This window comes from Oncorhynchus kisutch, linkage group LG2, assembly GCF_002021735.2.
Source record: "Oncorhynchus kisutch isolate 150728-3 linkage group LG2, Okis_V2, whole genome shotgun sequence".
Lineage (NCBI taxonomy): Eukaryota > Metazoa > Chordata > Actinopteri > Salmoniformes > Salmonidae > Oncorhynchus > Oncorhynchus kisutch.
The window spans coordinates 16,916,461-17,044,069 of record NC_034175.2 but is presented as its reverse complement, the minus strand read 5'-3'; the positions used below and the strand labels follow the sequence as shown (position 1 = coordinate 17,044,069).

The 127,609-nt window shown below is 41.5% G+C and overlaps 7 protein-coding genes and 3 non-coding genes across 15 annotated transcripts; 8 read left to right on the top strand and 2 right to left on the bottom strand.

Moving 5' to 3' along the window:
* Positions 1-8,529: 8,529 nt before the first annotated feature.
* Positions 8,530-39,820, bottom strand: bms1 (BMS1 ribosome biogenesis factor). Its single transcript, XM_020506845.2, has 22 exons — positions 39,675-39,820; positions 33,236-33,427; positions 32,698-32,888; positions 32,264-32,343; positions 31,668-31,856; positions 30,366-30,508; positions 29,958-30,079; positions 29,455-29,648; positions 28,658-28,803; positions 27,445-28,085; positions 26,883-26,984; positions 26,519-26,673; positions 26,108-26,189; positions 25,515-25,780; positions 23,481-23,669; positions 20,300-20,480; positions 19,862-19,920; positions 17,321-17,443; positions 13,859-14,006; positions 11,514-11,689; positions 10,010-10,171; positions 8,530-9,285 (listed from the first exon to the last, which is right to left on the bottom strand). Exons 2-22 carry the CDS (start codon positions 33,415-33,417, stop codon positions 9,058-9,060), a joined length of 3,759 nt encoding a protein of 1,252 aa, XP_020362434.1. The 5' UTR covers positions 33,418-33,427; positions 39,675-39,820; the 3' UTR covers positions 8,530-9,057.
* A 3,609-nt stretch (positions 39,821-43,429) lies between these two features.
* LOC109908244 (homocysteine-responsive endoplasmic reticulum-resident ubiquitin-like domain member 2 protein) lies at positions 43,430-51,196 on the top strand. Of its 2 annotated transcripts, none has more exons than XM_031789058.1 (9): positions 43,430-43,543; positions 44,296-44,679; positions 47,713-47,790; positions 48,210-48,326; positions 48,811-48,971; positions 49,164-49,289; positions 49,443-49,775; positions 49,892-50,003; positions 50,178-51,196. In XM_031789058.1, the coding sequence occupies exons 2-9, from the start codon at positions 44,533-44,535 to the stop codon at positions 50,355-50,357; spliced, it is 1,254 nt and encodes a 417-aa protein (XP_031644918.1). In that variant the 5' UTR covers positions 43,430-43,543; positions 44,296-44,532; the 3' UTR covers positions 50,358-51,196. The 2 variants fall into 2 exon arrangements, with proteins under 2 accessions (XP_031644918.1, XP_031644924.1); XM_031789064.1 differs by having other exon boundaries at positions 47,681-47,790.
* A 2,642-nt stretch (positions 51,197-53,838) lies between these two features.
* Positions 53,839-57,354, top strand: LOC109901926 (uncharacterized). The gene is made up of 4 exons (XM_020497942.2): positions 53,839-54,195; positions 56,453-56,779; positions 56,887-56,968; positions 57,077-57,354. Exons 1-4 carry the CDS (start codon positions 54,018-54,020, stop codon positions 57,147-57,149), a joined length of 660 nt encoding a protein of 219 aa, XP_020353531.1. The 5' UTR covers positions 53,839-54,017; the 3' UTR covers positions 57,150-57,354.
* A 571-nt stretch (positions 57,355-57,925) lies between these two features.
* On the top strand, positions 57,926-61,415 carry snrnp48 (small nuclear ribonucleoprotein 48 (U11/U12)). The gene is made up of 9 exons (XM_020506819.2): positions 57,926-58,231; positions 58,555-58,668; positions 58,944-59,004; positions 59,123-59,203; positions 59,842-60,027; positions 60,144-60,265; positions 60,365-60,468; positions 60,598-60,765; positions 60,922-61,415. The coding sequence occupies exons 1-9, from the start codon at positions 58,082-58,084 to the stop codon at positions 60,998-61,000; spliced, it is 1,065 nt and encodes a 354-aa protein (XP_020362408.1). The 5' UTR covers positions 57,926-58,081; the 3' UTR covers positions 61,001-61,415.
* A 791-nt stretch (positions 61,416-62,206) lies between these two features.
* LOC109908231 (collagen alpha-1(I) chain-like) lies at positions 62,207-79,539 on the top strand. Its single transcript, XM_020506806.2, has 26 exons — positions 62,207-62,532; positions 65,495-65,579; positions 65,912-65,977; positions 67,084-67,217; positions 67,325-67,465; positions 69,116-69,169; positions 69,314-69,367; positions 69,613-69,666; positions 69,979-70,032; positions 72,150-72,203; positions 72,492-72,545; positions 72,835-72,888; positions 73,034-73,087; positions 74,201-74,245; positions 74,583-74,636; positions 74,737-74,790; positions 75,115-75,168; positions 75,964-76,035; positions 76,131-76,166; positions 76,395-76,439; positions 76,557-76,589; positions 77,076-77,222; positions 77,378-77,554; positions 77,644-77,734; positions 77,886-77,963; positions 78,176-79,539. The coding sequence occupies exons 1-26, from the start codon at positions 62,512-62,514 to the stop codon at positions 78,385-78,387; spliced, it is 1,977 nt and encodes a 658-aa protein (XP_020362395.2). The 5' UTR covers positions 62,207-62,511; the 3' UTR covers positions 78,388-79,539.
* Positions 79,540-92,653: 13,114 nt separating this feature from the next.
* Positions 92,654-96,064, top strand: LOC109901919 (CD83 antigen-like). Its single transcript, XM_020497931.2, has 5 exons — positions 92,654-92,991; positions 93,083-93,219; positions 94,011-94,245; positions 94,397-94,497; positions 94,636-96,064. Exons 1-5 carry the CDS (start codon positions 92,964-92,966, stop codon positions 94,786-94,788), a joined length of 654 nt encoding a protein of 217 aa, XP_020353520.1. The 5' UTR covers positions 92,654-92,963; the 3' UTR covers positions 94,789-96,064.
* A 7,059-nt stretch (positions 96,065-103,123) lies between these two features.
* Positions 103,124-103,195, top strand: trnae-cuc (transfer RNA glutamic acid (anticodon CUC)). The gene has a single exon. It is a non-coding gene; the product is annotated as a tRNA-Glu (tRNA).
* Positions 103,196-106,447: 3,252 nt separating this feature from the next.
* trnas-aga (transfer RNA serine (anticodon AGA)) lies at positions 106,448-106,529 on the top strand. Its single transcript has one exon. It is a non-coding gene; the product is annotated as a tRNA-Ser (tRNA).
* A 1,108-nt stretch (positions 106,530-107,637) lies between these two features.
* trnas-aga (transfer RNA serine (anticodon AGA)) lies at positions 107,638-107,719 on the top strand. The gene has a single exon. It is a non-coding gene; the product is annotated as a tRNA-Ser (tRNA).
* Positions 107,720-110,531: 2,812 nt separating this feature from the next.
* On the bottom strand, positions 110,532-122,016 carry LOC116353427 (T-cell differentiation antigen CD6). 5 transcript variants are annotated; one of them, XM_031789011.1, is made up of 14 exons: positions 121,936-122,016; positions 121,730-121,818; positions 120,529-120,609; positions 118,572-118,871; positions 117,955-118,269; positions 116,364-116,423; positions 116,075-116,218; positions 115,443-115,556; positions 115,209-115,325; positions 114,920-115,066; positions 114,591-114,674; positions 114,297-114,431; positions 114,008-114,109; positions 110,532-111,285 (listed from the first exon to the last, which is right to left on the bottom strand). In XM_031789011.1, the coding sequence occupies exons 2-14, from the start codon at positions 121,779-121,781 to the stop codon at positions 111,143-111,145; spliced, it is 1,794 nt and encodes a 597-aa protein (XP_031644871.1). In that variant the 5' UTR covers positions 121,782-121,818; positions 121,936-122,016; the 3' UTR covers positions 110,532-111,142. The 5 variants fall into 5 exon arrangements, with proteins under 5 accessions (XP_031644871.1, XP_031644866.1, XP_031644862.1 ...); XM_031789006.1 differs by having other exon boundaries at positions 116,075-116,221; positions 121,936-122,015; XM_031789002.1 differs by having other exon boundaries at positions 116,075-116,221; positions 121,730-121,996.
* Positions 122,017-127,609: the final 5,593 nt, after the last annotated feature.

Genomic DNA, 127,609 nt, shown 5'->3' with positions numbered 1-127,609 from the left:
CTCAGGATGGTAAGTTGGTGGTTGAAGATATTCCTCTAGTGGTGTGGGGGCTGTGCTTTGGTAAAGTGGGTGGGGTTATATCCTTCCTGTTTGGCCCTGTCCCGGGGGTGTCCTCGGATGGGGCCACAGTGTCTCCTGACCCCTCCTGTCTCAACCTCCAGTATTTATGCTGCAGTACTTCTCCTGTCCTATCCGTTGTCCTGTGTGAATTTAAGTATGCCCTCTCTGATTCTTTCTTTCTCTCTCTCGGAGGACCTGAGCCCTAGGACCATGCCTCAGGACTACCTGACATGATGACTCCTTGCTGTCCCCAGTCCACCTGGCCGTGCTGCTGCTCCAGTTTCAACTGTTCTGCCTGTGATTATTATTATTTGACCATGCTGGTCAGTTATGAACATTTGAACATCTTGGCCATGTTCTGTTATAATCTCCACCCGGCACAGCCAGAAGAGGACTGGCCACCCCACATAGCCTGGTTCCTCTCTAGGATTCTTCCTAGGTTTTGGCCTTTCTAGGGAGTTTTTCCTAGCCACCGTGCTTCTACACCTGCATTGCTTGCTGTTTGGGGTTTTAGGCTGTGTTTCTGTACAGCATTTTGAGATATCAGCTGATGTACGAAAGGCTATATAAATAAATTTGATTTGATTTTGATTTGATACTTTCATATCATGCTATTAGACTTAAATCTGTAGCTTGTAGGCCTTCAATTCACATGGGTGTTTCATATGCTCTTTTTAATCACAGTAATAGGCAGGAATTTGTCAGTCAGAGTGAGCTTGATAATCATGAAAGAATCATTTTCATAGCATCACTTTCATATACTGTACATTAAGACAAATCCTTCTACGTTGAGTATAAGAACACAGTTTACAGAACCTGATAATGACTTGATATTTCACAACAAGCCACCTGCAGACACCTTACAAAATGCAATAGTGCATCTGAGGGTTGTTTTTCTGATGAAAATAGTTATTTGATGCATGGCCCACTATTTCTAACTGGGAAAATAAATTCATACGTCTTTTGAGAGTAAAATCCTTTTTCCAAAATGTATTTAGGTACATTTTTGTGAAGAGGTATGAAGGTTGTGATATGGGTCATTTAATAGTAAAATCATTCAAGGGATCAATACATTTCTATATTGCTTCCCCAGTATCTGCATGAACCATCAGGCCAAGTGTTTTTGGTTGACCCTGCTGGACAGAAAGAGGAGGAGGAATTGGAACACGCTGCATTCAAATTTCAGGTCTTAGTTATTCCATTGTACTGGATCTAATACATATTAGCATTTTACCTACATTCATAAGTGTAATAGTTTGTTATGACATACTGTGAAAAACTCTTGGCTGCTGGCTCTGTCACTTTCAGACATGCACAGAGCAGACTGAAAGGGGAAGGGTAGCTCTTGACCTGAACCACAGGGGTTCTCTGTAAAAAGAGAGTAATTCAAAAGCACAGACACACCCCTTTGACTTCAATTGGCACCGTTGACCTGTATGTATTCTCTCCTGATTGGCTCTGTGGTGCAGAGTCTGGCAGTCTGACTAAAGTGCCAGAGGTATGAGGAGAGACATCCTCCTTTGGATTTATGGGAACAAATATTTCCTAACACTTTGGATTCCTATTCTTGGACAGTTAGACACAATGCAAAACAATTAAAATGACTAATTACTGTCCATAACCTCACCTTGTGGGTCTGTTGGTGTTTGGGCCCAATAAAGTGCCAACTCAATTCTACCAGTGACGAGTCTCTCATGCCCCTATGAACGGGGACACAGTTTTTTAATCTAAACCAGACCTTTTTTTACTGGAGTACACTAACCCCTAATTGGGGCTCTTTCTTGACACACAGTAGCAGTTTATCAGATAAGAAGTCAAGAAGATCAAAAAGTTGATTGTTGTAAGGGTGTATTACGTCCTGTGCTGCCACATTGTCATATCCATTCTGGATTCTGAGTGGTAAAATCATAGCTGAAAAATGCCTTTATGTATGTGTATACATTTTCCCCCAAGACAGAACTGCCAAAGAGGATGGAGTTGCAATCTACTGCAGAGTTCTGTCATGCTATCCAGGTCTGTGCCCAAACAGTTCAGGCTTCTACTTTTAAAATCCACCTTTCCAGAAATAAGTCTCTCACTGTTGCCGCTTGTTACAGACCCCCCTCAGCCCCCAGCTGCGCCCTGGACAACATATGTGAATTAATTGCCCCCCATTTATCTTCATAGTTAGGTGACCTAAACTGGGATATGCTTAACACCCCGGCTATCCTACAATCTAAAATAGATGCCCTCAATCTCACACAAATTATCATGGAACCTACCAGGTACAACCCCAATACAGTACGTAGACTCAGGCACCCTCACAGATATCATCCTGACCAACCTGTCCTCTAAATATTGTTTTTATTTACTTTCTGCTTTTTTGCACACCAATATCACTACTTACACACCATCATCTGCTCATCATCATCTGCTCATCTATCACTCCAGTGTTAATCTGCTAAATTGTAATTACTTTGCTACTATGGCCTTCCTCACATCATTTGCACACACTGTATATAGACTTTCTTTTTTTCAATTGTGTTAGACTATACGCTTGTTTATTCCATGTAACTCTGTGTTGTTGTTTCTGTCGCACTGCTTTGCTTTATCTTGGCCAGGTCGCAGTTGAAAATGAGAACTTGTTCTCAACTAGTTTACCTGGTTAAATAAAGGTTAAATAAAAAAAAAACCTCTGCTGTCTTCAACCAGGATCTCAGCAATCACTGCATCATTGCCTGCGTCCGTAATGGGTCCGCGGTCAAACGGCCACCCATCATCACAGTCAAACGCTCCCTAAAACACTTCTGTGAGCAGGCCTTTCTAATTGACCTGGCCCGGGTATCCTGGAAGGATATTGACCTCATTCCGTCAGTAGAGGATGCCTGGTTATTCTTTAAAATGCTTAAATAAGCATGCCCCATTCAAAAACTGTAGAACTGGGAACAGATATAGCCCTTGGTTCACTCCAGACCTGACTGCCCTTAACCAACACAAAAACATCCTATGGCGTTCTGCATTAGCATCGAATAGCCCCCGCGATATGCAACTTTTCAGGAAAGTTAGGAACTTATCGGCAGACTCAACAGCCTTGGTTCTCAAATGACTGCCTCGCCTGGTTCACCAACTACTTCTCAGATAGAGTTCAGTATGTCAAATCGGAGGGCCTGTTGTCCGGACCTCTGGCAGTCTATGGGGGTGCCACAAGGTTCAATTCTCCGGTCGACTCTTTTCTCTGTATACATCAATGATGTCGCTCTTGCGGCTGGTGATTCTCTGATCCACTTCTATACAGACGACACCATTCGGTATACTTCTGGCCCTTCTTTGGACACTGTGTTAACTAATCATGCAACTCTCCTTCTGTGGCCTCCAATTGCTCTTAAATGCAAGTAAAACTAAATGCATGCTCTTCAACCGATCGCTGCCCGCACCTGCCCGTCCTCCTAGCATCACTACTCTGGACGGTTCTGACTTAGAATATGTGGACAACTACAAATACCTAGGTGTCTGGCGAGACTGTAAACTCTCCTTCCAGACTCATATTAAGCATCTCCAATCCAAAATTAAATCATATTTGGCAACAAAGCATCCTTCACTCATGCTACCAAACACCCTCATAAAACTGACTATCCTACCGACCCTTGACTTCGGCAATGTCATTTACAAAATAGCCTCCAACACTCTACTCAGCAAATTGGATGCAGTCTATCACAGTGCCATCCGTTTCATCACCAAAGCCCCATATACTACCCACCACTGCGACCTGTATGCTCTCGTTGGCTGGCCCTGGCTTCATATTCGTCACCAAACCCACTGGCTCCAGGTCATCTATAAGTCCCTGCTAGGTAAAGCCCCGCCTTATCTCAGCTCACTGGTCACCATAGCAGCACCCACCTTTAGCACGCGCTCCCATCAGGTATATTTCACTGGTCACCCCCAAAGCCAATTCCTCCTTTGGTCGCCTTTCATTCCAGTTCTCTGCTGCCAATGACTGGAACGAATTACAAAAATCACTGAAGCTGGAGACTCATATCTCCCTATCTTTAAGCACCAGCAGTCAGAGCAGCTCACAGATCACTGCACCTGTACATAGCCCATCTGTAAACAGCCCATCCAACTACCTCATTCCCCATATTTTTATGCACCCCAGTACCCCAGTATCTCTACTTGCACATTCATCTTCTGCACATCTATCACTCCAGTGTTTATTTACGAAATATATAATTATTTCGCCACTACGGCCTATTTATTGCCTTACCTCCCTAATCTTACCTCATTTGCACACACTGTATATAGACTTTTCTATTGTGTTATTGACTGTACGTTTGTTTATTCCATGTGTAACTCTGTGTTGTTGTTTGTGTCACACTGCTTTGCTTTATCTTGGCCAGGTCGCAGTTGTAAATGAGAACTTGTTCTCAACTGGCCTACCTGGTTGAATAAAGGTGAAATAAAAAATACATTAAATTATGTGGGAATGTCTTATGTCCGTTCTACATGTAGTGTTGGTACATGGAATATTCCTCAACTGCATATATCATAAATTGCTATTTCAAATAGAAGTATGATGTTCAACAACTGACATTTTAAGATATTATTTTGACAAACACACTCTGGTGCTTACAATTAATTCTCTATTGTCATAGAGTCGGTAGGCACTGTCATCTGTGATCTTTGTGATATGACTTTCTTTAAGCACATACTGATGAAATTGTCACTTAATATTTTTTTCTTGAAGTCTACAAACGCTCAACATTTATTCTGTGAGGGTTGGATCCTATATGCTACTTTTATTATTGTCCTGTAAATGGTTCAGTGCCTATAATTTAGGCTGTGTGTGGAATGGGGCATAAAGGAAATGACCTCTACTACTAAATTACTACTAGATTATAGTGAAAACAGCATTCAAATGTGGCTTGTGTATTCATTTGCCTGTAACTAAATCAGAATTCCATTATGTTTACATAAAAAAGAGAATACTTCAAAATGAGAAGATCCTGCTATGGAAAAGACGACTGGGTGGAAAGGAGTGGAAAGTGGAAAGGAGGGTAAATAACTCCCACCATGCAGCAGGACACCTTCAGCTGTGAGGTCTTTGTAATGCAGGTTTGATAGTTATATTTTCAATAATGAATTGTTATGTGACTATTAGGTCAAAAACTATTTTATTTGTTGATGTAGCTGGTCAAGAAAGTTGCACAGAACTTCCCCAACATCCCCTCCCAAATTGATATGGAACCTTCAAAAACACATCGAGCAACTACGAAAAGAAATGGCTGAGGATATACTAAAAATGTCTGGTATGTAAATGACATTTAATTCAAAGTCAATGTAAATTCTTTATTTTTATGTAGTTGTGTTGGACAGCCATATGTTCAGTTCCTGCCTATGATTTCAGAGTTCAACAAAGCCAACAACTGCTTCATGTGTGCCACTGATAAAGAACCTGGATGTGGCCCAAAGACTGACTGGGTTAGTAACTTTATCTAACATGTTTATAATCTTTTGACAACAGTGACGGCATGTAAGACAATTTATGATATAATACAATGGATGGCTAATTCGTCATTCTGCATTGATATTTATAATGTGTTACTCTTTATTTTGTTTTAGATTGAATGTTTTGCATGCCAACGGTGGTTCCATGTGATGTAACTAGGAATGAAGACAAAATAGTTCAGAGTAAAGAACACAAACTGGAAGTGCAGTCTTTGTTGTTGAAAATGTATGCTTATACCCCACCCACACTGAAGAGGCTCTGACATGTACATCAACCAGGAATAAAGAGAAAGTTAAGTATGAAACATTTCAGTGTTACGTGTCTGTTGGCATGTTGGAAAAGATTAAAGGTCTACAATTTCTGTTTAATTTGTCAATATTACATTTGTATTCATTGATTTACTGGCCACCATTACTGTGGTTACATGTTCAGTATATGTATTGACCAGCTAACCCACTGCAGCCTACCTCACTAGCTCACTCTCCATCCCTGCTTTGGACAATTAATAACATGACACTCGTACTTATCCCTTTATGGTTGATATTAACAACGAAAGGAGATATTATCTGTCTCTCTCCTATTGTGTACCGTTGTTAAATACTGTGGAAAAATAAGTACTTAGAACCACCAAATATTATAGATAAATATTAAAGGGTAAACACAACACTGAACCCCCTAATTGTCAAACTAATATTAATGTACAACAATATAGAAGAGACATGACTAGAGGTTATGCAATATGGGTGTATATCTACTGCACGCTTCTTGGGTGTGTAATTGACATGACCAAGGAGCTATTGAAATGTAAAACTATGAAAAATGTACGTTACACCGCGTGATTTTACAGTACACAAACAAGAGTGTGCAATATAGAAGGGTACATTCTGCACCATGTTTGAAGTCAGAAGGTCACATGATCAAGAAGCTATTGAAATTTTACATTTAGAAAAATGTATGTAAAAACGTGTGAGATGAAAATGGACAAACTAAAGGGTGTGCAAAGTGTAGGCCCACTGAGTGGACATTCTGAACCTTGTTTGAGTTCAGTAGGTCATATGACCAAGGAGCTATTGAAATTCAAAAATGTAAATAAATAAGTTAATAGTGCGAGATGTAAATAGACAAAAAATAAATGTGTGCAATGTGTGTCTATGCCATGGGGTAGCTAGAACCACTTTTGAGAGTTTTAGGAGTAATGGTTAAATAGCTATTGAAATGTGAAAAAATTGATTTGTCACTATGTTGACGGTCCCTAACTGCTGTTGGTGGACGTAAGGAAGACTACAGGCGAATATCCAACCTGAAACTGTCTACCTCGGTGGACAATCGGCAGAGTTCAAATATGTTGTTAAACATTTGTGACAGACAAGGGACGTTTATTTATTTTTTAGATGTGTGTATGGCGTTGCCTACACAATTTAAAGAATTGCCACATTTCGTGACTAAGCAGCAATTTATCATCTGCAGATAGACTAATAAAGCACTATAATTCACCTTTTGCCCACCTTGCAGTGTTTTGGTTGATGTTCTGCATAGCTTGTAAGATCATTTGAGAACTTTTAACCATCATTGTATCCATATTATTTAGCACAAAGAAGGACACATTCACTATGCTTTCTCTATGGGGACAAGTTAACGAAAACAGACAACCAAAATGTACTACCACAGTGCATCAAGTGTGAAGTGGAATTTTCTTCTTTCCTTAACCTGCAAGGATTTAAAATAGGTGCTGGATTGTTGAAGACATCTCCCTGGTAACGACCCACAATAGTACTTTCACCTATTTGGAGGCAGGGTAGCCTAGTGGTTAGAGCGTTGGACTAGTAACTGGAAGGTTGCAAGTTCAAACCCACGAGCTGTCAAGGTACAAGTCTGTCGTTCTGCCCCTGAACAGGCAGTTAACCCACTGTTCCTAGGCCGTCATTGAAAATAAGAATTTGTTCTTAACTGACTTGCCTAGTAAAATAAAGATTAAATGAAATATCAGTGCAGATTGCAGATGAGACAAAGGAGTCCGATCCAGCCAAAATAACTGTAGATAGTGACATAGTAATCAGCTGATTCCCTAAAAACACACCGCTACGACCAAAAGTGACTTTTCGTAGCAGGTTAGGAAACCCTAACCTTAACCTACTTCTAACCTAGTAAGTTTAGGCAAAGGGTTCGTGAAAATGCTTTCCTAACATGCTACACTTTATTTTACCTTATTTTTTAAACTGAAAAAGTCTATGCCATTTTTTAGCTGTGAGTTAGGTTCACATTAAACACTTTATTTTACACAGACTGATCATGTTGATCATATTCTTCGTTGTTTAATTAATTTAAACCTGCATTTCCCCCCTAGCAAGATTTTTTTTGTTCACTGCAAAGGAAAAAAAAGTGTCACCTTTTTGGTCCCTCACTAGTTTGCATCCCTGCATAAAACCTAGTGGTCAAACACGGAAATGGTTCCAATAGCTTTTCCACCATTCATTTTTCTCCATGGGGGTTTTAGAAAATCATATGGGCCGTGTTTCGTGTCGGCTTACCCTGGCGTGACATTTTGATAACCATGTAAAATCTCTCTAGTCTAGGACAAGGTGGCCTTTATCAATATATTTGCCTGTATTTAACCCCCCAAAATTAAATGCTAATGTAGCCATCATAAAGAACTACAAATGCCACGATCTGAACGAGACTGCTGAATAGAGGCAAAGGTAAGAATCTCTGGATTAACGATCGGTTACATTTTTCTTCATTGGCTGATTGCTCCCAACTCAGGCATCCCACTCAGTTGACTCCTTTAAAATGGTGGAAGTCCACAATGGCAATGTCCATGATGAGTTCTCTCTGACAATAGGCACAACTTCAAAGTTGCTGAAATACCATGTGCTTCCACTTATCAGTGCATGTGTAACAACCTAGCCATTACGAAACTTCTACTCGATCAAAATTATTATAGAATTACACTTACTTTAATGTTCTTTTAGAGTTAAGGCACTCGCATACTATTTTTGTAATTTATTTTTTATTAAAACACCATGCAAGATTGAAGCTAGACAAGTGATCAAGATATGACTAATATACAGTTCTTTCTGGTTCCTCTATGGAACCACTCTTAATGAGGCGCCAATAACTGGGGTTGAAAAACCACATTACACAACCAGGCTACAGAAACTGAAGGATGTTCATCCATTCCTTGCATTTACACTGTCTCCTACCCCAGTACTGCAGAACACCCCCCCCCCCCAATCTTTCCTTCATACTGGATGCAGAGACATACAAATCGTATCCATTAATGAGTTTCTGACTATAGGGAAGTAGACAAAGGGCTTCATTGCCAAAATCCCAAACTATCCCTTTAACCATTAACAGCGAAATGCTAAACTGACCCAAGATCAGCATCTAGGGGCAATTTCAGCCTACTCCACTGCAGCCCAACAGATTATGCTTAAACAGAGGATTATTCCATTCCATTAGCAGGCCGAAACACTGGTTATTACACTGGTCTTTAAGAAGTCATATTGAATTACAAATCAGTCATCAAGCGGCGCCCCTTTTAGACTGGACCTCTGACTCTTCTTCTCCTTCTGGCCCATCATACGGTAAAGCTTCTTCTTTGCCTCCTTCTGCCTCTTGAGCTTGTCCTCCTCCGCCTTGCTCCGCTGCCGCAGGAAGTCCTTGTGCTTAGCGTGCTGCGCCGTGTGCGCTTTCTTGCTCTTGTAGTTGTGCACTGCGCTCAGTGCATTGAGCAGCGCCGCCACCTGGTGGACAAGAGAGGGCACATGCTCAGATTTAAAATGCAGTGTCATTCGTGTTTGTGTGTGTGTGTGTCAGGGGCAGTCATTGAAGCCACAAATGTTCAAGGCCGATCGCGGTACTGCAGGGTACAGTGAATGAAAAAAAATGACAGTCTTCGTGGTCCATCTTACTGTATAAAAGATAAGACAATCATGTTACCAATAATTACTTTAATACACCGGTTGTATGTCCTTGAAACAATTATTTTAAAATCTCACACAGAAGTTATGGATAATTAGTTGAAGGGGCAGCACTGAGCCTGCAACGTCACTTAACCAACTTAATTTGGCTTCAATGTGCTATGGAGTCTTCACATAGGAATGAATGTCATCCCGTGATCAATGGCTTTGTGCATTCATATATACAGTTATTGATGTGCGTGCCCACCATATATTATGGGGGGGGGGGGGGGGGACAGTGTAGTTTTTTTGTTACAGCCCAGCTTTTACACTGATTTAGATAATCAACTTCGTCTTAAATCTAGACCACCATTTGTTGAATCAAATGTGTTACTGCTGGGCTAGGACACAAGTCTGCACCTTGGCCAGCCTGATTTCTTATAAAATAAGGTGGTGATATATGCTTTCACAGCATATTAGTACATCAGAGATAAAGAAAATGAGCAATTCTGACAATCACAGAATCCAATGGGATTTTTCCTTATCGTTTCAGTAAGGAGACCTTTACCTTCCTCTCGTGGGGCTCCCGTATGACAGCGGGCCTCTGGAGGTCCTTGGGCATCTTGCCCTTGGGCTGGTCCTGTTTGGGCTTGCTCTTGAAGGGCAATGCCTTCTGCAGCTCCCTGGGGATGTGCAGCTTGTTGAAGTGGCGCTGCGCTCGCACCACCGGCTGGCAAGAGGGGAGAAAGGGTCAAGGGTTAGGTCAGAGGTTCAGAATCCAACCAGGCCAATAGTCTGGCTTCAGCAGATACCTTTTCATACTACAGACGCTGTGAGATATTGGAGCTGAGAACAGATGTCAAATGGTGCCAGAGAAGATGGAGCGTTAACGTGGTGAAATTAGATTTAGACAAACTTTACTGTCCACACAATGTGGAAAGTTGCCTTTGGTTTCGGACAACAGACATTAAATGCTGGGCGCTAGTTAGAGATATGTTTATTCTGATGGGCGAGCAAGAAAAACGTGTAATAGTGGTCGCCATGGATGTCACGGTGACATGCGTTGGGAAGCATGACGACAAGCCTGTGCGAATGACCAGTGCACCGGTGTTGTATCGAGGTGCCTGCCAACCAGAGGTGCTTCCCACTGGGCAGCTGTATCACGGTGTTGCTGGTGTTCGCTAACGTTGCCAAATATTTTACGGCAACTTTTTTTATTCCAAGTAGGATAGCAGCCTTTATGAGAAATAACTTCTATTGGTAACCACCTGGATGTCACCGCGTGATACAGTCTACTTAGTGGGGAGAGCACGCACGGCAAGCAGGTGTTTCACAACACCAGGACAGTGTCCTTCACCCCCGCCTGCCGAGCACAGCATTCCCACAGACCCTTTAACCTTACAGCGAGGGAAGTAGTCAGGCCAATATATCAAGGTGACAGCTAAAGCACAAGCAAAAGTGGTTGCTTAGTTGTAGTGATTTTTCACCGAAAATAGGTAGGATATGTATCCAAAAAGTATTACAAAAGTAAATTAATCCTGAACACTTTCCCAACGCCGGCCACTACGATATGTAGCGGCTCAAATGATGTGTGTAGCGCACCAACACCCTGGACAGGAGCTAGTGATAGAGTATAGCTCTGGTCCAGGGTGTTAATGAACTGCACACATGCCATCTGAGATGCAAAAACACTATCTGAGACACACACGCATGACTTTTGAGATTCGCCTTCAGTACGCAGCTGGGTGGTTCTCGGATTGGCAGGAAGTAGGAAATGCACCCATAAATGAATCTGTGTGGTGTTATGTTTAGCTATGCACCATTTTTATTTATCAAATGCTTAAGGTTACGTTATTCACCCAAAATGACTAATAAACACACCTCTTTTGTGAACAATAAACAGCTGATAGTCTAACTGCCTCCATATTTAATAAATTGAGCTTTATCAAAAGATCAGGTCACACTTTATTTGGATAGTCCCCTATAGATAATCTACAGATGGTCAAACTGTTGATATGCAACTGCTTGCTAGGTTAGGTTTAGCAGCAGAACAGTGAGTGGACATTCCTTACCTTGTACAGTGAGTCTGTGTTGGGCTTGTTGCGGACCCCCAGGTCGTGTTTGAGCTGGCCCACTGTCCTCATGCCCGACCAACTGTCCTTCTGGCCCGCTGGCATCAGCAGGGAGGTCACGGGGTTGTAGAGCTGAGGGACTGACACCGGGTACCAGGAGCGCAGGAACACAATGTCTACACACACACACATACACACAAGTAATTAATAACATTATGGCTGACCCCAATTATTTGACTGGTTGATAGTTTGGCCGATAGGCAGTTGGTCGACAAATATTTTTTTCCGTCGAACAGTAGCAAATATATATTTCTCAGTGAACTAATCCAATGATTAAACACTATTTGCAGAGCGCACAACCTATACTACACTTGTGAGAAACAGGTTTGGATTTATTACATTTATGAGTTTTGTCAATTTAGTTACTGTCTTTTGCTTGGAGCACTCCTGTCAATGTTGAGTAAGGTTTACGCATAGAATTAGGCATATTGGCTACCTGGCCTGATCGCAAATGTTGACATATAAAACGTGCCCATTTCGAGATCTGATAGAATTTCTGATTGGCTTAACGCACCACCACTAATGAGCTGTGGAGCTTTTCAAAGTAATGTTTTCTTCACCTCAAACAAAGTCTGCTTTTACATCCATTGAAAATGACAATTCCTGTGCCGAGCTCAATGGCACAGGAAACTCTGCTTGTGTCTACATTTGACACATACATGTGACTTCTGCTATCAGAATACAAAGACTGCAATGAAAAGACTGGTCTAGATGCACAAAAGTGTGGTCTGATTGTGTTCAGATCTGGCTGCCCACTTCAGAAGGTAGTCAGGCTGCATTGTGTGCAGTAGGAGAAGTCATCAACACTCCTCCAACAAGTCTCAAGAAAACTTCTGTTCTGGGACCGAGGCACCTTTTTATTATAACGTTGGAGTAAATATGTCCCTAGTGTGTGAGTAACGTGTTTGCTGGCCTCATAAATGCTAGCCAGCTAGCTAATATTTGGAATATCATTTTTTTGGACTAGAGTTACGCTAACCCGTTTGCAATCCCTTTGGTGTTGCTTGCTAGCTACAGAGGTTAGCTGGCTAGCTACAGAAGTTAGCTAGCCACAGTAGTTATCTACTGCCATCAGTTGTTGTGTTATCATATTTAGCCTATTTCACCGTTTGTAGAATGCATACTGGCATTTGAATATAGCGTGGAATAGGGAATCCGGACATGGTAGACACGTTTAAATGTAGGCGTAGATGCATGATGCGTACGGAATTCCGTGAGCAGAACTCTATGATCAGAATACTAAAGCTGCGTGAACTGTCAAGTCTAGACACGGCCTCTGGGCCCAGAATATTTGATACAATATTGCAAGGCGCTTCAGGCCGGACCTACGTTAATACAATGTTTCAAGTTCGTTGCAGAAAGGCCACGCGTAGCCAATATTTATTTTTATCAGGATATTTTCTCCCTGCAGGCTGCAAGGTTTTTATTTGTTGGTTTTATAGGATATTTTTACATAGTCGGCAATGGTAGAAGTTACTTTTTAGGTTAATCATTTTAATTTGGATAGACATTATTATAAATAAAATGAAACTGTTGCACGAAAATGTACATATGAAAACTATAACTGGCACGCGATCAGTAGAAATGGTAAGATAAATTTGCATTCCACACATTTGCTAATAGCCCATTACCAGCAACTTCAGATGCGTAACGGCAGAATCTGCAAAAGCCAGTAGGAGCTGGGGGGGGGTCAGGCCAGGTTAAGGCTTTTTTCTTCAGGTTATCTTGATCTCTGGCTCCCTCGAGTCATGAGTCTTATTTAATCAAGCAGTGAGCTTGAAGCATCAGACAAGCTCAATGCACATATTGTTGATTTGATTAAAAACACATGGGGTCTTATTATATGGAAAAACACACATTTTCAAAAAATTTCACCAATTGATTGGTCGAAAGAACAGACGCCTTTCGGTCAACCAGTATTTTCTTTAGTAGGGGACAGCCCTAAATAACATACCAGGAGCACAGCTAACTAATATCTACAAAACACACAATTCAATATCTACACACAAGAGTAATGAACAACATGTAACAGGAGCACAGGGACGCAATATGTAAACACACCCAGAAGTACTAGATAAGAATATAAAGGAAGTATTCCATGTAAATTACTGTAACGTCCATAGAAGCTTCCATGAAATGTGCAACCAAAACAGTAGGAGCATCCTGCTGCAGGCAATACATTAATTTGTCAAATTGTATAAATCCTATTACTTAGAGGGTAGGGTGAGGGGGCTACGGGTTGTTTTTGGGACTATGAAATGCTCTAGACTACACCAGTTGCTCACCACTCATCAGCAGCCTGTCTTCGAACGTGGCTCTGTAGGCTCCCGCCGGCGTTGACAAGGCCTTCTTAATTTGACCTCTGACCCCACTGACTGTTCGGATGGAGCCCCCTTCAAATTTCGCCACCTCCAGCACGGTGTTGAACATCCCCTGGGAACAAAACAGAGGTGTAAAGCTCACGTTTTTCTTAATTTTTTGGGGTGGACCTGAGTCTCATTCATGCACAGAGTAGTAGGGCTGATCTGACTTTATATATTCACACAACTTCTAAGGACATATACATAAGGTTGACATACCAAATTTCATGTCCCCATGTTCATCGGTTCAGTTCTTATCACACCAGGGCTATGAGGGCCATCTAGTGGTGTAGCGTGGACGACTTTGAATGCAGCAACTAATCATTCTCAAATTCATTAGAGGCTAATTCATTGAGTCTATAGATGGGTTAGCTGACAACGTCACGAAAACTATGTGCACGCGTCAATGGGGCAGAAGTCTGAGTTGTGATTCTGGATGGCCAGATAGCTACCAACAATGACAAGAAACTGCCATGTGGGGAATCGTAAGTGACTCGTTTCAGCTAGTTTCATCTTGTTCTTGATACCATGTCTTGTTTTGAGGTGTTTAGACTGATTTAAAGTCAATACTAATATGGCTAAAATGTACTAGCTAGCTAACCAACAACTGTAACGATGTTTTTGAGATACTAAACATTGGAGAAGAAATATAGGTTCACATGTTGTCGACAATCTAATCCAACCCAGTCTGTTTAGTCCCATAGCAGCGCATGTGTCGGTTTTGTTGCTAAACAACCAACCCGTCTATATACCAAATCTGGAGTCAAATCTGATTTATGATTTGTAAAGGATTTTTAGCATTAGCATATGTGCTAACGTGCATCTATTGGTACAGTGCAGCCACATGAATGCAATAACAAAACAATTCTAACCCATTGAAGACTGATGTAATGAGTCGAAATACAAAATCTGGAGTTAATCTGATGCATGGTTCATGAGGAGAAGATGATTGAGTATTCGCGTTACATATTCAAATAATGAGTTAACAGTTTCCTTGTTTTTTGAGATATCAATACCAAATACAGTGCGGATCATCTTAGGGAAGTCCATGTTAGCAATTACAAGTTTCAAGTTGGTAGGCCACTGTGGGGTGGATTTACAGTGCTTAAAATGGACACGCAAAAATGTTAAGTATTCTTTTTTTGCATATTAGTCCTAATATGCATCTACTGGTATCAAATTGGATGCAGTCTATCACAGTGCAATCCGTTTTGTCACCAAAGCCCCATATGCTACCCACCATTGCGACCTGTATGCTCTCGTTGGCTGGCCCTCGCTTCATACTCGTCGCCAAACCCACTGGCTCCATGTCATCTACAAGACCCTGCTAGGTAAAGTCCCCCCTTATCTCAGCTCTGGTCACCATAGCATCTCCCACCTGTAGCACACGCTCCAGCAGGTACATAAACTTAGGTTGGAGTCATTTAAACACGTTTTTCAACCACTCCACAAATTTACATAAGTTTACATACACTAAGTTGACTGTGCCTTTAAACAGCTTGGAAAATTCCAGAAAATGATGTCATGGATTTAGAAGCTTCTGATAGGCAAATTGCCATCATTTGTGGCAATTGGAGGTGTACCTGTGGATGTATTTCCAGGACTACCTTCAAACTCAGTGCCTCTTTGCTTGACATCATGGGAAAATCAAAAGAAATCAGCCCAAAAATTGTAGACCTCCACAAGTCTGGTTCATCCTTGGGAGCAATTTCCAAATGGCTGAAGGTACCACGTTCATCTGTACAAACAATAGTACGCAAGTATGAACACCATCAGACCACGCAGACATCATACCGCTCAGGAATGAGACGTGTTCTGTCTCCTAGAGATAAACATACTTTTGTGCGAAAAGTGCAAATCAAACCTAGAACAGCAGCAAAGGACCTTGTGAAGATGCTGGAGGAAACAGGTACAAAAGTATCTATATCCACAGTAAAACGAGTCCTATATAAACATAACCTGAAAGGCTGCTCAGCAAGGACGAAGCCACTGCTCCAAAACCGCCATAAAAAAAGCCCGACTACGGTTCTCAACTGCACATGGGGACAAAGATCGTACTTTTTGGAGAAATGTCCTCTGGTCTGATGAAACAAAAATAGAACTGTTTGGCCATAATGACCATTGTTATGTTTGGAGGAAAAAGGGGGCCGCTTGCAAGCCGAAGAACACCATCCCAACCATGAAGCACAGGGGTAGCAGCATCATGTTGTGGGGGTGCTTTGCTGCAGGAGAGACTTGTGCACTTCACCAAATGAATGGCATCATGAGGAGGAAAATTATGTGGATATATTGAAGCAACATCTCAAGACATCAGTCAGGAAGTTAAAGCTTGGTCGCAAATGGGTCTTCCAAATGGACAATGACCCTAAGCATACTTCCAAAGTTTTGGCAAATTGGCTTAAGGACAACAAAGTTAAGGTATTGGAGTGGCCATCGCAAAGCCCTGACCTCAATCCTATAGAAAAGTTGTGGGCAGAACTGAAAAAGTGTGTGCGAGCAAGGAGGCCTACAAACCTGACTCAGTTACACCAGCTCTGTCAGGAGGAATGGGCCAAAATTCACCCAACTTATTGTGGGAAGCTTGTGGAAGGCTACCCAAAACATGTGACCCAAGTTAAACCATTTAAAGGAAATGCTACCAAATACTAATTGAGTGTATGTAAACTTCTGACCCACTGGGAATGTGATGAAAGAAATAAAAGCTGAAATAAGTCACTCTCTACTATTATTTTGACATTTCACATTCTTAAAATAAAAGTGGTGATCCTAACTGACCTAAAACAGGGAATTTTTACTGGGATTAAATGCCAGGAATTGTGAAAAACTGAGATTAAATGTATTTGGCTAAGGTGTATGTAAACTTCCGACTTCAACTGTACATACTTTGGTGTTATTTGGATTTATGGTTCATGAGAATACGTTTTTCCAAAATGTCCAAGATGGAGGCAAATCTATCACTAAGTGAGTGATTACAACAGCCCCCCTATAGGCCAAATAGTGCCATTATTTTTGACCAAGTTACTCATGGCCTCTAGTTTGTGTGCCAATTTTTTATTTTATTTTTAAACACAAAATCTAGTAATTTTAACATGTCAAGAAAAAAAATAGGTTTCCTTTTGCTGTGAATCATTAATTTTATATTAATATATTCATAAAGCATTATGTACACACAGTTGGTCCATAATTTCCACAAGCATTTCGATACACTCGCATTAACATCTGCTAACCATGTGTATGTGACAAATAAAATATGATTTGATTGTGTTAGATTATTTCTCTTATTCTGTTCTACAACAGATTAACAAATGCCTCAAATGTCTACCACAAAAAGGAAATATATTGTAGCTGAACTATGGTATGTCAGTAGTGCTATGAGGTGCATCCTACCTTGATGAATGATGTGTTCTTGTAGATCTTGTATGGGTAGCCAATCAGCTTGAGCTTTTTGACTATGGTCACAGATTTGTCCAGGTCAAGGACGACTCCTGTAGCTGCGATGCGGAAACTGGTCTGCAAGAGAGAGAGTGGAAAACTTCAACAAAGATACTACTAGAAGTAACCCATACTGTGTACTGGTATGGTATGTTACTCCTGACAAATGAAGATGAGACACCTTTGGTGTAACAGGTGTACATATTGCGCTAATAATGACAAATGAATACAAATATCCAGTTCACCATTTACCGGGTATTTACATAATATGGTAACATTTTAAAGAGGAGCTGAAGTCAAAAAACAACTTCTCTGGTTGAAGATATTGCATCAATATGAGTCGTAAACAATCGTACTAGTTGCAAAATTCACTAAAAATTGTAAGTGGTAAAAAGTCAATATCTTCCAAAACTAAGATTTGCGGCTGGCAGCACCCAAGTAATTATTGATTTGGAGCACGGCAACATGCGATTGTAGCAGCAGAATTAACCTACAGCACAGCTGCACGCTATCCAATCATAGCAGCAGAATCAACCTACAGCACAGCTGCACGCTATCCAATCATAGCAGCAGAATCAACCTAAAGCCCGCTCTTTTCTTTAGACAGCAGAGTTGACCAATTGAGGCATTAGCACACAGTGTCTCGGAATGAGACATGCAGTGCCTTCAGAAAGTATTCATACCCCTTGACTTATTCCACATTTTGTTGTGTTACAGCCTGAATTCATAATGGATTAAATAGATTTCCCCCCTCACCCATCTACACACAATACCCCATAATGAAAGTGAAAAAATTTGACATTTCTGCAAATGTATTGAAAAAGCAAGACAGAAATCTCTAATTTAGATAAGTATTCATACCCGAGTCAATACTTTGTAGAAGCACCTTTGGCAGCGATTACAGCTGTGAGTCTTTCTGGGTGAATTCATCTCCCAATGTCTGGTGGAAAACAGACTGAACAAGGTTCTCTTGTAGGATTTTGCCTGTGCTTAGCTCCATTCAGTAATTATTTTTTATCCAGAAATACCCCAGTCCTTAGCAATGACAGGCATACAACATAGCATGATGCAGCCACCACCATGCTTGCAAATATGATGAGTGGTACTCTGTTGTATTGTATTTAGGACAAAAAGTTAATTGCTTTGCCACATTTTTTGCAGTATTACTTAATTGCCGAGTTGCAAACAGGATGCATGTTTTGGAATATTTTTGATACTTCCTTTATTTTCACTCTGTCATTTAGGTTAGTAATGTGGAGTAACTACAATGTTGTTGATCGAGCCCCAGTTCTCATATCCCAACCATTAAACTCTATTTCAAAATCACCATTGGGCTCATGATGAAATCCCTGAGCAGTTTCCTTCCTCTCCTGCAACTGAGTTAGGAAGGACACCTGTATTATTGCAGTGACTGGGTGTATTGATACACCATCCAAATTATAATTAACTTCACCATACTCAAAGGGATATTTAGCGTCTGCTTTTTTTATTTTTACGCATCTACCAATCGCCATCCTTCTTTGCGAGGCATTGAAAAACCTCTGTTCTTTGTGGTTCAATTTGTGCTTGAAATTCACTACTTGATTGAGGTACTTTACAGATAATGTGTAGGGTACAGAGATTGGTTACTCATTCAAAAATCATGTTAACCATTATTATTGAACACAGAAATGAATCCATGCAACTTGTTAAGCACATTTTTACTCCTGAACCTATTTAGGCTTGTCATAATAAATGGTTTGAATACTTGACTCAAAATATTCCACTTTGACATTATGGGGTATTGTGTGTAGATCAATGACAATCTAAATGTGATCCATTTTAAATTCAGATTGTAACAACAAAATGTGGAAAAGGTAAAGGAGTGTGAATACTCTGAAGGCACTGTACATGTAAACAGGGCTGAAAAGTGACTGGAAGCAGGAATATATAAATACTTATGGTATTATACTAGTGGCAATAGATACATGTAAACAAGAGTAATAGTAACTGGTAGCAGGATAAAATAGATAATAAAGGTAATGGCAATCAATAAATCAATGAACAGCATTGGGGGGGGCAGTAGTTGTTTATCCATTTAACAGTCTTATAGCCAAGATATAGAAGCTATTTAAGAAGTCTGTTGGCCGGAGCCTTGATTCACCGGTACGGTCTGCCGGACGTGAGAACAGTCCATGTTTTGGGTGATTGGAGTCTTTGGCAATTTTTCAGGCCTTTCTCAGACACTGCCAGGCATGCATGTCCTCCCAGTGATGCGCTGGGCCTGCCGCACCACCCACTGTAGGGTCTTCCGGTCAAGGGCGGTGCAGTTGCCAAACCAGACAGTGATACAACCATGCTCTCCATGGAGCAGCTGTAAAAGTTCCTAAGAATCTGAGGGGCCTTGCCAAATAATTTCAGCCTCCTGAGGGAGAGGAGGCACTGCTATGCATTCTCCACAATTGTGCTGGTGTGAGAGGATCAAGTTAAGTCTCTGCCTGCCTCTGTGGTACTTACCTTAGTTCCTGCGACTGACTGCACAGCCAGGAAGCCAGTACCCTGAGGTGTGATGGGACCTGGGAACACAGCAGAGAAGGACAGAGTTCACATTTATTCATTATTTTACCTATATTCTAACAGGTAAGTTGATTGAGGATCCATGTAATTCTGACCAGGGGGCCATGTCAGTTTACTGAAATAACGTAAAATGTCCAACTTCATAGAGATGTGTAGTTATATAGGCATAATGTAACCAGATCAACGCCCTCAACATATTTTACAATTTAGCTTCTTAAGGAAGCAGATAATCAAGAGCTATATCTGAATGTGCATCAAACTTAGCGATCCTGCTATGTGATACAGCCCTCTGATGAATAGTTGCAATGGAGGAAAAAGGTGCCACCTGAATCAAATAACTAACATATACTAAAACTACAGCCGCATTACTGCTCTCACCCCAGATGGTGGCACCACAGTGCATGTGCTGCGGTGTGTATTTGAGCAGGCGGTGGCGCCCGTTGTGGTCCTCGATGTGGTACAGGGGGATGGTCTGGAAGCGACGCCAGCCCAGGGACAGGATGAGAGGGTCGCGTGTTTTCAGGATCCGGCTGTGCCATCGATGTTTCTTTAACCGCATCTGGGACAAGAGAAAGACCACCTTGAGGCACTTGGAAAAGTTCGATACAAATTACACTTATCATGCCATTTCTTTAGATCTTAATTGATAGGGAAAGATGCAAATAAAACATGAATAATGAATACAACGTTAACATTTAAATAAATCAACACTGGGATGAGTTGAACCATTTGCTTTCTGAAAAAGTATGAACTTAGGTAAGTTCAGTAAGCATGACGAAGCATGGTTCTTGGCCCATTACTTAGACCTAGTCTGTTAAGAAGCTTAGCTGAGGGGACTTACATGTACTATTCAACAAACAAGACCTTCCATTACATTTAGTGCTCTCAAAAGGACAGCATCACCCATTGCAGGGTTGGGGTCAATTCCATTTCAATTCAGTAGATGACTTAATTCAAATGAAAGAGTTGGAAAACAAGGGATGCTCCTGAAATGCACCCTATTCTAGGGATGGGCATTTTAAATACATTTCTCGATTCGAAAATCATGACATTTCTTCAGATATCCGGATAGTCAAAATACATGTACACCTTTTATTTCTCCTTAAAAAAAATAATAACATTGTTTCAACGTATGAACTGGCTTGCTGCACAGCTTAGGTGCCGTGCCGCTTGCTTGCAGCAGTATGATGGACAGGTGAGTTTTACATGTGAGGGAGAGAGTAGCTATACAGACTGGCACTAGTTAGATAAACTTGTAGATTCCATAGGTCATCTATCATCCCATCTGGTAGTGACTGTATGAAATCGATGTAAAGAAGCTAGCTATGATCGCCACATTAGTTTCAGAAAGTATTCTTACCCCTTGACTTTGTGTTTCAGTCTGAATTGAGCTCAGGTGCATCCAAATTCTTTTGATCATACTTGAGATCTCACTACAACTTGGGAGTCCACCTGTGGCCAATTCAATTGTTTGGACATGATTTAGAAAGAATCATAGCTGTCTATATAAGGTCCCACAGTTGACAGTGTATGTCAGAGCAGAGGCTGTACCATGAAGTCCAGGGATTTATCCAGAGATCTCTGAGATAGAATTGTGATGAGGCATATACAGTGCCTCCGGAAAGTATTCAGACCCTTTGACTTTTTCCAAATGTTGTTACGTTACAGCCTTATTCTAAAATATATATATATTTTTAAATACCCCATAATGACAAATTGAAAATAGGTTAAGATTTTTTCTAAATGTATTAAAAATAGAAAACAGATAACTTATTTACATAAGTATTCAGACTGTTTGCAATGAGATTCGAAATTGAGCTCGGGTGCATCCTGTTTCTATTGATCATCTTTGAGATGTTTCTTCAACTTGATTCGAGTCCCTGTGGTAAATTCAATTGATTGGATATGATTTGGAAAGGCACACACCTGTCTATATAAGGTCCCACAGTTGACAATGCATGTCAGAGCAAAAACCAAGCCATGAGGTCGAAGGAATTGTCTGTAGAGTTCGGAGACAGGATTGTGTCGAGGCACAGATCTGGGGGAAGGGTACCAACACATTTCTGCAGCATTGAAGATCCCCAAGAACACAGTGCCCTCCATCATTCTTAAATGGAAGAAGTTTGGAACCACCAAGACTCGATGGTCACTCTGACAGAGCCCCAGAGTTCCTCTGTGGAGATGGGAGAACCTTCCAGAAGGACAACCATCTCTGCAGCACTCCACCAATCAGGCCTTTATGGTAGAGTGGCCAGATGGAAGCCACTCCTCAGGAAAGGCACATGACAGCCTGCTTGGAGTTTGCCAAAAGGCACCTAAAGGAATCTTAGACCATGAGAAACAAGATTCTCTGGTCTGATGAAACCAAGATTGAATTATTTGGCCTGAATGCCAAGCGTCACGTCTGGAGGAAACCTGGCACCATCCCTACGGTGAAGCATGGTGGTGGCAGCAACTTATGCTGATGACAGTGTGCTGTACTCTGCCTCCTCTTCAAATCAGGCTATAGCTGATCTGCAGACTGCTTCAAAATGTCATACAAAAAGTACTTGTTGACCACGAACTGGTACTGAATGCAGATAAAACAAAGTACATTCTGTTCTCTAGAGCTCAGGCATATCTGGACGTTGAATGGAGCAAGTCCACTCAAAAATACCATGTCATTTGGATCGATGACAAGTAGTCATTTAAAACATTTTTATTTTACCTTTATTTAACTAGGCAAGTCAGTTAAGAACAAATTCTTATTTTCAATGACGGCCTAGGAACAGTGGGTTAACTGCCTGTTCAGGTGCAGAACGACAGATTTGTACCATATCAGCTCGGGTGTTTAAACTTGCAATCTTCTGGTTACTAGTCCAACACTCTAACCACTAGGCTACCCTGCCGCCCCAAAACATGTAGATGAGCTAAAGAAACAGATTTAAAATGGTCTTCTAGATTGTGCCTTTCGCTTGATAGAATAAATAGTTCAGTTGACTTTCCGTCACTGTGATCTGAATCAGAAAGTGGGCTGGCCATCATTGGCAACGCAGAGAGCATTGCCTTCTGTTCATTTATAAGGCACTCCTGCAGAAACTACCATACTACATCGCTCCTGACCTACAGAAGTACAAATACCTTACTCGCTCACAGTAATGGCTAATTCTTGAAATTACTGTTCTCATTACTGATTTAGGTAAAGCCGCCTTTAGTTTTAGGTGCCACATACATGGAACACATTTCGGAATACCCTACAATTGGACGCACCGTTGCCTTTCAGACATTTCAGTAAATTACCTTTTTACAGAGGAACGCATGCGTTTTCAAAATTGTATTTTTGTATGTTTCATGCTCCCGCCTAGGATTTTTCTAAATGTCAGTAATTCCTTATTTTGCTGCATTTTTGTGAATCAGGGCTCCCTTGCAAAAGAGACATCTGTCTCAATGGGACGTCCCTGTATTTAATAGGGTGATATTTCAGACACAGCCACGGAGTTTTCAGTTCTTGAACTGGAAGTCCAATTCACTCTACTTCAATTTAAATGGATCGGAGCCTGACGCGTTAACCCTCGCTTACCTGCAGGTAGCCTACGTTCCCCTCGCTGGCACCTAGAGCCCCGAGGATGATGGGATAGTGGGGGTCAAAGTTGGTGACAAATTCGCAGGGCAGGGAGGGGATCTCCACACGCACATACATGCCAGGCCGGAAGCCCTCGTACTGGACCCGTGTCTCATCATCCACGTCCTCAAACTCAGCCCGGTTCAGCTATGAAGAGGAAAAAGGTTTAGAGATTGTGGTGAAATGAAAGGCTCAGTGGGTTAGAACATGGTGCTGTCAACATCAGGGTTGTTGGTTTGAATCCCACACGGGACACATACTGAATATACTTTGTGTCAGTGCCAAGGTTGACTGTCCTGTAAGTGGATTTAAAATGCACAATTTTGTGTTGCGTTTCAAGACTGATTTTCCCTCATTGTCTGATCGGAATGTCACTGACAACTTTGGTTTCCTTTTGGGCATAATAACATGTTACCTTACCCCGTTTGAATAATTTCCAAATGCATCCTTCATTGTTTCTTAGATGTAAGCACAGATCTGGTGGTTGGCTAGGTGCAAGTAAGTTTACCACCCTATCGCTCACCACTCCAACCAATTCAGATCTGTGTTCACGCGCAGAGTCGTGGTTGAGTGGTAACACTCCCGCCATGTCACATACGACGCTCCCCACTGGAGACAATACCTTGCAACCAATGTTCCCTCTGTGTGAGCGTGCAGGTGCACAGCCGTGCAGAAGAAATATGAGCGAACGCACAGTAGCCTGAGATTGAACGTCCCTCAACTTTCTTCAGTTTTCCCCTTTAGTTAACACTATCAACGTTTCACTCTACTGTGGCAATTGTGATCGTATCAACGCAATATTAACCACTTTCAATGTAATATACCGAAACAAAACTACGCAAGATTTCGTATGCAAAATTAACTGTGCAGTAGATCGCATTGGAGTAGGATTCTAATGCATTGACAGGCATGTCTCCGCAGTATTCTACACAGAACGGTGCGCCATAACTAATCACAGCTGCAGTAGGCCTATATGCAAATAGCCATTGCCATATGGATATGTGCCATTCACTTTGAACTGGACTGTGTTTACAGTATGAGCTTTCGAGTAGATGCGCTTGTTGTGAGAGCTGAATGTAGCCATGAGTGCACATTTGTTCCTATTCTTTGATAGAGTTATTAGCTCAGTTATAGCTCATTTCTAGTCAACAATGAGGGAGTGATTGCGTCCAACAAGAGCACAAAATGTGTGCATTTCTAGCCATCTTTGGAAAGCAAGTCAGGTACTGAGCTTTTTTGTGTCTAAAAGGAGAATTGGTCTATTTTGAGACGGTCTTGAATAAGTAGCCAATTGTAGCATAATTTGTCGGATTCTCTGTAATAATGGTATGGGAATAATAATGAATTTGATTTTGTAAAGTGGTTTCTTCCGTCAAACAACATTTTCAGTCACCTCCTTGACTAAACAAGTTAATGTCAAGCCCTGCATGTTTATATTTTTTAAAGTCTAATGGAATGTAGGCATTGAACACCACACATTGGCTGCTACTGTAGGCTGAATGATAGCTGTTCTAGTTCCATGTTAATTATGTTCTGGGATGTGTTTTTATCCGTTGTTTTTTATGGTAGGCCTACATTATGATCAAATAGCCACAGTAGCCTACTTGGCCAGTGTTAAAACTAATTTAAATGAGGTACAGCCTCAGTGTGCACAGTAAACGCATGCTGGAAGTTGCACAACATTTTCACAAAGTTCAAGTTTGTGCTCAGCAGACCTGAAATTTGCTCAGTGACTACATTTTTTCGGGAACTTTGCCTGCACCCTCTCTTCCCACTATTTCTCCCACCTGTCTGTAGTCCCCACTCATTTCATAGCTGTCTAAATGAAGTGTCAAAATACCCACACAAAACATATATATTATTTGTAAAACAATCTGTGACTACATCAAGAAAGGAAAAAGGAGACATTTCTGAAGTATTCAAACAGGGCCAGACACTTCTGCCTCCTGTCATATCAAACGTTACCTATGACCCCATAACCCCTCACCTCACCTCTGCCTGTTTTTGCATCTCCTCCTTGAGGTCGTCAAAGTAGGTGGCGTCTCCGTCGTCGTACTCTGTGTCGAAACGCTCCTTCAGCCGCCGTTTCTTCTCCAGACGCTTGTTCTTCTGGGTCTCGTCGTCCACATTCATCAGCTTCTCCTCCTCCTCCTCCTCATCATCATCACTTTCTTCCTTGGCTTGGTCCTTCTGCTTGGCAGCTTTCCCCTTGTGCACTTCCCCCGTCTCCAAGTCCTCAAATTCGCCATACAGCTCCTCTAAAAAGAGAAAAGAGCGAGTTAGCAAGGGGGTGATAATGAACAGTGGACTTCTGATATACCGTGCATATCCCTGATGGATTGGGGCTACTCTGTTGGGAATATGAGCCCATATCTGAGCACATGAAAATAATTAGAATTGGGGAAGATGAATTTCAATTGCTCTCTGCTTACCATAGTTGATGTGCACACAGGAGTCGACCTTAACAGATTTCATTTAAAATGGGACAGACTGCAGTTATAAAACACTTTTTAAAAAGGACAAGACCAAAAGAAAGTCATGAAAACAATCCCAACAGTATTGAACAATGAGCAGCAACTCCTTACCATCCTCTTTCAGCAATGTAGCAGCATCTTGATCGTCTTCCCATTTCCCTGTAACAAAACAGTCCCGTATCGAGTCCAGCATCTGAAACACAATATTTATCTCAATTACAAAAAAATATTCAAGTTTAATTCATCTTTTGAATTGATGGAAACTAAATTGTATTGACCCCAACCTAGGTCAGAATATGAATGGATGGAGGCATCCATCCATAGCTCCTAACACCTAATGCCTTTCTTCAAACTGTTGGTCTTTCCACACTTTAAATGTCCAGTACCAAATAAGGTGTGCTAGTACTGGGTTAAAACAAAAATGTGCAACCCTTGGGGTCCCAGAGGAAGATAAACCCTGTAGTAAAAGAGATGGGACAAAGGAAAGGGGTGCTACAATATGGTTTTGTAGATTTCTTTTACCTCTTCCAGGTCCCAATTGCGAGCGGCATCGGGGTCAAAACGGGAGCAGTCCACGCCGTCCGCACGATGCTTCTTGCCCTTCTCGGGGCGGCTGACTCGAAACAGCCCTCCCAGCTCCTCCTCATCCTCCCCCCCATCACCATCATCCTCTGCCACTGAAGGAAACAAACGTAGTCAGTCAGAAATCAAGGCTAGGCACAAACGGAAGCAAATGGGGCGAAATAGTCAATAAGAAACGGCCATTTTTATCGCTATAGTGTGCATTAATGAATACACCAGTGCTCAACAAACAAGATCCGCCATTACATTAGGATAAAAGGGAAAACGTTTTATATTGTTACTGAAACCCAGGAGGAGACGTTACCTGTGCCATACACCAGTTTACGCAGGTTGGGGGCGGAGCGCTGTTGCCGTAGAAATGCCTCCGACGCTTTCTGTTGCAGGCCCTCCTTCCACCGCAGTGACCCTGAGAAACACGGTCAAATTAATTATTGGTTCTTGTTCCATTTAGCCACTTCCCCTCCCCATCAGTGTTCACAAGGTGAAAGCAATATGGCAGACAGAAGAAGCATGCATTCTGAATGCTAAATCGACCCGTAGCTCCTAGGCACTCCTGTAAATGTAATACGATTAGATAGGGATTTAGATGATCCTATCACAAGGCAAGAAACCTATCCAGTCCGGTCAGATCTACAGGTTTTGAAATCAACAGACAACTGTAGGGGGTAAGGTGCATCACAATATTGCATACACCAGTGTGTGCAGGTTTTTGTTCCAGCCCGCCACTAACACACCTGATTCAAGTATTCAACTTGGTACTCAATTCAGAGCAGCATTATTGAACAAAAATCTGTGGACCCTGAAGAGGTAGTATAGACAAGGGGGAGGGGCCACAATGAAACTACGCTGAATAGACAGAATATTACCTGCACTTTCATAGCACAGCTCTCCTCCCTCCATCTCCTCATCTTCCTCTTCCATTTTGGAGGTGGCATTCGACTTCTTGCCTTCTTTGCCCGAGACATTGGTTTCGCAGTCATCTTCTATTGAGTCACTCGCATCCTCCTCCTCCGAGCAATGACCCGAGTCTATCGGTTTGAGATCACCCTTTTCCACTGCACTGTCTTCTTCATCTTCTTCCCCCTCCGAATCGCTTTCCTCTCCTTCACTCTCCTGCTCTCCCTTCCCCCCTTCCTCCTCCTCACTCATTTCCAGCTCATCCTCACTGTCTGCAAAGGCAGGTACCTCCACCACTGGCTCTTTCCCCAATTTCCTTTCCTCCATCTTCTGTCTCTTCGCCGGAGGGATGGTCTTTATTCCTTGCTTCTCTTTTGGTTCAGTTTTGTCCTTTGCCTTGTTCTTCAAAACCGTTTCTTCTTCTTCTTCCCTTTTGTTTCCCTCCTCATCTTCCTCACCCTCTTCTTCAGACTCTCCTTCCTCATCCCCCTCTTCTTCACTGCGACCCTCGCTGTCATCATCATCTTCCTCTTCAGTGAAGACAGCCTTCCTCCTCTCTCTCTGCGTCTCAGGGTCCCAGACTCGGCTCTCCTGGGGTCCTGACGTCAGCCTGTAAGACAAGATGGAGACCAACACAAGTCAGAGGCAAAAATGTATATCATTTTCTATATGCTTTTATTCAAGAGTCCACTTTTTATTTCATAAAAGAACAAAACGGCAGCCACTTCATTTGCTATAAAGCTGAACGATAGGACTGGAGAAATTTTGCAACTCTCACATTGCAAGGACTGACAGTCCATGAGATTGACATGACGATGAGGTTCTCTTTTAAACAATCTGTTTATAAAACAGATTTTAACAATGATTTTAGGGCTGCGACTCTTGACAATTAGTCTTTAACCAATTGTAACAATGAGTTTAGGGCTGCGACTCTTGACAATTAGTCTTTAACCAATTGTAACAATGAGTTTAGGGCTGCGACTCTTGACAATTAGTCTTTAACCAATTGTAACAATGAGTTTAGGGCTGCGACTCTTGACAATTAGTCTTTAACCAATTGTAACAATGAGTTTAGGGCTGTCTCTCAACTGATTCCATAGTGGCTTTCAAAAGTAGCGCATAATATATGTGATAGGGTGTCATTTGAGATTTCCAAGACGTTGCTGTCTGAGCATCACTCACTCATTCTCCTCCTCCTCCACTTCCCCGGGGGTCAGGGCAGCCGCCCCTGTGAACAGTGACACTTTGCTGGCGGCCATCTTGGCATCCAGGGTGGTGTGTGTACTGATGAGGGATTGGACCAACTCTGTGGTGGGACGGACCTCCTCCTAGTGGACACGGGACAGAAGTAACTGATTATAGGAACGTGTGCACACACACATACATATTACCGAAATCCTCTGTACATGATCTAGGTTCAGGGGAGAGGAAATTTTCAATGGCCCTTGACACTTTCGGTTTAGTACACTCATTACGACAGTCTCAAGCCATTGTATATAACAGTAGTCAATTATATTCAAGGGCACTTTCATATCACATCCATCAACTACCTGACTTTGACCAATCAAATCAAATGTATTTATATAGCCCTTCTTACATCAGCTGATATCTCAAAGTGCTGTACAGAAACCCAGCCTAAAACCCCAAACAGCAAGCAATACAGGTGTAGAAGCACGGTGACTAGGAAAAACTCCCTAGAAAGACCAAAACCTAGGAAGAAACCTAGAGAGGAACCAGGCTATAAGGGGTGGCCAGTCCTCTTCTGGCTGTGCCGGGTGGAGATTATAACAGAACAGGGGCAAGATGTTCAAATGTTCATAAATGACCAGCATGGTCAAATAATAATAATCACAGTGGTTGTCGAGGGTGCAACAAGTCAGCACCAATAAAAATACATTGTTTTTTATTTTTTGTTAACTGTTTCAAAGAATTTTCCTTTTCTGTGTCTTACTGAACATGGCCCAGGGGTTGGAACTGACCTGTTCTTGATTGACGTGGCCGCCGGGCAGGTCGATGTACACTGCGTCCTTATCGTACACGACCCCCCCGACCCCTGCCATAGGAGCGTAGAGCAGCCGCTCCTTCTCGTTCAGAGCCCTCTTCTTCTGCGCTTCAGGCAGAGCGCAGGGGTCTGGCAGGAAGCTGATGTCTGCCACCGCAAAGTCCCCCACACCTGCAGAGGGTGCCATCACGTGTTAGGTTTCAAACCAAATTGCCCAATGTTAAAACAATATAGCTTTCTGAATCAATGTTTTCAAAACCCCACCCCACAAAACCCCACTGTAGGAGTGAAACATTTCCCAAAAACACCATCGCAGTAACCACATGCTGTTTATTTGCACAATACATTGGTGAATGTGAATAGTGCATGTCAATATGTACTAGCTTTGATGCAGTATTAAATTCATCTCTTCTCCACAAGTCAGTGTTCCTAAAAAGGGCTCAGATTCTTATTTGCTCTTAACCCAATGAGCATACTTACCAGGGATATGGACCTGGCCTTTATTCTTCAAGTATGTCCCCCTCAGGTAACCATAGAGAGATACAGTACGATCACACTTGGGGTCCACCCTCACCATCTCGGGGTCCGTCAAATCCTCCATGCTGTGTAGATGGTGAATGTGATCGAGGGACAGTGAAGGGGTACAGTTCAACAAGAACATTTGAAAACAGAGTGAAGATGAAAGCAGGGTAGTAGGATCCATCACTCACAGGCACACAAGTGTGCACAACACACACACACGCACAAACCATAAACATTCTTTCTATTAGAAAACAGCTCTGTTACACGCACCATTCAACAGCATGTATCATGTCACTTTCTCTACTCGGAATCTATTCTAGCTACTTTCCTTTACAAACACATTGCTCTAAAAGGTCTGACACTCACCGGTCGGCCACGACGTAGGGATGAGATTGCTGCCACACCAGCGGACGGAACTTCATGACGGAGATGAAGCGGCCCAGGTTCTTGACCTCCTGGGTCTGGTACTCTCCGTACACCATACCGGACAGGTAGAAGAGTTTGGCACCCTGTGGGAACAAAGAGGGAACGTGGAACACTGTTCAGGAAAGGGACTTGTGTTGGATTAGGTTCAGAGAAAGACCGCATGCCATGTTTATGAGATTGTTAGCCTTCATAACTTTAACACATTTACAACATGCAAGCTGACAGTGTACATCTTTTTAATGTAATTTTTTTTACGTCTTATCAAGACAAACCTAAGAAAATCACAAGTCAACTTGTCACTTCGATAGCACAAGAGAAAAAATTGGAGTTGCAGGATGTATGAAAGGGACGTGCAGGGTTGGCACAGACTGGCCAACTCTGCAAATGTACCTCCAAGGTTTATCTAGCACATCAGAAATATCTCAGCACTTGCCAAGAAATTAAACATGAAATGTGCTAGCTATAGGTTGTAAATAGTTAGTTACAGTATGGTGTTCAGATGTTGTTGCTTTTGATATTATCCATGATTTGTACTGTTTGAATACATTTGTGAAAGCCAATAAAAATACTTCACAAAAAAACCTGCCAAACCAACTCCATCATCAAGTTTGCTGACGATACAACGGTGATAGGGCTGATCACTGAAAATGACGAGAAAGCCCACAGAGAGGTGGTTAGAGCCCTGGCAGAGTGGTGCCAGGACAATAACCTCTCCCTCAACCTCAACAAAACCAAAGAGGTGATTGTAGACTACAGGACGGCTGTAGAGGTTTGGCTTGGCCCCTCAGATCCTCAGGGGCCTTTACAGGTGCACCATTGAGAGCATTCTGTCTGGCTGCATCGCCGCCTGGTACGGCAACTACCCGGCCAGAACCACAAGGCTCTACAGAGGGTGGTGAAGACTGCCCAGTCATGCAGGCAGCAGGACATCTACACCAGGCAGTCTCTGAGGAAGTCCAGAAGATCGCCAAAGATTCCAGCCACGGACTGCTTTCTCCGCTACCTTCCGGCAGGCAGTACCTGAGTATCAGGTCTCGGACAAACAGGTTCCGAGACAGCTTCTACCTCCACTCCATAAGACTGTTGAGCAGCTAACCCTAAGCTGTCTACCTGCACAGACCCGTCTACCTGTACTCACCTGCATTTTAAGAGACTATTTGCACTGACTCCCTCAACCTTACACACACAATTGCTAATACGATTTATGGTGTGAAGCCAAATATAAAATCTTTTGGTGCTGACCTGGTAGACCTCAGTCCAGAAGCGATGCTTGAGCCGCTTCTTGGTCTTGCGAAGGGCCTTGTTGTTGCGGAACGAGTCCAGGTGGGTGAGCACGCCCATGATGCGCGGGAAGCCGTGCACCTGGCAGATGTTGAGGAACTCAAAGGTCTCCATTTCAAAGCCGAAGCTGGCGTCAATGAGCATCAGCACCTGGTGGACCACAGGGATGTCAGTCTTTAGCTCACTGATAGCCCCACGTCAAGTCTATTTTTATTGTTTGGTAGGGAAATCTGGGTTAAATTAAATTGTCACAGATATGTGCATCTCAAATGGCACCCTACTTACTATATAGTGCACTACATTTGACCAGAGCCCTATGGGCCCTGGTCAAAAGTAGTGCACTACATAGCGAATAAGATGTAATTTGGGACTCACAAGTGTTGATGCCAACACTGCATTTTTGTAGCATGATAAAATATACTAAAAAGCCAACAATAAGGCATCAAAACAGACACTGTACGTATTCCAATATCATAAGAAGTACAATTCTATCTTGTCATCAATGCCTTTAAAATTCAGACATTTTGCCCTTAATCACCATACACAAATGAACTTACCAGGTCAGCAACCTTTGCCAAGTCAATCATTGTGTTTATGTCATTGCTACACTCAATGAAGGTAAGACGCCTCTTCTTTCCTGAAAGGAAAATGAAGATGGTGGTGCGGCGGCGTTAGCACACAAGCTAAACACAACACAATAAATGACAGCTCTGTGGTCACACAAGCTAAACACAACACAATAAATGACAGCTCTGTGGTCACGCAAGGTAAACACAACACATTAAATGACAGCTCTGTGGTCACACAAGGTTGTATTCACTAGGAACTAAACGGAAGCAAATATGACAAAACAGGGAGGGACTACCTTAACTTTTTCAAGAAGAACTGCTTGTGTTCATTTTTCGGTTGCAAATTGCTTTGCTATGGTGTGAACTAATGAATACGACCCAACTGATCTCAATACAGTAAGAAATATCCAAGCTCAGCTCACCAGAGACAATGGTCACAGGCCCGCAGATGTCCGCTAGTTTCTGCCGGGTGAAGTTTTTGATCAGGCAGCGGATGAGGGTACTCTTGCCCACCTTGGGGGGTCCTACCACCACCACCACTATTGGGGGAGGCTCTAAAGGGGTGCGGTCCACCAGGGGTATGTGATGTTTCTTGGCCTTTAGGTCCTGGGCTCTAGGAGAGGGGAAAGAACAGTGTTTATAGTTTCCTACAATGTTGAACTGTGTCTGTCTGCACTTGTTGTGCTGCTGCCTCTACACCGCTTTTCTAAATCTCAACATCTGACCATCTGTCTGAAACACTCAAGATACATGTTAACAGCATTCACTCCTGTGGCTATTTCTAAGAACTTGTAAAACCACAGATTAGTGTCACACTAACTAAAAAGACAACAATATACTATGTAAACCTTGTGAAATAAAACTAAATAAATGATAAAAATGCAAACATGAAAGTGGATGGTGGGATGATTTTTCATGTAGTGTAGTATAGTGGGGCATGTATATATGAATGCTGCTGACCTGTGGAAGGTTTTGGCCATGCGCACTGCTGACTGGACCGCAAACGCTTTGGGGTTCCTCTTGCGCTCATCATCTCCGGCTGGAGTTCCCAGCTGCTTCCTGCTCTTCTTCCTCTCCGCCTTGGGCCCGCTGTGCTTCTGCTGGTGCCGCTTCTGTTCCTTCTTTGGCTCCTTTCCCTCCATCTTCTCCTATCTGACAATCACACACACGTCAGAAACTGAAGCTCGGAGGATCAAATGTAGCTTTGCCTTATGCACATCCCACTTAATTAGGTGCTTCATGTAACAATCATTTAGATAGTTCCAACTACCTCCCTGTATGAGAGTGAACTACCTACAGTATGTCAAGAAACTTGCCCATAATGGTTGTAGTGCATTTGCTAGTAACAGCAGGGTCACTCAACTCATGGAAATCTGAAATAAGTATCAGTAAAAGGTGATGGTGATGGCCAATATAAAAGTAACTGCAGCAAATTGGTCTATGCTACACATTGTACAAGCATTTTCCACAGCTCACAACATAGATTGTAGGACCGGGACGATTTTACATACAGCAAGTTTTTAAAGGACCAAAGAGTTACCAGCTTCGTGTTTTCATTTCTGCCATGGAAATAAGATTGAGATACTGGTATCGTTCCGGTCCAAATAGCTAGTGGGTGTTATGGGAGCACCACTACCGACAAATCAACTACATGTAACCACATTATCCTAAATTGTTTTCCTCATTTGACGACCAGTTCGTCAGTCGTCTTCGTGTTTGTATTACGACATTTACTCATCAATCAAGTGTTGAGGAGTCTCTTTTTGTACTTCCTGACTGTTAATACACTAACTGCATATCTAGCTAGCTACCATGCAAACAGATTTAGTTTTGAGCTCATTTCAACGTAAGCCACAGTTTGTATGCCAGATAACGTGATATAACTTAATACGTTTCCATTACTGGGCATTACAGGCTGACCAAACCACGCGTGCGTCTGCGTGCACCAGTTGATTTTGTTCACCCACACCAGACGTAATCATGACACGCAGGTTGAAAAATCAAAACAAACTCTGAACCAATTATATAAATTTGGGGACAGGTCAAAACAAATTAATTTCAGGTCATCTCTCCTCCTTCCTTCAGGTTTCTTTGGACTTTATTTGGCGGTTGGCAACCAACTTTACGGTGCATTACCACAAAGATGAACGGAGTGTGGACCTCAGTTCCTCTTTCAATCACCCACGTGGGTATACGCTCCTAAAAACCAATGAGGAGATGGGAGAGGAGGGATTGCAGGCGTTGAGCATCACAAATACAACCAAGTTATATTTTAGCGCCTGGCCACGCAGACGCATGTATACATTTATCTTGCACCGCTCGCGTCGTCAGCAGGTTACAGGTTAGCTAAGACAAACTGTTGCCATATATTTGAACTTAACTGTTCTTGGCGACACTTTTTTTGTTCTGATTCGGTGAAAAGAGTACCTTAGAAATGTCTGTGTCCGGTTACAGGTGGTTCTCTGAAAACCACAGAATATTCAGAAAGATATTACATCCAAGTTTTGTATCGAGTGAGAAAGGCCTCTTGCATGTGTGTACATCTTTGTTTTGGTCGCAATGTGTGATGCGCTGCCCTCTACTTCTACAAAGATGTTGGGAAATGCAAGATGTCTGGCAGCTAAAATGGCGAGGGAACACGTCACTCAGTGCAAAACGTGGAATTAATATCTTTCTGAAAAGTCTCTGGTCTTTGGAGAACAACCAGCAACTGGACAAAGACTTAAGATAATTTCTTGATTCGGGGAAAAAAAGTATTGTCAAGAAAAATTTGACTATGGCAACGTTTGTTTAAGCTAACCTGTAACGCCCAGTAATGGAAACGTATTATTAAGATATGACATCATCTGGCATACAAATTGTAGCCAATTGTTGCCAAGTACCTCAACTCCTCCACGTAGTTGAGAGCAGACTCCAGTTTTTTAAATGAACCCATGTACATCCTCTGTTGTTGCGGGCCTTTGCTGAAATTCACACATTTGAATAAAACCTTAATCAAATACAACCACTGACTGAAATACTATGAAAGGCACGCAACAGAGGACAAACATAGGAAGGATTTAATGTACATTTTTTAAGTATTGACGCATAGCAACAAAGGAGTCTGAGGTTCATTTCAAAAACTCTAGTCTGCTGTCAACTCTAGCCCAACTGGCGCTATTGTTCCTTTAACATCGTTTTTGTCAACTGCATTCAACTGGAATCTATGCAGCTATCCAGCAGATTCCGGCTACTATCACGCTTGTTCACACCGAGTTGCACTGGAGTCGGAACGCCATCATGGTTAGATTTAGACACTGCAGAGCCGGCGAGAGATGGGCTGGAAAACATACCTCAATGCAGGGATGGGATATGCAACTAACCAGGCTTCCAGCCAACCTTTTGTAGGATGTACATGTAGGATAAAACAAAATGTCAGGAAAGGCCCGATGGAAACAAATTAGTTGGTAAACTTTCCAAAGTCGAGAAAACACTACACTTTTCAAAATAAGAAAGTAGCATTAGCAACTAGTTTTTTTTTTTTGGTGGTGGTGGTGGTACGCATATTTTTCCTTTTTATAACGGCTCGCCAATTAAAGCTACGTAAGGGAATTTGACGCCATTGCAGCCTGAATGGAAGATGTTTTATGTACAAGCCGGTCACCTGGGAACATGACAAGTGTATAGCCGACTGCATAAATTCGTTGGACGCAGTTGAAAAACAACCTAAGAGGAATATTAGCGCCATCTGTCGACAGGTGCTGCAAAATACCCATGAGGGCCTTCTCTCTTGGTGATTGCCAATTAAATGCATTACATTTTTACTTTCCTTTGGTGCTTGTGAGCACAGAAACTAGGAGCAATCGTAAGCTTTTAGTCAAACTAAACATTTATCATTATTCATGGTACTTAAATGCAATTTCTGTGAACTACACAAGCCCAGGGATTTCTTCAATTAATGAGCCAAAAATTAAACAGAGCGTAAATGATCAGAAGTGCTCAACATGGCACAACATGTTGGCAAAACATTTGTTTAATGTAGGGTTTCTTAAACTATGGGTTGGGACCCAAACTGGGCCCTGGGCATGTGAGAGGTGGGCCGTGAGTTATGAGAATATATCTATCAATCACCCACAATCTCTTCTTAATTCGGGTCGTTGGATGACGATTTGGGTCCTGGGAGAATGGTCCATTTCTCTTTTGGGTCACAAGCTAAAAAGGTTTAAGAACCCCTGGTAATGGGTACAGTACTTTGGACATCATAGAGAGTTTATTGTGTGTATTTGTTGAGCAACAGTCATTGGACTATATGAAAATGGTCATGTTTCAGTTTGATGGTATAGGGTCTAGGGTTTTTCCTGTTCACATCCCTTGTCACATGATCAGGAAAATCTCCTGGCCCTAGTTATGAAGTGTTTTAAAGTTAACAGTAACAGTGGTTATGCTTATCATGGTGTGGAAACTGCAGAAGTACACTTTTCCCTCAACAGGGGGAGATGTGGCTCTGTCAGGTTAGAGTACCTTACACTGTCAGTAGATCTGCAACATACTGAGAGAACAGACCACCCTAAAGTCTCTCAGCTCCTGAGGTGACAGACAATGAAAAAGAGCAGTCAGGTAGACAGGATATATAGCCTACTGCTTATCTGTAGCCTACTGGATTTAATAGGACTTGACATACTACATGGTTCCACTAACAGAACTATGGAAGTTCACTTCCATACAAAGGCTATACTGGATGTATCCAAGTATGCATGATTCCCATGTCACAGGCATAGTAGAATGACACGCCACTATAGTAAAGAGTTCAGTATGGTTTAACAAAATAGTGGCAGTTCACTACCATAGAAAGGTTAGGCCTATACATTGAGCATGTATTAATATTTCTTATAGTACAAGTTCTTTATAGATCACTGACTGTATGTTCCATGCAGGAACACGTCATGTCTGCAGCCCAGGAAACGGGTCGACACCCACTGCCGGGCAGAGAGTACTACACCGTAGCACCGAGAGCAACGTCACTGATGGGCACAGCGACTAGGGCTCGCTACTGAGATCCCATGCCTGGGTTCAGAGACATCTTACATCTGCAGCAATGACAGATTCTCCTGCTTTCTGCATATGCTTCTTCTAATGGGGCTACATGTACCCGTGCAAGCATAGAGGTGAGTAGAGAAGAGGAAAAGAGAGCAGGATAGAGGGAGAATAAGTAAAGGGAGTAGGGAGGGAGAGGGAGATGTGGGAAGAGAGAAGAGATGAGGATAGAGGGAATAGGTGAACGAAGGAGGAAGATCTGTGAGAAGAGGAGCTTTTAGGTCATGTTGTAATTATCGTATTATTACACCTCAGAAAAAAAATCTAGCAGGAGGCTGTCTGACCGAAAGATCACCTCCTGTCTCGGTCATAAACACTTTGGAAGAATGGGAGTTACATTTAGACCTATAGACAGAATAGGACCAGCACACACCTGTGGTTATATCCAGGCTTGGTATGTGTCATACGATATTGGCACATAGCGGAGTAAAAGACTGCCTCCATCGTATAGGATATTGAACTAAGGCTCCATGGAAATTAAATAGACACATCTGTCATTATATCCAGTTGTACTGTATGTCATAAGATATTGGCACATAGATATAGGACAAGATGAATGTCTACATCTGTATTATAATACACTAAGGATTTTGAGCTGAGGGAGAATCTCTTCCTAAAATGTTGGGATGCTTTTCTTCCTTTTAGGCTCAAAAGAAGTGTGTCGTCCTCCCACATGGTATTGTCTACTTTACACCGAGTATATCAAACATTACAAATTTTCCTAATATTGAGTTGTATTTTTGGGTCCCACTTTAAACGAAGCACAACTGATACAAAGACTTTATATAACATACAAAATGCTTCATAAGCACTATATAAATACTTCACAAATCATCTATAAGCATGTCATACTCTATAAATGGTGTGTAAAGTGTGACATAACCATTCCTACTAAAGGGTGAAATGCTAAAAATAACATAACGCAATATGTTTATACAACATTTATAGAGTATGGCATGCTTATAGATGATTTGTTAAGTATTTATGTAGTGCTTGTGAAGCCTTTATGTATACTGTATATTAAGCCTTTATAAGCTGTACTTTGTTTAAAATAGGACCTTTTGTCTATTTCCCCAGTTGTTGTGTTTGGAATGCCAGTTGTTGTGTCATGTCAATGTCAATGCCATTATGACATCATTTTGCTACCAAGGCAAAGCCTATAAAAGCGCAGGTACAGCTCCTCAGTGGGTATAACAATAATCATGCCCAGACGTAGACAATCAACTACTCGCCCAGTCCGCATGAAGCGTAGAGCCACTCGGACCATGAGGCATAAGAGGAGAATTGGCAGGAGGAGACTTTAGTTCCCTTACTAACTAACCATCAAAGAGAGTTTTGGCAAAGCTGGTGAATAAATTATGTTTTACTCAGGTAGTTTACCACTGAAAAAAATGGGCAGTTCCAGTCTACTTGAGGCTCACCCACAGATGCCAATCTCATCATGGACAACTTGAGCGTTTTAGCAATTTTTCAACTACTTAATACTTTTTTAGCTACTTTGCATGTTAACTTAACTCCTAACCTTAACTCCTAGCCTGGAAGGTTGTAAGTTTAGCAAATGTGTAAGCTATAATACGAATTGTAATTTGTAATATATCATACGAAATGGATGGACATTCACAAATTAATACATATGAAATGTAACACATCATATACTGAACAAAACACTGGGGACAGTAAAAGGCCACCACTCTTAAATGTGCAGTTTTGTCATATAACACAATGCCACAGAATTCTCAAATTTTAGGGAAGTGTGCAATTGGCATGCTGACTGCAGCAACATCAACCAGAGCTGTTGCCAGACAATTTAATGTTAATTTCTCTACCATAAGCCACCTCCAACATAGTTGGAGAGAATTTCGCAGTATGTTCAAACAGCCTCAGACCACGCCAGCCCTGGACCTCCACATGCGGCTTCTTCACCTGCGGGATCGTTTGAGACAAGCCACCCAGACGAAACTGAGACATATTTCTGTCTGTGATAAGCCTTTTTGTGGATTAAAACTCCTTCTGATTGGCTGGGCATAGCTCCCCAGTGGGTGGGCCTACGCTAACCCAAGCCAACCCACGGCTGCGCCCCTGCCCAGTAACGTGAAACCATCATTAGGGTCTAATGAAATTATTTAAATTGATTGATTTCCTTACATGAACTGTAACTCCGTAAAATAGTTGCATCATTTGAGTTTATATTTTTGTTCAGTATACATGGAGTGTGTCGGATTTACATACAGTATAATACGAAATGCTCTGAGACCAGGTCTCTGGTTGAGGTACAAAGCTAATTTCAACTATGAAGGCAGGAAGAAATAAAACCACATTAAGTTACCTGTGAGATATCTGCTTCCAACGACTTGATTTTGATTTTGTTAACGCCTTTGTTAACTCATCTGGATAAATATAATAGTTGCAAAACAAACGTGTTTCTAACTGTCTCACGTGCGTACTGCAAATCCGGAAGTGATGGCCATCTGTATTTCCCGACGTCTAGGAAACATCACACCAATTTAATCGTTCCGCCTACCAACAACGTTCCGCCGTTTTTGGTTGTAGTCTAGTCTCTGCAAAAAATATATCTCTCAAATCTATCAATGACAAAGGAAGAGTGATTTAAAAGCTTTCTCATAAATTAGACTCAAATTACTGCAGATGTTGTGGGGCGGAAGGGTAGCCTAGTGGTTAGAGCTTTGGACAAGTAACCGCAAGGTTGCAAGTTCAAGACCCAGAGCTTATAGGGTACAAATCTTTCCCTACCCCTGAACAAGGCAATACAAATTTGTTCTTAACTGACTTGAGTTAAATAAAGATGAACTGGTCCTATTTCATTGTCAACTATGAGATAATAAATTACCAATGCAGCAGTTCACATAAAGGAGGTGTTTTATTTGGAATAAATACAATAAATAGAGATAATTATGCAAAATAAATTGTCAGTCTATTATTCTACTTAAATTATTCACCATTTATAGCCAGTAAATACGTGGGTCCCAGGGTCCCAACACTTGGAGTGTTGGCAACCCTCGCAATTGAAGACTTAAGAATAAGGCAGGGGTGTTTATTGGTCCTTCCACTGAACTCTGCTCCATCTATATCTGCTCAAAGATGTCTTCCACACACTGGGAAGACAGTTCAGGTAGTGGGGCTTCTTGCATAGCATCAAAGAGCCCGGAGGGACTTGAGTACTCATCTGAGACTTCCCTGTACAGGAAACCCTGGTCTGTGGGATTGGGGTTCTCAACTCCTATGTCGCAACAGGCTGATTCCAGTGAGGTAGGTCAACTGGAGAACGAGTCGAAGGTTCTGCTGGCACAAACGGACTGGAGTCCACCGTGGGTGTACTGGAGATTAAGAAATCAAGATGGAGGTGAGTAGTGGAAGGCCTGGCCCTCGCCCTGGGAGCAGAACGAGAACTCCTGGGCAACGTTCCACAATCGTACTTCTGGCAAAGCACTTGGAGAGCTAGTGCCCAGGAGCCTGCCGTGTCTCACTCCCACACTGAATGAGGGACTGTTGTATCCGGCATCCCCCGGAGAGAGCGGGAAGGGGGGGTAAGATGAGGGACAGTAGAAGCAATCCTCCTCTCCCTCCTTGTGCATCTGGCTGTGGCTCAGCGGCTGGTAATGAGAGACTTTCTCTATGTCAGACCTGGCGGGTCACATCTTTGATCCCATGGAGGAGTTTGGAGAAAGACTGTGTAGGTAGAAAGGGACTGGGGATAGGGTGAGCTGACTGGCTGAGGGGGAGTCGGTGGTCCCTGTGCTTCAGGGTTCTGGCTCTCCTGTTCTGAAACCACACCTGCAACAGATAGGGATAGCTAGATGAGAATGTGCTTTTTTTTTCGCGCACTAGTGGCTCCTGTGGTGGGCGGGTGGAGTGCATGCTGACACGGTTGCCAATATAAAATGTTCGACTTAAAGTAATAAATAATGACCAACCAGTTTAAACAACTTTGCAAGAAGACTGGTCAGTATCATAACTTAAATATAAGCACAAGTGTTTTTATGACATTCAAAAAATTACTTTGAAATGCTAAAACGAGTTATAAATGAGGGCTCCCGAGTAGCACAGCAGTCTAAGGCACTCCATCTCAGTGCAAGAGGTGTCCCTGGTTCAAATCCAGTCTGGCTGTGATTGGGAGTCACATAGGGCAGCACATAATTGGCCCACTTTGTTCTTACTTGCCTGGTTAAATAAAAAAATATCCATGTTGAGTCCTCTATGTCTATAGGTTACACCCTGAGCTACCGCTTCACCTGTGGCCTCAAACACTTCATTGTGGATGTCTCTGGAGAAAGCTTCCTGGGCATTGACATGCTTGTCACTCTGGCCAACATTGAATTCCATAAGGTCTTTATTTTTAGTCTGTCTTTCTTTTCTTGTCTGTCTGTGGTCTCTGTTTATCGTTCTGTCATGTCTGCCTGTCTGGGCTTGATTTAGCTCTCACTTGTCTATGCGAATTTGCTGTGTCTGCACTAAATGAATCTGTGTGAATCGGATTTCTGTCTCAATATCCAATATCTATTCTTCACTACTGTGTTATTTTCCCTATGGCGAGGGCATCACTACATCGGGAGGAGAGCTCCAGCAGGAGTCACGTTGACAAACGTTTCCACTAACTACAGGGGTCTATTTCAGTAATACCCCCTCCACCCCTCCTGACAAACATACCTGTCCTCCATGACACCCGGTGAAAGCAAATTGAAATTCTAGTTCCAAAATGGAAAACTTTCTAATTGAAAAGGAATGACACTATTCATTCTTACATTTCAATTTATCTCCTGATTTGATGGAATTTAAATTTAGTTCCAGCCACGTGAAAGAGAGCACTGTCACACAAAAACAATGGAGTGAACTTACGGTCCTATTCAGTTATTCAGTAAAAACAGTGACAGGGTAAAAAAAAAAAATCTGTAAATCACACACAACATTCCTGTGTGGCCAGACTGTATAATTCTATAAGACATTCCATTTATAATGAGGATAACAGATTAGCAAGTATGGAGTCCACCTGTGGTAAATTCAATTGAATGGACATGATTTAGAAAGACACACACCGCCTATAAAAGGTACCACAGTTGACAGTGCATCTCAGAGCAAAAACCAAGCCATGAGGATGAAGGAATTGTCCGTAGAACGCTGAGACAGGATTGTGTAGAGTCATAGATCTGGGGAAGGCTACCAAAAAATGTCTGCCACTATCCCTACGGTAAAACATGGTGGTGGCAGCATCATGCTGTGGGAATGTTTTTCAGTGGCAGGGACTGGAAGACTAGTCAGGATCGCAAAGATGAACAGAGCAAAGTATAGAGGCCTCTCCTTGATGAGAACCTGCTCCAGAGTGCTCAGGACCTCAGACTGGGGCAAAGGTTCACATTCCAACAGGACAACTACCCTAAAGACAACACGGGAGTGGCTTCGGGACAAGTCTCTGAATGTCCTTGAGAGGCCCAGCCCAAGCCCAGATTTGAACCCCATCAACATCTCTGGAGAGACCTGAAAATAGCTGTGCAGCAATGCTCCCCATCCAACCTGACAGAGCTTGAGAGGATCTGCAGAGAAGAACAGGAGAAACTCCCCAAGTACTGGTGTGCCAAGATTGTAGCGTAATACCCAAGAATAATCAAGGTTGCAATCACTGGCAAAGGTGCTTCAACAAAGTACAGAGTAAAGGGTCTGAATAATGTAAATGTGATATTTCATAGATTTTTTAATTTTATACATTTGCAAAAATGTCAATCAGTTTTGGCTTTGCCATTATGGGGTATTGTGTGTAGATTGATGAGGTTGGGGTGGGACGATTTAATTTGAGAAGAATTTGTAAGAATTTTTATAAAATTCCTCACATTTTTCGTTAGTTGAGAATCTTGCACTATCAAAAAGAACAGCACAAACTTGAAGATGGATGTTCCTACCAAATCAGAAGATCCACCCAGAACATGTCTCATACACACATTTCCCAGACTGACAAAATGTACATTTCTCATCAACATTTCTAATATACTTACAAATACTTTTGTTGGACGACTAACACACATGCGTTAATATAGTGCCCTCTATCTCTCTCTATGACTTTCATCCAATAGCTGTCAGTGGAATATTATTACGTAGTTTCCGGTATTACGCCCCGACCCACCAAAAAAAACTGTCGAACTGGCAAGGAGCAGTCTAAAGGGGTCGAAAATACACAAAGAATCTTCAGTAAGTTAATTTTGTGTCTGAATAAGCCTCCCGTCCCCGATACTGTCACGTGCTTGTATTATCAAGACAAGTAGCAAACAAACATTTCATGATATGCTAACGCAACGTTAGCTTGGCTAATATGTAACGTTAGCTAGCTAGTTAGCAATAATCTCTGGAGCGTTGATAGCACAGCACTCGTGTAAAACGAACGTATATTTGTCAGATATGCTAAAGTAGTTAACATCATATAATTACTTTCTACATAGACTCGTTTTGGTGGCTAGTGTAAACAATAAACAAGTAGCTCGCTAACTAGTCTGGCTGGATGGCTCGTTTTGACAGCTGTATGACGCAACGCGACAGGTGTTCTGAAGACTAATGTCTCCCCCTGAATTGTTGCTAGCTAGGTCAGGGGTGTCAGAGGTCCAGTGTCTGTGTTTATCCGTGACTTGTCTGTTGAATATAGTCAAATGCTGACTAACAATATTTTCTTAAACTGGCCATACATAGGATTAGATAGTGATCATCAAGACTGGCTGTGTCTCCCTCATTAATTACATTATAAAAGCATTTAAAAGTATTAGCTAGCTAGCCAATATCCCAGTAAAAAAAAAAATATATATTATAAATTAACATAAACAATTCCAGAGACTGTCAATATGTGCATGTCAATACATTTGAGTAGCCTAGCTAGTACCACAAGTAAGAACATTCAAAATGTTCAGATGTTTGAGAAACATGGTCTTAATCACTTTCTCTCTATTTGACAGAACCCCAAGAAACATAGCTGCTTCACTCTCCACCAGGATTACATCGTGATTGGACACAGGACCATCTCCCTGCCAATGACAGCTCTTTAGAGGGGAAATGTCCATGTCAAACAGTCACTGGCTGAGCTGGACTTGAGATCACAATGATGAAGATGATCTGAGGGATTCTTCCTCCTCAGGTGTAGGAGGCGGGCCCTGTCCTTTCCCATCCCCTTGACACACCCATTAATATGAACCATGGACCCAGGAGCAGTTGACAGTCCCGTCACCTTAGTTATCAAGGCCCCCAACCAGAAGTATGACGACCAGACAATAAACTGTTTTCTCAACTGGACGGTGGAGAAACTGAAGAGTCACATCTCAAATGTGTACCCAAGCAAGCCGGTGAGTGGGTACTGCCATTTTATGGTTTCCTCATCCCCACCATTCCATTAACTAAGGGGAGTGTATAGGACGGGGGAACCGTCCGCCTGGAGAGCTGCTGGGTGTGCAGGCTTTTGCTCCAGCTCGGCTCTAGGTCTAACTCTCAATGGAATAACCACAGTAAAAGTATCTGCAAAGTATCCCGATCAAAACTATAAACGCAACATGCATCAATTTCAACGATTTTACTGAGTTACAGTTCATATAACCAGTCAATTGAATTACATTCATTAGGCCCTAATCTATTGCTTTTACGTGACTGGGAATACAGATACACATCTGTTTGTCACAGATACAGTTGAAGTCAGAAGTTTACATACACTTAGATTGGCGTCATTAAAACTAGTTTTTCAACCACCCTACAAATTTCTTGTTAACAAACTATAGTTTTGGCAAGTCGGTTAGGGCATCTACTTTGCATGACACAAGTTATTTTTCCAACAATTGTTTACAGTCAGATTATTTCACTTATAATTCACTGTATCATAATTCCAGTGGGTCAGAGGTTTAAATACACTAAGTTGACTGTGCCTTTAAACAGCTTGGAGAATTCCAGAAAATGATGTCATGGCTTTAGAAGCTTCTGATAGGCAAATAGACATAATTTGAGTCAATTGGAGGAGTACCTGTGGATGTAGTTCAAAGCCTACCTTCAAACTCAGTGCCTCAAAAGTAATCAGCCAAGACCTCAGAGAAAATGGAAAAATTGTAGACCTCCACAAGTCTGGTTCATCCTTGGGAGCAATTTCCAAACACCTGAAGGTACCACGTTCATCTGTACAAACCATAGTATGCCAGTATTAACACCATGGGACCACGCAGCCGTCATACCGCTCAGGAAGGAGACGCGTTCTGTCTCCTAGAGATGAGCGTACTTCGGTGTAAAAAGTGCAAGTCAATCCCAGAACAACAGCTAAGAACCTTGTGAAGATGCTGGAGGAAATAGGTACAAAAGTATCTATATCCACAGTAAAACAAGTCCTATATCGACATAACCTGAAAGGCTGCTCAACAAGGAAGAAGCCACTGCTCCAAAACCGCCATAAAAAAGCCAGACTATGGTTTGCAACTGCACATGGGGACAAAGATCGTACTTTTTGGAGAAATGGGAAAAGGGGGAGGCTTGCAAGCCAAAGAACACCATCCCAACCATGAAGCACGGGGGTGGCAGCATCTTGTTTAGGGGGTGCTTTGCTGCAGGAGGGACTGGTGCACTTCACAAAATAGATGGCAACATGAAGAGGAAAATTATGTGGATATATTGAAGCGGCATCTCAAGACATCAGTCAGGAAGTTAAAGCTTGGTCGCAAATGGGTCTTCCAAATGGACAATGACCCCAAGCATACTTCCAAAGTTGTGGCAAAATGGCTTAAGGACAACGAAGTCAAGTTATTGGAGTGGCCATCACAAAGCCCTGACCTCATCATTACTTTACGACATGAAAGTCAGTCAATACGGGAAATTTAAAGAACTGAAATTTTCTTCAAGTGCAGTCGCAGAAACCGTCAAGCGCTATGATGAAACTGGCTCTCATGAGGACCGCCACAGGAAAGGAAGACCCAGAGTTCCCTATGCTGCAGATATATTCATTTGAATTAACTGCACCTCAGACTGCAGCCCAATGCTTCAGAGTTCACGTAACATACACATCTCAACATCAACTGTTCAGAGGAGATTGTGTGAATCAGGCCTTCATGGTCGAATTGCTGCGAAGAAAGGACACCAATAAGAAGAGGCTTGCTTGGGCCAAGAAACACAAGAAACTGAGTCCATATTTGAGATTTTTGCTTCCAACCACTGTGTCTTTGTGAGACGCAGAGTAGGTGAACGGATGATCTCCGCATGTGTGGTTCCCACCGTGAAGCATGAAGGAGGAGGTGTGGGGGTGCTTTGCTGGTAACACGGTCAGTGATTTATTTAGGATTCAAGGCACACTTAACCAGCATGGCTACCACAGCATTCTGCAGCGATATGCCACCCACTCTGGTTTGCGCTTAGTCCCACTATCATTTGTTTTTCAACAGGACAATGACCCAAAACACACCTCCAGGCTGTATAAGGGCTATTTGACCAAGAAGGAGAGTGATGGTGCTGCATCAGATGACCTGGCCTCCACAATCACCTGACCTCAACCCAATTGTGATGGTTTGGGATGAGTTGAACCGCAGAGTGAATGAAAGCAGCCAACAAGTGCTCAGCATATATGGGAAATCCTTCAAGACTGTTTGAAAAGCATTCCTCATGAAGCTGGTTGAGAGAATGCCAAGAGTATGCAAAGCTGTCATCAAAGCAAAGGGTGTCTACTTTGAAGAATCTCAAATCTAAAATGTATTTAGATTTAACACTTTTTTTAGTTACTGCATGATTCCATATGGGTTATTTCATAGTTTTGATGTCTTCACTATTATTCTACAATGTAGAAAACTGCGAAAATATAGAAAAACCCTTGAATGAGAATGTGTTCTATAACTTTTGACTGGTTCTGTACATAATGTGAAAATTCTGTAAAGCACTGTCTTGTGACGCTGCAGGCATGCGTTCAGGTGTGTAATCTACTCCAAACTAATGTAATCTAATCTGAAGATGCTTAGTCTCTTCTGGAACACAAACTGTGTTTCCATCCAAATGCTGCCAGATTTTCATGCAAATATTCTCAAATCTACATAAAAACAATGTGCACATTTTCCAACCAGAGATGTTTCTAATGTCATGTACGGTCATTGTATCAGATCAGTGAAACATTTAGGTCAATGGTTGCAATAGTACTTCTGTATTAATAAATATACATGTGTATGTGCAAGAAATATTGCCCTACCACCTTGTTGATATACTTTCAGCACTATTGTTCTTGCATAATTAAGAGCTTGAGGCACGTGTTACATTTCTGTAATTTTTTGCATTTAGGGCTTATTAACCCAAAATATGTGATTTTAAATGCTCTAGTTGTGTATTCTGCAACAGGCTTTCTCAGACTGACAGTTGTGTTGTCTTAGTCATCCAAGGATCAGCGGCTGGTATACTCGGGCCATCTCCTCCTGGACCACCTGCAGCTGAGGGATGTCCTCAGGAAGGTAAAGACCACCCTCCACCTTGTCTCTGTTTTTCTGCTGTGGCATATGGTCGATGTTTGGAGTGTGGTGGACTAACACTGTATCTGAAAAGTTAGAATTGTTATGCAATATCACTGAAATCTCACTCAACATAACAGACAACCGACTGCTGAGCCTTTATTACATAGGGCCCAACCCCTTGTGTTTGTGAGAGAGGGTGAGCGTGAGGCAGAAGAGACTGTGATGGTATAACAATAGCTGATCTAATGTTGTAAGCAACATTCAGGTTGGCTTTGTACCTGAATTCTAGCCTGTTTCCTGAAATTGCCCCTCGTGCTCGCTCACTCTCTCACTCACACCGATCACCAAGACAGAATCAAATGATTAATTACGCCCCTCTCTTTTTCCCCCCACATCCAACCCTCTATTTCCACCTACAGCAAGAGGGTTATCACATGATGCACCTGGTGTGTGCCTCTCGTACCCCTCCAGCGTCGCCCACGCCGCACTGCTCCGCCTCCAGCTCTTTGACCTCTGACCCCGGCTCCAGCTCTGGGGTACGTCTAATGGTGTGGAGTCATTCTGTGGAGCTTAACAATTCAATCAGATAGAAATGAAATGTCAAGTTCTAAATATGCTTTATTATTGGTGCATGACCCTGGGGCGGCAACACATACATTCTAAGTGTTTTTAATAGGGCTTTGGACATTCAATGAAATTTCAACCAAAAGTTGGAGTATAGTGGGCACACACACTGTCTGACACAATGAATGAAAAAGTGAGGAAGAGGCTATTGTGACAGGGTAGGAACCAACTGCCATTACACATGGTGGAGAGGCATAACACATTTAACAAACCAAACATTGAAATACTGTTATACAAGGTAAAGTAAAAACCCAAACTTGGTAAAATACTCTACCGCCCAGCCCTACTTTGCAGCTGTCCTTATTCCCATAATGGCATTGTTTTTTACCAATATATTAACGCTTTTATTCCTCTTTCCTCTGCTGGTTTATGATTGGTGTATGTATTGTCACTCAGAGTTCAGACACTGCTGGCTCCACCTCCCAAGCCACAGCACCAAATCAGGACAGTCAGTCCGCCGCCTCCTCAGTAACAGGAAGTTATGATGGGCTAAGGCACCGTGGAGTCTTCCCCCAATTTAACCCTCAAAATCCTTCCTCTACTGGTATAATGCAATGGTAAGCACTGTTCTTGTGTATTGGGATCAATTTTCTGACTGGGATCAATTTTCTAATCTAATTTTCAGTTTCTACGTAGTCAGAAAATGAAGTGAAATTACATTTAAAGCTTTTAAAAATGGTGGGGAAAATGCAGAAAATATTGTGTGCGCATAGTTTTTGAATGCACATGTGACTGTTTTTCCTCCACAGGCCAGATGGGACGCAGGTCCCGGTACAGGGGGGTATGGCTGCAGGTGTGCCCCCCCACCCCATGTACATGCCCATGCAGGTCCTCTGGTGGCAGCAGATGTATGCACACCACTACTACATGCAATAGTAAGTCAGGGTCGTCTGCACTTAGGGCCCAATCCTAACAACCCATAAGGACCACAGACTTCTCTACGTTGGAATGCGTTATATTCACTAGCTTCTATCAGCTAATACTTATTTATGTCTTTCTTTCACTTCCCCAATCTCTCCCTCTTCCAGTCAAGCAGCAGTGGCGGCCTCACAGCCCCCCTCCACCCCTCCCTCCTCCCCCAGTCCCACCCACTCCCCCCAACCTGCACAGCCAAATGAAGCTCCGCCTCCCCTGGGGCCTAACCCCGCCCCTAACCCTATCCAAGAGGACAGGCCGGCCAATCCCAATATCCAGATGAATGCCCAGGGCGGGGCCGTGCTAAATGAGGACGAATTGAACCGTGATTGGCTGGACTGGATGTACACAGTCTCCCGCGCCGCCATTTTGCTCAGCATCTTATATTTTTACTCCTCCTTTGGCCGCTTCGTCATGGTGATAGGCGCCATGCTGCTCATCTTTTTGTGAGTTCTCATCTGCACACTATCCGTTTGACATTAGAATGGATCATTTTGAAGGACCTTGTTTACTTTGTATCTGTCTGTGAGATACTAATTTTGTGATTGTGTTTTTTAACTAGGCACAGGGCTGGTTGGTTCCCTTTTAGGCCAGAGCTGCAGAACCCCGGAGGAGGAGGAGCGGGGTTAGCTCATCAGGACGAGGCAGAGCGACACCAGGACATCCAGGAGATGGTGGGTGCTCCTTGTCTAAGATGAATTCCATCTCTGTCTGTGTGGTTATGTCTGATCTGTCTGTGTCCAAGCTGCTCCTTTCTCTCTGCCACATTCTCTCTCCATCTTTGCTTTTCAAACCGATGGTCCTTCTCTTATTCTCTCTTTTTCTCGTTCTGTTTCTCTTCATCTCAGGAGCGGATGATGGATGAAGGGCTGGAGGATGAGGAGGGCGACAGTGGAGAGGAAGGCCCAGAGGACCCGGCAGCTCCCGCTGCCCCCCGCCACCACGGCTTCCTGGCATCCACCTGGTCCTTCATCAGCACCTTCTTCACCTCTCTCATCCCAGAGGGACCCCCCCACCCAGCCAACTAAACCAGGGAGGGAGAACCTCCCTCCTCCCCAGCAACAACCTCCCATGCTGCCAACTACCAGACTGTAAATAGAGCTGCAGTGTGGGAGAAGTCTTGAATAAATCAATGAACAAACTAACATGTTATGCCATGTTAAACAAGCTAACATGTTATGCCATGTTAAACAAGCTAACATGTTATGCCATGTTAAACAAGCTAACATGTTATGCCATGTTAAACAAGCTAACATGTTATGCCATGTTAAACAAGCTAACATGTTATGCCATGTTAAACAAGCTAACATGTTATGCCATGTTAAACAAGCTAACATGTTATGCCATGTTAAACAAGCTAACATGTTATGCCATGTTAAACAAGCTAACATGTTATGCCATGTTAAACAAGCTAACATGTTATGCCATGTTAAACAAGCTAACATGTTATGCCATGTTAAACAAGCTAACATGTTATGCCATGTTAAACAAGCTAACATGTTATGCCATGTTAAACAAGCTAACAATGCTTTATATTCCAGAGGCTTCTCTGATTTCATCATACAAACTGATACACACACACTTTATTACCTTTGATCATGTCTGCTCATTCAGATTTTGGTGTCATTGAATGGCCTCAAAGGGTCGTCCATTTTAAGCAGTGATACAGCCGTTGCATTTATCGTTTTGTTTTTTGAGAATAGATAAAAGGACATACACCTAAATGTGTATGAATATTTCAATGACTCTAGCACACATGTTTCTCTCTGTGTATATGAGCATTATCTACTTACATATAAGTATCTACATCTTAGCTCTTGACAAAATGCATTTTTGAATAAAAGCCTTGTGGTTTCATATGTGTGAATTGGCTTCTATGATTGGTTCAATTTGAAGGACAAGTGAGATGTTCTCTATTTGACATACTGTATTTGGGAGTCACTAAGTGGAAGTTAGTGCTCTTTTTCATCTGGTGTAGTTGACATAGTGGAATTGAATCATCCAGTCAAAGCCCTGTAACCATAGATGTTCTATGTGTGAAACAGCTTAGGTAACTCAGGAATACGACTTCATCCTCCAAGATGGCTGCTTGATGACTTTACTCAAATCAAAATAAAATCTAAGTGTATTTGTTGCGTACACAGAATTTCAGCTGTTATCGCAGGTGCACAGAAATGCTTGTGTTTCTTGCTCCAACAGTGCAGTAATAACTAGCATTAAACTTCATACCCAACGGGCAACTAGGATGTTAAAGTAGAGGAGCAGCAGCAGGAGGAAAGTGAGAACCTATGGCATGATGGTAACTTCAATCTAGAATTGAGGCTTTTTTTGAGACCACCTTCTGGGCCTCTGGAAACTGAAGAAACCTCTAGCCACCTTAACCTCTATGACACGGGTAGGCAACCATGTTCCTGGAGTACTGCAAGATTTTGTTCCAACTAGGCACCACACCTGGCCAACTGAGCTAATTTATCAATTCAGAGATAATGTGCTGGAAAAAATATTTTGCCCACACTACAGATGGCTATATCGGTCTGCTAATACAGGACTAGTAAAGGCCCAGTGCACTACTTTTGTGAATAAAAGTAATTCTTATTCAATTCTGTTTTTTCAGGGGTTGGAGCAGGAGAAACGTGACTCGTGGCACACTTCAGTGCTCTTTTTCATCTGGTGCTGGTACAGATGGAGGGGGAAAAATACTTATTGAGACCGAAACAACGCTATGCATTTTTAGACTACAGTATGCTGTTTTGACTGTGTTGAGATTAGCAGATAGCTCAATATGTCAAGCTAAAAGTCTTATTACTTGGCCTGCAACAGCAGCAAAATATCCATAGAGAGGGTCTTGCTGCTGACCAGGGTGTCCTCCAAAGCCAGGGCCACCAGCAGGGACGCCTCCATGCTGCAAGACAGACAGACAATGAGACAGATAGAAAATTATGAAACAGTTAGTGACAACATTGGTCAGGTGCCATGAAAGTGACTAAAGTTGAACATCCCAATGACTCACTCTGAACTACCTAACCAATAGTCTATAGACAACAGACAATTATGTCTCAAATCAGTGCATTGCCAGCTTGTTCTGCAGAGGTCAAGGGGCTGAGAATGATTTCATATTGATTATTTATTACAATCAGTAAGAGTGTCAAACTGTACTTTGGCCAGCACCACCAGGACCGTGAGTCCCAGCTATTATGTGAAGCTGACCACTCCCAGGGTTGGGTGAAATGAATCCATTCAAAACCAGTACTTCTATTGACCTATATGCTACTGCACTTTTTATACAAAGTGTTGGCCCTATACTCCATCATAGCATTTGCACTTCATGTAACCTTTTGATCAGCTCAGATTGTTATATTGTAAGAGTGTGTGCCTCTGTTGTATCGGAAAAGTGCATCAAGCCTCTTCACTCCGGGAATAACAGGTATCCCTGGAGCAAAGAGGCACATCAAGCATAAAAGATATGCTACGGCTTGCCAATGGTAGCGATTCATTGGCAGGCAGGCCTACAAATTGTATTAGATACAACAAATAGTATACGCAAAACACTGTGCAATGTACGCATGTCATATTATGCAGGACCGGTTTGCAGTTCTACTTCCGGACAACTAAACGGTCCTGCCGATAGCCATTTATCTTATTTATATAGAAGAAACTTGTCTGTAAGATCTTACCCCTCCTGGGTATCCGCCTGTGGGAGCACCATATCCAGGATAACTCATTTCTATGAATGAAAAGAATAACATTGTCATACCAAACTGGCAATAAAGTATCCCCTTCCCTGACTTGCCCAAAGTATAAACATACAAGGAGAGTTTTGGGTGTCTTGCTTTACAATAAGCAATGGGAGGGATGAATTTGAGTTTTAGGTTGTTGTCTTTGCAAACCTTTATTTGGAGTAAAAGAGTGGATGTAGTTGAACAGAAGTCAAAGTATAAACTTTTAAAAGAGTATGTTTTTTTAACATGAAATGAACACTTGAGGAAGTAAATGGTATACACCAGGCACATTCCAGTGTTTTAAGTTTCATTGAGGCTCTCAATGCACTATTTCCAGATTGGCCTTGCATTAACATGTGACCAGCTGCCTGCCAATCATATGACAGTAATACATGTCAATGAAGATAAATACAACGCTGACTGCAATAAAGTAATACTATATAGTAGTAGTACTTATAGTAATAGATTTGCATATAGTGAATATGATGCCCAATTGTGAGTTGTCTCAATTGTTTCTGTGTCTTACTATTGTGATAAACAACATTATTTTCACCAGGCAAACCATTGCATTGTGTATTGTATTTTGTGTATATGTTATGTGTGAGTGTGCATGTTCCTAATGCTACTGCACAGCATTAACTGTTTCACAGGCTAATAATGTTGTATTTTATTTGTGTTGTATTGTAATACAGTAAGACCACCAAAAGTCATCATTACATCATTACACAAGATCAGAAACACTCTTGTCTCAGAACCATTGGGGTGCACTTCCTTTATGGACAGGAAATACTGAATCGTGCCTCCACTGAAAAGCTGTTCTGCGGCTGACAGGATCAGAAGGCACTGCTGCGGAGCCCATGCACAAATCTGTCTCATCTCTAGCCTATAGACCTGCTATTATCAACTAGGGAATCAAACAACGAAAGCTATTCTTCTTTGCCTTGGTATACAGTAGAAGCCCTGATTGAGATGTATGGACAGAACCCTAACTGGTTGTGGTCGAACGGGGAGCCTCTACGCCACCATAGGCACCTGGGCAGACTTGGCTCAGCAACCCTGAGGCAATGGGAGGATGAGGAAGAAGGAAAAGAGGAAGAACATGCAATTTGGACCAGGGAGCATCCAGCAATCTGTTGCTATACTACAAGTAAGAGTGAGGTGTATGAGTTAACTGTAAGAGAATATTGCAGGCTCAATATTGCAAAATAGTACAGGGGACTTTCATTGCTTGTCTGTTTCAACCCTGATTTAGATTTGTTTTCAAGTGGCATGCCTTGTTGTCTTGGGGTAAACAGGGTTTATGCTGGTTTGTATCAATTAACATGTTTTCCCAATTCTGCTATTCTGACTTTGCTTACCTACCACTGCCTCCGTGCTTGCCAGTGTGGGCAGATGACTTGTGACTAAGAGTCTTGCCCAAACTCGGCAGGCCCATTTGCAGGCCAAAGAGACAGCAGGACCAAACACGTGATACAACGACAGACTGCAACAGAACAGCACCCAACCTTCCATCCTACCTTATGTCATCGCTTCTCACCACACCTTTACTATTATCGCTTCTCCATCTCTTCCCTTCTATCTCCTCTCCTTGCATCTCTTTATCCACATTTAGTCTTCATCTCCCCTATTCCCATTTCTTTGTATGCTCATTAAAGTGCTATCCAACATAGACATACAGTGGGGCAAAAAAGTATTTAGTCAGCCACCAATTGTGCAAATTCTCCCACTTAAAAAGATGAGGCCTGTCATTTTCATCATAGCTACACTTCAACTATGACAGACAAAATGTGAGAAAAAAAATCCAGAAAATCACATTGTAGGATTTTTAATGAATTTATTTGCAAATTATGGTAGAAAATAAGTATTTGGTCAATAACAAAAGTTTATCTCAATACTTTGTTATACACCCTTTGTTGGCAATGACAGAGGTCAAATGTTTTCTGTAAGTCTTCACAAGATTTTCACACACTGTTGCTGGAATTTTGGCCCATTCCTCCATGCATATCTCCTCTAGAGCAGTGATGTTTTGGGGCTGTTGCTGGGCAACACGGACTTTCAACTCCCTCCAAAGATTTTCTATGGGGTTGAGATCTGGAGACTGGCTAGGCCACTCCAGGACCTTGAAATGCTTCTTACGAAGCCACTCCTTCGTTGCCCGGGCGGTGTGTTTGGGATCATTGTCATGCTGAAAGACCCAGCCACGTTTCATCTTCAATGCCCTTGCTGATGGAAGGAGGTTTTCACTCAAAATCTCATGATACATGGTCCCATTCATTCTTTCCTTTACACGAAGCAGTCGTCCTGGTTCCTTTGCAGAAAAACAGCCCCAAAGCATGATGTTTCCACCCCCATGCTTCACAGTAGGTATGGTGTTCTTTGGATGCAACTCAGCATTCTTTGTCCTCCAAACACGACGAGTTGAGTTTTTACCAAAAAGTTATATTTTTGTTTCATCTGACCATATGACATTCTCCCAATCTTCTTCTGGATCATCCAAATGCTCTCTAGCAAACTTCAGACGGGCCTGGACATGTACTGGCTTAAGCAGGGGGACACGTCTGGCACTGCAGGATTTGAGTCCCTGGCGGCGTAGTGTGTTACTGATGGTAGGCTTTGTTACTTTGGTCCCAGCTCTCTGCAGGTCATTCACTAGGTCCCCCCGTGTGGTTCTGGGATTTTTGCTCACCGTTCTTGTGATCATTTGGACCCCACGGGGTGAGATCTTGCGTGGAGCCCCAGATCGAGGGAGATTATCAGTGGTCTTGTATGTCTTCTATTTCCTAATAATTTCTCCCACAGTTGCTCCCAGAATTTCTTCAAACCAAGCTGCTTACCTATTGCAGATTCAGTCTTCCCAGCCTGGTGCCTGTCTACAATTTTGTTTCTGGTGTCCTTTGACAGCTCTTTGGTCTTGGCCATAGTGGAGTTTGGAGTGTGACTGTTTGAGGTTGTGGACAGGTGTCTTTTATACTGATAACAAGTTTAAACAGGTGCTATTAATACAGGTAAAGAGTGGAGGACAGAGGAGCCTCTTAAAGAAGAAGTTACAGGTCTGTGAGAGCCAGAAATCTTGCTTGTTTGTAGGTGACCAAATACTTATTTTCCACCATAATTAGCAAATAAATTCATTACAAATTCTACAATGTGATTTTCTGGATTTTTTTTTCTCATTTTGTCTGTCATAGTTGAAGTGTACCTATGATGAAAATTACAGGCCTCTCTCATCTTTTTAAGTGGGAGAACTTGCACAATTGGTGGCTGACTAAATACTTTTTTTGCCCCACTGTAATGCCATCTGCTTGGTTTCTCCATTCACTTGAATCCCTTTAGACATCAATAGTATGAACAGAATAGCTTTTTGTCAAATGTTCTTAGGTTCTCTCCTCTGTCCCCTGTGTCTTCAGATGGCCATGGCCTCACCCAAGAGCGTGTTCAGAACCCTTGGGGCTGGGCTTGTACTGAGAGTACCTTTGGCCCTGTCCACACAGACCTAGTTAGCATCCAAAGCCAGAGTGACACAGGGCTAGATGCCCCTGAAATGTGGATTGATGTCCCCCCACACCAGCCCTCCTTGGGTGGAGCTGATGGAGAAGAATCATCCCAGCATTGTTTAGGCAGTCAATGGAGGAGCCACAGGACAGGGGGCCATGGCTGTGTTTGTGTGCATGGACCAAGTGGACCAGGAAGATGTTGCCACAGTTTGGCTGGTTCCCCTCTCTTCAATTTTGGAAGTAAGTGTATGTGTCTGTTTATGTGAAAGAGGGTCATTCTTCTCTATGGTGATCCAGCATGGCTGCTATGTAGTTTTTTTCTCTAATCAAATACTTCTGTTTCCCAGTGAGGAAGACAATAATGGTAGGAGTCGAGGTGGAAATAGTGGAGGAAGTAGCCTATGAGGACACAGAGACACTTGAAGTAATGTAAGTAGTTAAATTATTCAAGGTCATGGTTTATTTACACATTGCTGAAGCACATAAACATAAAGTAGGGCTATGCAGTAGCTAATGTTTGTACGTCTTTCTTTTTAGATCAGAAGGAGTCTATCCAAATTATTTGATGGAAACCATATTGCTGCACGATGACCAGCTTTTCGCCACCTAAACATGCATTCCTTCAAAAGTTGTTTGCAAGTGACCTTTCTGTGTTTTTAAATGTCAGCCTTGTATTTTAAATGTATTTTACATTTATTTAAATGTAGTTTAAATATTAAAATGTGTTTTAAATACCATTTAAAGGTATTTTTATGTCAGTGTTGTGGGAGGTTCATTAATCACATTTTTTTTACCCAATAAAATAAGAAACCTTTCCTTGTTGTCTTGATTTAAACTTCTAATGAAGATATAGTATATGTAACTTCCAAGACCTTCTGACAGTCTACACTTGCTTTGTCCATCCAGTGCTCCAGTACTCTGCTCAAGTATGGCAAGTCTCACAGCCCACCAAGTTGAAAAAATCTAACGATATGCTACCAAAATCATCATGGGCACCACCTACACCTACACCTGGGCCTGCAGTAAGTGGAGTCCCGCCGCACCCACCAGCAGATCCTTTGTCCAGAAGCTTGCAAATCTCAGCAACAAATAACGTTAGCTGCCTCAGACGATAGATAGGACATGTCAGTGTCAGATCTACCTATCGAATCCTTCCCCCTATTCGGACTGACAGATACTTCAACAGCACTATGCCTTACTTTGTGAAGCTGCTTAACTGTAATATTTTATACTACATCTCATGTTTTATCATATGTAATTACTTACGTAGGCCTATGTATGCTGCAATTCAGCTTTTAGCGGCAAATGTGTACAATTAAAAACTCAACCGTGAATACATTTTGATTCTTCAATTACCAGAATGCACCTCAGTCAGGCTTACGTCATCTACATGCGCCACACAGCTAACGCTGTTAAAATGCGACAGTAGTGCTGAACAACGTTCGAAAATCTGCATATCCAATATAGGTTGGACATTAACTCGTAAAATGTAAGGAAACCCCTTTTAATGTAAACACAATTTAGATTTGACCTGACTACGACATGTGCGATTCACCAGAAAATCAAACGCTCCAGGCTCGTCTGCGAAGTTTGGAAGAGTTGACGGAGTTCACCGAGAACTGCCAGAGACAACTGAATGAGCTGTTCGAGACGCTGGGATGGAGACAGGACCTGGACAACGGCTCAGTTCAGGTAGGTCAGGAAGCTAGTTAGCTATATTTATTCAACTGCTCAGATACGATGGGTGGTTCTCCTAGCCCTGAAAGCGCGGCGTTCTTTGTAGGACTAGTTCACCCCATAATCAATGTTTTCATAACGTTACCTGAGCTAATATTCGAAAATCCGTACTTAAAATGTGCACCATCTGTTGTGAATGTGTAGCTAGCTAAATATGAGGCCTCAAAATAAATGGGGAAACCCATCGATGATGGGAGATTCATTAAATCTCTGTATACATGACATGCATGCTACAACAAGCAGAGATGAGATTATAACTTGTAAATGACCTTCCACAGGAGCCGATGGAGGTGTGCCCCTATGACCCGAACCACAGAGTGCCAAGCAGGAGCATGGAGAGACACAAAGCCACCTGCCAACTCAGCCAGATGGGATACTCCCATGAGGAACAGGTTAAAGAGCTATACTGTATCACATATGCACACACATACTCTAATGAAATATCAACTGAGCCATCAACACCTTTTGGTGTAGCTTGTCATTAGAGTAAGGATTTTTCCTGACCATAGGGCCAGAACTAGATAAACTGGACCCTATAACTAGAGCGGACCAAAGTGGTGAGGTCAAATGATCAGGAAAACCTCTCCACCCTAATTATGCAACAACCTTATCTGTTATTATGTTCTTAAAAGCTTTCATAAAAAGTAAACTCCTTTCCTTTCCCAAGGCTGAGATGTATGACACCTCTCTGTATTATGAGAATGCCAGCATTACCAGCTTCACAATGGGTGAGTGTCACACTATTCCACTTTTTAATGTAAAAGTCCAAATTCCCTGGACTGACCCTGGGTTGGGGAAGCCCAATGCTTGTCTCATATCTTTCTTTGTGTTCTGCCTCACCTGTAGACAAACAGACACAGCAACAAGTGATTCTACAAGCAAGAGCAAGTGCACCGTCAATTAGGACAGAGGGACTGTACAGCCAAAGTAAGGTCATTACACCCTTACATTAGTGTTAGGTCACTGATAAAACCCTATACTTGTAGTCATGGCCCCACAAAATATTTATGCTTTTATTATTGAATTCTTTAATGGTCATTTCACCAAAGAACAACCAATGTTTATATTTTCTTTTACCAAGCTTGTAGGTCTTCAGTGCCTTGCCCATGTCTAAAAAGGTCTCCATTAACATGCATTAATTCATTATTAACACGGCTAAATATGGTGGCTGTTGTTTTTTTTTAAATTTTATAATATAGTTTCTTTGAGTTTGTCATCTGTACGTGTTCTGTGTTTTGTTTTCAGTGACAGGGGTGAGTAATTACAGGAGGTTCTCCCCTCGTTCAGGCTTACTGATTACGTGCAGTATCCTTTAATGCCATATCCTTTCAAACATGCTGCCTCTGTTGGCGGCATTACACACATATACACACACATTTTCCCTGTACGTATTGGGGGAAAGGCCTTTACTCTTTTTTTAACCCTTTAATACTGAAGGTGTGAGTGATCATCTCAATGTGATTGCTGTGTTCTTAAAAGCTTTTGAGTTTGTGACTTCTCATGACTCTATCTGTACTCTGTTGTAGCATGTGAGTGTGTGTAAAGCCCTTTTCATTGTGCTGCAGGTGAATACTCCACAGATCCTTCAGAAGTTCCTCAGAACCACAAGCGAGCTATCTGTGACCTTACTGTGGCAGACCGACTGGCTCTTTTTGATCACGTGACAAGGGAGGCCATCCAACAGAAGGATCAAGCTGTTGCAACCGACAACGAGGACCTCTATGTTGATTTGGTGGCCAAGCTCAAAAAGGGTAGGCCTATAAACATTAACTATTGAGACCAGTAGTGTGGTTTAAACCAATTTTCCTATGAATTTCTCCTCTAAATTCATTCCAGTGAATCTGTTGTGTTTGTTTCTGTTCATCAGGTAACGATCAGAACGAGCACAAGTCTCACCTGGAGCTGATGGCTGAGATGAGGGATTACAAGAGACGGCGGCAGTCTTACAGAGCCAAGAACGTCCACAACACAAAGAAGTCCTACACTGAGGTGTGTGGGGGTGTGACTATTTCAATAGAATGTTAATGGATGTACTTTACTTTGAGGTGTGTGTGTTATATCTGGATATGTTTTTCATGAATCCTGCAGGTGATTCGGGAGGTAATTAATGTCCACTCTGTTGAACTGTCCAGTCAGTGGAAAGAGGAGGAGAGGAAGGAAGAGGTTAGAGAGTCCAAACATGCCCCTCACAGGTAATCCAACAATTGTCTTCTTACCTACATGACGGCTCATACAAGATCCAATTACTACTGTAATACTTATCAGAGGATCATGTAAAAAATTGAATAAAAACTGACTCCACTGAACCGTTTGTCTCTCAGGAGAAGGTCTGAGGACAGACGGTCTGCCTCCACAGAGTCCCGCCAATCTCATGTCAGCTCCAGGGATGGACACGGCTCCCACCACAAATGCCACCGCAGCAAAGACCCCAGCCCAGAGCAGAGCCAGGAGCGCAGCCGAGAGAAGGAGAGCAAGAAGAAGAGAAAGAGGTGAGTCAGAGTAGTGGATTGACTGAATATCATTCTCATGCATTCAAATCTGACAGTGTATGAAGTCACCATCAAGGCTGGTTGCAGACATTTAGTGGTTGATGAATGCTTTGGCTATATATATGTTTGGTGAATTGAATGTGTGGACATTCACAGGGATTCCTGCTCTCCGGATGAGAGACCTCATGATCGAAAGAAGAAAAAGAAGAAAAAGAAGAAAAGGGAAGAGAAGTGATTTTCAAGATTAGTGCTTTGGCTTGGAAAACCAGAGATTAGGGCAAGGAGCCAATCAAAGCTACGTTCCAATGATCATAATAGCGTACCACTTAGAATGCACGCCTTCATACTAAGTGCTCAATTCATGGCTTCATACTAAATGGTATGCATGTGTCGATATTGCAGGAAAATCTTTCTTTGTTGTAATCTGATGATATTTTAAAGCAACAGTGGAGCTCTAAACATTTGTCTTAAACTGAGAGGTTATTAAATGCCTGTTGTATTAGATTACAGAATGTAAATAAACTGTTAGAACACGATTCTCAGAATTCTGTTGTACATTCAGGATTACCCCTGTGTTTGATGTTTAAAGTTAAAACTACATTGTGTTTGAGCTTTGAATAGAGAATAAAAGCTTCATATGTGTACTTTAATTATCATGGTCATAATCTGTGTGTAAAAGCTTTTGTGTGTATGATGGCCCTTTTATTTAGAAGTATTCAGAGAACCAGAAAAAAGCCACAATTACTTGAGAATTCATGGAATACTTCCTTTTTTAACAAGAACTCTGCATAAACAATTGTCAATGTCTTTCCACATTGCGACTAGAAATAGTCAGAAAAATCTACACATTTCCATTAGATAAATATATTCATGTAATAATTTAGGTGTAAATGGCCCTGCCCGGGCCAACCCTATTGGTTGAGGCCCCTCAGGGCAGTTTGTGCATTTCTTAGTGTGTACTGTGTGGAATGTTGGACAGGAGTGTCATAGCTGGCACACTTTTACCAGCAGGTCAAAAGGACACAGAAGGTCAGGCCTGGAGTCAATGTGCATCTGCAGTCTTTTAATGATGGGATAAAAATACTTTTCAATATCTGTCACAACACTATTCCATTGGTACTGAGTTTGATCACCTGTTAAACTGGTACTTTAAATCGGTATTCATTCATTATCAGAATGTCAATGGATTTTTTTGACTGAATGACTAGAATTGACCTTGACCTTCACTGTACTACTTGAACATAGCTCAAAATGTCAACGTGTGAATGTTTTTAGTCATTGGGGTATTCGCGACCTGCAGAACTGTGTCCGTCTACTAAAATGCTCACAACAAAATGTACCCTGTACCCTCATCTCTCTTTTAAACCCTCCCTCTCTCTGTATTTGTTATATTCTCCTTACTCTCTCTTCCCTCCTCTCTCTCCTGTCTTGGTCTCTGCCCCTGTGTGTATTTTGGGTTAGGGTTAGACTCAGGTATTTCTCACCCTGTCGAGGAGAAGAGGGAGCCGAGCCCGTGGCTGCCTGAGAACCTTATGGAACCCTGAGAGAGGGAGAGCAAGGGAGAGAGCGAGAGGAAGGGGAACCAGTGCCGTGAGTGGGGAGCGAGAATGCTGTAAAGAGCACAGTTCAGGGAGGAAATAAACTGGACTTTTCTGTCTATATTATTTTTTTAAACTGTGGACTATCTGATACGTTGAGTGAGGGTCTCAGTGGATTATACAGAACCATACAGACAGAACCAGCACCATGGGAGCCCCCAGGGTAAAGGTAAGCAAGCAGAGCAGGCATCATGGTCTAAGAAGGTTTCTGAGATGTTGCTACGCCAGATTCTGAATGTGAATGCTGTATTTGGTCCAATAGTGTGGTTCTTGGGCCTAGGTTCTCTGGTCCGCAGGTGGTGTACTCAGTGATGCTGGATTGAGGAACCTAATCTAACTATTGGTTGTGTAATGATACGGTAATGAGGGTTTATTTTTGGTACTGTGTGAGAGTGTATTTGACATGGACTGATTTAGTTGGTGTGTTGTGAGCATAAAGAAACCTAAATATACATTGGCCTTTAAATGAAATACTATGTGACCTATTTTCAGGATGATTAGCCTGGTGGGTCACATGCTGCCCCTAACAGTGTTTGAGTTCCCTCTGAATTAAGGGTAGTTAGGAGGTAATTACTTTAGTTTGTACGTTTCTCAGGAATGTGCCGATTTGACTTTATTTACCTTACAGAGCACTCCACTGCACACAACAGCAAGTCAACCGACAAAGCTTAAAACTTTACAACTTTGAGAGATGATTTTGTTGTTTGACAGTTTGGGTAAATGTATGTTTTTTTGTTAAACGGTAGATAAATATAAATTAACAATATCAAATTTGCATCATTCAAGAAGTCCAGGATCTCAGTTTACACTCTGGATACAGATGGAAGCAGTTGCTTTTCTTCTTTTTTGCAGCAATTCTTTGTGGATAGTATTACTATTCAATGAATAGTGATTGTATTGGAGAATTAGTCTAAGTAAAGAAGCTTTCTCATGACTACTAACTGTTCAAATGGAAGGATTAGGGTTAGTGGAGGTGAGCAGTCTGTATCCCACACTGCACCTCAGTGTCCCAGGGGGCCTGGTGATCACCGATTTATACCACCAGGCAGAGGTATGGCGTCAACTCTACATTGCAAAGTATTCTGGGTACTTGCCCAGGTAATGTATGGACTACTCCAAATCAATTGGTTTATTTCAACAGATAGACTAAATTATCTGTGTTATCATTGAGTACCATTTGTCATGTATACACTGACGTTTATGTATTGCTTAGGTGCTCTTATTCATTGTCTTTTAATAATTTATTTAAGTCCATTATAGACTACTGCACAAGTGTTTTATTGATGATGTCCTCTTTGGAGTTTTGAATAAAAAGCTGGAAATGGCATATGGATGGAAAGTGGTTGACTCATGGTGGACAGACGGCTGCTTGACATCACAGCAAACAGAGAAAAGGCCTTTTACCGTCTCAGAGGAGTTGGATGAAGAGAGCCTTTAGAGTACAGAGAAAGTGCCCTGGAATGTGAGAAGGGCCTGAGAACTGCTGTGGCTCACCTTGTGGTTTTACCTTAACAAAGAGCGTTTTGAGCCTGTATTTCTCATCTCTATCTTGTTCAAGGCACAGACGAGCTCTTGCCTAAATCTACAGAGCATAATACAAACCTATCACCTGGATTGCTGACCCCTGCAGAATCTCCTCCCACATGTCTCATGTCATGTGACATCCAACAGGCTGCTGTTAATCCAAGGATGTGACTTCAGTTTATTGGCCCATTTTCTCTCTGGAAAATAAAAAGATGCTACTCAATTTTTGGACATGATTTAGCCATAAGGCTCAATACCAGAAATGTAGACTTCGTGACATGTTCCAGTGTGTCTTTTAACAAATACTTACCAAATATTCCGGCCAACCACCGACCATCTTTGGTCATCTCCCCTAATAACATATAGCCTTTTCTAGTGATGGTCTGATAGGCCACCTTGCAGCCCAATTTTTATTTCAACAACCCCAAGCAACAACTCCACAAATCTTTGCTTTCTGTGAATTCATTTTGAAGTAGGATACACACACTTGCTGCTTGTCATACAGTATATACAGTTTAATGAAAAAAAAGTTAGCATTTTTCTTATTTAGCAGATTAATCATTGGCCTTGTAGGTAGACCTAAACATAGACATTTAGCCTACTCTTACTGCAGGCCTATATGATAAATATATATATTTTTCTCATCTGTTATTTTACCAGATCAATTGACTGAGAACACATTCTCATTTGCAGAAACAACCTGGGGAATAGTTACAGGGATGAATGAGCCAATTGTAAACTGGGGATTATTAGGTAACCATGATGGTTTGAGGGTCAGATTGGGAATTTAGCCAGGACACCAGGGTTAACACCCCTACTCTTACAATAAGTGCCATGGGATCTTTAATGACCTGAGTCAGGACACCCATTTAACATCCCATCCAAAAGACAGCACCCTACACAGGGCAATGTCCCCAATCACTGCCCCAGGGCTTTGGGATATTTTTTTAGACCAGAGGAAAGAGTACTGGCCCTCCAACACCACTTCCAGCAGCATCTGGTCTCCCATCCAGGGACTGACCAGGACCAGCCCTGCTTAGCTTCAGAAGCAAGCCAGCAGTGGTATGCAGGGTGGTATGCTATGACTATAGACCTATGATCTTACAGACGTCATATTATGATTGATATGAAATCTGATGTTTGTCAAGAAATTAGTCAAATATAGACCATATAAATGTTGAATATTATTCACACATGTTACATAGCCTACAAGTGGGCAATTAATACATGTCTGGAATGCCTAGACAAGAAAACAGGGTCTTCAGTTGAAGGAGTTATGCGCGTAAACACCACCAGAGAGAGATATAGCTGACATTTTAAAAGGGCTATGATAATTGGGTATAAAACGTTCTTAGTGATCCATTAGCCTTCATTAGCTTAGACGTCTACAGTCACCAAATTTTTCGTCCTCAAAACATGTATTCATTTAAGGAGTTAAAAGTATAACGAAATAAGGCTATTCATTTTGAGCAGAGAGGTCTTCCATCTTCCAACAAAGGTAGGTCTTCCAACCACTACCTTTTGTTTATCTTTAAAGCGGCGACGAAACAGGCTACGGCCTACATGGTCGTTTTAACCTTGCTTTGTTTTCCCCGCCTTTTCTATAGGTGTCCGTTATCTCGCCGCTACTCGTGCTCCTATTGTGCATCCCCTCCTCCCACGCGCAGGACGAGTACTCTGGTTACCACTCAGGTGAGCTGCCTGACGTGAACTGTTAGCCCCATTAGCCTTCGCGCCAATAGCTACTACAAATTATCCACATTTCTAGAGGTAAGCAAAAACAGTAGGTTATATCTTGATTTTATTTCGGTTGACCTAGATTGTGGTTAAAATGTATAGACTTATATTCTGATGTCACCCCAATGAAACATTTTTGATAATTGTGTACAAACATTACAGTCGGTTTATCTATCTAATAACAGGCTAATTTGTTTTGTAAACAGACTATCATTTTACTGGGGAGGTTTCAGGCTTGTTCAATTATTGTTTCAGGCTTGTTCAATTATTGTTTTGTGTCATATTAGGGGATGAACACACCTATGAGGGCTCCTTGGTCGACAACTATGAGCATTCAGGATACCCACAACCAGGTAATAACTACAACATAGCAAAGTCCCTTCCCCTGGTCAAAAGCCAGAGTTTGGTCCAAGTCTTCAGAACCCCTTTATGCCTCCTCCAAATGGCTTATATGCATCAACAAACCAAATAATTTTTCATGAACAATGTGAATTGCTGGTGGGAACAATGTCTGTCCCCACTGCAACACAAAAGTACTTAAATACATGTAATTTTTCCCTTGAAACATTTAATTGAAATACTGTAGAATTCCATTAATTCCTATGGAGGACTGCTCCTACTGGGCAGTGCCAATATGGTTGACCTGTGGCTTCAAAGCCTCTCAATGGCCAATACATAGCATCAGCAATCCAGGGTTTGTATACATCATTGGATGGAAATCGACAGAGGTGTGGTCAGATTATTAAGTATTTTAATACCCACCTGGATCCAAAATATACACTGGGTGTACAAAACATTAGGAACACCTTCCTAATATTGAGTGTGCACCCCCTTTTGCCCTCAGAACTGCATCAATTCTTCAGCTCATGGACTCTACAAGCGGTTGAAAGCGTTCCACAGGGATGCTGGCCCATGTTGACTCTAATGCTTCCCACAGTTGTGTCAAGTTGGCTGGATGTCCCTTGGGTGGTGGACCATTCTTAATACACATGGGAAATTGTGGAGCGTGAAAAACCCAGCAGCGTTGTAGTTCTTGGCACACACCAGTGTGCCTGGCACCTACTACCATACCCCGTTCAAAGACACAAAAATCTTTTGTCTTGCTCATTCACCCTCTGAATGGCACACATACACAATCCATGTCTCAATTGTCTCAAGGCTTAAAAATCCTTCTTTAACCTGTCTCCTCCCCTTTGTCCACACTAATTGAAGTGGATTTAACAAGTGACATCAATAAGGGATCATAGCTTTCACCTGGCCAGTCTGTCATGGAAAGAGCAGGTATTCTTAATGTTTTGTACACTCCGGGTAAGTACACTAGGTGTACAGTCAGACACTAACTACTAATACAGTACAAACCCTATGGTATGATGCTTCCTTTGACATGAACTAACCTGTAGAATGCAAACATTTCCCTCTCACTTTAACCCATCCACCGCTTGACATTCCTCACTGGCAGAGGAATACCCACCGGAGCACACTCACAGCTATGAGGAGCAGCAACCCTCATCTGGATATGACCCCTATGTACCAGCCCCCACCAGCGTGAGCATGATCACAGAGGACTCCTACCCCTACACCACCACCACACAGGTGAGGGGAAGTCAAGGGGGAAAGTATGTTGTGTGTGATGTTTAGTAATGGCATGTCATGTAACATTGTGTTTTGTCATGTAATGTAATATCATGTTATAACTGCAGGTGCCATACGAGCAGGAGCCCTACTACGAAGAGTCGCTCCAGGCCCCTGGTGGTGGGGAGGCTTCTCTGGGGGAGGAGGGGCCAACAGACTGTAACTGTGAGCCAGGAGAGCCAGGGTTCGCTGGGTTTGCAGGGCCCAAGGTAGGACGAAGGCTCTAACCTAACGCTCAACGCCATGCAAATGGAATTTAGAACCTTATAAACAGCAAACATCCATGTACTTTGCTGATGAATACTGATTAAATGGCATTTATATAGTATTCACTGGGTCCTTAAGTGATTTGCATTGTATGGGGGGTAGCTCACCCCATCCACCACCATCCTGTGGTATCCTTCTGTTTTCTGGACTAAACAAAATATCAGTCTGTTTGTGTGTCTCTGTCTGTCTGTCTGTCTGTCTGTCTGTCTGTCTGTCTGTCTGTCTGTCTGTCTGTCTGTCTGTCTGTCTGTCTGTCTGTCTGTCTGTCTGTCTGTCTGTCTGTCTGTCTGTCTGTCTGTCTGTCTGTCTGTCTGTCTGTCTGTCTGTCCTGTCTGTCTTGTCTGTCGGTCTGTCTGTCTGTCTGTCTGTCTGTCTGTCCTGTCTGTCTGTCTGTCCTGTCTGTCTGTCTGTCTGTCTGTCTGTCTGTCTGTCTTCTGTCTGTCTGTCTGTCTGTCTGTCTGTCTGTCTGTCTGTCTGTCTGTCTGTCTGTCTGTCTGTCTGTCTGTCTGTCTGTCTGTCTGTCTGTCTGTCTGTCTGTCTGTCTGTCTGTCTGTCTGTCTGTCTGTCTGTCTGTCTGTCTGTCTGTCTGTCTGTCTGTCTGTCTGTCTGTCTGTCTGTCTGTCTGTCTGTCTGTCTGTCTGTCTGTCTGTCTGTCTGTCTGTCTGTCTGTCTGTCTGTCTGTCTGTCTGTCTGTCTGTCTGTCTGTCTGTCTGTCTGTCTGTCTGTCTGTCTGTCTGTCTGTCTGTCTGTCTGTCTGTCTGTCTGTCTGTCTGTCTGTCTGTCTGTCTGTCTGTCTGTCTGTCTGTCTGTCTGTCTGTCTGTCTGTCTGTCTGTCTGTCTGTCTGTCTGTCTGTCTGTCTGTCTGTCTGTCTGTCTGTCTGTCTGTCTGTCTGTCTGTCTGTCTGTCTGTCTGTCTGTCTGTCTGTCTGTCTGTCTGTCTGTCTGTCTGTCTGTCTGTCTGTCTGTCTGTCTGTCTGTCTGTCTGTCTGTCTGTCTGTCTGTCTGTCTGTCTGTCTGTCTGTCTGTCTGTCTGTCTGTCTGTCTGTCTGTCTGTCTGTCTGTCTGTCTGTCTGTCTGTCTGTCTGTCTGTCCTGTCTGTCTGTCTGTCTGTCTGTCTGTCTGTCTGTCTGTCTGTCTGTCTGTCTGTCTGTCTGTCTGTCTGTCTGTCTGTCTGTCCTGTCTGTCTGTCTGTCTGTCTGTCTGTCTGTCTGTCTGTCTGTCTGTCTGTCTGTCTGTCTGTCTGTCTGTCTGTCTGTCTGTCTGTCTGTCTGTCTGTCTGTCTGTCTGTCTGTCCTGTCTGTCTTGTCTGTCTGTCTGTCTGTCCTGTCTGTCTGTCTGTCTGTCTGTCTGTCTGTCTGTCTGTCTGTCGGTCTGTCTGTCTGTCTGTCTGTCTGTTCTGTCTGTCTGTCTGTCTGTCTGTCTGTCTGTCTGTCTGTCTGTCTGTCTGTCTGTCTGTCTGTCTGTCTGTCTGTCTGTCTGTCTGTCTGTCTGTCTGTCTGTCTGTCTGTCTGTCTGTCTGTCTGTGTGTGTGTGTGTGTGTGTGTGTGTGTGTGTGTGTGTGTGTCTATCTGTCTATCCGTCTGTCCATCTAGGGAGCCAGAGGACTGCAAGGTAAAGATGGCTTCCCTGGGGCTCAAGGACGCGAGGTGAGTGTTAAATGCTGTATAATCACTATATCAAATTCATAGTGCATGCCAAATTACACCCTCCATTGTGCTTAATCAATGAATCACTGCTCATATCCCTATTGGAGTAATGCTGTTGATATAGTTCCTGTGTGTTGTGTTCAGGGGTACAAAGGATTCAAAGGAGTTCTAGGAAGAGGAGGAGACACAGGGCCTGAGGTGAGGAAGTCAAAAAAGTAAAATAAAAGACCTCACACAAATACCCAAAGCAGCCTTAGACACTATCCATCTCCCTAAGCGAGGCTTGAACCCAGGTTTCCCAACACCACGGCAAACACGCTTGCCACAACCTCAAAAGAGAAACAGTATCTCCCTGGGAGGAATGTTTGTAACTACAAAGTCTGGCATCAACATTACACTTGAACTTGACTCAACAGCTGTATTGACCTTTGCCATCTCTACAGGGTGACTCCGGGCCTGATGGGGAGGATGGTGCCTCTGGTTTCTCTGGAGCCCAGGTAAGTAAGAGGCCTATAGAGGATATCACAGATGTAATGTATCTCTCTTTCATTGTTTTGCTCTGATCTGTTTCTATGCTCTGGTCTAAATTCTGCAACATGGCATGAGCAATGCAACTTTTTCTATATTGATTATGGCCAGTAGATGGTGATCTCTTTATTATTCAGAACTGGAGAGTGACACTGTTGTGTAGTTGAGGTGAGGCTGAGCTTCAACAACTATGATTACCCATTCTCTTTCTCATTCTCTCTCTTGGTCTATACTTTATTCCATTCTTTTGCACCTTGTCTCTTATTCTTTCTCTCCTACAGGGCTTGCCTGGTCTTCCTGGCGATCCAGGTGAGACTGGGGTGCTAGGTCTGAAGGTAAAGACCCTTCCTCAAAACCAGACCGGCTTCCTACAAAATGTGTATCACATCAAACAAAATCACCCTCTACCTAAAAATACATTATAACCCCATATCAAAAACAGTGTGGCCCTTCACGACATCTTATTTGAATGTTCACTAATAACAGCCCAAGCCACCATAATGTTTGACTAAAGTTTAAACCTACAAGAAACAGCATGACATCACATAAAACCCCTGTTATACCACGAGAACCAATATTTTTATTTTTATTTTTTATTTAAACAGGTAGGCTAGTTGAGAACAAGTTCTCATTTACAACTGCGACCTGGCAGTTGACATAACAGGGAACCAGTATGACATCAAGGAATTCCAAAATGACATCACTGAGTACCAGTGTGACATAACAGAGAACCAGTATTGCCACGGTCAAGACAACTTGGAACTCAGAAACTCTTAAAACTTGTTGTAGAAAGATGAGGTCCGAGTTTTCCACTTGGAAAATATCAGAATTGACCAACAGGAAGCGCTACGCAAAAAACATAGGTACATTTTAATTCAAGAGTTTACGAGATTCTTAGTTGTCTTGAAAGCACCATAAGACACCACAGATCACTAGTATGACATAACAGAGAACCAGTCTGACACCACACAATTCAGTTTGAATCCCCATAGATGCCGTATTGAGGTCAATCGAACCTGACCAAAACATTGGATTTGCCATGGAAACGAGTGGGGGAAAGGGCCGTGGGTGTAACGCTCCGGGTGTCGTGGGTGTGGAGTCAGACGCAGGAAACAGAGAGTGCAATACTGTGCTCTTTAATGCACTCACGCAACACTGGGTGCTCAAAACCAAATGCCCCAAACACGGGGGACGAAAACAGTACAGCAGAATACACGACCAGGAACAAACACGTTCCTCTACTACATAATCGAAGGTCACAATAATTAATCCCGCACAAAGAAACAGGCGGGCCGGCTGTCTAATAAAGCCCAACTAATGACTCACTAACCGGTGCTAACAATAAACATACAAGGAGGGGGAGGAAAGACAAATCAGTGGCAGCTAATAGGCCGGCGACGACGACCGCCGATCGCCACCCGACCGGGAAGGGGAGCCACCCTCGGTCGGACTCGTGACAGTGGGGGAAAGATCCTGAAACTTCTCATTGCCCGTAGCAAAAATATCCTACATTTAACCTATTGTTGATACAGTGAGGGAAAAAAGTATTTGATCCCCTGCTGATTTAGTACGTTTTGCCCACTGACAAAGAAATGATCAGTCTTTAATTTGAATGGTAGGTTTATTTGAACAGTGAGAGACAGAATAACAACAACAAAAATCCAGAAAAAAGCATGTCAAAAATGTTATAAATTGATTTGCATTTTAATGAGGGAAATAAGTATTTGACCCCTCTGCAAAACATGTGTTTTTCTGGATTTTTTTGTTATTCTCAGTGTTCAAAAAAACCTACCATTAAAATTATAGACTGATAATTTCTTTGTCAGTGGGCAAACGTACAAAATCAGCAGCGGATCAAATACCTTTTCCCTCACTGTATGTGTATTTCACACTATGGTGAGGTAAAAATCAGAGTATAATGGTTTTATGGATGTCAACCCCAACACATGTTCATGTCATTGTCACCAATCAACTGTATTACAGTTAAAAACTACTTTGACTACCACCACAGATTTCAGTATGCTAGCTATGCTAACCAGCTTATACGAACGGAAGTTAGCATTTAGCAGTCACTTCTAAACCTGAAAAGGGACAACTTGTAAATGTTATACAGAGAAAACAGACAAATATATCCAAATCGCATCTAAGTAACCACATTGACCCTGTTACGAATATCCACTTTGTTGGAACAGAGTTGATGAATGTGTGCCAATATGGTCATTTGGAATGGTTTGCATTTCATTGACTTCTTTACTGCATCCATCAGGTAAAACCTGCAAAAAGGTATGACATTATAGACCCCCACTGTACCACAGAGATATCACAGAGTACCAGCATGACATCATAGAATACCACTATACCATCACAAATATCAGCTAATTACAAATGTTTTCTTTTTTTTTGACCATTTCAAACTGTCTCTATGCCTGAGTGTGTTCCTTATCCTCAACAGGGTGACATCGGTATGGAGGGGCCACGCGGAGGAGTCGGGTTAACGGGTGAGACTGTGAGTATTGACAAAATGCAGCTTTTATGTTTTGTATGTAACCATATCTGGTTTGATATCAAGATTTTTTTTTCAATTCATCTCAAATAAACAAATAAACAATCCATAGGTTATTATTGTGTAATTACCATTGTACCATGGGATTTTCTAAGGAAACCCACTACCTGGTCATTTCTGTAGCGTAAAATAAAGTGCTTCCTCAAATGAGTGTAAGGAAATTTGGTACAAAATCCCCAGCATGTTTCTGTCTGGCCCTACTCATGTGTTTAGTTTTTTGTCTTTTTCTAGGGTCCAATTGGTGAGGCAGGGCCTGGTGGGCCTGATGGAACTGGAGGTATCAAGGTAAACATGGTGGCCACCACAACTCAACACTATCCAATCACAATTGTTGCCACCACTCAGAGTTGCTACCACAACTCAGCACACACTGTCTTCTCAACATGCTCAAATCAATTCTTCACTCAGCTCCTTACACAGCTCTCACTAGAAGCAATACAAGCCCGTATGATGTGAAAGCCTCAAACAGGCTATGTGATGTGATCATTTCCATTTAACATATAAACAACATACAAATTATTGTTATTTGTTCTGGCTATGTTGAGACATTTTTTCCTCCAACCTTTCTTCTCAGGGATCAACTGGAGCAGAAGGGAAACAGGGTCCTGAGGGAACAGACGGGGAAAAGGTAGCGCCATTCAACCTCACTTTGTGACCATGGTTAATTAAACCATGGTTGAATAACTCGTTATTTTTTCTTTTTTTATCCTATGACTTCAACTTCCATTTCCCCTGTCTAAAATGTCTTCCATCTCATCCTTTCTCTTCCACAGGGTCAGATTGGAGCACCTGGATTCTCAGGAGACCATGGGGAGATGGGCTATAATGTAAGATGGATGTCTGTCTATCTGTCACACCATTCATCTCTCTGGAATGGGTGGCCAGTAATAAACTGGTCCTGAACATCTCTAAAACTAAGAGCATTGTATTTAATACAAATCATTCCTTAAGTGCTAGACCTCAGCTGAATCTGGTAATGAATGGTGTGGCTGTTGAACAAGTTGAGGATACTAAATTACTTGGCGTTACCTTAGATTGTAAACTGTCATGGTCAAAACATATAGATTTAATGGTTGCAAAGATGGGTAGAGGTCTAGCCGTAATAAAGAGATGCTCTGCTTTTTTGACACCACACTCCAGAAAGCAAGTTCTGCAGGCTCTAGTTTTGTCTAATCTTGATTATTGTCTAGTAGTGTGGTCCAGTGCTGCAAGGAAAGACCTAGTTAAGCTGCAGCTGGCCCAGAACAGAGCGGCACGTCTTGCTCTTAATTGTAATCAGAGGGATGATATAAATACTATGCATGCCAGTCTCTCTTGGCTAAGAGTTGAGGAGAGACTGACTGCACATTATGGGGATTCAAACATTAATGTGTTGAAAATCCCAAATTGTTTGCATAGTCAACTTACACACAGCTCTCTCACACACACACTTATCCCACCAAACATTACACCATAGTCCCCAAATCCAGAACAAATTCAAGAAAAAGTGCAGTATTATATATAGCCCTTATTGCATGGAACTTCCTTCCATCTCATATTGCTCAAATAAACACCAAGCCTGGGGCTCAAAAAACAGATAAAGCAACACCTCACGGCACAATGCCTCTCCCCTTTTTGACATAGATAGTTTGTGTGTATGCATTGATATGTAGGCTACGTGTGCCTTTTTAAAAATGTATGTAGTCCTGTCCTTGAGCTGTTCTTGTCTAATGATGTTCTGTATATTATGTCATTCTGTATTATGTTTCATGTTTTGTGTGGACCCCAGGAAGAGTAGCTGCTGCTTTGCAACAGCTAATGGGGATCCTAATAAAAATACCAAATACAAAAAATACCATTTGGACCTCTTGTTTGTCCTTCTCTACAAAGACTATGCTATTCCCTACATGGAGGGAGACCATTAATCCTACTAACATGCTTTTTCTTTCTGTGTTTTATAGGGGTATCCTGGAGAGCCAGGAGGCAGAGGAGAGACCGGTCACAAGGTATGTTTAGGGGGACAGGAGTAGTGTTGTTTTCACAGAAAGTACTGTGGTTGCTTTCAAAAGTCATTGGCCATTACTCTTCACAGAAACTACTCTGGTTCCCCTAACATTTCTGTGTGTTCATGGGTGTTTTCCCTAAACTGCATACTGTTATTTTCACTGAAGGTTTTGCTATTGTTGATGTTGTGAGTCATGTGGCTGTTAAACACTTTTGACCATAACTATAGCACCATCTCCACGTGGGAGATTAGATTGATACTGTAGTAGCGATGTCTCCCTTGCTCTCTTCTCTTCCACTTTCTGTTTTCTCTGTATCTCTCTCTTTCCTGTCTCTCAGGGTGACCAAGGCCCAGGGGGAATGCCAGGCAGTGATGGGGAGCCTGGAGAGGATGTGAGTATCAGTATGATAACCACTAAATTAGTAATAAATATGTAAGGAATCTGTCGATGGAATTTCTCCTAACAAACTACATTTACTGTTTATTTTCCAGGGTCCTCTTGGAGTTCCTGGGGTGATCGGCTTTCCTGGAGAGTTTGGACAAAAGGTAAAGTGAAGGAGAATTGCATGCTGGGTATCAGGATGACATCATCACAATGGCTGAGATGTATAATCCAAACATGTCTAGTTGACCTGTTCTGCTGTTATGACATGGATGTAATTTGTTATATTGTACAGTACATTTATTCAAATCAAATGTTAGTTGGCACATGCGCCGAATACAACATGCTTACTTACAAGCCCTTAACGAACAATGCAGTTTTAAGAAAATAAGAGTTAAGAAAATATTTACTAAATAAACTAAAAGTGGACATGTACTTTTAATACTTAAATGAATACTTTGTGAATAATGGCCAGTCTTCCCTCTTAGGGCGCAAGAGGGGATCGTGGTGTGAGGGGACCTCTTGGGAGAGTAGGAGCTGGGGTAAGACTGGCTTTATAAACTGGGTGGTTCAAGCTGATTGAATGCTGATTGTTTGACAGCTGTGGTATATGAGACCGTATACCATGGGTATGACAAAACATTTATTTGTACTTCTCTAATTACATTGGAAACCAGTTTATAGTAGCAATAAGGCACCTCGGGGGTTTGTGGTATATTGCCAATATTCCACGGCTAAGGGCTGTGTCCAGGCACTCCGCGTTGCGTCATGCATATGAACAGTCCTTGGCGTGGTATATTGGCCATATACCACACCTCGTGCCATACTGTTTAATTATAACCACTACATGAGGTGCTCTAATCTCAATGACATGTGCACAGTAGACTACAGATCACAGTACATAAACTGTCACTTCCACATTCCTCAGTAAATTTCCCTCCATGTTGTTGTTAATTAGATTAAATTCCAAGTTGCTTGAGGGTTTTGTGTGGGTGGACAGACAGCTATGTGATATTGTTTACAGTCAAAACAGGAAGGTAACAGATATGCTAGTAAAGTCTCTAAAAACAAGAGATCTGTGGGTAAAGTCCCTGAAAAGGTTTCAGTGTCAGGTAAAAACAAAGATGGTCATGCTGATTTTAGTTTAAAACCCCAGCTTAACTGTCAGAGATGTTATGACAATAGTACCGTATATCTTGTTATAAGTTTAGACAATTAAGAATGATCTGTCATTGGAAATTCAACAAAATTCCTATTTTTGAACAAAGGTTCTCATTCTAAAGTGTGTGTGTGTACAGTATTTGCAGCAGTTTACCTATATGTATTTCATATTATAGGGGCCTCAAGGAGAGAGGGGAGATGCAGGAGTTCCAGGGAAACCAGGACCTAAAGGCCTGCAGGCCCAGCCTGTGTGTATATGTCATAACTCAAACATTGTCGTAACCACTAGAATTATCATCACTTTGATGATTATGTAATTGTTGATTTAATGCTTTGTTTCTAGGGAGCCAAAGGGGAGACAGGTCCCGATGGTGATAAGGTAACCTTTTATTTACGTTCCCCATCAGACTGCTAAATTACCAGTCAGTTAATCAAACACACACACACAAACACACACACACACCAGTAAGTGAAAGTGGATGTGTATTGGTCATCTACTGTTTATGTTTGGGTCTTTCCTTTGTGACTGATAAGCTTTAATAAGCAGTCCTATCATTTCCATGGCATCTTACTGACTCATCTCATGTGCTGATTGTTCCTTCCTCAGGGTGGGGTTGGAAGAACTGGAGTGAAGGGAGGGAAAGGAGACAAGGTAATCCTGTGACAATGCCGAGGCGATGTCACTCGCGTATCTACTTCCTGTTTCCATTGATGTAGTGGGACCGATTTTCTTCTTACTAAAAATGTTTCTGTTCCTCTTTCCAAACAGGGAAGTTTTGGAGCACATGGTGACAAAGGACAGGTTTGTATACTTCATTCTGTGATTGTATGAGTTTTTTTTCACCCTAACTCATTCTATGTCACATAAAAACCACAATACTGACACCATAGGTTGTTCCTAGATGACAGCAGACACAATAGCACATACTGTACAGTGTTGAGTTCCCGTTACATTATAAAATCCTAATATAACTGTTTTAATTAGGTAGAAGTATTGAGAAGTAAATTATTTGATTAGGTAGAATTATTGAGAATTAATTGATTTGATTAGGTAGAAGTATTGAGAAGTAAATTATTTGATTAGGTAGAATTATTGAGAATTAATTGATTAGGTAGAAGTACTGAGAATTGGAATTATTTAATTAGGTAGAGGTATTGAGAATTAAATGATTTGAATAGGTAGAAGTATTGAGATAATTGAGTTTAAATCATGGCTTTCTGCACTCAGTGACTGAACAGTGTCCCCCCTCTCTCTGTCTCCCTCCTTCCCCTCATCTCTGAATGGCAGCAAGGGGAGAGAGGTACCATCGGCCCTGATGGCATTGTTGGACGAAATGGACCCCCCGGCATCCCAGGTTCGAGAGGAGAGCCAGGTCCAGGCGGTGACCTGGGCGTCAAAGGTGGCTCTGGACCTAAAGGAGTGCCAGGTGCCCCTGTGCGTATCAGGAGCCAACTCCAGTCTGCCTGGAGGAAGGGTCTCCCCCTTATTTTACATTGACCCATATCTAGCAATAACTTTTACTGACTGATTGTTTGATCGATTGTTTACTTGCTAGGTTGATTGATTGATTGCCTGCTTTTTGACCTCAGGGCCCTGGGCTGACAGATGAGCAGGTATTGCAGCTGTGTAAAGGAGTGGTGACAGCCCAGATCTCCCAGTATGCAGCTTCCATCCGGGCCAAGTGTTCCCAAGGCTGCCCCATCAACAACCGCACACTCATTGGGCCGCCCGGAACTAGGGGACCAACTGGAGAATCAGGCAAACCCGTGAGTCACACAGCCCCCAAACCAACCCCTATCTACCAAGGAAAGCCTTTATTCCAAACGATGATAAGTTCTGTTGACCTCTCTCTCAGGGTAAAGCGGGCAAAGCTGGAGTCAAAGGAGCCAGGGGCATCCAAGGGGACACAGGAGTGGATGGTCAGAAGGGGGCAGAGGGGGAAAGAGGTATGTACTCCAATTGTCTTAGTTAAATCAGACTTAATAACTGATAAACAAAACTCTGATGACAAAGGCTCATTTCAAGTGAAAATTAGTGGAGCACCTTTGTAGTCATAGCTGCAGAGTTCACTCACAGGCTCTCTGTTCTACTCCACAGGAACAAAAGGTCCGAAAGGAAAGGGGGGTGAGCCTGGTAAAGGTCTGCCAGGACACGATGGGCATCAAGGCCTCAGAGGTAGGACACTGTTTCCACTGGTGTGAAACTCTCAGGTCTACCTCAAAATAGCTTGTCTTAGAATTGTTGGAAAGTATCTGTAACTCACTTCCAGATTCACTTAAAAAGGGATTGTGTGGTTCTTATTCAACATTTATTTTAGCAGGAAGTCTTCTTTTTCAAGAGAACTGTTAAGAAGCCACCTCCAACTACTACATTTTTTCCCCCTACAGGGATGCCAGGCCACCCAGCAGAGCCAAATAACGGTATGGCAGGTCCCAGAGGGCCCCGTGGTTTCACAGGCGCTTTAGGTCAGCCTGGCATGGCGGGCAACGCAGGAGTGCCGGGCTTCTGTGAGGCACGGGACTGCAGCATTCACGCGCCTGTGATGCGCAAGGAGCAGGGCCTAGTGAAGGGACCCCGCGATCTAAGCCCCAAGATCTAACCCCAACAAGGAGCTTCAGGAAAAGGTGAAGGAATGGTCAACGATGAGGGGTCATGTTGGACGGTCGCTCCATGGCAACGTTGGGGTTAATTCCATTCACATCTCAGCCATACCAGGAATTTAAGTTGACATTGAGTTTTGAACTGGGAAATGACCAATGTGTACAGCGTTGATCTTTTTGAATTTCATAGCTAATTCAATTCCTGTAATGACTGATATTGAAATGGAATTAATCCGAGCATTGTTCAATGTGGCTCACCAGTGTTGGAAGGGTTTGGTGGGACACGCTGGACTCTGCACAGGGAGATGAAGGCTCCCAATGAACTCTAATGTTTAGGCATAATTGCAAACTTTTTTTTCTAGGCGAAAACAATCCTTATGAATTTTTTATGCTAAAACAAAAAATTAACAAGTAAACAAGTAAAGGGGCTTGAGAAACTGGCTAAAAGAAATTGGCAGAAAATGAAACTTGCAGGTGTCTCTGGCTACCAGTCAGGTTTTGTTTTTGATATGATCAACAATTGAAAATAAAAAGTTATGTAAATAATTTTGTAAAGTATTGCAAGTACATGTACTGTGTGTTCTGAAATATCACTGTTTTAGATAAATTCTGTCTTACTTTTCTTAAGATGAGTCCTCACTTTTTTTGTCGCCACAGTTTGAGTGTCTTTCTGAGAATGGATCTCTTTCAGTCACCTCATGTTATTCGGGTTAATCGGAATAACTTTTTTTTACCATTCTGTCACGCGGGACTAGGTGTGTGAGGTAGGAATCAGGCGCAGAGAGCAGAGAGTTCCAAGGGAGAAGTGCACTTTAATGTGGCACCAAAATACAATGCCCAAACACAGGGCTCGAAAATACGGACCAACCCAAAACACAGGGTAGCCAGTCCGGAGCATGAACACACCCAACAACACAACACGTAACACCAGAATAATCCCGCCGAAAACCAGGGTGGGTTTGCTAGCCTTAAATAAGGACGCCCATCAGGAAAACATAATAGGACACAGGTGCAACTAATAAGACAAAACAAACAGAAAAGGGAAAAGGGATCGGTGGCGGCTAGTAGGCCGGTGACGACGACCGCCGAGCACCGCCCGAACAGGCAGGGGAGCCAACTTTGGCGGAAGTCGTGACACATTTACAGATGTTCACAGACAAGATAACATTGATCAATATAAAATAATAACATACTATTTGATATTATTTCATATGAAAAATAATACATGGACATTTGTTTTACAGTGTGTATTGTATATGGAATTTATATAGTTATATAATCTGCCAATGATTTGTAGCACAAAATGTCTTTCGATTAAATTAATTAGCTATATTCATTGGATGGAGGTTTTGATTTATTAAATCGATTTTCATGTACATTCACGTGAACAGGATGTTCAACTCCTCTTAACTGATATTTTTGTCATTGTCAATCTTCATTTGAGAATCATCCCAACACGTTACAAGGCGGAAACATAGCCCTGTAAACTCAATTATATTACACGTGTTCTTAACATTTGTACTTTTGTGTACATATGTTGGCAATCAGAACCCTGATAGAAAAACATCACAATGTTTGGATTTTTTAATTTTTTATGCATCACCACCACATCACAGGACAGATTAGAAAATGAGCAGAACATGAACATGTGTGATAGTCTCATCAAAAGCATGCAAAACATTACAACTATGCTACGAAAGTACACATACATGACATCAACGGACAAGAAAATTAACTATTGAGTCATTTGTTTAACGCTGCTCGTGTTCAAAAGGGCTCCTCTTAATGTGTGTAAAATGATGGTTGTTAGTTCATATAAAAGTGTTTGGTTGTATGAACTGGGGGCAGGTAATAAGTATTATTAATACCAAGTGTTAAACAATATTTTACAGTATATCTCTCTGAAATCTACCTGGTGAAATCTATCCACTTCATTGAGTCACTTGTCTCTAAGCTTATTGTCTGATCTAGGGGTCAGTAGGTGTAGCTATATTTGTACCAATACAAAATGGTCCAATGCAAAGTGGATATTATTTTTAAAACGGACACTAGTTAAAATATATATTCTTAAAATCTTGCAAAATAAATTCCTTAATTTGATGGGACATAAAAACACATACAATTTGACATTGGTCCCAAGGCATATTGAAGTACTGCCATTTTGTGCCAAAACATTGTCCATAGGAGAGATGATTGGCTTGTAATGGACCATTTCACATCTTGTTTTTCTAGCTAATTGTACATTTATACTTTGGTAATTTGTGCTTTTTAGAATTAATAGGTAATAAGTATATGTAATAAATAACACTGTCTACATGGCACAACATGTTGAGGCAGTGGTCAGCAGCAACACATTTCCTGTTTAATTTTGTGTTCAGTCAAAAAACACTATGGCTTTCTTTCTTCCTCTCTTAGGTGAAACTACATTATGTAAACTTCACCCATCCTACATGTAAACTTAGTTAGCAGAGTATTGAGACAGAAGGTAAAAAATGCATAGAAGACAGCAATGAGACTAAAACGCGATTAGAGTCTGGAGATTGGTGGCGGAAGCCATATTCTTCCTTTAAAAAGCAATCAAGGTCCTGAGTAGATAGATGTCTATAATACTATTGGCTCAACTTTGATGTTAGTTTGTGTAGTGTGTCCCAACCACTACAAATGCACAACAGTTCTTCAATGGCAGGATAAAGGATGCAATCTGGGTTCTTTGGGGACCAACAATCTAGGACCAACAATGGGAGAGGCCCCTCAGACCACATCTACAGTACAAATTGAATGTTCATAGAGACCAAAAGAATCAGGAATGCCCCGAGTCCTAAAATATAAACAGAAGAAGACAGTTGTTAAATAATAAGTTATTTTGTGTTTTCAAAATCTCTCATTATAGCATCAAAACTTATTTTGATACTAATAGAGCTCTGATAATATGCAGTTATCTATACTGTAATACGCTAACGATTCTAAGCTGCAGGGGGGTCTCCTCATACAATTGTGGGCCAATTTTCTTCATTTTAAGCTCAAAAGATGTGCGTCGTTGTCCCACATGATATTGTCCACTTTATATTCTGTTGTGTTTTGTATTTTTGTTTATTATCCTGTTTTTTGTGTTTGGAACTACTTGAGTCCGTTCTCGAGGCCAGTTTGCTTCAGCAGTAAAATAATCCTGCAGCAACAGGAAATGTGAATTATTATGTGGATTATAATTAATGGATATTTTGTGTAAGGGATGATAAATTCTTTGTGAAAAACTCATAATTATCAGCTCCGTTTCGCCAGGCCAAATATCCACACTCTTTTCATGACACATTAATATCTTATTGCCTATTGAAACCAGGGCTTCCTACTTTACCCATTACATTACTGTCCTTCACTTTCTCAGAAAATGATCCTCAAATATTGTCGCGCTCGTCAGAATTGATTCGCTGGTAGGGAAGAGTACTATTACTATTATTAGTAAGGGGAAACTGGGGGAAATTCGTGATCATTTGCAGAGTGGCTCTCTATTTGCTGTCAGCATGATTTTTAAAAATTCTCACCATTCTGAATGTCTAAAGAATACATATCTGACATATCAACACAGCAATACTGGACAATTTGAACTCTTATTATGGTGGAGATTTGGCACAATTAATGGTCTTGAACTGGTCTCGCATTTTTCAGGTCTTGACTTGGTGTCGGACCCCTAACCCCCCTCCTGGTCTCGGTCTTGACTTGATCTAGCCCCACCTCTGGTCTTGGTCTTGACTCGGACTCAAGTTGCTCCGGTCTTGGTTTTGAATTGGTCTCGCTTTAGGTGGTATCAAACACAACACTGGTTTGGAATGGCACGGTTACTATTGCATCATGTCGATGCCATTATGACGTCATTTTGCTGCCAAGGCAAAGCCTGGGCCTATAAACGCGAGGGTCCAGCTACTCAGTGGGTATAACAATAAGAGGCCACTAAGAGTACGCCCAAGAGAAGATGACAGTGATGAGGAGGTGAGTCATAAGGTGCGTACAGTGCGCCAGGCTGCCACCTCGGCCGTGTCCAAACAGAGAGTCTCATGGCTACGGACTGGACATTCCAAATTCCCATGGCAATCATGCGTCACAATTTTAACGCAACATGCAGCCAGCAATCTGCGATATCCAAGGTACAGTACTTCCTATCAACTGCAAGTGACCTGCTGCGCTTATAGTCAGTCTATGGAAGGCCCGTGCGTAAAATCTTCAACAGCATAGTCTCATGACCAGTTGTCCTGTTTTCCCAAATTCTTAAACCAAGCCTAAATTCCTTTGAAATAATGAGGTCAAACAAAGCAAGGCACAAAATTATGCATCACAAAATAAATGTTCTATTGTAGGCTACTGTTTTAATGGATAACATGGTTTAGGCCTAACAAAACGTGCCAGCAACACAAGTAGCCGAGCTGACTTTTGTATCGGTCCAGAGAGCAAATGCCTATAAACAAACACAGTAGCCCCCAACAAGTTTTTTAAACGCACCGGAGTTGAGAAGGTTGATAGTTTTTCCATATTTTGTTATGTTACAAGCCTTATTTGAAAATCATTTAAATATATATATATAGCAATCTTCACACAATACCCCATAATGACAAAGTGAAAACAGTTTTATTTTTATTTTTAGCAAATGTATTACAAATAAAAAACAGAAATATCTTATTTACATAAGTATTCAGACCCTTTGCTATGAGACTCGAAATTGAGCTCAGGTGCATCCTGTTTCCATTGATCATCCTTAAGATGTTTCTACAACTTGTTAGGAGTCCTGTTGTAAATTCAATTGATTGTACATGATTTGGAAAGGCACACAGCTGTCTATTTAAGGTCCCACAGTCGACAGTGCATGTCAGAGAAAAAAACAAGCGATGAGGTTGAAGGAATTTTCCATAGAGCTCTGAGACAGGACTGTGTCGAGGCACAGATCTGAGGAAGGGTACCAAAAAATATTTGCAGCATTGAAGGTCCCCAAGAACACAGTGGCCTCCATCATTCTTAAACAGAAGAAGTTTGGAGCCGGCAAGACTCTTCCTAGAGCTGGCCGCCCGGCCAAACTGAGCAATTGGGGGAGAAGGCTCTTGGTCAGGGTGGTGACCAAGAACCCGATGGTCACTCTGACAGAGTTCCTCTGTGGAGATGGGAGAACCTTCCAGAAGGACAACCGTCTCTGCAGCACTCCACCAATCAGGCCTTTGTGGTAGAGTGGCCAGACAGAAGCCACTCCTCAGTAAAAAGCACATGACAGCCTGCTTGGAGTTTGCCAAAATGCACATAAAGACTCGCAGTCCTTGAGAAACAAGATTCTCTGGTCCGATGAAACCAAGATTGAACTCTTTGGCCTGAATGCCAAGCGTCAAGTCTTGTGGAAACCTGGCACCATCCCTACGGTGAAGCATGGTGGTGGCAGCATCATGCTGTGAGTATGCTTTCAGCACAGGGACTGGGAGTGTCAGGCCCTGATCTGTTTCACCTGTCCTTGTGCTTGTCTCCACCCCTCTCCAGGTGTCGCCCATCTTCCCTTTAATCCCCTGAGTCCGCCTGCCGTCCTGTACCTTAGCCTTACCCTGAATCTTCGACCCCTGCCTGCCATGACCTGTCTTTGCCTGGCCCTGTTGCCACAATAAACATTGTTACTTCGACAGTCTGTATCTGGGTCTTACCTTGATTCCTGATAGGGAGACTAGTCAGGATCATGGGAAAGATGAACGGAGCAAAGTACTGCGAGATCTTGATGAAAACCTGCTCCAGAGAGCTCAGGACCTCAGACAGGGGCGAAGGTTCGCCTTCAGACAGGACAATGACCCAAAGCACACAGCCAAGACAACGCAGGAGTGGCTTCAGGACAAGTCTCTGAATGTCCTTGAGTGGCCCAGCCTTACCATGAACTTGAACCCGATCGAACATCTCTGGAGAGAACTGAAAATAGCTGTGCAGCAAAGCTCCCCATCCAACCTGACAGAGCTTGAGAGGATCTGCAGAGAAGAATGGGAGAAACTCCCCAAATACAGGTGTGCCAAACTTGTAGTGTCATACCCAAGAAGACTCGATGCTGTAATCGCTGCCAAAGGTGCTTCAACAAAGTACTGAGTAAAGGGTTTGAATACTTATAGAAATGTTATATTTCCATTTTTTATATATATATAAATTAGCAAACATTTCTAAACTTGTTTTTGCTTCGTCATTATGGGGTATTGTGTGTAGATTGATGAGGGGAATTATTATTATTTTTTTTTTTTTAATAAGGCAGTAAGTAACGTAACAGAATGTGGAAAAAGTCAAGGGGTCTGAATACTTTCCGATGGCATTGTACATAGGCTATTTGCTTTGTGGGAGGGGGAAATTGCATTAAATCAAAATATTAATTTGCAATGATTTACCGCTAGTAACGTATATTTTGATAACAGTGCCACTTATTTGTGCAATCAAAATGTAATCCATTATTTTTTAAATCATACTTTACCATAGAATTGCTTGTTTGCAGTGTTAGTGGTTGTCATAGAGACAGTTGGTCTGGTTATCACTAATGGAGCAAAAAGAGCAATATGATGACAACAATGCTCGATATGAATATCAATGTTTTGTTGTGTTATACACCAATAACATCAGGAGCAACCATACCTGAGAAGTGTAGCCTGGTCTCTTCATATACCCCATCCTGTGAAAGAGAAAGAAACAGGTTGACACTTGGCAGGCAGTAACTGAGGAGAGAAATGTGAATTGTATAAGTTTACCTACTTTGGTGGTGCAACCAGTAGTTAATATGATATCGGGACATTCACGGAGGATGACTTTGCCAGAGAACACGTGCTTGCATGGAAAACTGCATTCACCTTTGCCATTTTTGTAGTAGGCAATGGGCTGCAGTAAGAAAATAATATTTCACTTCATGTCTCAATTGTTGTTGTTTTTGGTATTTTATTAGGATCCCCATTAGCTGTTGCAAAAGCAGCAGCTACTCTTCCTGGGGTCCACACAAAACATAATACAGAATGGCATAATACAGAACATCATTAGACAAGAACAGCTCAAGGACAGAACTACATCATTTTTTAAAGGCACACGTAGCCTACATATCAATGCATACACACAAACTATCTATGTCAATTGACATGGCTCCTGACCCTCTGCATACTGTTGATGATACCATCAATGGTGAAGTCTAAATAATAGTGCTAATAAAATAGGTAATAGATTACCTTTTTGCCAGTGGTCCAGCTCTGTTCACAATGGGGATCCATTGCTCCAAATGGTGCTTCAAGTGTGATTGTACCCTCTTGACATGTGTAGAGAATGTTCTCCACAACAAGGGCTGCGGACAATAAGACTGAAAAGCGAATAAAGAAAAGGATTTGAATGGGATTGGGAATCCACCAGTGGAGGCTGGTGGAAGGAGCTATAGGACAGGCTCATTGGAATGGAATGAATGGAACGGAGTCAAACGTGTGGTTTCCATATGTTTGATACCATTCCATTCCAGCCATTACAATGGGCCTGTCCTCCTTTAGCACATCCAACCAGCCTCCAGTGGAATCCACCTAGCACTAAGAAAGGATGACGTCGACCTAAATCCACTGTTATGCTACATCCTAGGCAGTGTCAGCTTAATGGAGGTGGTCACTATAGTATAATTGCATGTATTCCGGATCCCCATTAGCGGCTGCCAAGGCAGCAGCTACTCTTCCTAGGGTCCAATCACAATTACATACAACAAAACAACTGTTAACTGCCTTGTTCAGGGGCAGAACAACAGATTTGTACCTTGTCAGCTCGGGGATTTGATCTTGCAACCTTTCAGCTACTAGTCCAATGGTCTAACCACTAGGATACGCTGCCGCCCCTCTATGTAGTACTCTGTGCTTCCCGTAGTCTGTTCTGGTTTTGGGGACTGTGAAGAGACATCTGGTGTGGTATGTCGTGTGGGGTATGCATGGGTGTCTGAGCTGTGCGCTAGACGCTTAAACAGACAGCTTGGTGATTTCAACATGTCAATACCTCTCCTGGAGAGATTGACATGCATGGCTCTCCGTGTACATCTAAGGGCCTGCCGTGCTACTCTGTTCTGGGCCAATTGTCAAGAGAGCGGAGCACTCGTGTTTGCTCCCCCATGCGAAGCCAGAAGTTCAGAGGGCTAAGAGTCTTGTGAAAACAACCTAGGATCAAATTCCATTGGTTACATTAGTACATAGGACTATACTTATTGAAATGACAGGTGGTACTTGTAAACAACAGGGTATGATGACTTTTCTGAAAAAAACGAATAAGTCTTGACAAACCATCAATATTATTACACCGGGCAGGAACTTGTGGTAAGCACAAGACATGTACGGGGAGGGTTAGGGGGAAGGTGTTGTGAGAGATGATTGGTTGGTGGATTAAGCAGACTAAATCAATGCCTATGCGTCTGGAGTTTCTCGCAATCTTTCTGTACTGTCTAATGAAGGCCAAGTTTGACGCCTTGGTCCACTAGACTATTCGCGCATTTGGGCGGAAGTGTCTGGAAATTAGATTAGATACATTACCATGCAAACTGCATATCCTAAATTATGTATGACTAGGCTGCTGTTGATATCCCCATTCAGCATGCGTGAACTATTTTCATGATGCATCTCACATGTGAGATGTAACCTAATCTGTCACAGCCCAATTACCCGAACGACCACACTGTCACACACTAAGAAATTAGGGTTCCTCAAGGGTTCATTGGATTGGGTGATGTTTGTTCCATGTTTTGTGCTGCTACCATGCTGTGTAGTTGTATTAGGTCTCTCTTTATGCAGTGTTGTGGTGTCTCTTGTCATGATGTGAGTTTTTAATTGTTCGGGAGGATACTTCTGAAGTAAGGAGTGGGCTGTTCTCTGTGTGGAGCTCAAACTTTATCATCGAGTCCTAACAATACAGAAACTCTAGAGACGGCAGAGACGCCATGATGACATCGCACTACCTGCATGCCCTTGGACATGCTGACCTGACCACCACCTCCGCTGACCATCTAGCTATGAGCTTCCAGATCCTCATGACTATGGCTGCCCATCTGCTGGAGGCGTCAAGAAACACTCATTCGACTTCATCTAGCTGATCTAGCTACTGTTATAGACTATATTTCTTAAAAAATGACTTGTTTATTTTGTTTAACAAGCACTTAGAGATTTTGTCTGTAATGAAAAGCACTATAAAAGTTTAATAAATGTATTAAATAAAAAAGCTATTTGACCTTTTTAATGGTTCTTTATAGGACCTTCCAAAAAAGAGTTCTATATGTAACAGCATTCGTTCATCTCCTCGCCCTACCTGGGCTAGAGCGAGTGACAAGCTCATGGTTAGGGGATTCCCTAATTTTGCTATATCAGACATGTGTTCGATTGCGCAGCCATTGTGGTTATTCACAGGCGATGGAAAATGAATGTAAACTTTCAGTAAGCAAAACGCCTATATATATGTAGACTTATATATATATTTATTATTTTCGAATTAACGCCTTCTCATCTACCGAAATAAATCTAAGTAATGCCAAGCGTGCGTAAAATGCATCTGATGCCTAGCCAGATACGGATGTGAAACGAGACACCCCACTCGCTGTTTTTTCTGAACTAAATCGACGAGGCCGAGCTGCTATCGCCTATGGGATTAGCCACCCCGTTAAGCAAACAGGAACGGACCTTTAATTTTTCAATTGTAAATTACCTGAATTAAATATCTTCATTTATCCACCATATTTGGCCCATCTACTAATAAACAGCTAAATAAAGTATTGAGTTAACATTCAGAAATAACATCCAGTGACAACGGTGCTTAATTTTAACGTGTATGAAAACATATGTATGAAAAACAGCCTACCGAAACACACCTGGGGCCTGTTGCACAAAACTAGGATAAGGGATTAAGCCAGGATATCTTGGTGATCCTGGCTCAATTGATCCGTAATCCGGTTGCACTAAAGATGGATAGGGGGCAGGAGGATATGTTATGGTATAAATTACCATGGAGATTTATTCTGTGGAGCTAGCCTGCTCCAGACCAGGCTAAATTCCAGGATCTATTTAATCTCATCCCTAATGTCAGTCAGCAGTCACCACAAATGGAAACCAATAGTTATTTCACTGCTCACTATACATTGTTATCACATATAACTAGACCCACTGTTATTATTTAAACGTTTGTGATCATTAATTTCAATGATTTTGGATAAAAAATGATTTTTAGATGATGTTGCTATTAGATAATTTACAGTTTCCCATAGACTATAAGGCTATATATAAAATGATAGAATATTAGGGCCACAGAGGGGAAAAAAACACAAGTCATAATATTGTAACCAGTTGTTTTAAAGGAGTTGTTAAAATGACAGATGTGGGGCATTTCGTGAAATTGTACTTCAGTATGGTTTCATAAACAAAGACATGCTGATGTGCCAGAATATTAAGTATCACATTGTCATAAGTATCAAAACTGTAAAAACAATATGTAGCTTTTCTGCAGAAAGAACCAGCCTCATAAATTTATGACTTTATCCTTTTTCTTCAGTGTGGCCCTAGTACTCTGTCATATGAATATAAAAACACAATGTGTAACATTATGTTCCTTTATTGAATAAGGACAAAACAAAGCAGGTAAACCATTAGCTCCTTTCGAAACTGAAGTCACAGTGACTCTACAAGATGGAAAGCACAGAATCCAAGCATATTATACAAAATGATACATACACATTCAAAGGTCTGTATATAACACACCCTGCATGTCTGCACACTAAAATAAATGCAGGACAAATCCATACACATCAACTGAACAGACAAATGAATGGATGCAGTAGCCTCCCTGCAGCCTTGTATTACACACAGTATACCGCACAAACATCATAAGAGGCCAAATTCGTCAAAAAACGAACCCAAAAAAACCCAAATTCCTCTGCCACCGCAGGACATATTTAACCAAAATTGAAAGCACACATACTAACTAAAATAATTCAACACATATTGGTCCCTCAGCAGCCGACCACTGTCGTCATCAGGGAAGATTGCCGGATTGTCCCAGTCCATGGCTGGTGGCACTCTGGGGGCCCTCTCCTTCCTCAGGCAGGCCACATTGTGGAGGACAGCACAAGCCACAGTAATATCACATGCCCTAACAGGGCTGACCCTTAATTTGTGAAGGCAGTGAAAGTGTGCCTTCAGGAGGCCAAAGGTCATTTCAACTCTGGCCCTGGTCCTGGCATGGGCATGGTTGTAGGCCTGCTGTGCTTCCTGGGGGTCTGTGAAAGGTGTCAGGAGAAAAGGCTGGCAGCCATACCCCCTGTCTCCCAGCAACACACCAGAGAATTCACCTGTCAACACAAAATCTCATCATTACTACCTCATAAACACAGTGATATTCTTGACACAGCCATGATGGTTATAAATAGGGGTTGTGTGGCTTACCTTGTGATAGATTTCAGAGGCCCGAAAGATTCTGGAGTCATGGACTGAGCCAGGCCATTTTGCCACAACATTGCTGATCACACAGTCAGCATTGCAGACCATCTGAAATCATAAGATGAGGAATATTACACCAATCAATGCACATCACTGGCAATGCAGAGTGTTCGTCAATGGACAATATCAAAAAGTTATGTTCACCTGAACATTAATGCTGTGAAAGGATTTCCTATTCACAAAATCGGCCTCATGGGCACCTGAGGGGGCTTTTATCCTTATGTGTGTGCAGTCCACTGCACCAATGACATTGGGGAAACCTGTCACACAAAGTAATGAGTATCCTACTATGTGTTAACAGTTGTCCTGTAATTTGTAGATCCTCTTACCTGCAATCCTATAGAACTCCTCTTTGATGTCACAGAGTCTTCTGTGGCCAGGGAAGGAGATGAAGACATCTGCTAATGCTTTGATAGCCAGACACACACTCCTTATTGTGCGGCAAATTGTGGCCTTGTTCAGCTGTTCTGCATCCCCCACTGAGTACAGGAAGGCTCCACTAGCAAAAAAGCGCAAGGCCACACAAACCATTTGCTCCACACTCAGTGCATGGCTCCGTGCAGTGCGGTGCTTAATCCTGGGACCCAGTAGTCTGCATAGATACCTGATGCCATCTGCAGAAAACCTGTATCTTTCATATAGATGGTCATCAGGGAAGGCCAGTGGGTCCAACCGGTCCCTGAAGACCCTTTCTCGCCTGAAGGCTCTCCTCAGCACAAGTGCTTCTTCATCCACCACATCTCGCACGAATGGGCATGCCATTGTCAGAGCAGAAAGGAACACACAATTTTGGGCCTTCATATAGGCTAGTGGCCACACCTGGTGCTGGGGGGGTGGGCAAAAGAGGGCGATGCCTTATAACGATGACTTGGTTGTACTGATTGCTGGGAAAATAAAAAAAAACTTAGAAAGATGCCACCGTCCTGTGTGCTCACAATAAGAGCTCATATGTCATGGCTCACTTGACTTTACAAGAATATACCAAATTTTTATTTTGAGCTGTGTCATCTTCTTGGAGCTGGGGGAGGAAAGAAAAATAATGATTAATACATTTGTGTTACAGTTAGCATACAGTGTACATTGAAGGCATATCTCACCTCCCTCTCAAGGTTTTTTATTTCAAGGTCCAGTTTCCTAATTGTCCTCTTTTTTATTTCGAACTCCAGTGCAAGATTTTCCATCTTTTTCTTCTTGTACTGAATGTCTATGTCTGCCAGTTCTATTTGGCGCCGGAGGTGGTTGCCATACAACTTTCTGATAGCTTGTGAGCTCTGTGAACACAATACAATTAGCGCAGCTGGAATTTGGCAGGATGTGGTGTCCTTTTATTAATACGCACTATGTTGCCAGGCTGGTTTTCCCACTGTATAGCATCTGGGTCCTGTAAAAGAAATTAGATTTTTTGATTTTGTTGGCTCCTCACCATTGTAGAGTAAATAGTACTTTCACAGTCTTAACATGATACCTCATGCCTTCTGGAATCCAGAGAGATGGTCTCCTCCTCATCATCGTCTCCATCATGTGCTGTTGCTGCTGCACTGGGGCCTTCACCCTATCACATTTAATCGGATTCATATTGAAGCTAGTAGACAAGACATGCCAGGCCTACAGTATGCCTTTGATGGAGTACTCACTGGATCTGGTCTGGTGCTTATGCTGGTGGCTCTAACAGGAACACAGTGCTGCCAGACACTGCAAGGCAATAGGTAAACCAAAGTCAGACAGTCCAAATTGATTCAATATGAATGTGGTTGTATCCCATGTAGAGATGGAAGGACATACCTTGAATGAAGCGGGTGGCATCTTGGGAGGAACCTATGCTCGTCTCTTTCCCCCCAGGGATCCCCTCTAAGACGGGCCTGCCTTTATTTAGCTCCAAGGCCATGTCCTCTGCTGGGGTAAGGTCAGCCTTTGGTGACCCACCACCCGTGCCTTGTCTGTGGGTATTCTTTTTCACTGCTAAAACAGTACAGACAATGTGTGAGCAGGCACCTTCTGGGTACAATATATGCTTGTGCTTTGTTAAATATTAGTCAGGGACCATACCATTCTGCAGAATGTTCTTGTATTTGATTTTGACCTGCTGCCATGTCCGTTTTGGCCCGTTCATGTTTAATCTACACACACACACACACACACACACACACACACACACACACACAATGGAGTCACACTGCAAAAAATTACTTGGTATTTTTGTCTTGTTTTCAGTAAAAATATCAATATCAATATCACACTTTATACAGTGTGATGGAGTTACTTTACACAATTTCACTCATATCTGCAGTGCATTTCAATAAAACATTTAACCGTTTCATAATTACAGTACAACTGCATTTTTGGAGATGTGAATTAAATATTTGAATTGTAATTGTGATGTTTCAGCGGAGCGGTGAGTGTGTAATTGTGCACTACTTACGCATTCAGGCGGTCTGCAATACTTTGCCACGCTTTTTCTCTTTGCTTTATCACTGTGGCGGTGTTGCCTTTCTTCTTAATTATATCTTTTACCTCCTCGTATGCCTCCATGAGGATTTGTGCTTCCGACGGGGAAAAGTACGCGGCTCTAGTTGCCATGGTAAATCAGTTAATCTGTGATCTGTGGCGGGGTCTATTTGAGTGAGCCGTGAGCGCGCACCTATCCAGGATTGGTTTCACCTGGTTAATGAATCCGTGTCTGCTCATCCTGGCTTGGTCTTTGTGCAACCAATTAAGCCTGGACGCACATGTTTTGGCTTCATTGAGCTCAGCTGAGTCATTTATCCCGGATGTCTTAATTCTACTTTTGTGCAACAGGCCCCAGGATAATGCCTCGTATCGCCATGACATGCTCAAGAAATACAATTCCAGTGGAGAGTGCACGCGCACCTGAGACACCACGCCCAGAATATGTCATTCAATGAGATAACATTCACACCTCATACTTGACCCTGGCTGTCCCGTCTTCATTTCGTGCTGAAGCGGATAGTTTCTCATCCATCTACACCCACTGTCACGAAGCACTCTACGGGAATCCCCTTAGTTTCACTTCCATTTTAGCTTACTATATAAAATTATTCACTTCTTTTCTGGATCATCATCTTCATTGCTGTAGTTCTACAAATATGTTTTTTCAACTCGTCTGCATTCTAGGTATGTTGTAATTTCTATTAAACAATGACTTTGATATCAGTCTAACTGCAGACTCACCCGAAATGATGATTTACCTTGTGTTTGTCTATAGCTGCCTACTTGCAAGGTGGGCTTACACAGGATAAGCCTACACAAGAGGTGAAGTCAGTTTGTGGAGAGGACTCAATTCTAAAATGTAAAGCAATACGTAAGCCTGGTGTCCAGTACCGGGCGGTGAGGTGGTACAAGGTAAGCTTTCTATTATTATAATAGCACAAATGTGGTGTTTTGAACCATGCAATATATGTTTAAAAAAATATACAGCACTGGTCCTAGACCAGCAACTTGTCTCAGAGAATTTTGTATTATTCTGTACGTAAATCCATGAAACTCCATTTAGTGTGATATGTTTGTTTGTTATGGTTACATAAGACAGATGGTTACTAAAGGCTAAAACTAAAGGAGGGGGGTTGGTCGGAGTGGATAGGTGGGCATACAATGTAAATATTTAGCAAATCAAAGGTTGCGAGTTTGAATCTCATCAGGGACAACTTCAGCATTTTAGCAACTTTTTAACTACTTAGCATGTTAGCTAACCCTTCCTCTAACCTTAACCATTTTAGCTAACCCTTCCTCTAACCTTAACCATTTTAGCTAACCCTTCACCTATAACCTTAATATTTGTAGCTAACCTTTCCCCTAACCCTAACTCCTAAACTTAACCCTAACCTTAACCCCTGAGCCCTAGCCTAGTTAACATTAGCTATAGTAGCTAGAATTCGTAACATATCATACTTTTTGCAAATTCATAATATATTTTAAGTCTAGCAAATTCGTAACATATTATAGGAATTGTAATTTGTAACATATCATACAAAATGGGTAATGGACATCCACAAATTATTACATACCATACAAAATGTAACATATGATACATATCATACAGATTTACGTAAAGAATAATATGACATTCTCTAAGGTTAAGCAGGTTAAGACCAGCTGTTAGGGGCATAAAGTAACCTCACACCCTCTTCTTGCAGCTGGGTGAGAAGCCCTATAATAAGGAGTCTGGTCTATTGATGAAGAGGCTATCACCTAACAGCACCACCCTACGGTTCGCAGGTTTGGAGCGTGAAGTGGAACTTTTGGCTGACGATTCTTTCGATATCTTCCTGCCCAATGTAACGGCTGTTGATAGTGGGAGGTACAAGTGTCTCCTGGCAGCACCTGTAGGAGAGCAGAACCAGGAGGGGCACGTTCACCTCAGAGTGACAGGTGAGTGGGTTCTACTCTCAATGTGTGCTTGTTTTGGTATGTAAGCAAACTGTATACTGCATGTGGTTGTTTCTAAATTGGAGCCAGAGAAAGTTAATCTTTTAAAACATTTCCAGTGAGGCTCAAGGATTTGTGGATACTTGTTTTGCAGGTTGCCTTGAGTCCACATACCAATCAGAAGAAATTGATACCATTCTAGTTCTTTCCATTGTGGGGATTGTGGCGGCATTGCTGATATTCACCATCAGCTATGTGAGTTACTACACTGTCAGCTGTTCCTCTGAGTTATTTGTTTTTTTTAAACAGATGAAAGAAACTAACATTTTATGGTGATGGTTTCCATGTATTTCATTTTCCTTATTTACTTAATAATGCTAATCTTTACCATAGGTCATCCTAAGGAATATGTTATTGCAAAGGAGTAAGAAGTATCCACAAGAACCACTTCTAGATGCACCCCTTGAGAAGAAAGATTTAATGTTGATTTACACTCTGGGGCCAAACTGGTCATTACAGGGTTCCATAAAGCATGTCTTTGTGTGAGACCCTGTTCTGCTAGTTTGGGCTCATTGTATACTTGAATGTGAAGAGGAAACACAGAGAAAGACTAGAGCCCATTTGAAGCTGAGCAAGGAGCCTAAGAGTCATGTCTACTTTCCAGAGAGTTCATGTCTAGAGCAGAGGGAGGCAGACAAACCTCTGGACGATCCTGTAGAACTAATTGTGTAGGCATGACTGCAGCATTCAAGAGCCTGTGATGCGCAAGGAGCAGGGCCTGGTGAAAGGACCCCACGATCTAAGCCCCAAGATCAAACCCCAACAAGGAGCTTCAGGAAAGGGAGAATAAATAATTAATGATAAGGCGTGTGGGGTTCTGAGAATATGAAATATACTTATTCATGTCACTGAGGGAGCAAGGGTAATGTATAACGTTTACATTATATCAGGGATCCTATGGTTATCTGTAGGAGGAAGGTATATAGTGTGTGCAATTAAGCTTGGAATGTGCTGAGTGCAGGGAAGCGATCACATATGGCAGGCATTGATAAGGGGAGAGAGCCATGGATTAGTGATGAAGGGGGTCGAGGTCAGGTCAGGTCAGGTCACGTTAAGGGACAAAGAAAAGTTTATGGCCATATTACTTAGTTTCCTGCCCAGCAGTAAAGATACAATCAGATGGGTAGGAGGAGACTCAGCCTAAGAGAAAGGGTTAAATATCAGTGCTTGTGTGAAAATCTTTTTGTCTAATGCAGCTGTATTGATCCTCTGGGAAGAATAAACTTGGTAAAGCTTTCATAGTGTCATTGAGTTTTTACTCTGAAAATTAGAACCTAATAGGGGTCATTCTGCAGGGTCTTTCCATGGCGATGTTGGGGTTAATTCCATTTACATTTCAGTCAACCCAGTCAATTGAAGTTTCAGTAATTGGAAGTTGAAATTGATTTTGAACTGGAAGATTATCAATGTGTACTGCATTGAATTTCATGCCTAATTAAAATCCTTTATTGACAAGTATTGAAATGGTATTGATCTGAGCACTGTTCAATGGGACTCATCCGTGTTGGAAGGATTTGGTGGGACATGCTGGACTCTGCACAGAGAGATGAAATCAACCAAGACTGCATTCCATCTGAGCCAAGCAAAGCTCTCAATTAACTCTAATTTTCAGGAATTATCGATAACTTTTAGTTATTTTGTGAGGTCAAAACAGTATATACTTTTTTTATGCAGAACCAAAAAAAAAAAATGTTATCCAAGCAATACAAAAGTGGTCTTTGGTGAATATTGGCAAAAAGTAACTCACAGAAAATAATCTTTGTAAAAATCTCTATCCGGTTTTTGAATATGATCAGCAATTCTGTGTATACGTTGAACATAAAGAAGACATGTAAATAATTGTAATGTACTGTATCTGACGTACATGTGCTATGTGTTCTTAGATAAATGTTATTTAACTTTTTCTTAAGACGAATCTTCACTTTTTTAGTCACCACAGTAGTGATGTTTCTCTTAGAAAAGTTGATTGTTACTCAGAATATTTCATGTTATTAAGATAAATTATTTACCTTACCATTTTACAGAGGCTTACAAACTAGATACATAACAATTTTTCTGCATAGTATACTGTTTGAGGTGCTAAATGGCTGGCAACACATCTATACCTATTTCATACAACACATTCTGTCATATTTTATACTAGTTATATACTGGTCCTTGACACGAGTCATTTCCATCACTTGTAATGTGCACATTTTAAAAGGGATGATCCCAATTATCCTCAAGGGCTGACACAGTGATAGCTGAAATATGATATTTTTGGATAGCTGTTTTAATTGTTAAATCCATAAATACCTCTTCACTAATCTTTTGAGTGACAACAGTTCTGTGAAGTCTCTGTCATTGTCATCGACAATCACATTACCCCAAACACATTATAAGATAACAACATCACACAGCATAAAATGGAAGCTAGGTTACATGTGATCTAAACAACATTGAAAATGAAAATCTTTTAGAAAAATGACATTTCATGTATCTTAAAAAAACGTAACTATAGAATAAATCAATATTTGTTTTTTATTGCATCACCATATCACAGGACAGATTTGATATAAGGAGTGCATGGATTCGGGTCATATACAATAACAGTGACCTTTTTTCACATCAACTGTGTGATCATTGCACTCAACACATTATTGCACAATAATAATAAGTGTAACAGAATTAAAGAGTGCAAATGCAAAGCATCTGACCTAAAAAACGTGCTTATTTGCGGCTCATGAAATACTAGTGTGTATCAAATGACATCTGTCAGCTAATTTAAAAAAAAAAAAAAAACTGATATTTGGTAAGTCTCCATGAAATGTACAAAGTGATACAGTGAGGGAAATTAAAATGCAAATCAATTTATAAAATTTTTGACGTGTTTTTCTGGATTTTGTTGTTATTCTGTCTCTCACTGTTCAAATAAACCTACCATTAAAATTATAGACTGATCATTTCTTTGTCAGTGGGCAAACGTACAAAATCAGCAGGGGATCAAATACTTTTTTCCCTCACTGTATCAACCTATTCAGTCAGTCACTTGTCTCTAAGCTTATTGTCTGATAGGGATAAGTGTAGCTTGTAACTTCAAAAAGAAATGTATTTCTGTACCAATAATAAATTGCAGAGTAGATAGTGGACAGTATAAAAATATGTTAAATGTTTTTTTAATCCTTACTAATTTTGACACAGGTTAAGTGAGTATCTTCCTTATAACACAACAGCATTAGGATTTCAGACCAGTAACTCTCCAATTACCAGTTAATTTAATCACTTCCAAGTCCAAGATGAACCAATTAATCTTGAGAGCTTTCTGTTACTGCTCGGCATCTCTAACATCTATAGTGCCTTCTGAAAGTATTCCTACCCCTTCATTTATTCCAAATGTTGTTGTGTTACAGCCTGAATTCAGAATGGATTAAATAAAAACATTTATCTCACCCATTTACACACAATACCCCACAATCACAAAATGAAAACATGTTTTTAGTATAAATAAAAAATTATAATACAGAAATCTCAAATTTACATAAGTATTCACACCCCTGAGTCAATAGATGTTAGAATCACCTTTGGCAGTGGTGAGTCTGTCTGGGTAAGTCTCTTAAGAGCTGTGCACACCTGGATTGTACAATATTTGCACATTATTATTTTTTAATTCTTCAAGCCCTGTCAAATTGGTTGTTGATCATTGCTAGACAGCCATTTTCAAGTCTTGCCATAGATTTTCAAGTCGATTTAAGTCACAACTGTAACTAGGCCACTCAGGAACATTCAATGTCGTCTTGGTAAGCAACTCCAGTGTATATTTGGCCTTGTGTTTTAGGTTATTGTTCTGCTGAAAGATGAATTTGTCTTCCAGTATCTGTTGGAAAGCAGACTGAGACAGGTTTTCCTCTAGGATATTGCCTGTGCTTACCTCTATTCCGTTTATTTTTATCCTAAAAAACTCCTTAGCCCTTGCTGATGACAATCATACCCAAAACATGATGCAGCCACCACCATGCTTAAAAATATGAAGAGTGGTAATCAGTGATGTGTTGTGTTGGATTTGCAGCTAACATAATGCTTTGTATTCAGGACATCTAATGCTTTCACATTAGACAATCTGACATTAGATCTATTATGGAACATTGTTGTAGAATTCAGACTGCTGTCACATAGGCCACATTTAGCCAGAAGCATACCACCCTGCATACCACTGCTAAATTACCTCTGACGATAAGCAGAGTTGGTCCCTGGATGCTGCTGAACAGGTTTTGGAAGGTCAATGCCCCAGGGCAGTGATTGGGGATATTGCCATGTGTAGGGTGCAGTCTTTGGGATAGTTAAATGGGTGTCCAGACTCTCTGTGGTCACTAAATATCCCATGGTACTTATTGTGTCCTGGCTAAATTCCCAATCTGCCCCCCCCCCCCCCACACACACACACAAATGTAAATATTCCCAGGTTGTTACTGTAAATGAGAATGTATCCTCAGTCAATTTACCCTGTAAAAAAAAAAGAGGGATAAGTGGTTTTCAACCAGGGGACGTAGGAACCCCAGGGGAGAGGGACCCAGAGCTTTTAGGAGCCCTTGAAAATATAAGGAGGAAACTAAGAAATAGAAAATCACAAACTAAAGTTTGACATGCATTAAAATATGAAAAACAATGTTCAATTTTATATAGTGAGTGTCAACAATTAATATCAATCAGACAGTTTACTCTTAAAAATTGTATCTCTAATGTAGGTGGACCCCAGACAAAAAAAAAAAATGTAGTAAGTAAGCCTTGGCCAACTAAGCAGAGCCCTAATGCCCATGGGGGACCCCAGATTTTCTTTCTGTTTTAAGGGGCCTCCGAAAAGAAAAGATTGAGATGCCCTGGCCCTTTGGGAAAAGATCAGGCAATGATTTGACTTTTTATTCAAATACCTGTGCTGTGAGGGAGAACTGACTATACCGAGATAAAATGTAAATGAACATTTTGGTGGACCTTTAAAAGAATACCAGTGACTCGACTCCTGCCAGGGGCAGACCCTGCTGGGGGAATTCTAGATCTTGGTCCAGTGCGTGGAGAGCACAGCCGACCCTGGTCCAGAGCAAGGGGAATTCCTCGGCTGACACCTTTTAAATATGGCGAAGATGTAAATTATTACATTTTCTTATAAACACAGACCTATAGGATTTTTTTATATGCAGTCACACATAGACAACATACCCTCGTCGCGATTGCGCACGGGGAAATATGAGGAGTATCTGATTGGTGCGCGAGACTGTAGCAGCCTAGTGGTTTCGATACATTTTTCTTATCAAAATAAGGTCCATGTTAAAGTTATAGTCTGAAATATATTACATAGAGACCATAACTATGTCTCATTTCAATTGCGTTTTACGTTGCCTTTCCTACTTACCAAAAACGTTTCATCAAAGGCAAGAGCTCCATGTTTGATGCTTGACGAATTAATCAATAAATGCGGGGCGTGGAAATAGGACAGTCAACAGATTTACTGCAGTCAAAGATTATAGATTTTCTGACAAAACACATGTCTCTCCGCTCTAACAATGGTAGTTGGCTCCCGCCTCTATTTTATTTGGATTGGTGGACACGTCTCATTATTGTATCAATATTTTTGAATATTCGATGAGGGTTGTATTGAATGGAGAGAGATGCTACGCTACTAGCCTCAGACATGAATATGCATATTCACCTCGAGACTCCGATATAAAGTATTTTTTCTCAAAGTTGCCGGGATGTCACGTGTCCTACTTATATTAGTACACTTGTAACAACTTAACCATTAAGAAAGTATTTATATTCGATCAAGCCATTTTGTCTACCACTAGGTAGGTTGACATTTCCTTTTAGGGCTAACAAGTCTTTATGTCCTCCCTTCCACCTTTGTTTTTAGACTGCTCTCTAACTGCAGTTACATTGCAACATTACTGCAGTTATACTGCTCTCTAACTGCAGTTACATTGCAACATTACTGCAGTTATACTGCTCTCTAACTGCAGTTACATTGCAACATTACTGCAGTTATACTGCTCTCTAACTGCAGTTACATTGCAACATTACTGCAGTAAAAAAAACGGTGTTATTTTGGACGCAGTATTTGGAGCATACTGCAGTTATACTGCTCTCTGACTGCAGTTACATTGCAACATTACTGCAGTAAAAAAAAGGTTATTTTGGAAGCAGCATAATGCAGTAATACTGCACTCTGACTGCAATCTTTTTCGTAAGGGCTGTCCAACAAGGTTCGTCTTGTCATTTGCCTTCTATTTTCCAGTTTGTGTGCACAGCAGGTATATGAAGGATGCTGAAGATGCAAGGTCAAAATGCGGTGATGATTCGGTTCTTTACCTGGGGTCAGGCACTGGTCAGTGAGGTGGTACAAGGTAAACTACTTTGTGTTACTCTTTTCCAGGGCCTGCTAATGCTGACTAAAGCCCTGGATCAGAGACCTCAGGGCCGGCCTCTCATTAGGCAGGATTAGACGGATTGACGAAGGCAACCATATCTGAGCTAAACTGACCAAGACGCACCTCCAACAACACATAAAACCTCACATAATTATGAGACACCATATTAAAATAGAGACACCAAACCATCTTTCACATTTTCAGGCTATCCTAACTTCCAATTCTTAACAACTTTAATCAACTATAACTATATACATTTGCATAAATTAGCACTAAATCACTCACCAACAGTAACTCTTGAACCATTAAGCTAGAGACACCAAACCAACTTTCACAGGTTCTGGCTATCCTAACTTCAAATTCTTAGAAACGTTTAATAACTATATAAATTAACATAAAACAACTCAGCAACAGTAACTATTGAACTGTTCAAGCTAGAGACACCAAACCAAACCAATCACTATATATATATATATATATTTATTTTTTTACAGCTACCTACTTTTTAAAATATAACCAGTCATTACCATTACTACTGCAGTCAGTACCACTACAATAACTTTTTTCAAAACCATAAATACTTTAAGCAAGTTAGCAAGCACACCACATTTTCTTCAGGAAATGTACTTTTCCAGTATTGTAGGCCGCCTTTGTCTGGCCACTTAATCATATCAATCTTCGTCCACTCTTTCCTCCATCTAAAGACAGCAGAACTCATAACTTTTATGTTCCCAGCCAATTTAACCTCAGGTTTGTCTCCTGCTGTCCTGGTGAGCAAAATGTGTCTTGAGTTAATTCATTTTAGCAATTGAACCATGGAACTTGATTTAACTACTATTTGACTATCTGCCTTTTGCTGTTTTTCTGGAGATCTTTGGCTGATCACACATAAGTGGCTCATACTAGTGATTTACAATCTGGTATGTCCTCAGTACTCATTGTAATCTTCATTATTGAAACTACAGCACTGGCCCCAGACCAGCTGTGAAGGGCATAAAGTAACCTCACATCCTCTTCTTGCAGCTGGGTGAGAAGCCCTATAATAAGGAGTCTGGTCTATTGATGAAGACGCTATCACCTAACAGCACCACCCAATGGTACGCAGGTTTGGAGCGTGAAGTGGAACTTTTGGCTGATCATTCTTTTGATATCTTCCTGCTCAATGTAACGGCTGTTGATAGTGGGAGGTACAAGTGTCTGTAGGAGAGCAGAACCAGGAGGGGCAGGTTCACCTCAGAGTGACTGCTGAGTTTGTTCTTATCTCATTGTGTGCTTGTTTTGGTATGTAAGCAAACTGTATACTGCATGTGGGTGTTTTAAATTTGACCCCCCAGAAAGTTCCTCTGTGCTGATATATACTCAGTGTATTAGTTTCCAGTGTATTATTACTTTTTCATTCGCAGGTTGCCTTGACAATAAGTCCACAGACCAATCAGAAGAAAGCAATACCATCCTAGTTCTTTCCATTGTGGGGCTTATGGCAGCATTGCCCACCATCAGCTATGTGAGTTGTCCACTGTCCTCTCATTCAATGGTGATAGGTTCAATGTATTTCACTTTCCGTTTTTTAAATATATTTTTTACAAAAAAATGATTATTTTTATCATAGGTAACCGTTACAAATATGTTAATACAAAGGATCAAGAAGAATCCATAAGAACAACTTCTAGATGCACCCTTTGAGAAGAAGGATTTAATGTTGATCTACACTCTGGGGCCAAACTGGTCTGGACAAGCTTCCTTAAAACATGATGTCTGTGTGTGAGATCCTGTTCAGCTAGTTTGGGCTCATTGTATACTTGAATGAGGAATGGCAGAGAAAGACTAGTGAACTTTTGAAGCTGAGCAAGGAGCCTAAATGTCATGTCTACTTTCTGGAGAGTTCACCTCTAGAGCAGAGGGAGGCAAACAACCCTCTGGCCGGTCCTGTAGAACCAATATGTGTAGGCATTCCAAAGAAATAAAACAGAAACTGTAGCCTACACCCTTTCTGATAAATTGAAAGTATCAGGGCCATTATGACAAACTTACACAGAATGAAAGTTAAAGTGAGAGCTTAGTCTGTAAAATAAAAGAGAAACCACGGCTCCCCATCCATTATAGAGTCATTAAGTTAGTAAGTGGTGGCTAAAATAAGAGAGGAATGACATATGAGAGGTATGAAGTATGACAAAAAAAAGAATAGGTTGTGTTTTGTAAGAATGCAGTGATAGCATTCTTTTGTAATTAAGGTATAGCCAGGCTGTAACGATGTGCGCTGAGAGTCGGGAAGCAAGTTCAGGGAGTGAGTGTTTTAATAAATAAACGCAACATAATACAAAATAAGAAACACGAACAACGCACAGACATTAGTACGAGAATATTGCAGACATGTAAACATGTATTGTTATATTAAGTTCAAAGTGTCCATACGAATTCGTAACTGATCCCTGGTGGTCTAGTGGTTAGGATTCGGCGCTCTCACCGCCGCGGCCCGGGTTCGATTCCCGGTCAGGGAACATACTGTTTTCCTTTGAACAGAAAAGTATTAACGGTTTGCACTAACATCTCTTTATAAAGTACATTTTATTTTAACAGGTAAGTTGACTGAGAACACGTTCTCATTTGCAGCAACGACCTGGGGAATAGTTACAGGGGAGAGGAGGGGGATTAATGAGCCAATTGTAAACTGGGGATTATTAGGTGACCGTGGTGGTTTGAGGGCCAGATTAGGAATTTAGCCAGGACACAGGGGTTAACACCCCTACAATAAGTGCCATGGGATCTTTAATGACCTCAGAGAGTCAGGATACCCATTTAACGTCCCATCCAAAAGACAACACCCTACACAGGGCAGTGTCACTATTGGGATATTTTTGTTAGACCAGAGGAAATAGTGCCTCCTACTGGCCCTCCAACAGCATCTGGTCTCCCTTCCAGGAACTGACCAGGACCAACCTTGCTTAGCTTCAGAAGCAAGCCAGCAGTGGTATGCAGGGTGGTATTACATCAGTGTTCTCTTTATAAAGTACATTTTATATCAGTGTAGGCTGCTGAAGGGAGGACAGCTCATAATCATGGCTGGCATGGAGCAAATGGAATGGCATCAAACTATGTGTTTGATGTATTTGATACCAATCCACTGATTCCGCTTCCAGACATTACCACGAGCCTATCCTCCCAAATAAAGGTGCCACCAACCTCCTGTGTTTTATGTTTAAGCGATTTTATTTTTATTTATTTCACCTTTATTTAACCAGGTAGGCAAGTTGAGAACAAGTTCTCATTTACAATTGCGACCTGGCCAAGATAAAGCAAAGCAGTTCGACACATACAACGACACAGAGTTACACATGGAGTAAAACAAACATACAGTCAATAATACAGTATAAACAAGTCTATATATGATGTGAGCAAATGAGATGAGATAAGGGAGGTAAAGGCAAAAAAAGGCCATGGTGGCAAAGTAAATACAATATAGCAAGTAAAACACTGGAATGGTAGATTTGCAATGGAAGAATGTGCAAAGTAGAAATAAAAATAATGGGGTGCAAAGGTACAAAATAAATAAATAAATTAAATACCGTAGGGAAAGAGGTAGTTGTTTGGGCTAAATTATAGGTGGGCTATGTACAGGTGCAGTAATCTGTGAGCTGCTCTGACAGTTGGTGCTTAAAGCTAGTGAGGGAGATAAGTGTTTCCAGTTTCAGAGATTTTTGTAGTTCGTTCCAGTCATTGGCAGCAGAGAACTGGAAGGAGAGGCGGCCAAAGAAAGAATTGGTTTTGGGGGTGATTAGAGAGATATACCTGCTGGAGCGTGTGCTACAGGTGGGGAATGCTATGGTGACCAGCGAGCTGAGATAAGGGGGGACTTTACCTAGCAGGGTCTTGTAGATGACATGGAGCCAGTGGGTTTGGCGACGAGTATGAAGCGAGGGCCAGCCAACGAGAGCGTACAGGTCGCAATGGTGGGTAGTATATGGGGCTTTGGTGACAAAACGGATTGCACTGTGATAGACTGCATCCAATTAGTTGAGTAGGGTATTGGAGGCTATTTTGTAAATGACATCGCCAAAGTCGAGGATTGGTAGGATGGTCAGTTTTACAAGGGTATGTTTGGCAGCATGAGTGAAGGATGCTTTGTTGCGAAATAGGAAGCCAATTCTAGATTTAACTTTGGATTGGAGAATGGTGTCGTCTACGTAGAGGTGGATCAGAGACTCACCAGCAGCAAGAGCGACCTCATTGATGTATACAGAGAAGAGAGTCGGTCCAAGAATTGAACCCTGTGGCACCCCCATAGAGACTGCCAGAGGTCCGGACAGCAGACCCTCCAATTTGACACACTGAACTCTATCAGAGAAGTAGTTGGTGAACCAGGCGAGGCAATTATTTGAGAAACCAAGGCTGTCGAGTCTGCCGATGAGGATGTGGTGATTGACAGAGTCGAAAGCCTTGGCCAGATCAATGAATACGGCTGCACAGTAATGTTTCTTATCGATGGCGGTTAAGATATCGTTTAGGACCTTGAGCGTGCCTGAGGTGCACCCATGACCAGCTCTGAAACCAGATTGCATAGCAGAGAAGGTATGGTGAGATTCGAAATGGTCGGTAATCTGTTTGTTGACTTGGCTTTCGAAGACCTTAGAAAGTCATGGTAGGATAGATATAGGTCTGTAGCAGTTTGGGTCAAGAGTGTGTCCCCCTTTGAAGAGGGGGATGACAGCAGCTGCTTTCCAATCTTTGGGAATCTCAGACGACACGAAAGAGGTTGAACAGGCTAGTAATAGGGGTGGCAACAATTTCGGCAGATAATTTTAGAAAGAAAGGGTCCAGATTGTCTAGCCCGGCTGATTTGTAGGTGTCCAGATTTTGCAGCTCTTTCAGAACATCAGCTGAACGGATTTGGGAGAAGGAGAAATGGGGAAGGCTTGGGCGAGTTGCTGTGGGGGGGTGCAGTGCTGTTGACCGGGGTAGGAGTAGCCAGGTGGAAAGCAATAAGGCACGAGGTGTGGTATATGGCCAATATACCATGGCTAAGGGCTGTTCTTAATCACTACGCAAAGTGGAGTGCATGGATACAGCATTTAGCCGTGGTATATTGGCAATATACCACAAATCCCCAAGGTGCCTTATTGCTATTATAATTTTATTTATGTTTGAACCTTTATTTAACTAGGCAAGTCAGTTAAGAACAAATTCGTATTTACAATTACGGCCTACACCGGCTAAACTCGGCCAAACTCGGACGAAGCTCGGCCAATTGTTCGCCAGCCTATTCCTGCATAAACTGGTTACCAACGTAATTAGGGCAGTAAAAATACATGTTTTGTCATACCCGTGGAACACGTCACGAGTATGTCAGCCAATCAGCATTCAGGGCTCGAACCACCCAGTTTGCAATGCTTATTTTATCTGTTGAATTCATTTATTCACAAATGTTTGTACTTGGTCATTGATTAAGTAACATTTCTGAGAAGCGTCATTGCCACAGTCAATATGAAGAAACCAATTAATTAACTCACTACCCAACATGGTAATAATTGAAACATAGTTACTCGTACAAGTGAAATTAGGAGGTAGTTATCTAGGCCTTGTGGTTAAGGCGACAGACTAGAAATCTTCCGAGCAGGTCAAAATCCTGCGGACAACGGGTTGTTGTTGTGTGCTGTAGCCTGCTGAATCATAATACAAGTCCAAATGTCAGATATCTCTTTTTATAGACAAAATATGTTTGATATTAAAGATTTCTGTCCAAAAAAGTATTACATGTTGTCGTGGCCGAGTGGTTAAGGCGATGGACTAGAAATCCATTGGGATCTTCCCGCGCAGGTTCGAATCCTGCCGACAACGTGATATTTTTCTCCCGTGGTTGGTAATGCCCAGGCGTTTACATTGTATCATAGATAGCTAGTATCTGTTATTGTATCACAACACATAAATCGCTAGCTACACGGTATCAATCTTTACCTACTTGAAATGAGGTTACGCCTGTCAATCAAGCACTCCTGTTCATGACAGCAGCAGTACCTGAAGCTATGGCGGACGAATTGCTAGATGAGGTTGAAACATAGTTCTGTCGCAATGTTTCATTGACGCCACAACTTCAAGGGAATGTTTAACACAAACTGGGGGAGAAAAAAAACTGGTGCATAGTAAAATGCAAGTGTTAACAGGCTAACGTTAACTAGTACGGGGGAATGGACTAACGTTAGCAAACCAAGTTTTTGACCATGACTGACACAGTGGAAGCTTATGCAACGTAACTAACGGCGGTAGCTATGTAACGTTAGCTAATTAGTTGCAAACGCCAGCCTTCCTAAAAATGAATTGTTATTTCATCAAGCATGTTAACTAAATCACCTAGTTAGCTATGTAACGTTAGCTTGCTAAAACTGTTCCTCGCTTCACACCGTCAGCACCACTGACGATACACCCAGATACACCCGTCTTGAGGACATACTTGACGATGACTTCGATTCCCTTGAGCTAAACGTGAGGAAATAATCTTAGCTACATCGCCTTGCAATGTTGAATGCTGTTGGCTAAAACATAACAGCATCTACTGTCCAGTAGTAGATAAGCAACCCATAGTCGCTAATTAGCTGGATATCACAGTATTAGCGAGCTATAATTAGATAAATACAAGGCTATGTTTGATTGTATTTAGCCTGTTTCCAATGGGAAGGTTGCTATCATATTTGACCTTCTGACTCCAATGTATTAGCCAACGTTACATTGCAAAAGGGCTGCCCTCTAGGTAGTCTCATATTTGCTTAACTTTACACATTTGCAGACAGGACAGCTTCCTAAAACGGCAAAGACGAAGTCATTGCCACAGGCAACAAGAAAGTAAGTTTGTGCCAATAACTCAAATTTAAAGAACCTCACATATTCATTTGAGCATAGTTGGTTGGTAGTAGTCGTACATGTAGGTAGGTAGTAGACGTCCATGTAGGAAGTTGTCGTGGCCGAGTGGTTAAGGCGATAGACTAGAAATCTATTGGGATCTTCCCGCGCAGGTTCGAATCCTGCCGACAACGGTTTGTTTTGTGTTGCAGCCTGTTGAATCATAATATCTGGCTGTATCATCCTGTCAGTGGTGTACTGCAAAAATTCAGATGTGTTCATTATTATTGAAACTCAGTAAATGTTATCTAAGACATCTGTAAATCTCTGTTGCATGCTGTCAATGTTATTGTATGTTTTAAAGTTGTCATTATCTTAGGCAGACCAAAATGGTAATTCACAGGAAGCCATAAAGTCTAGTATAATGAGCCTTTGGTAAAGCATGTGTTTGATCAACGCTCTCTTTCGATCCGAATCTGTTCTTATGTGAAATATTTTACAGTCTTATGTCCAACAATAAAATTACAATATATATATATATTTTTTTTCTTTCTCAGAAAAGGTGGGGGGGGGGCAAATAAAATCACTCTCAGGCCACCAGTTGGGGAACCCTGTTGTAATGTTAAGTGTGTGTAAGCATGGATCACATTTTAATATGACTCATTGTTTAACCTGTGCTGACAGGTCGTGTGACCAGCTGAAATGTATCTCCTGTGACTTTCGGGTGGCCATGTTTGACGATCATGAATGGGACCCCTCTTGTGATTACCTATTCTTCACTGAGCCTCCTCTCATTGGGCCGGATGTGTCTTTATGGGTTAACAAACTCTTTGCGGAATTTAAATATTGTTATTATCTTGAAACAAGTTTGAAGTTGTTACAGAAAACCACAAATCCCAAATGTATCAGATTTGAACAGAAGAGGGCAGTGTAAACCTTTTATTCTGGGACTTCGTGAAAATAAACTGGAATAATCTTCATTTGATTCTTAATGTAAAATACCTTTTAAGTGAGGATTATGACTTTAACCTTGATTGACATCCACCCTTTCAGAGAAACGGGTAACTTTTTGCCAAAGTGAGAATGACTACACAGTGGTTTAATTTAAAACTTGTTTTAACCGTGCTCTGAGATCAGTGCATGGCAGATTTCATAGGACAACTGGTACTAGTGGATGGAGACAGTCAAACAACACAACAATGCCACCTTGGGTGCCTCTCTGGTTCAATATTGTGTTGTTTCACTGACAGAGAGCTTGCCCATGATAACAAAGACGGACACTTAAGCTTAGTTAATGCAGTGAAGTGGAAGACGTTATAACAGTAGCGCTGTAAGTAAGCAGGCGTGGGTATTTAACTTAACACCAAGACAGGAATTAAATTATTCCAGGCTACACTAATTTGATACTATTGGTGAGAGTCGACTTGAAATGCACACTAAGACAATAGACAGAAGGGCTGTGCTCAAATGGGAGAAAAACATTTTAAAATAGAAAAAGAGCATGTGCAGTGGCTGATGTTCCAGGCTTGTGCGTTTTGCTGTCGGTGTTCTGGTGGACACTTGGTGGTTCCAGGCTTGTGGGTTTTGCTGTCGGTGTTCTGGTGGACACTTGGTGGTTCCAGGCTTGTGGGTTTTGCTGTCGGTGTTCTGGTGGACACTTTGTGGTTCCAGGCTTGTGGGTTTTGCTGTCGGTGTTCTGGTGGACACTTGGTGGTTTCAGGCTTGTGGGTTTTGCTGTCGGTGTTCTGGTGGACACTTGGTGGTTCCAGGCTTGTGGGTTTTGCTGTCGGTGTTCTGGTGGACACTTGGTGGTTTCAGGCTTGTGGGTTTTGCTGTCGGTGTTCTGGTGGACACTTGGTGGTTTCAGGGTTTGTGCTGGAGTATAGAGGTTTTACTAAGTTGCTGAGAGACTAGGGCTCCTCTACAAGACATGGGGATTCATGTCCATTGTGTCTTGTCTAATTTGTCTTTCCACCCAAATGTATTTACTTCAGCTGTAAATTGCAGGTTAACTCTGGAATATTTGTGATGTTTCCAATCATTCAACAATCTTTCAAGGGTCCTTGGAGGCTGGTTTTGTTCCATGCACATGACCAATTTGGGTCAAGTACTTTGTGAATTTAGTACTACTTATCCTATCTCTACATACCAGTATTATACTGTGAGATAAATTAATCTATTCATCTAGCTCATTGCTTAGCTAACCAGCCTTGTCTCTTTTTATCTCTGCAGGAGCAACATGTGAGACTGTCAGAAGCTGCGGGCCAAGCTGAGGAGAAGAAAGGGGGCGCGGGCATACGCCTGCCAGTGTAGCTGGCACTCTGCTCGAGACCTCACCGACCTGAGAGAACAGCACCAGCTCAAGTGGGTCTGTGGGAAGCATGACGTGTGACAGCCTTCTTTCTATCACACACACACACACACACATCACTTTGCAGTTACTTGAAAACCAATGTCCGCTTGTTATAGACATCCCAACACATATTTCTCTGCCTTGAGCATGATATAGGTCTTTCTCTGCATTACATTTAGTGTGTTCTGGGATTAAATGAACATGGTAGGTCTTCTGCTATCTTTAGAGATGTGATTTTAGCTAGCTCAGTTTTAAGAGCAGGTATATGTCAGACCATATTTGTGTGAAAACGGTACTTAGGAAAGATGAGGCTAAATATATATATATAATGTGTGTGTGTAGTATTTCAGTATGTTACATGCTTTTCTGTAGCCTTTCCTTCTCTGTCTTAGTTTCTAATTCCCTTGTCCTTTTGTTTATTTCCTCTTCTGTCCCTTTGAGTCAAATGTGTTCTCTGTTCAGGGATTCCTGATCTTACCATTCATGTATTGTGTATAATATGAAGTTGAGGTTAGTGTGGAGTTAAATGATGCAAGCTTTTCCTGTTGCATCTGTGCTAGACATTTAGACATAAAATATTAAACATAAAAGCATTACTTCACTCTGACCGCCAAGTAGTTGATACTTTATAAATGAATCATAATCAAATTAAGTAGTCTGTGGATAGTTTATTAAATATGTACTAATTTATTCATCATCAGGGAACCATAAAAAAAGCTTAACTCCCAAAGACATTCATGGGATTTGTTGTGATAGCCCAGTCAGAAGTAGGTATTTTGGATAGTAAAAAATGTGCTCATATTATGTACAAAACATCTGCATATGCGTGTATAGACTAGGCTATTCACATTTAGTCATAGTTGAATATATGTTGTGTGCACTTTTTTTTTTTTTTTAGCTTTTTCTCCTTGATAATATTAACACAATTGAATTTCAAGTTTTAAAAGTTTGATGTGCATTGACTGTGCTTTGTGTGGCTCAGATCACTGTATTAAATCAATATCAGTGACAGTGTAGTTTGTTGACAATGCTGGTCATTCTGTGCAGTGGAGAAGCGAATGGGGTTAAGACCGTTGGGCCAGTAACAGAAAGGTCGCTGGTTCGAATCCCCAAGCTAACGAGGTGAAAAAATATCTGTCTGTACCTTTGAGCAAGGCAATTACACTTAATTTCCCCTGTATGTCTTTCTGGATAATAGCATCTGCTAAAATGTAAATGACTCTGTTTTTATAGTTCTCACTTCACTGCTATGTTTGATGAAATGCTAGTAATTTGTTATGTCATCATAGTCACTGTCAGAAAGAGACTGGTCCGGGTCTTCTTTCACAGTAGCATCACCAATCCCCTCTTCATCTTGGACTTCTATGTTCTCATAAAGCTCCGAGGACGATGAGCTGCTTGAATCATCTGTATAAAAGACTTACATTACCATCTACATACATCCACAACAGGCTACATGTTTTCAGCAATTGCATCTACAATGCCTTCAGAAAGTATATATACCCCATTACTTTTTCCATATTTTGTTGTTACACAGCCTGTATTTAAAATAGATTAAATTGAGATTTTGTGTCACTGGCCTAAACACAATACCCCATAATGTCAAAGTGGAATTATGTTTGTAGACATTTTAACAAATTCATAAAAAATGAAAAGTGTTATGTATGGGACAAATCCAACACATCACTGAGTACCACTCTTCATATTTTCAAGTATGGTGGTGGATGCATCATGTTAAGGGTATGCTTGTCATCAGCAAGGAGTAGAGTTTTTTGGGGGGATAAAAAAAAACGGAATGGAGATAAGCACAGGCAAAATACTAGCGGAAACCTGGTTCAGTCTGTTTTTCAATAGACACAGGGAGACAAATTCACCTTTCAGCAGGACAATAAACTAAAACACAAGGCCAAATATACACTGGCATCGTAGTTACAGTCTTGACTTAAATCGGCTTGAAAATCTATGGACGGACTTGGAAATAGCTGTTTAGCAATGATAAACAACCAACTTGATAGAGCATGAAGCATGTCAAAAAGTATAATGTGCAAATATTGTAGAATCCAGGTGTGCAAAGATTTGAGAGATTTACCCAGAAAGACTCATATCGGTAATCACTGCCAAATGTGATTCTAACATGTATTAACACAGGGGTGTGAATACTTATTTAAATTAAAATATATTTTTCATTTTTTTAAATAGTGCAAACATTTCTGAAAACATGTTTTCACTTTGTCATTATGGGGTATTGTGTGTTTTTATTTATGTTATCCATTTTGAATTCAGGCTGTAACCAAGTGGAATAAGTCGAGGGGTATGAATACTTTATGAAAGCAATGTCCATTACAGACAGTACATGACTCTAGAATCTACTGCACAGTTGTGATCCATGTAGGGGAATACGGGTACCTGGTGCCGCCATTGAACATGACTTAATGTCAAGGACCAGGCTTAATCTTTGTCAAGGGAACCTACCCTTAATGATAATGCATCAATGTTTGAACATTTCAATCACCCCTTTGTATTAACGGCATAGCCACAGGAAATAGGGGTGCTGCGGGGTCCTACTAATTCAAAATGAAATAATAAATAAACAATTCTAATGAACAAAAAAGTACAATTAGAGAACAAAGCCTTAATTACTCCTGTATGAGCGGAGAAAAATACTAATCGTCAGTCGCTTAGTAGCCTGTTCTACTCCCAACCAAAAGCCTGTGACTTGTCAATGTGATTTTGTTTCACCTGAATCTCCATCTATATTTGGTTAATTCTCTGGCTGGGCAAATAAGTAGAGGTGGTAACTCATCTATCACTGATTAGAAACATTTAGCATGCAGTAATGTACCCCAAATCAAGCGTAGGCCTATTGTTATGCTAGGTCGTGTATAGGCAACTCCAAAAGCCAGCAGTGGTTGTGAAATATGAACAGGAGACTCATGCTTTTGAAAGTATAGATTGCTATTATTTTCTATGGGTATCATGATGAAGACACTCTCAATGTAAGACCCTACGGCTGCTCCCTATCAAAGCAGAGGGAGGGTAGAAAAGGGAAAAGCATGGGTTTGCCTTGGGCTCGGTTTCAAAATCACTTTGATTTATATGACAGCAGTCCCACACGTTGCCGTGACGCAAATTGTGTGGGAAAAATATTCTGGATTTTATTCTGTTATATTTAATTATATTCTCAGCCTACTATGAAATGTGTTGACTGTGACCAGTGTAGCCTAAGTGTGTCTTGTCTGTTTAATGAACAAAATAACGTGGTTTTATATGCATGGCACAGCCATGTAGCCTATAGGCTGCACAGACCAGTAACATCATTAAACTCAAAATATGGCATTATTTTGTATTATTTTTAAAATAAATTGTATCGGTCCTATAATGTTTCTTAGGACCTGCCAAAAAAACAAATGAATAGTAGATTTCTTTGTGATGGTGTATATTTATTAAAATAAATCCACCCACATCTACTCCCACTCCTAATCATGCCGGCTTGTGCACAGTAGATATAAAATGCTTATCCCGGCAAGAATGTGGTAAAAATGGGACCGTATGAATTGGGTTCTAAAAAACATTGGCAGATAAAACCATTTTACAGGCAACATGCAGTAAAGTCTGTCTATAAAGGGTATTAGTGTCCATAGTTTAATGGCAGATTAGTGAAAAACAGAGCCGGCCAATTTCCTCCATCTGAATGAGGACAGTCTCTCTTCCGCTCTCTGTTGGATTCAAGCATGCGCCTGCCAGAAGTACTACCCTTTCCATTATTCACTGTGATAGTAAATCTGACGAAAACTAAAGGAATTAAGTACAATTTAAATCCTCACAGATGTTTATGCCCCATACCCAATGGCTCCATCTGTCAGACTACCTTAGTTCTTTGAATTGAGTTTTGACACAACTTGAAATCACATTGGCTTATAAATTTAGAGAAACCTTTTGAATATGATTTGTTCTGTTTCTTTCAGGGATTACACCGGTGGTCGTCAAATTAATGTCAGGTTTTGAAACACAAGATGACACCAGCAAGGAGACTGAGAATTAGTCTCTGCAGGGAACATTACACGGTTCAATGGAAATTCTGTCCACCTTTGAAACACACATGCAGAGACTCATCAGAAATATCAGGTACCTTGATTTTGATTGCTCAGTAGGTGGCAGCTACTGTTCACAGGCTGTTGCTGATCCTGGTGTGTACTGGTTGATTGCACAGGGGAATGTGTATAGGTGTTCTCTGAGGAGAAAATGAGAAAATGTGCTCCCAGTGAAGTAATTACGAATCTACATATTTTCTCCCAAAAACTTTCAAGACAAAAGTGTAGTGCAAAAAGCCGTTGCTGTTGTGTCTACTCCATCCAGTGTTTAGACACAGCCAGATAAATGAGGTGTTTGTTGTTCTCGTGATATTGATTTGAACGGACCTGACTGTAGATGCTGTTCCACTGCCATCCCCACGTTGTAGTAGGATTCCCCTGATGATGTACTGCTACTCGATCCCAAGGATGGCTCTCTTCCACAGATCAAGTCTGTGAGGGCAGTTTCTCTCAAATCTGGACCTGGGTGGTTAGCATTCCACACAGTTACTCTGTTAACGTTGACTCATGAGAATGGATTTCATAGATGCACTGACTGACTCCACAAAAGCATTTTTGGACTACAATTATTTAATTTTGTTTATTTTTTGCAGCATTTGCCGTTGAGCATTTTAGACTGACCTGAGTCCAGCAGCTCCTTCTCCAGTGTCTCAATGTTCTCATAGCATTCCCCAGAAGACGTGCTGGATGACACCAGCGAATGACCTGGACATACAAATGGTTGTTAGTGCTAGTATGTTACAATAGGGCTCTTATTCAACTTTTCTGTCACCATGGCAATTTTTAGAAAATTATAACTTTTCTGATTCCTTGTTCTGCAAATGGTTATAGTAAAGTCCCAGATTTTAAGAGGACATTATGTCCTTTTAAGAGGATGAAGAAATCTGTTCTATATGGACACAATACGATCATGGTAAAAATCTGGTTCACCCAACCTGACAGTAACTTACGGCTTTGGGTGGCAGTGTTATTTCTCTCAATGCTATTGATTGTCTCAGTAACAATATTATATTTCTCAGGAGCGTCAGAGGTCTCTGCGGTCTGCGTGGTTTCCCATGGCTCTCTGCTTGTGCTCACTCCATTGTCAAGGACCCTGACTAATGAAAACATAAAAGACCATTTGGTTGGCACTGTGAGCAAGTCCTTGGACCACTTTCTCCCTTAATAGCCATGTGTCACTTCCCATATTTTTTATTTTAGAATTGCACTATTTATCCAAAACTATGAAGATGAACTGACCAAGTGCAGTAGCCATGGGAACAGAGGGTTGGTCATTGAAGTCAGAGTTTTCATAGTCAGAGTCACACGAGGCTTCGGTGTCATTCTGAGAGGGCTGTTTGGAAAGGTACTGTGGAGCTGCATGAAAGGCCACAGAGAAAATGACAAATGGGACACTTGAACTAATAAGACATTCCTTAAAATTGCAAGTAACTAATGGGCACAGAGAGGACAAGTGCACCAGTAGGAACTCACTGTAATCAGCTGTGTCCATGGTGACTGTGAGGAGGTTGACACTCTCCCCTCGGTCGGTGTGTTGAGACTGGATGGACAGCAAGCGGCCATCTTGTCTTTGGTGAACCAGAAGTGCTAGTAATGAAGGGAAAGTTTTGCCTTTGAAATGTATCTTTACCGAAGCTAGGATAATAGGTTTGTTGGCCTTTGTTGTCTTTGATGTTGGACAAGAAAATAAGGACAACACATCTCAAAACCAATTAAATATTTGAATTGACCGCTGTCACATATGGCACATATTCATATATCATCCTTGTGAAATAATAAATGCTGCTTTTTTAAATGTAAAGTTGGTGTGAAAACAACACTGGTGGTGGATTCTCTTAATGAGCAATCAACCAACCCAGTGATATGCATACTGTTACAGTTTGGTGATTTCCTTTGTGTACTGTATTGAATCACATTGCATTGTGTTTTTGTATTATCATAATTGGCAAACCATTGAGAAGAATATGTAATACCCTTCTGACAAAGCAGTTTCTCAGTCTTAATTACTACTCATTGATGATAGCATGTTTGTTGTTGTTGGTGTGAACAAATGGGGAGAGTGACAGTTGAGTCTGAGGCAAGAAAAGAGAAAGAAAAAAACTCACCAGCTCTCCTCCTGTAAGACAGGAAGAGTGAGGCATTGGAGAGGAGTGTGAGGAGGAGGGCTATAGACAATGCGATGCAGCCCCAGACAGCAGCTGCGGGAGGAGAGGACCAGCTCTCTGCACTGGTGACTAGTAGAACTGAGCCTGCTGGAAACAAGAACCTATCATAGTGCAGCGTACAGACTAGATAACAAATTATTCTTGACATGTTCTAATGAGCAGAGCAGACACTCTTGGTGTATTATTACACAGATGGAGGGTCATGTGTGTCAGCATCTATTGAAGGTACCTGTGGTTGAAGTCTGGGTGTACTGTTCTGCCGTCTCGTTGCCTGGTTGAGATGGAATTCCTGTCAGGGAAATGGAAAAGTCCTAGAGGTGTTAGAGAACTAGAATGTATAACAGATGCATGGCTCACTTCTCCTGAGTGCTCAAGGCACTCTTGTTTGAAAGACAGGGAACATTTTTGCTTAAAAAAAACATTTGCTCAAAAATGGTAAATCCAAGAGGAGTTGTGTTTGTCCATTTGTGTATCTAATGATCTATTGAACCAATATCTGACTCTTATTCAAAAGTTAGACATTTCAGTCAGTCATTTGGCATTACTGCCAGGAATGTTTGCATTTTTCTCTTTAAAAAATGTACTTTGAAATGTGTAGGACTCACATATTGATGGATGTAGCCTTTTGAGTAGGCCTACATAATTAACTATCACTTGAGGTGTTCGAAATGGATCAGAAACATGGTCAACAAGCCATGGCCTTGACAGAACTGGAGTCTCAGACACTAAAATTCACACTATACATTTAGCAAAAATTGTTCATTTAGATGCAAGATTCAAAACCCATGGAAGTGCCGAACAACTGTTGTCATGTTGAGGTCAAGGATGTTTGGATGTTTTCTCACCAAGGAACTCTTGAACTTGGCTCCCAGGTTGAACATCTTCCATTGAGGGTCTTCCTCAGACAGAGCTGTTGCGACGTGGTATTGAGGTGGTATGTCTACTTTCTGAGTGACATGCATTACTTAGGCCTGTGTGTTTTTGTGCTGCCTGTGTGTTTTTGTGCTGCCTGTGTGTTTTTGTGCTGCCTGTGTGTTTTTGTGCTGCCTGTGTGTTTTTGTGCTGCCTGTGTGTTTGTGCTGCCTGTGTGTTTGTGCTGCCTGTGTGTGTTTGTGTGCTGCCTGTGTGTGTTTGTGTGCTGCCTGTGTGTGTTTGTGTGCTGCCTGTGTGTGTTTGTGCTGCCTGTGTGTGTTTGTGCTGCCTGTGTGTGTTTGTGCTGCCTGTGTGTGTTTGTGCTGCCTGTGTGTGTTTGTGCTGCCTGTGTGTGTTTGTGCTGCCTGTGTGTTTTTGTGCTGCCTGTGTGTTTTTGTGCTGCCTGTGTGTTTTTGTGCTGCCTGTGTGTTTTTGTGCTGCCTGTGTGTTTGTGCTGCCTGTGTGTGTTTGTGCTGCCTGTGTTTTTGTGCTGCCTGTGTGTTTCTTTTTTTTTTTCCCGTTAATGAAAATAACAATAATTCATATGCAAAGCAGCTGTCTCTTTTCTGCTTACGACCTCTCTCACATCACCTGATCTCTGCGTTACTGTAGGAGGATTTGAAGCTTGTTCGTCAGTATCAGTGCTGAGTGTGACTGAGACTCTGAGTCCATTCGGACACGCTGATAAGGTCACGAGTCAAATCATTCTTGATTCGCTGAAAATCGGCGCTAAGATGATGGGGACTTGGTTCGCCACCAAGACACCGGATGTTCAGTCATGGTAATGTGTTTTACATGTTATTACTGCACTATCCATATTCAGATCAATCTAAAGATAATATAAAAACACTATGACATGATTCTGAAAACAGTAACTGACAATGATAATATTATAGCTGCAGGCTTACCTGAACAAACCACTGCAGCGTCCTCTTTGTGTCCACAGTCGTTGACTGTCCCCATGGAGGGACACTCCCATAGGTTCCTCTCGCTCCCCCCACAGTTCACCTCATCTAAGAGAACCAGACCAACACCCGCTTCAAAGGACCCGTCCTCCCCACTCACATTTAGGGCAGAGCCACAGCCCAATTGAGCACAGACCACGCCCCCATCTCTCAGGTCCCAACTATCGTCACACACCGTTCCCCATTTTTCCTCTCTCCACAACTCCACCCGTCCCTCACAGTGGTGTGAGCCTCCAGCCAATCGCACGGCCTGGTGCCCTGAGGAATGAACAGATCAACCAATCAGTTCATAGATCATCAGATTACCTCGATAGAAGCTGGGCCTCGCTCAGGATCATTAAAAAGCAGCTTGAAAATGGAAGCGTGCTGAAGGGAGGAACTTGTTGCAAAGCGTCCACAAAACACTTGAGACAGCCCATACGATGGCTCTCCATGGCATGCAATTTGCAGGCGTTACTGCAACAATGTGTTTGGGGTTGCTTATTAACAGTGGTAGCTATAACTCTTGCTCAAGATAAATTGTGCCGATCCACTCATAAGCTTTGCAATGAGGGTCTTACCACAGGTTATCTCAGTCAGGTTAGAGCAGTCCGTGTATGAGAGCTCTGTACAGTTCTCCACCAGTAGGTCTCTGTAGACACACTGGCTCAGACACGTTGAGCTGGAGTAGTTTAAAGTAGCTGTGCCATTCTGTCGAAGCTCATACACTGCCCCGCAGCTCAGGTTGGTACATATGTCCTCCACCACTTTGGCCCACTCTGCAGACCCAAGGTCAAAGGTCACCGGCCTCCACAGCCCTCGATGGAGCACCTCGACAACCCCAGAGCAGTGCTGAGATAGCCTGGGGGGGTGAGATATGGCTGGAGGGATGGGGAGATGCAGAATCAACATGAGAGTGAAATACAGATGGCTGTTTATATTTCCCCATGTAGTGTAGTCACATGTACAGTACATGTTATACAGCATAGTACACACACACATACCCACACACATTGAATGCCCTAGCTGTTTGTTGGCCTATCGGTTGCTGTGCTCTTTGCAGACGTTCAGCAGAGCAGCCACATCCTGTGAGTCATGTCCTGTGGAAATGTCACTGGGTGGTGAATTCGGAGGGGGACACTGAAGTCGACCAACCTGATTCTAGAAACACCACGGGACCAAATACTCAGTGGTTTCAAACCATGTGACACTGGAGCCTTTGGTTCAGCATATCACAATTCAGTCTTCACTTTTTTCCCGGTTTAAATGTGGAATTATATACTTAATTTAGGTTCAACAAATAGAGAATGAAAACCAGGTTAGTGTAGTATGATTATAACTGATTGATAGCATTTTCCTTAAAAATCTGATTCCACCGGACCATTTGATATCCTCTATGACACAAATGACAATTGATCATTCTTTTCTTCTTTTTGTTTTCTGTTTGTGTGTTAGAGAGAGCATATTTGTGTGTTAGAGAGAGCATGTTTGTGTGTTAGAGAGAGCATGTTTGTGTGTTAGAGAGAGCATGTTTGTGTGTTAGAGAGAGCATGTTTGTGTGTTAGAGAGAGCATGTTTGTGTGTTAGAGAGAGCATATTTGTGTGTTAGAGAGAGCATATTTGTGTGTTAGAGAGAGCATATTTGTGTATTAGAGAGAGCATATTTGTGTATTAGAGAGAGCATGTTTGTGTATTAGAGAGAGCATGTTTGTGTATTAGAGAGAGCATGTTTGTGTATTAGAGAGAGCATATTTGTGTATTAGAGAGAGCATGTTTGTGTGTTAGAGAGAGCATGTTTGTGTGTTAGAGCATATTTGTGTGTTAGAGAGAGCATATTTGTGTATTAGAGAGAGCATGTTTGTGTATTAGAGAGAGCATGTTTGTGTGTTAGAGAGAGCATGTTTGTGTTAGAGAGAGCATATTTGTGTGTTAGAGAGAGCATATTTGTGTGTTAGAGAGAGCATGTTTGTGTGTTAGAGAGATCATGTTTGTGTGTTAGAGAGAGCATGTTTGTGTGTTAGAGAGAGCATGTTTGTGTGTTAGAGAGAGCATGTTTGTGTGTTAGAGAGAGCATGTTTGTATGGGATGTTCCTCCCATTTTGCCCTAAAGGAGCCTTACGCATCATCATCATAACCCTCAGAACAATGAAAATATAGTCTCACTATGGCTTATTTGATGGTGACCTGTATCATTATAGTAAAACAAATGCCTTTGCCTCATATAATTTCGATCTCAGTATAATGACTTGTGAGCAATCAAGTTCTCTGCAGGATCGTTGCTTGAGGTTGTCTCCTCCCTCTAAGAAGCACACAGACACCTTATCCATTCATCCTTCTATTTTAGCACCTAGCAATTTGACTGGATGGGCACGAGGGATTGGAATTTGGGGTTTAGGAAGGAATGGGGGGTGGTTTTCAGAGAGTAAGATCGATGTAGATTGCAGTGGCCTCCGGAACCAAATGAAGCTTGATTGGAGGCTCGGGTTCTGAGGATCTTTTTAGCATAATACCAACCATTTAAATAAAACTGGAACTCACATAGATTGGATGTCTGCTGCTCATCAGTCTCTCTCGACCCAGAGAAGTTCCCCAGAACAGAGTAGTCTTTATTTAGAAAGCCTGAAAAGACAAACAACAAAGTAAACTAAGATAAATGAAAAATGATTGTAGTTATGCGTATTGTAGTTATGAGAGTATTCATGCAGCTGTCCAATCAGTTATTTCATCTTACCACGTGTTGTCAATGCTTTATGAAGCCCAGGACACGCAGTGGTAAATTACCAACAGGTTATTGAATCTGGCTCTAATCAGAATAATCTTTTCCATTTTGTAAACTGTCTGTTGATGGTATTTCAAGGTGGCTTACACAATAGTCCCATTAGAAGGATATAATATGGAGTCTGTAAATCACTATATTTACGTTGGATTTCATAACTGCTATTATCAACTGCCTCAGTTGGTTAATTTAGTTGTTAGATGGATATGCCATGAATAACATCTGTGGCTCAATGTTGAATTACAACCATTTTCACACTAGCAATGTTTGAGGAATCAATGCAGATAATGAATCATCTGTGAAGCAAAATAGTTTGTTCATGCTTTAACCCATGTCACAGCTCTCCTCCTCGGAAAGCAAATCATTTTGAACTGTCACTTTGTTTATGTATCTCTGTGACAAATTAGTGATTCATACAAAACGTTTACGTTTTAGCCAATCCTTGTTTACTATGGTTGGTTGATTTAAATTCCCTGTACTTTTATGTTGCGTCAAGTGGTCTTTGAATTTTAGCTAGCTGGTGTTCGATGAATCGTATTGGCTGTTGCAGTAAACTCCTTGCATTGGCAAGTAAAGTAATCCTCTGTAAGATTATGCAGCATTTAGCCTACAACTAGTTGGCATCACTCCGGTCAGACCTTTTTTGTATAAATATTGTATTGCTTGTTTGAACACACCAACACATGGCTGTCAAAAAGTAGAATAAAACGAAACAAACAAATTCATTTAAAAATATGGTGATGTTGAAGCATAATAAGAAAGCAAATGTGACTCCACTGCCAACTATTTTGATGTGCATATCTTTAGTATTAACAAACAACTCATACAAACAATTGTAAAATACATTTGATGCTGTGTTTGATGTACATAGAGTACAACCGTCATACTTTCCTTCAAAAGAGCCAATGAAGATAATATAATTGAATACAATCAAAGTAGAAATATTAGATGAAACGTTGTTACCTTGAGAGAGAACCAGAACTGACAGAAGTATTGTTGTCCTGAACAGTTCCATCTCACAGAAAACAGTTAGGCCGGGGTCCTTTGAGCTCCTCAACCGGAAACAACTTTGTTCTTTTAATATTAATTAACAATCAAACAAATAATGCACGTTACTGATCTTATCATGAGTCAAGCAGTGTGCTATATGTCAGAACTTGTGTACTCACTCTATTTGCACTGCTGCAACTTGTGGTTTCCATGAGCATCGTCTCTGACACAAAATCACATAGGCTTCTGTCTGTAGAGCACACTACAGACACAGACTGGCTGTGAGATACACCCACTGCCGTACACACAACTACAAGATATTTAATTGTTGGCTAACACCCTCGACAACTCATTTTAACCTCCCAACGACACTCAAAAAAGATTGAATAAACAAACTCAAATTCATATGCAATTTAAAAGAGGTTTACCCAAATTACAATTATCTCCTTATATTGATAAAGAGGAGCATGTAAAATGAATCGGAGCCAAATAACCCTGTTTTAGGATTCATGCCAACAAAACAAACAATACATCTACTTGAAAAGCCTTATATGCCAGAACATTTTTGAGAAAAGCTGTAGCCACTGGCAATACTAAAACGATATTATTACAGTCTAAATTAAACATCGATCGAAGCTAATACATTTTCATCAGTGGGCTGGAGAACAATTTTAGCACTTTGTTTGTGTGATTGTGAACAAAGACCAACTCCAGTACCATTCAGCTGGTAAATTATAGGCCCAGAGTAGGGGAAGGCATGGAAGGTCTGCCTGTCTGCCTCGACAGTCTGAGCAAATAAGAGTTGTGTAGAAGCTGTCCCCATACACAGTAATGGAATCTATTTAAGGCTATCTTATGATAGAACTTCACAAACATCTTGAACTTCAGTACGCAAAGACCACCATTATTACCAATAAAGACTACCTCTAACAAGTAAACACTTCCTTTTATGTGATGCAGCTGAACTTCACTTGAATGGACAAAGCCTTGGCTGTACCATAGCCTTGAATATAATGGAGTACCCATATACCAAAAGTCATCAAGATCATTTCATTTGAAATAAAAAGCATTTCTCCCGGCCTTGAAGACACCTCATAAACCTGAGGGCCAGGCAGGAAGTTATCGTGGAACCTTCCTCATCCACACAGACCGGGCCTATTCCAGTGAATCTAATTAGCACTATTGAAGCTGCCAGTACAGGCCTGGCTCTATGGTTGGAGCCTGGAGGCAGGTTTAGGGACGTCAATACACACTGCCTTTAGCCACCACAGCTCCCAAGAGTCAGCCTAGTCAACCTCCCTATCCATTTAACTCTTTAGAGAAAGTGAATCATGCTTCACACACCTTGACCCTGTTTCACCATGACACCCTTTAGAATTGGGTTTCTATTCAGTTGGCTTCCCATTTCATTTGATTCATCATATAGTGCCAGAAGACCTTGGGTTTCTTAATGCTCTCCATTGAGCATGAAAGTTTGTTGGAAAACATACACTACTCAATGAGAGGTGACTTCACTTTCATTTCCTGGGGATTGACTTAATACAATAACGGTCTCTTTCATACTGTATCAACCATAACAAATACAGTCAACATACAGATGTAGGATCTTAATTTGATCACCCTGTTGCAGGAGAACCTTCCTGCATTGCAGGAAATGTAAAAGTAGTAGTGTATTTGAGGTTTAAAAAGACGGTGAAGTTTTTAATTTCCACATTGAAATTTGAGACTTGATTTCCCCTAGGAAAAATGTATCAACCCCTATACATTTTTAAAATTAATTATAATTCTCATTTCTTGTTGCTGCAGGATTATTTTCAATGATGTCATTCACTTCTGTCATCTCCTCTCTCACCCCCACATCTCCTTACTTTGTATCTTTTGGGGCAGCTGTTATTCAGCTTAATACATGACTGACACATCTAATCCGCCGATGGCAAGGTATATAAAGGATTGTCAGGATGTGACAGATGGATGACTTGCCCAGAGTTGTTCTGGGAGCGGAGTAGACTTTTTAAGTCATATGTCAATCACGTCTCTCCTAAATGACAGCTCTGCAGACATGCCTGTGACATGATGGGAAAATATATAATCAACTGAGTATCCTAGTGACTGATACAACAACCATATAGCTTTTTTTTCCATTAGGTAAGCTGAGGACAATGAAAAACCTTAGTGTTTCATAATGTTAATTATTACTTGAGTTAAACCTATATCTTCAATTTGTATTACAGTACCTTTTATTGTTATCCCTGCAGAGTATCTCCAAACGATGCCATGAAGGTTAGTTCCCATGACTAAATGTCTCTTCCTTTTTATATGATATGATTCCTACCTACCTTTCCAGTCTGGTGACTTCATCGCCTCCCACTGCCCTCAGGGTCTTGCATAAATCAACGCAGGCTCCGTCATTAGCATAATGTGGTCACAATCAGACAATAGGCAATGGAGATTACCTGTCACAGAGTGGGGCTTGAGCTGTTCTCATCTTATTAAAATGATCACTGTTCCTCCCAATGACATTGGTATTATGGTCTCTTGGTCTCTTTCATTACAATTATTATTACTGTTCCTTTCATTCCTATTGATTAATGAAGGAAACAATGTTTCAGCTTCAGAGTGATAATTTAGACTTGAATTCATATGAATCCAAATGAACAAAACCCCAAAACAGGTTGAATATTGCATTCAACATAGTACAGCATTATGAAATGAAATGTTTTGACAAGTTCATTATTTATGTTCCAATTAGCCTCTTTCACCCCCATTTAATCGTACTTTTGGTGTCCCTTTGTAAACTTAGGAACCCTATTCAATCACATATTGTATTAATAAAAACAACTCTTGCACTGACAGAATTGTTTTGTTCCCAAAACTAAACAATGTCCTCAAGAAACTCAAATGCATAAAGGTTAGAACTCTTTGGTTGTCTACACTGTTGTGCTACAGGACAGCTACCTGCTAGGAAATCAATTAATAGTGTGTAGCTTTGATATCTACCTTCTCCAGTTGTTGATGGGAAAACAATTTCTGAGAAATGTATGCTTCACAAGTTCCGTAGCCCAGCAGGCAGATACACATAGATTCTATTCATATAAATCATCAACTCTCATCTGACAGAGCCGCATCTCGATTGAAATTAAATTGATCATTTTGGACACTGACAGAATACCAAACATGTTGGTTTGATAGTGCAGCTAATATGTTGCCAAGGAATACGAGAATGTGAACAAAGTAATTATCAACGAGATTCAGCTAAATTTAATACATGGAATAGAATCGAAAAAGAAATGAAAGCACTTGTTTACTCTCCTTTCAGAGAAACTCAGTAACCATCTCTTCCATTCATTCATGTCTTTCAGAGAAACTCAGTAACCATCTCTTCCATTCATTCATGTTTTTCAGAGAAACTCAGTAACCATCTCTTCCATTCATTCATGTCTTTCAGAGAAACTCAGTAACCATCTCTTCCATTCATTCATGTCTTTCAGAGAAACTCAGTAACCATCTCTTCCATTCATTCATGTCTTTCAGAGAAACTCAGTAACCATCTCTTCCATTCATTCATGTCTTTCAGAGAAACTCAGTAACCATCTCTTCCATTCATTCATGTCTTTCAGAGAAACTCAGTAACCATCTCTTCCATTCATTCATGTCTTTCAGAGAAACTCAGTAACCATCTCTTCCATTCATTCATGTCTTTCAGAGAAACTCAGTAACCATCTCTTCCATTCATTCATGTCTTTCAGAGAAACTCAGTAACCATCTCTTCCATTCATTCATGTCTTTCAGAGAAACTCAGTAACCATCTCTTCCATTCATTCATGTCTTTCAGAGAAACTCAGTAACCATCTCTTCCATTCATTCATGTCTTTCAGAGAAACTCAGTAACCATCTCTTCCATTCATTCATGTCTTTCAGAGAAACTCAGTAACCATCTCTTCCATTCATTCATGTCTTTCAGAGAAACTCAGTAACCATCTCTTCCATTCATTCATGTCTTTCAGAGAAACTCAGTAACCATCTCTTCCATTCATTCATGTCTTTCAGAGAAACTCAGTAACCATCTCTTCCATTCATTCATGTCTTTCAGAGAAACTCAGTAACCATCTCTTCCATTCATTCATGTCTTTCAGAGAAACTCAGTAACCATCTCTTCCATTCATTCATGTCTTTCAGAGAAACTCAGTAACCATCTCTTCCATTCATTCATGTCTTTCAGAGAAACTCAGTAACCATCTCTTCCATTCATTCATGTCTTTCAGAGAAACTCAGTAACCATCTCTTCCATTCATTCATGTTTTGATTTGTTTTGTAAGAATATTTCAAAGAGAACTTGTGATTTTTTCCCCAACTTGTCTTTGTCTCAATCTTTATATTTTGAAGTTTTACATAGATCATGTGCTTTATTCACAACTCAATCATGAATTGTACAGATGTATCTCACTTTTTGAACCAGCCCCAGTGGGGCTGTACTTATCAGAAAACAGTAGAGATTGGAGCCAATGTTATGCTTGAATAACCCCCAAAAAGTTTGAGACATTTCCAAGCTCTGTCTATGCTCTGAATAAGTCTAGATCATTTACCAGACTGAGGTCAAAATGTATTTTAAATTTTATCTTAATTCTTCCCTTTTTTGGACATATGCATAGTCTGTTTTGTGAGGACAGTTTTTTGCAAACTAGAAATCTGGGTTAAAGGATAGGAAGAAAGAGAACAAGGTAGATGGTCAAGATATTCTGGAGATGGTGTACAGCAGTTTGGAGAGCATCCTAATCATCAACATGACAGTCTGATACAGCAACTTCAATGTGAGGAGTAAAAACAAGCTGGCCACAATTGTCAGCCAGCAAAATCATCGGTCAGCCACAGGAACAGCTGGGCAACCTCTTCCATAAGGCAACTAAAAGGAAAGCGCTGACTGTTGTTATTTATTTAACCTTTATTTAACTAGGCAAGTCAGTTAAGAACAAATTCTTATTTTCAATGACGACCTAGGAACAGTGGGTTAACTGCCTGTTCAGGGGCAGAATGACAGATTTGTAACTTGTCAGCTCGGGGGTTTGAACTTGCAACCTTCCGGTTACTAGTCCAACTCTCTAACCACTAGGCTACGCTGCGACCAGTCCCACCCTCTACACACCCTCAGTTCAAGAGGCTTCCCTCTCACATTCTGATGTTATATTGTGCTATAGAGAGCAGATATAGTTGATTCATTTGTTTATTTAAAGTTTTATTAAGTTCTTGTTTTTCAATCAACCAACAAAACACATTCCACATTCACAGATGTGACAGGCTTTAAAAACACATTCCACATTCACAGATGTGACAGGCTTTAAAAACACATTCCACATTCACAGATGTGACAGGCTTTAAAAACACATTCCACATTCACAGATGTGACAGGCTTTAAAAACACATTCCACATTCACAGATGTGACAGGCTTTAAAAACACATTCCACATTCACAGATGTGACAGGCTTTAAAAACACATTCCACATTCACAGATGTGACAGATTTTTTTTATTTTTATAGAAAAATAAAAAAATAATATATATATATTTTTGGGGGATAATATATATATATATATATATAAAGCTTGCAGCAGCACTATCAAGGTTCTTATTAGCTATTTCCAGCCTTAGCTGAGACGACGAGCAAATAATTAGTTTTTAGATTTTACAGCACCTTACACAACATGTATCTGCTCATCACCCCATTCACTCTGTCCAATTTGAAATATAGTTGAGTAGTGGAGACCAGAGTCTATCAAACCTGGGCTGTCTCTTGCAGAGGTCATAAGTGAGATTTTCAAGAGGGAGAAAGTCAACAATCTGGTCAATCCACATTTTAAA

Bases quoted from the DNA above. Each gene is read 5' to 3' on its own strand.
- bms1 (XM_020506845.2), bottom strand. From the start codon at position 33,417: ATGGAGGGAAAGGAGCCAAAGAAGGAACAGAAGCGGCACCAGCAGAAG. The intron at 29,649-29,957 runs GTAAGTATGCTC...CACCCTCTGCAG, and splicing joins AGGCCAGGTCCATATCCCTG to GTGTGGGGGACTTTGCGGTG. The intron at 14,007-17,320 runs GTAGGATGCACC...TTTTGTTCCCAG, and splicing joins AGAACACATCATTCATCAAG to GGGATGTTCAACACCGTGCT.
- LOC109908244 (XM_031789058.1), top strand. From the start codon at position 44,533: ATGGACCCAGGAGCAGTTGACAGTCCCGTCACCTTAGTTATCAAGGCC. The intron at 49,290-49,442 runs GTAAGTCAGGGT...TCCCTCTTCCAG, and splicing joins CACCACTACTACATGCAATA to TCAAGCAGCAGTGGCGGCCT. The intron at 50,004-50,177 runs GTGGGTGCTCCT...TCTTCATCTCAG, and splicing joins ACCAGGACATCCAGGAGATG to GAGCGGATGATGGATGAAGG.
- LOC109901926 (XM_020497942.2), top strand. From the start codon at position 54,018: ATGTATGGACAGAACCCTAACTGGTTGTGGTCGAACGGGGAGCCTCTA. The intron at 56,780-56,886 runs GTAAGTGTATGT...TCTGTTTCCCAG, and splicing joins CCCTCTCTTCAATTTTGGAA to TGAGGAAGACAATAATGGTA. The intron at 56,969-57,076 runs GTAAGTAGTTAA...CTTTCTTTTTAG, and splicing joins ACAGAGACACTTGAAGTAAT to ATCAGAAGGAGTCTATCCAA.
- snrnp48 (XM_020506819.2), top strand. From the start codon at position 58,082: ATGTGCGATTCACCAGAAAATCAAACGCTCCAGGCTCGTCTGCGAAGT. The intron at 58,232-58,554 runs GTAGGTCAGGAA...GACCTTCCACAG, and splicing joins TGGACAACGGCTCAGTTCAG to GAGCCGATGGAGGTGTGCCC. The intron at 60,266-60,364 runs GTGTGTGGGGGT...TGAATCCTGCAG, and splicing joins CAAAGAAGTCCTACACTGAG to GTGATTCGGGAGGTAATTAA.
- LOC109908231 (XM_020506806.2), top strand. From the start codon at position 62,512: ATGGGAGCCCCCAGGGTAAAG. The intron at 72,889-73,033 runs GTAGCGCCATTC...TCTCTTCCACAG, and splicing joins AGGGAACAGACGGGGAAAAG to GGTCAGATTGGAGCACCTGG. The intron at 76,590-77,075 runs GTTTGTATACTT...TCTGAATGGCAG, and splicing joins CACATGGTGACAAAGGACAG to CAAGGGGAGAGAGGTACCAT.
- LOC109901919 (XM_020497931.2), top strand. From the start codon at position 92,964: ATGTTTTTTCAACTCGTCTGCATTCTAG. The intron at 92,992-93,082 runs GTATGTTGTAAT...GTTTGTCTATAG, and splicing joins TCAACTCGTCTGCATTCTAG to CTGCCTACTTGCAAGGTGGG. The intron at 94,246-94,396 runs GTGAGTGGGTTC...CTTGTTTTGCAG, and splicing joins CGTTCACCTCAGAGTGACAG to GTTGCCTTGAGTCCACATAC.
- LOC116353427 (XM_031789006.1), bottom strand. From the start codon at position 121,781: ATGGAACTGTTCAGGACAACAATACTTCTGTCAGTTCTGGTTCTCTCT. The intron at 118,872-120,528 runs GTGAGTTCCAGT...CCATCCCTCCAG, and splicing joins GCAGCAGACATCCAATCTAT to CCATATCTCACCCCCCCAGG. The intron at 116,222-116,363 runs GTACCTTCAATA...TCTTGTTTCCAG, and splicing joins CACCCAGACTTCAACCACAG to CAGGCTCAGTTCTACTAGTC.